The sequence below is a fragment of the Rhinatrema bivittatum genome, unplaced genomic scaffold, assembly GCF_901001135.1.
Source record: "Rhinatrema bivittatum unplaced genomic scaffold, aRhiBiv1.1, whole genome shotgun sequence".
Lineage (NCBI taxonomy): Eukaryota > Metazoa > Chordata > Amphibia > Gymnophiona > Rhinatrematidae > Rhinatrema > Rhinatrema bivittatum.
This window is the reverse complement of record NW_021820884.1, coordinates 60-144,238: the sequence shown is the minus strand read 5'-3', so window position 1 is coordinate 144,238 and position 144,179 is coordinate 60. Positions and strand designations below refer to the sequence as shown.

Genomic DNA, 144,179 nt, shown 5'->3' with positions numbered 1-144,179 from the left:
CTGAACACCACAAAAAAGTGAATCGAGGTGCAAAATTCGTTAGTCACCTTGAGATGCCTTAGGAGAACCGACGCACGTTCAAAAGATGAAGCTCCCTCGCATGGGGAGAATCGGGCAAACGCGAAAACCCCGGCAACTCCACAGACAGGCTAAGATGAAAAGCCAACACCACCTTGGCCTGCACAGAGACCCCATCAGAAATCCGCAAAAAGGGCTCCCTGCACAAGGAGGCTTGGACCTCAGGAATTCGTCTAGCCAAGCACATTGCCAATAGAAACACCGCCTTCAGCGAAAGATCCTTCAAAGGAGCCCGGCCACCCAAAACTCGCAGGACCAAATTGAGACTCCAGGATGCACAAAGTCTTCGAACTGGTGGGCGCAAATGCTTTGCTCCTTTCAAAAACACACTACATCCAGAAGCGAAGCTAAAGGTCTTCCCTGAAGCCTTCATCTAAAACAGCCTAAGGCTGCCACCTGGACTTTGATAGAATTATAGGCCAAACCTTTCAACAGCCCCTCCTGCAAAAAGGCCAAGACCTGGGCCACATTTGCCTGCAAGGGATCAGTGTCATGGGCTGCACACCAGGCCTCAAACACTCTCCAAACTCTGATATATGCCAAAGAAGAAGTGGAGGAGTCTCCTAGCCTGAAGCAGAATAGTTACACAATGTTAGGTTCCATATTAGGAGCTACCATCCAGGAAAAAGATTAGGCATCATAGTGGACTGCTATAGCCACAAGACACTGGATCTGGCCTCTTCCTGGAGTGGCAGCAGCATTTGAAACTTCTCGGACATCCAATTCCAATCAGATAGGAGAGCTTTCTGTAAGGGACGCATGTGCGCAAAAGCCCATGATCTAGCACAGGAGCCATGGACCCTAGAACCTGTAAATAATCCCAGACCTTGGGAACTAGGAGGTCCCCAGATGAACCACTTGCAACTGCAACTTAAGAATCTTCTTCGGGGTGAGGAACACCTTTCCCCCAGGGTGTTGAATCTCGCACTCAGGTAGTCCAAGGACTGAGACGGGACCAGCTGACTCTCTGACCGGTTTATCACACAGCCCAGGGTCTCGGCGTTCCGTCACTCGCCAAATGGAGGTGACACACTCCTCTTCAGTCTTTGCCCGAATGAGCCAATCATTGAGATAAGGATGAACCAGTATCACCTCTCTTGTGAAGGCTGCCGCCCCTACTACCATCTCCTTCGTGAACGCTCTCTGCGCCATTGCCAATCCGAAAGAGAGGGTTTGAAACAAAATGCTTTCCTAGTACAGTAAACCACAGAAATCTCTGAACGCCCTGATAGGAATATGAAGCTAAGACTCCGTCAGATTGAGAGAGGCCAGGAACTCCCCTTTCTGTACCACCACAATCACTGTTTGCAACATTTCCATTCAAAAATGTGGAACCTGCAATGTCGCATTGACCCTTTGCGATCTAGAATGGGCCGAAAAGAGCCCTCCTCCTTGGGAACCATGAAGTACACTTAATACCTTCCCTGACCGTGTTCCTTGAGCGGCATCGGGAGAATAGCTTCCGATCGCTGCAGGCGAAGCAGAGCGTCCCGCATCACTGCTCGCTTGGCGGGCAAAACGCAATGGGACACTACAAAGGCCTCCTTGAGGGGTCAAGATAATTCTAACGTGTAGCTGTCTCTTATTACTTCCAGCTGGTCCCAGGTAATTCTGGTCTACCCCTCGTAAAAACAGCACAACCTTCCACAAGGGAGGAGTGGACCAGCCCACTCTCATTGGGCGGGCTTGGCACTTCCAGACCCCTGTCCAGAACCCTCGTTGGCCGGTCTACTGGTCCCCCGAAAGGACTGCTGCCGACCTGAACCCTGCTTCTGTGCAGAACTGGACGAACTTCTGTTGACACGAAATCTTCTCATCTCATGGAACGAGAACAAGACTGAAAGGTCTTTTTAGTGCTCTTCTTATCCTTGGGCAACCTGTTTCCCTTAGAGTCTGCCAGATGCCTCATCAGGTCCTCACCGAACAACTGCTGCCCCTTACAAGGGAGATTAGCAAGTTGCGCCTTTGACCAAACATCCGCCAGCCAATTACGTAGCTAGAGAAGCCTTTGCACAGACATCACGTTCCTAGCTGAAGTTCAAAGTAAATCTTAAAGGGCATCTGCCACATAAGCTACACCCACCTCCAGGTGGGCATCCTGGTACCTCCAGCAGACTCCTGCACCCAGCACAAACAAGCCCTCTGCATAAGGCTGGTGCAGACTGTAGCTCTCAGGCTCAAAGCAGAGACCTCGAACAGCCTTCTCAAACAAGATCTCCAGCTTCCAATCCTGGACATCTTTCAAGGATGCCGACCATGCCACCAGAATGGTTGTCTTTTTTGTCACTGCTGATACTGCTGCATCCACATCTCTAAGATGTTCTCAGGCAGGGGGTACATCCTGCCATCGCCCTGGCCTTCTTCAATCTGGCTTCCAGGGAATCCACTCCCAGTCAATCAATTTCTTCACCTGCTTCAACAAGGGGGATGCCCCCGGTGGTCCACACAGACCCTCTAACACCAGGTACCTCCTTTGTGTCAGAGTCCTCCTGTGTCAATAATCCCCAGTTCGTCCAGGACCTGAGGATGAGTGGTCGCAATTCCTCCTTGCAAAATAAACCTAACTACACTAGGATCATCCTTCCTTAAAAGGGACCTCGTCCGCATCCGGGTCCCTCAGCGAACCAGCCCCAGATCTGTGCCAGACCCGTGCCCTGGTCCTCCTGTGGTTCATTGCCCGGATCCACGCCCTCCAAATCTTCAGAGGAAGTCTCATTAGGAAGCAACACTAGAGACCCCACAGGTGGCAAAATCCCCCCCTTCCATGGAGGCGCCTCTGTCCGAGGTTCTCTTAAGGCCACTTCGGACCGGCTGAGAGGCTCCTGCCTGGCGGATGGCCTCCATGCATCAGCAAAACGAAGTCCGCAGAAAAGCCACCACGGACAGTCCTTCCAAAGTTTGCTGGCACCTTTCCATCCCCATCCGATCCCCACCACAGGAGGAACGCGGGGAGGGGCATCCCTGCTCTCCGCATCCAAGGCAGGCCTCCTGCCACATGCAGGTAAAATGGCCGCCATCTCTGAGCCCCCCCCCCCCCCCCCCCAGCATCTGCCCCTAGGAAGCTCTGTTGAGGCTCTGTCACCTCCAGAGATAGAGCAGGGGAGTGTTGAGGTGAGGTGAGGTGAGGGAACGAGACCCTTACATTTACAGAGAGAAGGGAGGCCCCGGTGGGGAACGAGACCCTTACATTTACAGAGAGAAGGGAGGCCCCGGTGCCAGGGAACGAGAGCCTTACATTTACAGAGAGAAGGGAGGCCCCGGTGCGGGGAACGAGACCCTTACATTTACAGAGAGAAGGGAGGCCCCGGTGCCGGGGAACGAGAGCCTTACATTTACAGAGAGAAGGGAGGCCCCGGTGCCGGGGAACGAGAGCCTTACATTTACAGAGAAGGAGGCCCGGTGCCGGGGAACGAGACCCTTACATTTACAGAGAAGAAGGGAGGCCCCGGTGCCGGGGAACGAGACCCTTACATTTACAGAGAGAAGGGAGGCCCCGGTGCCGGGGAACGAGACCCTTACATTTACAGAGAGAAGGGGGCCCCGGTGCCGGGGAACGAGGCCCTTACATTTACAGAGAGAAGGGAAGCCCCGGTGCCGGGGAACGAGAGCCTTACATTTACAGAGAGAAGGGAGGCCCCGGTGCCGGGGAACGAGAGCCTTACATTTACAGAGAGAAGGGAGGCCCGGTGCCGGGGAACGAGAGCCTTACATTTACAGAGAGAAGGGAGGCCCCGGTGCCGGGGAACGAGGCCCTTACATTTACAGAGAGAAGGGAGGCCCCGGTGCCGGGGAACGAGGCCCTTACATTTACAGAGAGAAGGGAGGCCCCGGTGCCGGAGAACGAGAGCCTTACATTTACAGAGAGAAGGGAGGCCCCGGTGCCGGGGAACGAGAGCCTTACATTTACAGAGAGAAGGGAGGCCCCGGTGCCGGGGAACGAGAGCCTTACATTTACAGAGAGAAGGGAGGCCCCGGTGCCGGGGAACGAGGAGCCTTACATTTACAGAGAGAAGGGAGGCCCCGGTGCCCGGGAACGAGGCCCTTACATTTACAGAGAGAAGGGAGGCCCCGGTGCCGGGGAACGAGAGCCTTACATTTACAGAGAGAAGGGAGGCCCCGGTGCCGGGGAACGAGAGCCTTACATTTACAGAGAGAAGGGAGGCCCCGGTGCCGGGGAACGAGGCCCTTACATTTACAGAGAGAAGGGAGGCCCCGGTGCCGGGGAACGAGACCCTTACATTTACAGAGAGAAGGGAGGCCCCGGTGCTGGGAATGAGACCCTTACATTTACAGAGAGAAGCGAGGCCCCGGTGCTGGGGAACGAGACCCTTACATTTACAGAGAGAAAGGAGGCCCCGGTGCTTACATTTACAGAGAGAAGGGAGGCCCCGGTGCCGGGGAACGAGACCCTTACATTTACAGAGAGAAGGGAGGCCCCGGTGCTTACATTTACAGAGAGAAGAGAGGCCCCGGTGCTGGGGAACGAGGCCCTTACATTTACAGAGAGAAGGGAGGCCCCGGTGCTTACATTTATAGAGAGAAGGGAGGCCCCGGTGCCAAGGAACGAGACCCTTACATTTACAGAGAGAAGGGAGGCCCGGTGCCGGGGAACGAGACCCTTACATTTACAGAGAGAAGGGAGGCCCCGGTGCCGGGGAACGAGGCCCTTACATTTACAGAGAGAAGGGAGGCCCCGGTGCTTACATTTACAGAGAGAAGGGAGGCCCCGGTGCCAAGGAACGAGACCCTTACATTTACAGAGAGAAGGGAGGCCCCGGTGCCGGGGAACGAGAGCCTTACATTTACAGAGAGAAGGGAGGCCCCGGTGCCGGGGAACGAGAGCCTTACATTTACAGAGAGAAGGGAGGCCCCGGTGCCGGGGAACGAGACCCTTACATTTACAGAGAGAAGGGAGGCCCCGGTGCCGGGGAACGAGGCCCTTACATTTACAGAGAGACGGGAGGCCCCGGTGCCGGGGAACGAGAGACATTTACAGAGAGAAGGGAGGCCCCGGTGCCGGGGAACGAGAGCCTTACATTTACAGAGAGAAGGGAGGCCCCGGTGCCGGGGAACGAGAGCCTTACATTTACAGAGAGAAGGGAGGCCCCGGTGCCGGGGAACGAGGCCCTTACATTTACAGAGAGAAGGGAGGCCCCGGTGCGGGGGAACGAGACCCTTACATTTACAGAGAGAAGGGAGGCCCCGGTGCTGGGAACGAGACCCTTACATTTACAGAGAGAAGGGAGGCCCCGGTGCTGGGGAACGAGACCCTTACATTTACAGAGAGAAAGGAGGCCCCGGTGCTTACATTTACAGAGAGAAGGGAGGCCCCGGTGCCGGGGAACGAGACCCTTACATTTACAGAGAGAAGGGAGGCCCCGGTGCTTACATTTACAGAGAGAAGAGAGGCCCCGGTGCTGGGGAACGAGGCCCTTACATTTACAGAGAGAAGGGAGGCCCCGGTGCTTACATTTACAGAGAGAAGGGAGGCCCCGGTGCCAAGGAACGAGACCCTTACATTTACAGAGAGAAGGGAGGCCCCGGTGCCGGGGAACGAGACCCTTACATTTACAGAGAGAAGGGAGGCCCCGGTGCCGGGGAACGAGGCCCTTACATTTACAGAGAGAAGGGAGGCCCCGGTGCTTACATTTACAGAGAGAAGGGAGGCCCCGGTGCCAAGGAACGAGACCCTTACATTTACAGAGAGAAGGGAGGCCCCGGTGCCGGGGAACGAGACCCTTACATTTACAGAGAGAAGGGAGGCCCCGGTCGGGGAACGAGACCCTTACATTTATAGAAAGAAGGGAGGCCCGGTGCCGGGGAACGAGACCCTTACATTTACAGAGAGAAGGGAGGCCCCGGTGCCGGGGAACGAGGCCCTTACATTTACAGAGAGAAGGGAGGCCCGGTGCTTACATTTACAGAGAGAAGGGAGGCCCCGGTGCCGGGGAACGAGGCCCTTACATTTACAGAGAGAAGGGAGGCCCCGGTGCTTACATTTACAGAGAGAAGGGAGGCCCCGGTGCCGGGGAACGAGACCCTTACATTTACAGAGAGAAGGGAGGCCCCGGTGCCGGGGAACGAGGCCCTTACATTTACAGAGAGAAGGGAGGCCCCGGTGCCGGGGAACGAGGCCCTTACATTTACAGAGAGAAGGGAGGCCCCGGTGCTTACATTTACAGAGAGAAGGGAGGCCTCGGTGCCGGGGAACGAGACCCTTACATTTACAGAGAGAAGGGAAGCCCCGGTGCCGGGGAACGAGACCCTTACATTTACAGAGAGAAGGGAGGCCCCGGTGCTTACATTTACAGAGAGAAGGGAGGCCCCGGTGCTGGGGAACGAGACCCTTACATTTACAGAGAGAAGGGAAGCCCCGGTGCCGGGGAACGAGACCCTTACATTTACAGAGGAAGGGAGGCCCTGGTGCTGGGGAACGAGACCCTTACATTTACAGAGAGAAGGGAGGCCCCGGTGCCGGGGAACGAGACCCTTACATTTACAGAGAGAAGGGAGGCCCCGGTGCCGGGGAACGAGGCCCTTACATTTACAGAGAGAAGGGAGGCCCCGGTGCCGGGGAACGAGACCCTTACATTTACAGAGAGAAGGGAGGCCCCGGTGCCGGGGAACGAGACCCTTACATTTACAGAGAGAAGGGAGGCCCCGGTGCTTACATTTACAGAGAGAAGGGAGGCCCCGGTGCTTACATTTACAGAGAGAAGGGAGGCCCCGGTGCTGGGGAACGAGGCCCTTACATTTACAGAGAGAAGGGAGGCCCCGGTGCCGGGGAACGAGAGCCTTACATTACAGAGAGAAGGGAGGCCCCGGTGCCGGGGAACGAGAGCCTTACATTTACAGAGAGAAGGGAGGCCCCGCTGCCGGGGAACGAGGCCCTTACATTTACAGAGAGAAGGGAGGCCCCGGTGCCGGGGAACGAGACCCTTACATTTACAGAGAGAAGGGAGGCCCCGGTGCTTACATTTACAGAGAGAAGGGAGGGCCCGGTGCTGGGGAACGAGGCCCTTACATTTACAGAGAGAAGGGAGGACCCGGTGCCGGGGAACGAGACCCTTACATTTACAGAGAGAAGGGAAGCCCCGGTGCCGGGGAACGAGACCCTTACATTTACAGAGAGAAGGGAGGCCCTGGTGCTGGGGAACGAGACCCTTACATTTACAGAGAGAAGGGAGGCCCCGGTGCTGGGGAACGAGGCCCTTACATTTACAGAGAGAAGGGAGGCCCCGGTGCCGGGGAACGAGGCCCTTACATTTACAGAGAGAAGGGAGGCCCCGGTGCCGGGGAACGAGACCCTTACATTTACAGAGAGAAGGGAGGCCCCGGTGCTTACATTTACAGAGAGAGGGAGGCCCCGGTGCCGGGGAACGAGGCCCTTACATTTACAGAGAGAAGGGAGGCCCCGGTGCTGGGAATGAGACCCTTACATTTACAGAGAGAAGGGAGGCCCCGGTGCTGGGGAACGAGGCCCTTACATTTACAGAGAGAAGGGAGGCCCCGGTGCTTACATTTACAGAGAGAAGGGAGGACCCGGTGCCGGGGACGAGACCCTGCCCTTACATTTACAGAGAGAAGGGAGGCCCCGGTGCCGGGGAACGAGGCCCTTACATTTACAGAGAGAAGGGAGGCCCCGGTGCCGGGGAACGAGGCCCTTACATTTACAGAGAGAAGGGAGGCCCCGGTGCTTACATTTACAGAGAGAAGGGAGGCCTCGGTGCCGGGGCACGAGACCCTTACATTTACAGAGAGAAGGGAAGCCCCGGTGCCGGGGAACGAGACCCTTACATTTACAGAGAGAAGGGAGGCCCCGGTGCTTACATTTACAGAGAGAAGGGAGGCCCCGGTGCTGGGGAACGAGACCCTTACATTTACAGAGAGAAGGGAGGCCCCGGTGCCGGGGAACGAGACCCTTACATTTACAGAGAGAAGGGAGGCCCTGGTGCTGGGGAACGAGACCCTTACATTTACAGAGAGAAGGGAGGCCCCGGTGCCGGGGAACGAGACCCTTACATTTACAGAGAGAAGGGAGGCCCCGGTGCCGGGGAACGAGGCCCTTACATTTACAGAGAGAAGGGAGGCCCCGGTGCCGGGGAACGAGACCCTTACATTTACAGAGAGAAGGGAGGCCCCGGTGCCGGGGAACGAGACCCATACATTTACAGAGAGAAGGGAGGCCCCGGTGCTTACATTTACAGAGAGAAGGGAGGCCCCGGTGCTGGGGAACGAGGCCCTTACATTTACAGAGAGAAGGGAGGCCCCGGTGCCGGGGAACGAGACCCTTACATTTACAGAGAGAAGGGAGGCCCCGGTGCCGGGGAACGAGAGCCTTACATTTACAGAGAGAAGGGAGGCCCCGGTGCCGGGGAACGAGGCCCTTACATTTACAGAGAGAAGGGAGGCCCCGGTGCTGGGGAACGAGACCCTTACATTTACAGAGAGAAGGGAGGCCCCGGTGCTTACATTTACAGAGAGAAGGGAGGCCCCGGTGCTGGGGAACGAGGCCCTTACATTTACAGAGAGAAGGGAGGCCCCGGTGCCGGGGAACGAGACCCTTACATTTACAGAGAGAAGGGAAGCCCCGGTGCCGGGGAACGAGACCCTTACATTTACAGAGAGAAGGGAGGCCCTGGTGCTGGGGAACGAGACCCTTACATTTACAGAGAGAAGGGAGGCCCCGGTGCCGGGGAACGAGGCCCTTACATTTACAGAGAGAAGGGAGGCCCCGGTGCCGGGGAACGAGGCCCTTACATTTACAGAGAGAAGGGAGGCCCCGGTGCCGGGGAACGATCCCTTCTCTCTCCCATGTTCACAACTCCAGCTCCTTTTTTTTGTGTGACCCAGGCCCCTCCCCCAGCTCAGAATTTGCATGTGAGGTGAGGGCATCACAAAACCATCTACTTTGCCTCTTAAAAGATTTTATTTTGCAAATATCTTACAAAAGGACTGCCTTTCACCCCACTTACAACAAGTTTTATTACAATGTGCCCTGCTTTCAGCGGCAGTTTACACAGGCTGCACATATATACAACACCTAATAAACCACTAACGGCTGCCAGGGCCGGAGGCCGCTCCCTGACAGAAGGGCTGCGCCGAGATCCCTGTGGGAAGCACTAGCACGCTCCCTGCCCAGCGGCCACCAGGCCTGAATGTGTCTCTTACCTTCCTATCCCGGAGCAGAACTGAATAAAGAGAAACTAAAGGAGAAACAAAACCAAACCTGAAGACGTGTGTGCTTCTTTCCACAAGTGCATTGGGAAAAAGGTGTGCAAGCCATAAATTAAACATGGACCTCAATGTATTCAAACTTCACGGCCATTTCCTGGGCACAGAGAAGAGCGTGGGCGCGAGGGCTCTCCGTGCCACGGGCTGTGCAGGCGAGAGTCTGAAGCTGAGGAGAGTCACATTCATCCGAGGTCAGGTCCGGGACGTCGTCGGACTGCGTGTCCGAGCTCTCCAGGTCACTGCGGATGCTCTCGGGCTGTGCAAGGCTGACGTCACAGCTCCTGCTGGCCAGGAAGTCCCGGCCCTCGTGGCTTCTGCGCTTACTCGCCTGCTCCTCCTCCTCCTCCTCTTCCACCATTTGGGGGTGAAGATGAAGAGAGTCTTCTGTGCTGCTGCCGCTCACCAGCTGGTAATGGCTCGGTTTGGCCTCAATGTCCACCTGAACCTCCACATTATTGCACTCTCTGTGGGAAGAAATAGCATCTCTTTTTTTTTTTTTTAAAGAGAGAGAAAGAGACAAGGTAAAGGCCTGCTCGGGAACTCCACACCCACACGACTGCATACTGCCCAACCTCAATCCCCATCCGCCTCCAAACGTCCACAAACATCATTAGCACATTGTGTCCCTTTACAGATCTTTTACTGGCTGCCCCGTGATATTAAAGGCCAAAGCACGGAAGCAGATTACAAGGAGATGAGCTTAGCAACAACACGTGCAATTCTGGAAAACAGATCGAGATGCCATCCCTTCTATGCTAAAGTCACATCAGTGGGCTGTGCAACTCTCTCCTGCACGAGAGGTGACTTTAGAGGGAATCAGGAAACAAGGCCAGTGACCCCCCCTCACCTGTCCTGTGGGTTGTACGAGCTGATGATGGAACCTGCCATGGCTCGGGTACTGGCATTATCACTTGTAGAGTCTTTGTGGATTACATCCTTCTGAACATCTGCTTGAACTTCCAATCTGAGGGAGCAGGAACAAGCAAGGGGGTCAGACAGGGCGTGTGCAGCAGCTCAAGCTACAGAGGCCTGTGACTGGAGGAAGCTGCATTACCTGCTGTATTTTCCCTTCCCAGCCGACAGGACCCCTCCGGTCAGTGTGCCCGACAGGGCAGCAAAGCTGGCAGTCTCACTGTAGTTTCCCTGCATGACACTGAGTCCATCCGTGGGACTCCCACTGGTGCTGAGGACACTGGTGAGGCCTTCAATACTGCTCTCGCCAATGCTGGGGTTCTTCAAGGCTCTCCAGGCATCTGCCACTGCACAAGAGAAGAGAGAGAGTCAGGTCCACTTCTGCACAGCCAATGCAATGGATTCATCTCTCACCTTTTCATTAACGCAATAAGCCTAATAAATTCATTCCAGATTAATTAAAATCGGTGGCTCGGCTGTCATAAAACATCTAAGAGAGAGTCATTCATCGGACAGGCTTCTGTTGGCAAGAAATATCTTAATGAGCCTAACCTTAACAGAAAGGACAGAAATAAGATTTGGAACTTGATCTTCATATTATAAAGAGATTTGCTTTGATAAATAGACAAGGAAAGGGGTCTTAAAACAGCAGGGACAAACTACAGACATGGAAGTCACAAGGTCACAGTTGACATCTTGTTAAAATACAACAGCAATCTTTACTAACTGCAGTTGATACAAACCAATAAAGAACTGCAGTGATCAGTGTGGCAGTAGCAGTAGACAGCTTCTTATCAAAAGGAGCTAATCTTACATCACGGCACACATCAGATTTACAAGATAAAATAATCAATCTCAAATCCCTACTAATAAGAACTCACTATGAGTTAACCTAGGTCCACCTGACCAGGGCATGTAAACTGCTTTAATCTAACAATATCTGGTAATCTCCTGTCCTGGGAGATACAGCAGAACATTGTCACCATTTATAATTCCGATGTCCAACAAGAAGGGAGCCAAGATTGAGCTCTGAGGAACTCTGTGCCAGAGAGGATGCTGAGAAGAGAAAAGGTCACCACTATCTATAATAAAGCTGCCCCACTTATTCCCAGTTTTATACTTTGATGACTATAACAAAGGCCAAAGACAGATCAAGTCAGACTAAGAACATGCTAGGACTATGACCATAATTGGCCATTAAATCTGGTTTTATTGCTTTGCCAGACCAAAATCCAGATTACTGAATGAATAAAGCAATCAGCATCATTCACAAACTTTCCTATCTCTCCCTCCATTACTTTTCCTAGAAAGGAATATTTGAGACAGGCACACAACGGCAAAGGATCCACAAAGATTCTTATTTATTTCATTTATATTCTGTCTTCAAAGTGGACTACATTCAATTACTGTAGGTGCCATGAAGATCCATCAAGTGTGAGTAGCAGCCATCCATTCGTTATTTAAACACTTCCCTGGAAATTAAAGGAAAATTGGTTCTTGCCTGCTAATTTTCATTCCTGTAGTGCCACAGATCAGTCCAGACTCCTGGGTTCTGCCTCCCCACCAGCAGATGGAGACAGAGAAAGTTTTACTGACACTGCTACTTAACCACTTGTGCCACCTGCAGTCCCTCACTATTGATCTGTACCCCAAAATAGAACAAACACCTATACAATAACTAACACCCCCCCGAACGAGCAGTGGAAAACTGGAACAGAAAACCTGTGTAGGGCTAAAACACTGCGCCGTTCTTCTGAATAATCACAAGAGATCGAGCGGACTCTCCAAGCTTCCCTTTCTTCCAGTGAGCAGGACTCTTAACTGATCCCTGGTTCTACAGGAACAAAAATTAGCAGGGAAGAACCAAGTTTTCCTTCCCCTGTACGTAACCGGATCAGTCCAGACTCGTGGGATGTCCTAAAGCTTCCCTCAATGGGGTGGGACCTTGAGTCCCATCCAATGCACACTCTGGGGCCTGGACATCCAAATGGTAATGCCTGGCGAAAGTGTGCAAAGATTTCCAACTAGTCGCCCTGCAGATTTCTTGTGGCGAAACTTGCTGACACTCGGCCCAGGAGGCTGCCTGAGAACGGTCCCTCCAGAACAGGGCGACCCTGTCAGATGTATGCGGAACTAATAGCCTTTTTCAACCACCAAGCAACTGTGGCTTTTGATGCCTTATGACCCTTTTTTGTAACACTCCATAGCACAAAAAGGTAATTCGATAAACGAAGCTGTTAGTAACCTCGAGGTATTGCAACAACGCATGTCCAAATGCTGCAACTCTTTGGCCCGAGTCGTAGAAGGACGGGAACTCCACTGAGACCCACCACCTTCAGCAGAAAAGTAACCGTCCTCAAGGAGACCCTAGAATCCGAAACTCTCAAAGAAGGCTCTCTGCATTACAAAGCCTGACAAGCTGAACAAATCGCCACCGACGTGAGATCTTTCATGGTAGCTTGTCTTAAGGGTTCAAACGGTGCCGCACACATGCTTTTAAGGCTACATTAGGGCAAGGTTTCCTAACCGGAGGTCGTAAATGTTTTGCTCACCCTTTCCAGATGAGCAGCTAGAGACGCTCCTCAAACCTTCCCTGAAAGACAGTCCAAAACCACCACCTGAACCCTGAGGGAACTAAAGGATAAACCCTTGACCAGACCACGGTGCAGAAAGGCCAGAATATGCGCCATGGAGGCCTGCATAGGATCAACACCTTGCTCCATACAAGGCCTTGAAAGCTCTCCATATCCTCACATTGGCCAAGGAGGTGGAGGAAGTCTTCCTAGACTGCAAAAGAGTAGTGCTAAGTCCTTCAGAAAAACCCTTGCTCCTGGGAGGACTCCAAGATGGCAGCTGACTGAGAAATGCCGCTTGAGAGCTCTCGGTTCGTTTGCCTCTAAATTTTGCCTTTTGTCTCAAGATGCCCCATACAAAAAGGAAGGCAAAATTGAGAGGGAGTTTGTTGAGCTCCCCCTCTTTAGAGCCTTCCCAGCCACACATCGAGGGCTATTTTGCTACAACTCCAACAACGATGCTGGGTGTCTCGGTTGCTGTGGGAACGGTGGAGGAGCGAACACCGTCCCCTTTGACCTCCGATATCTCTCTGAGCCCCAGCACTCCAAGCAAGCCTGCATCACCATGCCATGATCTGATGGGCGATTCGGCTGCTGCGATGGTCTCCCTGGGGTTCCATTGGGGAGACGTGAAGGCAGAACAGTCTGGAGATACCCCCCCGAGATCGGTGGGGAGCGAAACACTGACGAGGTTCTATCCGGGAGGAATGAGTCCCTATGAGGGTTATGGCCTCGTCGGAGCAGTGGGCCCAATGATTGATCTGATGGGCGATTCGGCTGCTGCGATGGTCTCCCCTGGGGTTCCATTGGGGAGACGTGAAGGCAGAACAGTCTGGAGATCCCCCCCCGAGATCGGTGGGGAGCGAAACACTGACGAGGTTCTATCCGGGAGGAATGAGTCCCTATGAGGGTTATGGCCTCGTCGGAGCGGTGGGCCCAATGATTGATCTGATGGGCGATTCGGCTGCTGCGATGGTCTCCCCTGGGGTTCCATTGGGGAGACGTGAAAGCAGAACGGTCTGGAGGATACCCCCCCAGAGATCGGTGGGGAGCCAAACACCGACGAGGTTCTATCCGGGAGGAATGAGTCCTATGCGGGTTATGGCCTCGTCGGAGCGGTGGGCCCAATGATTGATCTGATGGGCGATTCGGCTGCTGCGATGGTCTCCCCTGGGGTTCCATTGGGGAGACGTGAAGGCAGAACAGTCTGGAGATACCCCCCCCCCCCCCGAGATCGGTGGGGAGCGAAACACCGACGAGGTTCTATCCGGGAGGAATGAGTCCTATGCGGGTTATGGCCTTGTCAGAGCGGTGGGCCCAATGATTGTTCCAGCATCAGATAAAGGTATGGAGACTGGTGCAAGCACAGCTACAGGATTGGGTGGTGTTTATTCAAAATCTCCAGCAACGTCTCTTGAAGGAATATGGTCTGAAATCATTAGAGACTTCAATTGCCTCTATCAACTTACTCTCAACACAAAAAAACAAGTATTAATAAATGCTAATATGATTTCCTCTTTCAATCTTAAAGTTGAAAATATGGAACAGCGTTTAAGTGCATCTGAAAAAATACAACAAAATCTGGTTCAAGCTGATTTAGTAAACAGTAAAATATTGGAAATGCTTTGAGATCTCAATTTAAGAATATTACATTTTCCTGTGATAAATGTGTTATCGCCATTGGAACTTTTCAAAGGTACCAGATGCAGCAATGCCAGTGATTAGAAATGTTTACTACGTATCTGCCGCAAGCTGCTGAAACTGCGAGGACGCATCAAGACAGTTTCCATCATTGGATATATCTGAGATTTTGGAAATGTCAGATTGTTAGAAGACCGCTCTTAGTTTCCTTGGCTTTTCTCATGGATCGGAATATTCTCTACCCTGACCTTACAAAATCTATTCAATCTTGAAGGAAGAATTTTCTCTCTATGCGCCCGGATTTTTCAAAAAGGGGCTCAATTTGTTCTCTGATACCTAATACAGCAGTTGCAAGGGTATCAAAATGTGAATGATACCTTTCTTGAGCCTTTGCAACTTAGAGCGTTTTTGGATACGTCACACACCTAATCCTCCTTAGCTGGTTTGGTACTGAGGTACGTTTGCTGTGAACCTCAGGGATGTTAGATTATAAACATCACCCCTATTTCTGAGTCCTCCCCTTTTTCTTTTATTTTTGCTCAGTGCATGTTTTGTATATTGGAGTAGTATTGTATTATTTCTTCTTATATGTAATAATTGATATGCACTGATATTTCTGTACAAGATTTTTCTTGTGTTTATTTGAAATACTGAAAATTAAAAATGAAAAAAAAAAACAAAACAAACAAACCCTTATTCCTTAATTGCTCCCTTTCAAAACCCAAGCCGCTACACAGAAGTGAGCCACCTGATCTGGAAATACGGTGCCTTGACGAAGAAATTTCGGCAGATGAGCTAGTTGCAATGGACTGTCCACTTCTAGGTTGATCAAGTCAGCAAATCAAAGGTGCCTCGGCCACTCCAGCGCACCTACAAGAATCATGTCGCCTGGATGGACCTCTATGCATCGCAAGAGTTTGCCCACTAGAAGTCACGCAGAAACACATACAGAAGGACATCCTTCGGCCAAGGCATCTACCCCTTCTGCTCCTCGTTCCCTTCGACTGAAGATCTGCTGGGCCTTGGCACTGCAGAAAGTTACCATCAGATCCATGTGCGGCCTGCCCCATCTGCAACTGATGAGGCACATCGCTTCCTCTGACAGCTCCCACTCTCCAGGGTCCAGTTGTTGTCGGCTCAGAAAATCTGCTTGCACATTGTCCGTGCCCGCTATGTGAGAGGCCGTTAACAGCATTAGATGCTGCTCTGCCTAGCAAATTAGTTCCTGGGCTTCCGGAGCCATCGCTTGACTTTTGGTGCCACCCTGGCGGTTGATGTAAGCCACCATCATCGTACTGTCTGACAAGACTCTCACCGGCTTCCCCCTCAACAGGAGCAGAAACGCCTGTAGTGCCAAATGCAGCACGAGGCCTCCTTCATCGACCATTGCCCCTGTACAGACTGGCATCGATAGTAGTGATCGTCCACACCGGGACTTCCAGATCCATACCTTGTTCTCAACTTGTCTGGAACTAGCCACCATGAAAGGATGGACCTGGAAAACTCCGTAAGAGGAAGCGGCAGTGAAACTGCTCCAACAAAGGGTCCCAGCAGGATAGTAAAGCAGACTGTAGAGGTCTTATATGAGCAAATGCCCACGGGACCAATTCCAAAGTGGAAGCCATAAACCCGAGAACCTGCAAGTAATCCCAAACCTTGGGTACCTGCTTCTCCAACAATCTGAGGACCTGAGCTTGTAATTTGAAAATCTGTTCCTTGAGAGAAAAACCTTGCCCACCTTGCTATTGAAGTGTGCCCCCAGAAATTCCAAAACCTGGGAAGAGGAAAGATGACTCTTGGACAGACTGACTATACATCCAATGATCTTAGGCAGTGGATGATTAAGTCCACTGCCTCTGCCCGAATCAGCCAGTCATCTAGATAGGGGTGTACCAGAACCCCGTCCCGCCGGAGAGCTGCAGCCACCACGACCATCACCTTAGTGAAGGTCCTGGGCACTGTCACCAGACTGAAGGGCAGGGCGCAAAATTGAAAATGTTCCCCCAGAACCATGAATCTCAGATATCTTTGATGATCAAGCCAAACTCATATTTGCAAGTACGCTTCAATCAAATCTAGAGAAGCCATGTACTCTCCCTTATGCACCTATGCAATTGCCAAACACAGGATTTCCTTTTGAAACCGAGGAACCTTTAGAGTCACAGTCACCCTATTGGGCGGAACGTGCCCTCTTTCTTGGGGACTATGAAGTAAATGGAATAGCGGCCTGTCCCCTGCTCCTATAGGGGAACCGGAACAGTGGCTTTCGGCTTGTGAAGACAACAAATGGTTTCCTGCACTGCTAATTTCTTTTCCTCGTAAGTACACAGGGAGACCATGAACAAGTCGGTGAGAGGGTGAGCAAATTCTAAAGCACAGCCTTGTTCTATCACACTTAAGACCCACTGGTCTGATGTGATCTTGGTTCTCTCCTCATAGAAAAGAGCCAACCGACCCCCTATCATTGGAACCGAGGAATGGACCATCTTCACCTCATTGAGTGGATTTGGCTCCAGTGCCACCTTGGGAGGAGCTTTCGCCCAGGAGGACTGCCTTTGGGCACCACCTGAAGCTCTGAGAGGCCAAAACCACCTATTCCCTCTGAAGCAAGAGCATGGAGGAAAAGACCCGTTTCCTTTCGGCATATCTTCAGGCAATTTGTGACTCTTATTCTCCCTGAGAAGCTTAATCATTTCCTCCAAGTCCTGACCAAGGTACAACGTCCCTTTGAAGGGCAACGCTCCCAATTGTAACATGGATGAAATATCCACTGACCAGTTCCTCAACCAGAGGAGTCTACAGACTGATACTGCTGACATCATGGTCCTAGATGAAGTCCTGATGAGGTCATATAATGCATTAGCTCCATAGGCCACCACAGCCTCGCCTGCTTCATCTCAGAGTCCAACAAGAATTTGTCTGCTTGCAGTTGCTGTACCCAGTGCAGACCCACTCTTAGCATAAAACTGCTGCACACTGCAGCTCGTATACAGAGAGCCAAAACCTCAAATATCTTCTTGAGGTGAACCTCCAACTTGCTATCTTGAAGATCTTTCAGCGCTGCAGACCCAGCCAACGGAAGGGTTGTCTTCTCCTGAGGCGTCCACTTTTGGGACCCTCAGGAGCTCAAGCATATCCTCAGGCAAAGGATATAATTTGTCCATGGCTCTGCTAACCTTCAAGCCGATCTCAGGAGCATCCCACTTCCTTAAATACCAACTTTTTGACTGAAGGAAGGAAAGAACTTTGCTGGACCTCAAAAGGCCGTCTATAACTGGATCTATCTCCTCCTGATCTGATTCATCCTGCAGAATTTTTATACCCAATTCCTCCAGAACATAGGGTATCAAGGGACTCAACTCTTCCCTATGGAAGGATTATCCCCTTCCAAGGCCAGGGCTTTGTCACAGTTGTCATCCAGATCTACATCCTTCAGATTCTGTGTTGGCAGATGGTCACTCAAAACTCAGAGGAGCTATCCACAGTGGCCAGCAGAACCAGGACCCTGGAACCCGAACTCTCGTGGCCACCGAAGCCCGAGCAGACCTACCCCTTTTTTGAAGGGGCAGGGTGCCCCGGGCACCTCCTGCGCAGCCCTCGCCGCCTGCAGTCTTCCTGGCTGAGTAACCCCCATGTAAGAGCAAAACAAAGTTGGCAGAAAAATCAGAAGAACCATCCAACTCCCCCGGCTGGTCTTCCTCACCGTTATGATCTCCACAGGAGGCCCTAGCACAGAGGACAAAGGAGGAGGAAAATCCCCCTCCCTCTTGCGGCCCATGAAGTAGCTGCAAAGGAGTACAAAATGGCCACCGTTCTCACGCTTAGTGGGAATGGGTCGTCCATCGGCTGCCACGCACGAGAGCACCTTCCAGGTTCGCGGCGGCCGCCCGAAGTCACTCTGGAAAGACACTGTGTGTCTCTACAGTCACAGCCATTCGACCCGTGCGGCATCGCAGCAGTGCAAAGGAACAGGAGAAGATGGAGCTGCCTGCACTGCAGAGAGAAAAGGGCGCGATACCGAGGAACAGGTGCAACTATGCATCGACTACAGCGGCTCACTGCCTGACCAACTTAAAGGACTTGTTTTAAATCAGGTTCAGCAGCACAATAAAGAAAAAAATTACCACTTCCCTTAACAGAAAAATGGCCTCAGTCTCAGCCGGTCCCCTCCAGGGCTAGGGAACTGGACCACCAGCTGTCTGCCCTCACTGGTGAAGAAGAGCTGAGCAAAAAAGGGTTCCCAAGCCCCTGCTTGTTTGCCTCAAAACCAGGGGGGGGGGGGGGGGGACCCACCAGGACCTGGCAACCTCCAAGAATCCTATTTTTTAAATTTTTCCTCAGTCTCAGACCTCAAACTGCAGGCTTTGCACCTCCATCTGCTGGAGACAGAGAAATACTGAGGGACTGCAGGTGGCACTTCATCTTAAGTCTCAGTAAAACGTTCTCTGTCTCCACCTGCTGGAGGGAGATAAAACCCAGGAGACTGGACTGCTCTGGGCATGTACAGGGAAAGTGCTGTTATGAACAAGCAGTTCTGCGCTTTCTGGGAAATCCTATGGCTAAGGAAAGGTTCCTTCTAACAGGGGGCGACGCTGGATAAGAACCTGGGGAGAGCTGCCTACTTCTGCCCCTGTAAACATTCAGCAGACAAAGAATTATAGAAAAAATCAAAGTGGGAAAGGGGAGGAGAGCCTGCACTGTGGGACAGCGTCAGCAAGGCTCAGGCCTTCACCAGCACATCTCACCTGTAATGGGTCCATCATCCTCATCAAATTCAATTTTCACCCCCTTGCCGTTGGCTGTGCTGACTCCGCAACCACCACCCCCCGCATAAAGATATGGGCACCACACCATACACATAAGCCAGCATGATGGGCACACCGATCCCTGGAGAAACAGAAAAAGCAAAGTCAGGCAATAGGAAAAGCAAACACACCAGGACGCCCTTTGCTAAAATCATTCAGCACGTCACCCAGGTATCTTCAGCAGAGATAACTATGTAATCGCATCCGGAGAACTCCAAGCGCAGAGACGCAGCACCCAGGAATCCCCAGAATACAGCTATGACTTCCAGCACTGCACCCGGAGGCCCCAGCAAACAGAACTAACAAAGGGGTCAGCACACCCAGGGTCCTCCAGCAGAGACGCCCTAAACAGCAGTATAATTGCAACAGGACTCCAAGAAAGCATTGGGGTAACCCACACGGAGCAGAAGCTACAAAAGCAATGACACAACATGAAGTTTCTGGTGACCTGCATAGAGGGACCATGGTTAAACCAAACTTCAATGAGCAGGAAGCAGCTAGAATTACTTTACACAACTAACGTTGGTGGCTGTGGGGATTATTACAAAAAACTTAGTAACAAGAACAAGAAGGGGACTGGGTATTGGCTCAAGTTGTAAGCGGAAAAGCTGCAAATGGTTGGTGTGAAATGGCCCTGCCAGCAGGGCCAGTGCTGGAGGCCATGATGCAATGGATATAGGAAAATTGGTTCTTACCTGCTAATTTTCATTCCTGGAATACCACAGATCAGTCCAGACAAGAGGGCTTATGCATCCCTACCAGCAGATGGAGGCAGAAAACAAATCCTTGAGGCACTGCTACATAACTGAGAGAGCTACCTGCAGTCCCTCAGTAATGACCTGTACCCAAGCCAAGATACTCAGACTACAAACCCCATAATGAGCAGGAGGAAAACATATCCTTGCAATGAAAAAACCTTTCCAATCTTAATAACTGGAAGAAACAATGAAACCTGAATAATTCTTCAACATATTTACAATAATAGTACGAGCGGCCTCTCCCCCACAACCAGGACAGGACTCCAGACTGGATCGGTGGTATTCCAGGAACAAACATTAGCAGGTAAGAACCAGTTTTCCTTTCCTGTTCATACCCAGATCAGTCCCGACTCCTGGGATGTACCAAAGCTTCCCTAAATAGGGTTGGACTGCAAGAGTCGCACTGGAAAAACACTCTCACCAAAGCCCATGGCCTCCGGAGCCTGGACATCCAAGCAATGATGCCTGGCGAAAGTGTGCAATGACTTCCAAGTGGCCACCCAACAAATGCCCCTCGGCCCAAGAAGGCGCCTGCAACCAAGTAGAGCGAACCCTTAACCCTTCTGGAACAGGGCACTGCCCCTTTTTTTACACCACTCCCTAGCACAAAGGATCCGATACCCTGCAACAACACCTGCTTTACGTCCAAAAATCACAAATCCCTAGGTGCGGCTCTTACGCATCCAGAAGCTCCACAGATTGACTCAAGTGCTATGTCGACACCACCTTCAGAAGAAAGGAGGGTGCCCTACGTAACGAAATCCAGGAGTCTAAGATCTTCAAAAGCGATCGCTACATGACAAAGCCTGGAGCTCCAAAATCCTTCGGGCAAAACAGACACAGCCTTTAGGGGGAGATCCTCCACAGTTGGTCCTTTTGAGCCCTTAAGGAGCGCGAGTTTAGGCTCCTGGAAGGACATAACTTGTGCAGTAGAGGATGCAGATGCTTCCCCCCCCCCCCCCCCGGAGAAAATGCCCCACATCAGGATGTGCGGCTAGGGAAACTCCATGCACCTTACCTCAAAGGCAGCCTAAAGCTGCCACCTGCACTTTGATGGAGTTAGAGGCCAAGCCTTTCACCAACCCTCTCTGCAAGAAGGTTAAAATGTGTGCTTCGCTCTCTGATCTAAACACCAAGACTCAGACTCCCTAGATCCTCTCATAAGCCAAGGATGTGAAAGGCTTTCTAGCCTGCAGCAGAGTGGAGATGATATCCCTTGAATTTCCTCTCTCAAGCACTTCCTCTCAGAAGCCCAGCTGCCGCTGGATACAAAAATATGGGACTGAGAATTATAACGGCCCGTCCTCCACCAGATTGGCTAGATCTGTGAACAATGGCCACCGTGACCACTCTGGCACCATCAGAATCACCTCATCCGGATTATTTTCTGTCTGTCATAACACTTTGCCCGCCAGCGGCCGGGGGGACGGACGGATAACACACACAAAGAAAAACTCAGAGACCACAGAAGACATCGATCCCTTCGGCTTCATGATTCTACCTGTGACTGAAGAAGCAATAAAGTCCCTGTGGGGAACACCCCCCCATCTGCAGCAGATAAGACGCTGCCTCCTCCGACAGCTCCCACTCTCCAGGATCCAGCCATTGCCGGCTGAGAAAATCCGCCAGGTGTTGTCTACCCCAGCAACGTGGGATGCAGCTTGCAATGCCAAATGCTGCTCTGCCCAGTGATTTAGCCACTGCCCGATTCTCAGTGGCACCCTGTCGGTTGATATAGGCCACTGTTGTCGCACTGTCCGACAGGATCTGCATAACAGAGGCAGAAAGACAAGCAATGCGAACTGCACTGCCCTCGCCTGTAACCGATTAATAGACCACTGGCCTCAAGCCAAATGATCCTGGCACACTGCTCCCCATCTGGAGAGACTGGCATCGGTGGTAACTACCACCCTATTGGGAACCTCAAAGTACACCCCACGATGAACTGGTCCCGACCAAGCCACCATGAAAGACTGGATTTGGCATCCCCCATGAGAGGTAGAGGAAGATGAAACAACTCAGACAACGGATTCCATTGGGAAAGAGCAGCCCTCTGCAGAGGCCGCATATGTGCAAACGCCTCCAAAGTGGACGCCAGTTCTATGGCGGGGGATAGGCTGCCTGTGGCTAACCAGGCTAACATGCAATGACTGGTGAGAAACACCTTCCTAATCCTAGTATTGAATCATGCTTTCGGGAATTCCAACATTTGTGAAAGGATGAAGTGACTGATAAATTCACCATCCAACCTGCACAGAACCTGAGATACTGCCTTCACCTGAATGAGCCACTTGTCCAGATATGGATGAACTAGCACACCCTCCTTCCCGAGAGCCACCACCACTACAACTTGATGAAAGTATGCGGCGCTTTCGCCAATCCAATGGAAGGACACAAAATTCAAAATGCTTCGAGGTTCATGAACCTCAGAAACCTGGACGGATCACTATGTGCAAGTGTCAAATCTAAGGAAGCCAGAAACTTCCCTTTTCACAACTGATCATAGCATCTCCATTCGAAAACGAGGAGCATCGAGAGCCCCATTTACCTTTTTTAAATCTAAAATCGATAGAAGGATCCTTCCTTTTTCAATACCATGAAATAAATGGAATACCTTCCTATTCTTTGCTCCCTTATGGGAACAGTGGTCCCCAGCCTCTGCAAATGGTTGACAGTCTCCTGGATCACCCGCCTTTTGGTCAAAGGAGCACAAGGGGAGACCATGAACAAGTCTTTCAGTGGACGAGTAAATTCTAAAGTGTAAGAGTCTCTTATCACAAGATTCACTGGTCCATCATGATCCTGGGCCACGACAGCCACCATAAGAAGCTCCGAGTAATGGAAAGGGCCAATGAAGCTCCTCTGACAACGGATCCCTACAGGACAGAAGCACTCTCTGGAGCAGACAGAGTCGAAGCAATCGAACAGAGGACCTGGAGATAATCCTGCGCCTTGGGTACCTGAATACACAACAGATGGGTTACCTGAGACTGCAACATCAGAATCCTTTTCGAGGTGAGAAACGCTTTGCCTAAGCAGCTGTCGAATCTTGCCCCCAAATACTCCAAAGACTGACTCGGGACGAGATGAATCTTTGCCAAGTTCACAATCCAACCCAGAGACCGCAACATCTCCAGTACCCGATCAGCCACACTCCACGTCAGACTTCACCCAAATAAATCAGTTGTCCAGGTAAGGGTGAACCAGAACCCCTTCCCTTCGCAACGTGGCTGCTACCGCAACCACCTCCTTTATGGAGGTCCGTGGAGGGGTAGTTAGCCCGAAAGGGGAGGGCTCGAAACTGAAAATTCTGGCCCAGCACCAAGAACTGAAGAAATTTATGATGCTCCATGTGAATGGGGATGTGAAGATAGGCCTCCGTTAAATCGAGAGGCCAGAAATTTTCCTTGGCGCACAGCTGCTATCACAGTCCTCACTGTTTCCATACGAAAACACAGGATCCGCAGTGCTACATTGACTTTCTGCGGGTCCAGAACAGGGCGAAATGTTCCTTCCTTCTTGGGAATGAAGTAAACTGAACATCTTCCTCACCCTTGCTCCGCTTTTGGGATCGGCACAATTGCTCCTAAGCTCTGCAGACGACAGGGTCTCACGAACCACCTCTCGACTGCCTAAGGACGAGCAGTGAGACTCCATGAAGGCTTCCCTGACGGGGCGAGAAAATTCTAGAGTCCACTCTCCGTAAAACTGAGTCAGCCGTCCTATGACCCACTCCGAGAGAGTGGACCTCTCTGGCTTCGCTGTGAGGTCTTACTACTGTCTGGACTGATCTGGGTATGTACAGGGAAGGTGGTTTTCTTGATGACTGCTGACACTGAGGCATCTACCTTGGGCAAAGTCAAGAGTTGTAAGACATCCTCATTTAAGGGATATAATCTAGACATTGCCCTTGCCACCTTTAGCCCAGCTTCTGGAGCATTCCATTCCCGGTCTACTAATTTCGTCACTTTCTTAGGCAAAGGGAAAGCCGTAGAAGGACTGCAAAGAACATCCAGAACCGGATCCACTCCTCATATAGCACCTTCACTCCCAGCTCCTTCAGGATATGAGGAATAAGTGGCTTCAACTCTTCCTTAAGGAAAAAAAAAAAAAAGAAGGACCACTCTCGTATCATCTCCCTCTGCGATAGGGAACTCCTCAGACTTGTCCCAGTTCCTTCCTGTTGGCAGATCATCCCTCCTGCCCCGCGGCAGAGTCCGAACACCACGTAAACTATTGCTGTTGCAGGCCCTGCAGCTTTTGGCGTGCTCCGAGGGAGGGGAAAACACACAGCACAGTCTGGCTCCCGCCACAGCACCACAATCAAAACACGGTGGTCCGAGTGGCTGGGAAAAATTACCCAAATGGCAGCCTTGCACAGAAAAACCTCCTATCCTCCGACCCAGCAGCCTGAGACTAAACACCCGGACGTGGCTGCACTGGAGCACCTGCTAACCTTCTAGACTGCCTTTTTTTTTTTTTCTTTTTTTAAACATTGCAGGCAGTCTAGCAACCCAGCCAAGAAACATATAAGAAAAAATACTTTTCTGCTGGTGGCTGAATCCTCGGGGAAAGAGACTGGTTTTCCTAACCCTGGATGATGTGGCCTGAGGGATGGCCCATGAAGGGACCTAGCACCTCAGGGAGCTCTTTCCTTCTTTCCCTAAACTAAGCTAATCTACTGTTCCTTTCCTTTAACGAGACATGCAGGCTTGCACCTCCACCACCTGCTGGAGACAGAGAAATACTGAGGGACTGCAGGTCTGCACCTCCACCACCTGCTGGAGACAGAGAAATACTGAGGGGCTGCAGGTCTGCACCTCCACCACCTGCTGGAGACAGAGAAATACTGAGGGGCTGCAGGTCTGCACCTCCACCACCTGCTGGAGACAGAGAAATACTGAGGGACTGCAGGTCTGCACCTCCACCACCTGCTGGAGACAGAGAAATACTGAGGGGCTGCAGGGTCCTGCACCTCCACCATCCCTGCTAGGAGACAGAGAAATACTGAGGGGCTGCAGGTCTGCACCTCCACCACCTGCTGGAGACAGAGAAATACTGAGGGGCTGCAGGTCTGCACCTCCACCGTCTGCTGGAGACAGAGAAATACTGAGGGGCTGCAGGTCTGCACCTCCACCGTCTGCTGGAGACAGAGAAATACTGAGGGACTGCAGGTCTGCACCTCCACCGTCTGCTGGAGACAGAGAAATACTGAGGAGCTGCAGGTCTGCACCTCCACCACCTGCTGGAGACAGAGAAATACTGAGGGGCTGCAGGTCTGCACCTCCACCATCTGCTGCAGACAGAGAAATACTGAGGGGCTGCAGGTCTGCACCTCCACCACCTGCTGGAGACAGAGAAATACTGAGGGACTGCCAATGGCACTCTCTGTTATGTAGCAGTGCCTCAAGGTTTTATTTCTCTGCCTCCATCTGCTGGAAGGGATGCATAGCCCACTCGAGTGGACTGATCTGGGGTATAAACAGGAACAGCAATTGAAGCAGTGCAGAATTTCCACTATAAGCTCCAGGAAGTAAGACTTAACCTAAATCTCTATCCCAGAAAAGGAGGGGTGTTATAAACACTCAAATACCAGAAAGATATACATGCAACAGCAGATTCAAGCCCTTACTATCGAGAAGAAAATACAGATATGAAGCAGGACAAGAGCAGACTTAGGTATAATGGAAAGGGTCTGCCTTCCAGTGAAATTCCAAAAGATAGAGGAGAGACGCTTCATGTGCAAGTGAGGGTAGGGCTTGCACTCTTACCTATACGCTCACGGCGGCAATGACTGGAGAAGCAATGACAGACAGCTGACAGCACCGGTAATGGCCAGGTTCCTCTTGTGCTTGGAAGTTTGCTTTCCATCATATCTACTGTGGATCTAAGGACAGAAAAGAAGGCGCTGCATGGAATAGCAAGAACGCAGCCACACCCTCAAAGGCCCACATGTCCATGGGTACCTACCTTTCTGCCAACATAAACAGGGATGCCAATCACCATGGCAGGAACTAGGCAATGCCAGCAATGAGGGAAATGCCCACAGGAGCACCAATTAATGTGCCCAGTTGCCAGAGAATCTTTTTTCTTCCGACTCCATGGTTTCTTCCCCCCAGAAGGTGCAACCTGAGGGACTGTGGAAAGAGTAAAGCATGGGAGTTTGTTTTTAAGAAAGGAGCCGGAGAGGCAGCAGCACCCAGGGCTCTCCTGCCCGCTCACCTGAGTAATGCCAGGTCTGAAATCTCTTTCATGCACAGCCAGCAGAACTCACAGCCACAAACCGCACAAGTCATGTGATTTGCAGCTCCCGTCATTCATCTTGATGATGTAAGCACTGCAGCGGGGGCAGGGCTTGATGTCATCTGCTGGAAAGGGGGAGGAGACCATGCTTGTGAAACTCTGCTGCTAGGGAAGGATTAAAGAGGGCCAGCAACAGCCAGAGATACTTGCAGAGAGGAACAGGATCACAGATAGCCATGACATATCCCTAGGGAAAGAGCAGTTTGCATTTCCATTTCTTTTTCTTCTTTAAAGGGAGGTGACCTGCTTTGATTTTTTGTTAACATTGCAAACCACATAATCAGGCAACTATAGTGCTAACCGAGGACAGTGCTGCCTGAACAGCACGATGTGCACTGGCCTGCCCTGATTTCCTATAAGAACAAAACAGGGATTCTACCTGTACGGGGCATATCAGAAGTGTGAGCCGGGACTCACTGGGGCTCCGTTATGCATTTATTATGGAACACTTTTAGCCCTCTGGTGCCAGCAGATAAATTGAAATAAAGATACAACTGTAAAAGAAATGCAACCCAAATTCCCCTGATTATTGGGGACCAAAACACACACAAAACCAAAACAATTATATATGTAATGAGCATTCAATAATCTAAAGCCTGCTGGGCGAAGATTTAACCTCCTCCCTAAAGGAAAGATAGTGAATGAGTTACGATGATCTACAAGACCTGTTTCCCTGCAGGAAATCAGGGGAAAAAAGAGGATTCACCTACAACTTGTCAACTTTTGCTTTTATTTCTACCACTAAAACTGAAATAGGTTTGGGGTTTCTACAAGTAAAAATAATACAATAAAAACTAACACAAGTTAAGTCAGTGTCATTTTAACCGCTATCACATTTTTTTTTAAGTTTTCCAGCCTCTCTGATTCTGACAGATAGGAACTGAAACCATCTCCAATGCCGGAGCAGGTTAGGTCATCGCAGAGCATTCTGAAAGCTGCCCCTGGCATTGTGAGTAATCCTAGCCAGGAAAAGGGCCTCGTTTACTACATCTGTGGACTCCAAGAGGCCTAGGCTGTAAACAATTCATCCATCCCCTCTCACTTGAGAGACAAGGCCTCCCTGTGCCATTCCTTCCGGTGCTGGGAGCATTTAGTAAGTCTCACAGTCTTACTGAGGTCCAGTTTAAAAAATCTCTGCGAGGGCAGAGTTAACCAGATAAATCTACTTGGGTAAGTTATTCAGCTATTTGCAGTATTTATCTGAATATGGTTCAATTAGGTTCTTACCTAACTGGCTTTCCTTGAGCCCTGCCAGACCAGTCTGCAGAAATGGGATTATGCCCTCCAGCCAGCAGATGGAGACAGAGAAAAAACCTCTCCATACAAGGGTCCAGTGTTGCCTCAGCTCTTCAGTATCTTATGCCAAAGCTAAAAACTCAAGGCACTCCGTTTTGGTTTCCAGATCATCATCATTGCAATCCTAAGCCTGATACCATCACCCAGCATTCACTCCCTGGTTGCAAGAATTCCTACTCCACACTCATGATTTGGATTGCTGCCTTCTGCATGGACAACATACTCACCGTCTGCTTTCTGAGGATAAGGATCACCTGAAACTCTAAGCATATTAAAGACTAAAAAAACTTTCACTAATTTCTGTGTAGGTCAGCATATATACATTTACTTATTAAAATTTCTATACCGGTATTTGGTGGGGACAGTCATATCAGTTTACATAATTACATTTATACCAAAAATCAAGATTACAAATAATATAACGACAATGCTAAAAGTTAAAAGCTTCATTACAATTTTTTCATAAAAATGAGACTTGTAGACAACATTCAACATTGTGACTAACTCAGCTTTCATTTCACCTCAGCCTTTAGTTCTTTTTTTTTTGTGTCTTTGCTTCACAATTACTGACACTATCATTGAAAAGCTGCTGGAAAATGCTAATCTATTTGGTTCTGCATACATACTCACCGGTTTGTTTAACCATTGCTCTCTTTCCTGGGGAGGGGCTATAGCCTGGCTTTCCTCCAGTCCTGACAGAACAATTTAGCAGGTAAGAACCTAATTGAACCTTCCTCATCACCCTGCCAGTGCAGGAAGTACCTAAGCCCCATCTGTCCTGAGCGGGAGGAGAAGCTGCAAACCTTCTGTAAGTGCCCAGGCCTGCGTCACATGCACTTTGAGGGCCCCTGCGTCTGAAACCCTGAACGCTTTGCCACTTCTCGATATCGCCTGTGCACATTGCTGTTCTTAGCTCCCGTTTCTGTCCCTCGGTCTTTCCATTTTCCTATTCTTGAAATTTCCTAAGGCCACCATGGAGCGATTTGCACAGCAGCCTCCCAGATGAGGAGCGATAGCAAATCCCTTCCTATCAGCTTTGCCTCAGCAGAAGAAAGCAATCTTGAGGAAAAGTGAAGTAACTTGTTCCTAAGTTCCTGCTCTTTGTGATACTTGTATCTTATGCCTCCCTCCCAATCTTGTTTGCTGGAAGAATACCATCGAGAGACCCCTCGTGGCTTTGGTATGTGGAGCACCATTACCGGTTATTCACTACAGTCTGCTTCTCTTTCCCAAGACTTAATGCATCTTCTAGGGAAGAATTATCTGACTAAGGTGAGAAAGGCAGCCTTGCATGCACCTCCTGAACTAAGTCCAGCAATATACAGGCTCCTGGCTGCTCCGTCCTCCCAAGGCTGGATGACAGTATGATCTTCCCAGGACATTCGAACCCCCCGGTTCCTAACAACCTGCTCATCTAAGAACTTAGAGACTGAACCAAAATCCCCTACGGACGCACATTACCTGACCCTTCGGGTCTCCAGGATGTTGGCCATTGAGTTGCTGGTCGGTTGTGCAGGGGACCTCCATCATGGTCCGAATCTGACTGAATTAGCAAGATATATGTGAGAGCTACTCATTCTCAGTTTGCTCCCAGCCACTAAGGGTTACTTCCAAGGCTTCCTGCTTTCAGCTGATACCTGGCCGCCTTGGTTCTCCACTAGGATTTCCAGCCAAGCTTCTGCTACTTCTCACCATATTTTCCTTTCAACCTATATGATTTATGCCAAGGGTGCAACTGAGGATTTCTCTGTACAGTTAACATTGGAGAGCACAGAGCTTCACCTCGGCACTCATCTAATGTCTGCTTAAAGGAGGAACCAGCTTTTCCTCCAGGTAAAGGGCAGCTTTACCCCTCAGGTATCTGCAATCCCAGTTAACCCTGGTTGCTGTCCTTAAGGGCTCTGGGAGAAGTTCTAGGACAGGGAATTCCCCCCAGAGGAGGCTCCCTGAGTTTCTGTATCTGGGACCCTATGACAAAAGGTGACTAATACCTGCCAAATCCTATGACACCTCTTACTTCCACGGAAGAGAAAAAACAAGATCGATGTGATAGGAGCAGCTTCCAATAACCTTCTTTACATTGGAAGATACCGTGCAAAGGTCCACGGGAGAGCAAACATTCCGCACAGGGTCACGAGGAGCGGCAGTCTGAGGCTTTACATTGGAAGATACCGTGCAAAGGTCCACGGGAGAGCAAACATTCCGCACAGGGTCACGAGGAGCGGCAGTCTGAGGCTTTACATTGGAAGATACCGTGCAAAGGTCCACGGGAGAGCAAACATTCTGCACAAGGTCACGAGGAGCGGCAGTCTGAGGCTTTACATTGGAAGATACCGTGCAAAGGTCCACGGGAGAGCAAACATTCCGCACAGGGTCACGAGGAGCGGCGGTCTGAGGCTTTACATTGGAAGATACCGTGCAAAGGTCCACGGGAGAGCAAACATTCCGCACAGGGTCACGAGGAGCGGCAGTCTGAGGCTTTACATTGGAAGATACCGTGCAAAGGTCCACGGAGAGCAAACATTCCGCACAGGGTCACGAGGAGCGGCGGTCTGAGGCTTTACATTGGAAGATACCGTGCAAAGGTCCACGGGAGAGCAAACATTCCGCACAGGGTCACGAGGAGCGGCGGTCTGAGGCTTTACATTGGAAGATACCGTGCAAGGTCCACGGGAGAGCAAACATTCTCGCACAGGGTCACGAGGAGCGGCGGTCTGAAGGCTTTACATTGGAAAATACCGTGCAAAGGTCCACGGGAGAGCAAACATTCCGCACAAGGTCACGAGGAGCGGCAGTCTGAGGCTTTACATTGGAAGATACCGTGCAAGGTCCACAGGAGAGCAAACATTCTGCACAGGGTCACGAGGAGCGGCTGGTCTGAGGCTTTACATTGGAAGATACCGTGCAAAGGTCCACGGGAGAGCAAAACATTCTGCACAGGGTCACGAGGAGCGGCGGTCTGAGGCTTTACATTGGAAGATACCGTGCAAAGGTCCACGGGAGAGCAAACATTCTGCACAGGGTCACGAGGAGCGGCAGTCTGAGGCTTTACAATTGGAAGATACCGTGCAAAGGTCCACGGGAGAGCAACATTCTGCACAGGGTCACGATGGAGCGGCAGTCTGAGGCTTTACATTGGAAGATACCGTGCAAAGGTCCACGGGAGAGCAAACATTCTGCACAGGGTCACGAGGAGCGGCAGTCTGAGGCTTTACATTGGAAGATACCGTGCAAAGGTCCACGGGAGAGCAAACATTCCGCACAGGGTCACGAGGAGCGGCGGTCTGAGGCTTTACATTGGAAGATACCGTGCAAAGGTCCACGGGAGAGCAAACATTCTGGACAGGGTCACGAGGAGCGGTAGTCTGAGGCTTTACATTGGAAGATACCGTGCAAAGGTCCACGGGAGAGCAAGCATTCTGCACAGGGTTCACGAGGAGCGGCGGTCTGAGGCTTTACATTGGAAGATACCGTGCAAAGGTCCACGGGAGAGCAAACATTCTGCACAGGGTCACGAGGAGCGGCAGTCTGAGGCTTTACATTGGAAGATACCGTGCAAAGGTCCACGGGAGAGCAAACATTCTGGACAGGGTCACGAGGAGCGGTAGTCTGAGGCTTTACATTGGAAGATACCGTGCAAAGGTCCACGGGAGAGCAAGCATTCTGCACAGGGTCACGAGGAGCGGCGGTCTGAGGCTTTACATTGGAAGATACCGTGCAAAGGTCCACGGGAGAGCAAACATTCTGCACAGGGTCACGAGGAGCGGCAGTCTGAGGCTTTACATTGGAAGATACCGTGCAAAGGTCCACGGGAGAGCAAAACATTCCGCACAGGGTCACGAGGAGCGGCAGTCTGAGGCTTTACATTGGAAGATACCGTGCAAAGGTCCACGGGAGAGCAAACATTCCGCACAGGGTCACGAGAGCGGCGGTCTGGAGGCTTTACATTGGAAGATACCGTGCAAAGGTCCACGGGAGAGCAAACATTCCGCACAGGGTCACGAGGGAGCAGCAGTCTGAGGCTTTGCTGGTTCACTACTCCCCCTGTGATGGAGCCTTGAATCTGTACCGACCAGGATAGACAGAGGGAAACCCTCCTGCACTTATTCCCCTTGGAAAGTGGTCTGAGACCTTCCCTTTCTGTCGGTCACTACCTGTGGGAAAGGTCACCCTAGCCTTCTCCGAGGGATGTTAGGCCCAACACAGGAGGCATTAAGACAAAGCCCACCCTACCTGGGCGTCTGGGGAGGGGGAAAAAAAGAAAGAAAGTGGAGATTCCCTGTCGACCTGGGAATCCTTGACCCTTTGCTTTCCTGGTCAGTTTTTGGTCTTCGTAGCTGAAGGTAACTCCCACTTAACAGACTAAAGTTTCCCACCCCAGGGAACCGACTGCTGGCTGGTTAAAGAGCTGAAGCAAGGGGCATCATACGATTTTCTTACAGCAGCAGCAGAGGGACAGACAGCCGGCTCCTCAGCTGGGAGAGGAGCTGGGATTTCACCTGCTGCGGCGCCAGAGCTGTGCAGACCTCTCCGTGCCTCTAGGCCAGTGCGTAGCCCTCTCTTGGGCTTCTCCAATAGATTACGGGAGGAAAAGAAATAATGAGGTAGAGAATGTGGCTTGAATGCCTTAATATATGTCACCACTTATTTATTAATTACCCGCCCTTCCTATGTTCAGGGCAGGGCACAATCACACACACGACAATAAAGTGTGTGTGATTGATATGCCACAACTAACTCTTCGAAACCTGCATTAAGATATTTGATCTTTGTTTTTACAATACATACTTTATTGCTTTATGTCAAACACCCCAATTACTCCATATTGTACCCCACTATAATCATAATTACCTTTCATTCCATATTGTATCTTCCCTATTACCACCACTGCATATTTGTATCATTACTGTTTATTCCCTTTTATCATCATCTTCTGTTTACCTCTTCCAAGTTACCACACACCATGTTCCATGTATTGCGTTAAGTTCCTTATAAACCGATATGATGTTCCTACGAATACCGGTATATAAAAGCTTTTAATAAATAAATAGTTTGTCTTTTTTTTTCCCCCCCAGACCACAGACTTTGCACCTCCAACTGCTAGAGACAGAGAAATACTGGCGGACTGCAGGTGGGCACCTCCTGGTATAGGGCAGGGTCAGTCAAAACTTCTGTCGCCATCTGCTGGAAGGGAAGCAAAACCCAGGCGTCTGGACTGATCCGAGTAGGTACAGGGAACTGCACCTTATGTGGCCTGTTTGCCCTGGAAGCCCAGTCTGCAGCTCCCACTGCTGAACACCACAAGGGAAAGAAAGCCACTGGGAATGCTCCATCAATGCTCGCCCCTTGGCGTTAGAACTCAGAGCCAATTGGAGTAGGTTCCCAGAGGAGGGGACATTCAAGTCAATTCCTCAGTACAACTCTCCTTCAGGAATGGCTACTTCTGAGCGCCTTGGAAGCAGAGAAACCAAAACTCCTGGTTTCCCTGGGAAGAGAAGATCAGCTGTTCCATGAGGGGCCACACCAGGGAATGTGACCTTAAGGAAAGCCCTAGAGCCACTCTGTCTAGGCCTGTTCCATTTAGTTTCAGCACCAGACCTTGCGTCTGCACATCTGCTGAGGAAGAGACAATGTAGAGCTGAGCCAGTACCGGACCTGTTATATGGAGAGTAAGCTCTGCACGGAGCTTTTATTTTTTTATTTCGGCCGGAAGGCATAATCCCATTTACGCAGACTGGTCTGGCAGAACAATGAGGAAACTGATAAAGTTATCCAGGAAACTTTTACCCACTCACTTGGGAGGGGGATCTGTATTGTAGATAAAGAAATGTAGTGAGGAGGAGGAGTGAATTGCAACATGCATGTAGAATACAACCTCCTTCCCATCCAAAGACCCCAACTCACACCCCCATCCACCTAACAAAATGCAAAACAATCCTCACCCCCAACAGTGTCCATGAGGAGAGGATCTTATCTCCTCTCCTCTAGCTCCACCGAATACCAGTACAGCTCACAGGTACTGGCACTTACAGTTCTGAACAGGAATTGGCTGCTTCCCTGTTAGCGAGTTCGAATCACCCTGGACTACAGTGAATAAATGCTATTTGCCAGTACTTGCGAGCTGTACCAGTACTTAGCATATAGCAGAGCAGGAGGTAGTAAGCGCATTCCTCCTCCCAATCTGCTTTTTACACACTTTTGAGGGGTGAATGTCTGGCCCACATTTTTTAGCTGGGGTCAAGCTTCGCTAGTACTCATTTTTTGTGGGCAGGAAGGAGTAGGAATCCCTCACACCCACTACAGTTATCTCAGGAGATGAGAAAAAAGTTCCAGCACTGCTTCTACTACATTTTTGTTTTTTTGGGACAGGAAGAGGAGACTGCTACATTTTTTTTTAAATCTTGGTTTGGGGTGATTGACAGATTAAGGCCTGTCTTGGGGGCCGATGCAATATCCCGAGCGCACTTTTTTTTTTTTTAAACATGTTTATTGAACATATATCGAGCAGTTGGACGTGGGTTAAATAGGCGCTAATCAATCCCCTAATGCAATAAGGGGCTTAGTGCCTATTTAATGCAAGTCTAATGCGGAGTGAATGAGATGCATGTGAATGAGCCTATTACTCATTCACGCTGCATGCAAAAAGATAAATGTGCGTCTCAGACGCACATTTATTGCTCAGATATTAACACCTGCCTGCAGCAGGTATTAATAGCTGAGCACATGGAAAAGGACTGAAAAGAATAAAAAAATATTTTTTTCTTTAAAAAGAAGTACAGAAAAGCAAGTCGGCACACCGCCGAGTTATGAAGACCGACGCCAGTAAACTCGGCATCGGTTTTCATAACCTGCCTGTCTGCCAGTGATGAAAATGGCCGCCGATAAACTGGGAGGCCGTTTTCATTACTGGCAGGCAGCCACGGCAGGTTGCACTAGGAAGGAGGTGCTATGGTCATGCAAGCGACCCCCTAATTTAAATATTGCATGGCACCATGTTGCACGTTAAGAGCAGGGCGCTGACTGGTCAGCAACCCGCTTTCTACATGCCCTTATTGCCTAAAGTCATCAGAATATTGGGCTTGCCTACTTTATCTGACTAGCTACATGGTTGGCACTGAATATCAGTCCTGACCAGATAAAGATTAATCAGACCACCAGCACTACCTCTTTTATCATCTGGCTACCTTTGGTACCTGGACAAAATTCAGCTAGGAAGGGGAAGAAATATTCACATCCAAAAGTTAGTAGTACAAACCCTTTGAAGATGGACTTAAGTGTTTTTACTTGAAGCTTTGATTGAGCATTGTTACCCTGTCATGCACAGGAGCACATACCTGAGCCAGAGTCCTGTCCATAACTGAGGGCCAGAAGTGTGTTTGGTCCGTACCCGTAGTGTCCTGTGCTCTTTGCTGCCGTGCCATGTCGCAGGTTGGTTGGGTGCCATAGCTGTTTGCAGTGGTAGCAGAACTCCGTTTGACAGCCTTCCCTCTCGCAGGTGAGCTTTGGGCAGCTTGCACAGCCGTAGGCAATCACTGCATATCTGTAGGAGAGAATCTGCAGTCAGCACTGGGCACCAAGTGATTCAGGCTTACCCCGTGACATCCAAGAGAGGTTAGGGGAAACGAACTACAGAGACTTAGTGTGTGGGACTTGTCAGCAAGGTGTCAAGTCTCCCAGACAGAGTGAGCAAAGGTATGCAGCTGTCAGGACCCAAATTCTCACCGATCACTTGCAGGAGCTGCCCTCACCCCAGCCCATTCTCCACCCGCACTCACCCGCAGTCCGGGGCCGGGCACCAGCGGCAGTCCGGGTCCGAGGCCAGGTACCTCCGCAGCATGAACTCCTCGTACTTGAGCATGAGCGGCGGGTCCTGCAGGATGAGGCGGATGTGCTGCGGGCTCAGCCGCTCGGCGCACTCGGGGCAGCTGATGTTCACGCGGCTCTCGGTGATCTCGATGCGCAGATACTGGCGGAGGCAGTCCAGGCAGGAGCGGTGCTGGCAGCTCAGGATCTCGGGCACCTTGTCCGGGGGCAGGCGCACCAGGCACAGCGGGCACTCCAGCAGCGAGGCCACAGCGGGGGAGGCGGGCGCCGGGCCCACCACGGCCGCTACCGGTACCGGCTCTGGAGGCGGGGCGCTGTCAGGCCTCTCGGCCTCCGCCCTGCGCCGGGCTCGGCCCCGGCCCGAGAAGACGCTGTGGAAGGAAATGCGTCTCCGCCGCCGACCACCCCCCAGAGCCCGCCGTCGCCGCCGGGCACCCAGCGTCCTTCTCGGAGCCCATGACCGTGGCGCGAGTGCAGGGGGCCTCGGCCTCCTCCCTCTGGACTCGCGGCACTTCCGGTTCCGTCCTCACCCCCGATATGAAGCACTGAGTCAGGTCTCAGAACCGGAAGTGGGGGCGGCTGGCAGCTCCCGGATTACGCGTGCGCGCCGCGCTCTCCGTCACAAACCCTTCCAGCCCATGGAGCATGCGCAGTGAGGCCCGAGGCTCCCTCACACGTCTACGTACCTTTGATCCGGGTGACGTAGCAGGTCTGTTTCCCAGAAGTGGGGGCGTTTCGGGGAGCTCTGACGTCACGGCAGGGCCCGCGGAACGAGGGCTTTCTGTAAGGTTACAAATCTGCTGAGTGCGCCATAGCTCTCCCTTGTCTCGGCACTAGAATGCGTTATTTCAGGAATGGCCAACTCCGCTCCCCCACAGCTACAGCCAGGTTCAGGGTTCAGCAATCCAGACCGAAGCCGCACAAAATCCAGATGCATGCAAATAAATGTAATGGCTATTCATTATGCAGACCCTGAAAACCAGAACCGTTGGTGGTTCTCACTGACCGGAGGTGAGCACCTGTATTAGTTAGGCTGTGCTAATACTTCACTTTCACTGTATTCCCCCCCCCAGCCGCTGAAGCGCACTGCTTCCATGGCACGGGGGAATGAAGAAAAGTGGATTTATATAGAGACAAAAACCCACAAGGGCTGAATTACACAGTCTGGGTAAACAAATAAACATGGGTGTTGCTTGCTTTTTAGGGCAGTTACTACCCCACATCAATTAAGCCTGATACTTCACTTGAAATACAGATGCTGCGCAGTTCACTGCTTCAGCTGGAGGGGGGGATGAAGGAAAGTGGTTTTATATTCAGACAACCAACAAGGACTCAATTGCACAGGCTAGGTAAACAAGCATGGGAGTAGCTTACTTATTGCAGCTATTACTACCCCTAACTAATTCAGCTAGATATTTCACTTAGATGCAGTTCCAACACTGCTCTCTACATTAATGATGGGGGGTATGGAAGGCAAATAGAACCAAAAGGTTACGAAGGCCCAAGAATAACAAACATGAGAAAAAAACAAGTGCGAAAGCTTGCTGGGCAGACTGGATGGGGCATTTGGTCTTCTTCTGCCATCATTTCTATGTTTCTGTGTTTTTAGGAAGAACTGGAAAAAGGAGGAAAGAGTAAGCTTCACGCAGAAGGGACAGGCTCTTCTGTGTCTAGAACTGTGTATAGCATATAGCTCTATACAGTAACAGAGTATAGATGGCACAGTTCCATCCAGCGTGCACGGGTAGCTGCTTAGGGTAGTAAATGCCACAGTACAGGTTACAGCCCATGCTTTCCCTTACGGACAGTAACGGACGCTCCGTGCAGGTTACGCCCCTGTTTCTGTTAAGAGCAGGTAAGTGAAAGCACAAGACAGAGTCACAAAATCTCAAAAAGCTTTCACATGATTTTTTGAAACAAAAAATTCAAATAACCAACAGGGGTAGAATAATATTTGACAAAAGGAGGAAAAAGACCTCAGCTCCTAATCTGCAAGTTCTCAGCATATAAAGGAGTAGATCAAGCACAGGTCTTCTAATTCAAGCTCATCAAGGAAATATTTTGTCCCATTTTTTTATGTATTTATATGTAAAAATGTATTTTTTGTCTTCCCTTAAAACTTAATAGAACTGTTTTTTGTAGCTAGCTGGCCCGATATGATGTAGCTTAAGATGAATTATCAGATAAAGATATACAGTAGCAAACAAGGCCTTATCTTGTTGTCACTGTGTAGCAACTCAGACTTGCAAACGCTTGCCTGTGTTCCAAAAGGTTGAAAAACCCTGGAACTATAATTGCCCGGCTGAATATCGCTAGTGCCGGATACCTCAGCTGCTGATGCTGACAGGCTGGTTCAAGACAAATTCTGCTTTGAGGTTTTCAATATTCAGTGTTTCGCCATATAAGCAAGTTCTATACATTTTATTGGGAAGACAAAAAATTAAAAATTCTCCACTTGTTGATTTGGACTATTGCAACAGTCTCTCTGTCACTCTCGCAGCAAGATCTACACTTGTAGGTTATACAAATTATGGCATCTAGAGGGGCCGATGCAATACAGTGGGCTGAGCTGAGGGCACTGTTAACCTGAAGTCAGACGTGGGTAGAATAAGTGCTAATCTATGCCATAATGCAATATTTATTTATTTATAATTTTTATATACCAAGTACAGGGGGGATAGGGGACCTTATTGCAATAAGGGGATTAGCGCATATTCAACGCGTGTCCAACACAGAGTGAATCCAATAGGGATCAGCTCATGCAAATGCATGTGAATGAGGCTATTAGGCATTCATTCCAGATGCAAAAAAAAAAGTGCATCTCGGACGCACATTTAACTGTCATCTATTACCGCGAAATGGAGCAGGCATTAATAGATCTGCACTTTAAAAAAAAGAAAGTGCAGAAAAAATGCTTTTCTGTACTGCCTCCTACTTAATATCCATGTGATATTTAGGATGAAAAATTAAAAAAAAAAAGGCTGACCCATCACGAAAACCGATGCCAGGTTTATCGGCGTCTGTTTTTGTGGCTGGCCGCCGGTCATGAAAACGGATTGAGTTTGCGTTAGCAAGGATGCGACCCTAGCGCCTCCTTGCTAACGCGATCCCCTAATTTTAATATTGCATGGCGCCCCCCCCCGGGGCGCATTAAGAGAGCAGGTGCTGACTGTTCAGTGCCCACTTTCTACGCATCTTTATTGCATCGGCCCCACAGTTACTGTGGATTGTTCAAGGAGGATTGAAGCTTCTTGTACGGACCTGTTTTTCAGGGTGTTGCAATTTTTAAGAATGCTTTGATACTCTGTAAGTACAATAAATCCTAGTTTAATCCAGGCTACTTCTCTTTCAGCTGCACCTTAATGGTTCCACACATCTTTCAGGAGCCTGGTAACAATTCCTTTAATACCCCCTGAAATCTCTGACCTTAGCCGCTAGGGCGAAGAGCACCTGTGAGCTAAGAATCCAGTTTATTTCAGACACAGACTGGACTGGTATCAATCTGCTCAGGGTGATCAGAGCTAGGGCTTTCTTAGTGCAGTGCAGCTTCACTGCAGAGTAGCTCAGCCTTTAGAAAAAGTCTAAACAGAGCCTTTTCCTCAGCTTTAATCTGAGCTTGGGGGGGGGGGGGAGGCAGTTTTCTTGGGGTCTTCATTTCATTTAGTGTGGGGGGGCAGTTGTAGTGGGTGGCTGAAGTTTAGGTGGATGGGTGGTTTTGACTTGGATATTTTCATATTGTACTCTTTGTAATGTGACCTGCATTGGGTAATTTTGTAAAGCAGAGTGTGGTACAAAAACGAAAATTGATTCTTACTTGCTAATTTTCAGATCAGTCCAAACTCCTGGGTTCTGCCTCCCTGCCAGCAGATGGAGACAGAGAGTTTTACTGATAATTAACCACATGTGCCACCTGCAGTCCCCTCAGTACTGACCTGTACCCAAAGATGACAGTAACAACCTTAAATTTCTAAGCAAGCTTCTAAGCAAACTCGCTCCCCTCCAACAGGCTGGAAGGAGGTGAACTTGCCCAAAAAGACCACAGAAAACTTGTTTCCCAAATTTAGCATAAGCATTCAACACTGAAAACCTCCAAGAACTCCACACTATATATAAAGCAATATTTATTTATTTATTTTTGGCTTTTATATACCGATCTTCTTACATTAGATGCAAATCAAATAGTGCAAGTGGCAGACTCTCCACCCCCAGTAAATGGGGGAGGGCCCCCAGACTGATGCACTATGCATAAAGATACCCCTGAATCAGAGATCTGTAGGAGGGGATCTCGACATGCTAGCGCCTGGAGCTCCGAAATTCTCCTCGCTGAACAAATAGCCACCAGAAAAAACACCTTTAAAGAGTCAAGTTCTTCACCGTAGCTCTCTTTAGTGGCTCCAACTGAGCCTCACACAATCTCTAAGGACTAGATTCAGATTCCAAGACTGACAAATGTTCTGCACCCGAGGATGCAAGTTCTTAGCTCCCTGATGTGCAGACAGAGGATACCCTTGCACCTTACCAGCGACAATGCAATGTCGCTACCTGGACACTCAGAGTTAAAGGTCAGTCCCTTGACCAGAACCTTTCTGTAGAAAAGCCAAAACATGCAAAACCATAGCCTGAACAGACTGAGGCTGCACTCCATCAACAGCAGACCAGGAATCAAAGATCCTCCAAATTTGCACATATGTCAAGGATGTAGAAGGTGGAAATAACCACCTCAGAATATCCCCTCCATCGCAGTTGTCTCCTTTCAGAACGAAGCTGCGAGGCAGAAGTGAATCGCCTGACCCAAAAATATTGGGCCCTGGTGAAAAACAGTCGACAGATGTCCAAACCTCAGGGTCCTGTCTATGGCCATGTTGATCAGATCTGGGAAGCATGGTCCATGTGGCCAATCTGGAGCTACCAGGATCACGTTGCCTGGATGTTTTATTTATTTATTTATGTATAAGTTTTATAGACCATCATTCGGAATATACCATCATCAGGGTTTACATAAATAAATAATTATTTAAAAAGTTAAATGAAATAAAACAAAATACAATCTTAATCAATACAACATCACAAAATAAATCAAAATCATAGTAAAAGACAAACAGTAAAACAATAAAATCACATACATTTAAAACTTGATTTTGCCTTATCTGTCCTGCATCGATATTCTTTATACACTGGCTTACAATTGTACATCCCCTAACTAAATTATTGGAATACGCAACATCTCTACTAAAAAACTATATGATAACCATTCTAGAAAAATTATCACAACTAAAAGTTGTATTAAATACCTAAAAAATGGAAATCATCCGACTAAACAGAAACCCACAAATACTAATACCACCTGCTTTAGAAATATAAAACTACTGAATTAATCCATTAAAACAAGTAAGAAACCTAGGAGTACACATGGATAAAAACTTAAGTATGAAAAATCATAATTAATTTGATTAAATCTGGCTACAACAAACTGAGGATACTGAACCGATTGAAACCATTACTAATGACAGACTTCCGCACTGTATTACAAACCTTAATATTTTCTAACCTTGATTACTGCAATTCATTACTGCTAGGGCTTCCATAAAACCACTATACTACTTCAAAATGTTGCTGTAAGACTTTTAACGGGAATTAAGAAACATGATCATATCTTACCAATATTAATGGCACTACACTGGCTACCTATCCAATCACGAATACACCAAAAAGTATTAATAGTATTCAACAGCTTAAATACAGACAGTAACGGATTAGTAGAAGTGACACTCCAACAACACAACCCCATTTGCCCGCTGAGATCTCACAAAGGACTCAAACATCCCTAAAATAAGAGATACTCATTTGACTCCAGGGCTAGCACGAAACTCTGGAACTCCATGCCAGAAGAACTAAGAACATCGGATAGCATGACCTGAAAACTTGGCTCTTTAAAAATGCCTAAAACTTAACATAGCCTTAGCATTCAGATTACCTAATTGATAAATAAGAGGCTCTGAAAAATATCCCTCTCGAATTGTTTATGTTATTAATAATCCTTTATATGTGACTTTACCTTGTATATTTTTATCTATGAATGTTTTTATGTAAACAGTTATGATCTTGTGAACTTCATGTGGAATGACGGCATATAAAACATTTAAATAAATACAATATTTCTCTATCTGCCATAATCCCTTTGAGTCCACGGCAGCACCACAGCTCTGATTCCTTTGTACTGTGTTCTGTTCAGTGGCTGTAAAACCACAACGCTTGGGAAATCCCCATCTTCTGTGAATGAGACACATCGCTGCCTCTGACGGCTCCCATTCCCCAGGATCTAACTTTCTCTGACTGATTCTTGGTTCCGCCTTGATGGTTGATGTAGGCCACCATCATCGCATTGTCCGATAGGATCCGTACTGGATGGCCGCGCAACCTTGGCAGACAGGCAAGCAATGAAAAATGCACAGCTCTCATTTCTAACCGATTGATAGACCATGAGGCCTCCTGTTTCAACCACTGGCCCTGCTACGCCGCCCTCCATCCATGAGGCTTGGCATCGGTGGTGAATATTAACCAATTCGGAATCTCCAGTTCCACACCAACTCGAGATTGGTGCAAGTAAACCATCACGAAAGAAGAGGAAGCCAGGGTCAGTCTAACAGAAGAGGAAGATGAAAGTCTTCCAATATCGGATTCCAGCAGGAGAGAAGAGCCCGCTGCAGAGGCCCCATATGTGCAAACGCCCAATGCATTAATTCCAGTGTCGATGCCATAGAACCCAGGACCTGTAAATAGTCCCAGACCATGGGCACCGAAAGTGCTAGCAGAAGCCTAATCTGACTCTCCAATTTCAGTAATCTCTCTCTGTGAGAAACACTCTCTCTGCCAGTGTGTCAAATTGAGATCCCAGATTCTCCAAAGTTTGTAAGAGGACTAAATGGCTCGTTGCTAGGTTCACCACCCATCCTAGAGAATCGAAGCGCATCAGTAACTTTTGCATAGATTGTCGACAGAGGTCCTCTGATTTCGCATGAATGAGCCAGTCATCCAGATATGGTCACACCAACACACCCTCCTTTTGCAGTGCGGCCGCCCTCACCACCATCACCAAGGGGAAGGTCCGTGGAGCTATCGCCAGCCGAAGGGAAGGGCTCAAAATTTAAAATGTTCCCTTAGGACCATGAAGCTCAGGAATCTCTGGTGCTCCGGCCTGATGGCTATGTGCAGATACTCCTCTGTCAGGGCCAGAGATGCCAAGAACCTTGAGAGCCGCATTTACCTTCTTTTAAATCCAATATCTCTTGAATTGGATACAGGGGGGAAAGAAACACAATGCTTAACTTAAAACTGACCACTGGCCATGCCAAGCATGTTCAGGGTCTGAGCCAACAAACTCAGCAAGACATCTCTGTGAAAAAAGAAAAAAATCTGAGCAGAATCCAAAGAGGCTCTCAATCCCATGCAATTTCTCCCTCTTCTAGAAGTAAGAAAGGCAATTCCCCATCAGAATCCTCCGCTGTCTCATGATTCACATCCCCGTGATTTCTCCCAGGGACAGCCTCCCTGTGGCATTTGCCTGCCATGACTGACAAATGGGAGGCCTGAGCACGTGATCCCTACAGAGTAGGTTGCTTTGCATTCGCTGGGCATCCCTGCAGAAGGGTCTGCGGGCCCCGGAAACATTTCACCCAGGAGGAGGATGGAGCTATATCATAGTCCATAGGCCCAACCTCTCTCAGGGAAGCTTCTGCCCTCAGGAACAAGGGAAGAGAACCGACCATTGCCTCACCTCCCACTCCACTCCCTCTCCAGAGACAGCATAGGCCAAGGGGATGTTCCAACAGGGGAAAAGCTGTAGTAGTGAAATCGCTTTGAGCATCTAAAGAGAGAGAGTGAGGACTGAATTGCTATCAGACAGATAGTAAGGCACTTGAACCTGTTTGTCCCCGGTGCCCATCTCTCCTGAACATCGTCTCTAGGAGGCCTTTTGGGTGTACACCATGCCACCTGGGCATACACGCACACCCCTCCAGGACGCGTGCATATACACGCACAAGCACCTGTGCAAATACGTGCTCAAGTCCGTGTCGCAGACATACACGCTCAAATCTAGGCCCCGGCCTTACGCACCAAGTCCTAGCACATGCAACTGCCATGTGGTGAGAATGTGCGCACAGGCCTACCCACTCGAGAACCACTGCAGCGGCCTCCCACGGGTAAAGCCTGCCTGCACTTTCAGCGCATTTAGGCCTGGATCCGTTTAACATCTGGCACCAAAATCATCAGCCCGAAGAGCTTCTCAACAGCTCAGGACTCTTGACCGGCCGAGAATCCATGGAGACTGGGGCCGAGCGCCAGCATCCTGCTAAACATGCTTTGCACATAAGCAAATTAAAACCAGCAGGAGACCTCTACCAGAACCAGAGACCCCTCCTCAGTGCAAGTGCCTCTCTGCACCTTTACAGGACAGGGAATCTTCGGCCATAGTTGAGGAGGGGATTCCCCTGCCTCTCCTGCTGATGTTGCTAGATAATCGAAAATGACCGCTGTTTCCATGCTGACTGGGAAAGCCTCAGTGCTAGACCCGTCACCCATGAGGCTCACTCCACCAGTGTGGTCATGCTGCTTTTGCTGCACACACACGCTGTTCCTTCCCGCACCACCACCAGCACCTCAGCAACAAGCAGGGGAACAGCTCCTCAGCGCCAACACCTGGTCCCCTCCGCAGGCAGAGAAGCTGCTGAAAAATCCCAATGGGTGAGCTCCCCCACCCTGGAACCTCGCTGCTGCACAGATTCCTCTAACTAGTTCCTTGTTCTTTTTATTTAATCTCTGAGACTAAAGATATATAGAAACAAATACTGACCTTTGATTCCAGGAGCGCAGGCCACATGGCAGATCAGAAAAGAGCCAGACCGCTGGCTACATCAGTCTCCTTTCACCAAACTTTAGCAACCCAGCGCAGGACAAGCTGTATAAAGGGGACACTTCCCTGCTCCCGTGATTGCAGTGCGGAACTGCCAGCAGGTTCCACCGCTGTCTCGTGGGGGATGAGTGATATGGACCACCAGATGTCCACCCCACAGACCTCCGGACCGAGCGATTACAAGGGTTACCAACCCCCTGCTCGTTCGCCTCAAACCAGGTGAGATGGCCCCACCCGGACCTCGCAAACCCCTGGAAAAATTCAGAAATTGTCTTAATTTTTTTTTCTCTCCAGACTGCAGGTTTTGTACCATCTCTCCTGGAGACAGAGAAATACTGAGGGACTGCAGGTGGCACATGGGTTACATACGGTGTCAGTGAGACTCACTGTCTCCATCTGCTGGCAGGGAGGCAAAACCCAGGAGTCTGGACTGATCTGGGTATGTACTGGGAACTATAAAATTATTTCCTACAAAACGGCATCCTATTCTATATTTTTATTTAAAAAAATGAAAGAAAAAATAAAAACAAAACTGGTTGAATGGCAATGGGGTAAAGGTAGAATACATTCGGAATCTCATTGACCTTAGCACAGCTGAAGCCAGCTCTCTCATAGTGAGAGATGTCCGGAGCTTAGCATAGAGCTTAAAGAGTGGTCCTCAGATTAAAGGAGGATTTCCACTGTACTTCTCTTTAATTCTCAGCAATTATAAAGACTTGGCAGAAAAGCATGAGGAGGAGCACAGGCAGAGAGAAAAATCACCTCTGATTAAGAAAGCAGTTATTCCCAGAAATGGTGAGAGGGATGTAGGAGGGAGAGACAAAGTATTTTGGATGCAGGGCCTGATTTACCAAGGCTTTTCTCCCACTGGGGAAAGGTTACTAGGACTCAGCTGCCCCATTGCACCAGGCTCCTCCTCAATACCTCCTGATAGGCTCAGAGTTCAACTCAAGTTTGTTTTCTTCCTTTCACTGGAATATGCTGGGTAATTATTGCTGGGCTAAGGAGTGGTGCCCTCACTTCAATCTATGCCTCCCAGGGTCACAGAGAGCAAAACACATGAGAAGGACAAAGATGGATACAAAACTGGCAGACAGTTTATTGTTTCAGAGACAAAAAGGCAGCAGGGGATCTCTTAAGGCACAGGAGGAGATAAGGTGCCTAACGAATAGGGGGTGTAGCAAGTCCTGGGCCATGCCAAGATCCTGTTTCCCTTCCAAATAATTGCACTTTTCTAGAGAAAAAGCAAGTGAGACTCCAGCATACACAGCAGAGAGCAGCAGAATGCTCCTCTGTAGTCAACAGTCATCTCCAGCTTGAAATAGTTTTCCTCCCCGAGTTAGAAATTAATTTCAATGGAAAGTCCAAATTACTGTTCAGTTTATTTCCAATGTAGTTGCCTGATTATGCCAAGTCTAGGCTCAGGCCTGGATGTAAGGAGCAGGCAGGCCCTTCTGAAAGTGGAGCGAGAGGCCCCTCTCGCAGCATTCGTGCCATCCCAGGTGTTTTCTGAGTCACCGTATATTATGGTCGTACATTGATCCTTAATCACAGAACATAACTTGATTCCTACTCTCTTTTGCTGACAAGGTTCTAATCATTTGCCATGATGGCACAAATTTTCAGACGCAAGCAGTTTTAACGAACAATTACTGCCTAGAAGAGCAGCAGCAGCTGCTGGCATCGCTCTCACATGGACAAAGCTGGCACCTGTGCCCTGCTCTCCCTCACCCCAGGGAGGCAGACATCACTCCTGCCTCCTGCTCTGCTGTTGTCTTGACAGGTTTGCGAAGTCATATGGCTGAAATAAAAATGAAACAAAGAAAAACAAACAAATGAGTGATGAATCATGGCAAAAGAAAGAGGTGGGCCAGAAAGCATGAGCTGTAAAGTGATGGATGTCAGACTGCTGGGAACGCCCTGTGACCAATAATCTGAAAACCACAAGGCTCTAAGAATTTGACACTTTCCCTAGAAATGTTCGCCTGCACCATACCTACTTCACTGCCTTTCCCCAACTCTCTACAATGAACTCATTTTTGCCTTTTATATGAAAAATCCCATCAATCTAGGATATACAATACTGTGCAATCTAGAAGAGGAGATAGGCCTTCACGCACATCCTCTGGTTACACCTTGTCATGTGCTGCGCTTTGAAAATCATTGCTAAAAGCCTTTGTGCTTAGACATATATTGTTACACACACTTTACTGCATGTTACAAGACTGATACACGCTTCAGCTATGCAGCCAGCTTCTGGCATCTTTCAGTTACATTTTACTAATGCTTGGTAGCTGGTGATCCAAAGAGTAAATGCTGTCACTTTCAATCTATTTCAGCTTAAATAAAGCACTGCTGTTTGATATCATCTCACCCATTTTGGCAGGTATGCACATCTCACCCACTTTCTAGTGAAGAGAGTAAGCTTGCAGCTTTAATAATGAGATGCATGCATACAGGAAAACTGCTTCTTACCTGCTAATTTTCATTTCTGAAGTACCACAGATTAGTGCAGACGAGTGGGCTTTGCATCCCTACCAGCAGATGGAGACAGAGAACAAAACTTTGAGGCACTGCTACATAACCAAGAGCACCACCTGCAGTCTCCTCAGTATTGACCTGTACCCAACCCAAAGTATTAGAAGCTACAAAACCCCATCTAGGGCGAACAGGTAAAGCAGGGCTGGAACCTCCTGCCCTGGAGCCTCCGCCATCTCCAGAAACACAAAAATTAAGTACAAAAACTCCTCCAACTATATTACATGACTATCAGGAAAGAGTCTTTCAGCAGCAACGGGGAGGGTCTCTGGACTGATCTGAACCAGTTTTTCTTTCCTGAATGTACCCAGATCATTCCAGACAAGTGGGATGTACCAAGCACTCCTAAACTGGGCGGGAACCTGAAAGACCCACGTGCAACACACACTCACCAAAAGACGTATCCTGCTGTGCGCACATCCAAACGGTAACGTCTGGTGAAATGTGAAGCTCTGCAAATCTCCTGGGGAGAAAGCAATTGACACTCTGCCCAAGAAGCTGCTTGCGCCCTTGTGCTTTCAGTCCCTCTGGAACCGTACAAATCTACTCCGTGCAATCGTGGCCTTATGACCTTTCTGCGCTCCTCCAAACACAAAAAGGATTTGAGCGCCAAAAAGAATTAGTGACCTCCAGTTTACACAAGATAATCCGGCAGTTCCCTCTCCTTCCGATTAACATGAAGAGGACACCACCTTCGCTAAAAAGGAGGGAACTGTTTGCAACCTAACCCCTTCATTAGAAATTTGTAAAGGGTCTGTAGCTCCGAAATCCCCCTGGCCAAACAAACTGCCACTAGCAAAACCGTCTGCAAGGTCAGGTCCTTCAACATCGCCCCAGAGAGAACCTGAAGAACCAAACTGAGGCTCCAACCTGGACAAATTTCCGAACCGGTGCTTCACTCCTTTCAGAAACTGAACCACATCAGGATGGGAGGCTAAGCACCTCGCCCCTAAGGGAACCCAAAGCGGATACTGTACCCAGAGCGAGTTGTAGGCCAAACCTGGGGCACATCCGGAGAACTCAAAGACCCTCCAGACCCTGGTATATGCTACAGAGGCTGAGGGTCTCCACGCCTGGAGAAGGGTAGAAATCACCTGCTCTGAACAGCCCTTCAGATGCAAGCGCCGCCTCTCAAAAGTGATCCTGCCGATCCGAAAATATGGGTCCCCGTCGCAGCAAGTGGGGCAGATGGGCCAACCTGAGGTACACGAGATCCGCGAAGCAAGGGCAACGCAGCCACTCTGGCACCACCCACCCCAGATGCGACTTTATGAGCCTTGCAGCTGGAACAGGGGGATTTACGGCTCAGTTGAGCAGAGCAAACCCCTCAGGCCGCCATTCCACAAAAGGCAGCACAGGCCCCATATGTGGCTCAAACGTCGCGATGCGCACACAACAGGCCTAGTAGGCCGCACACGCAGAAGCAACAGCACACGTTGGCCGCTAACAAAAACCAGCTTGTGCGGAAAGCTTGGAACCCGAACACGAAGGCAGAGTCGCACAGCAGCACCGGCCCGAAACCATGACTAGCAAACAAATAAAACCGCACTCATGGTCCGTTAGCCGAGCCGCCACTTCCCTCACTGCTCCCAGAGCGAGTGAGAAGGGAGGAAAAAACCCTCCAACCCTCACCTCCTGAAGTGCCGACAGCTCCCACTATCAGAGGCACTCACCGCCCGACTGTTCCTTTAAGCCGCTGTAAATAAATCAAAGACTTTTTTTTTTTTTTTAATTTTAACTCAAAGACAACGGGGCACTTCCCAGATAGGCTGGTGAGGACTGAGGAGGAGGCATCAGTGACCCTGATTATCAGGAGCTCCGGCCAGCCAAGGATTTCCAACCTCCCCCCCCCAGCTCCACCTAAGGGATGGTGCACAAAAGGAGCCAAATACCTCAGGGATTCTTCGGAAACCATTTTTCTCTCAATTTAAATTTGATCAGCCTGCAGGCTTGCACCTCCACCACCTGCTGGAGACAGAGAAATACCGAGGTCCTGCAGGTGGCTCTCTCGGTTATGTAGCAGTGCCTGAAGGTTTTGTTCTCTGCCTCCGTCTGCTGGAAGGGATGCATAGCCCACTTGTCTGGGCTAATCTGGGTATGTATAGGAAGGTCAGGTTTCCCGCGTGTACAAGAAAGTCGGCGAGGTACGCTTATATCCACCAGAACAGATGTAACAAATGCACAGCCCTATTAACAATGACGACTGTATTACATCTATAGCAACACATAGCTGGTTGACCAATCAAATCCTAGAGTAGGGGTGGCCAACTCCGGTCCTCAAGAGCATAGATTTGCATATACTGCCTCCATTGTATGCACATTTCATGCATATTCATCACAGAAATCCTGAAAATCAGTGGCTCTTGAGGACCAGAGCTGGCCATCTCTGTCCTAGAGTTAAATGCCATTATTTGGAATAAAAACTCTAACCAACAACCTAAATTTCATGTGTGGTGTTTATTTGGAAGGTTACTGTATTCTTTGGGACCTTAGTTTTCAGTTATTTTATTTTTCCTGGGAATTTCAATGTTATAACAAACAAAAAGAAAAATGATTTTTCTCCTGTGTATTATAAGAGTAATTTTCTACTGATTTCTTTGTTGTTGTTGTTAAATTGTAATTCTTTGCTTCAAGAGAATTACCTATCCTGCTTGAAGAGCAGGATAGGTTGAAATTTAGGGAAAAGTTAAAGACCTGGCTATTGTTTTCCACTTTTAATCTTTAATTGGCTTTTCTGATGCCTCATTAAATGCTGTTTTTAATTATTTTATAATCCTTTTAGAATTTATGATTTTGTTTGTGTAAATCACCTTGAGAGATATGTATCAGGAACACAATTAAATATTTTTTAAATAAATTCACAGGAAAAATAAAATAAAAACTAAAAAGAGAGGTCCCCATGTATGCTGCAGCTGACTGGATCCTGGTTCACCCCTGTTCTACTACCGTAGTCTCAGAAAGAACCAAAACTTCTGGTGATTGCACAATAAATACTGATGCTTCTCTAGGGTAGTGTTCCCTAACTTTTCTGTAATCACTATCACCAAAAGCTGGCACAGAAAAACATTTGACACACCCCAGAATTCATTCTGCTATTGCTATAGGTGATGGGGATTTCTGCTTCACAACGAGCGACCATGCGTCTCGATTTCTCTTGCACACAAGCGCATGCCAGAGAGCCATTTTAATTACTAGGGATGTGTATTTCTTTCTTCTGTTTTGGCAGTATGCATGTGCCTTGCTGACTTTATAGTTCATACAAAAAAATGTTATGTGCATAACTTACTAATGAAAATACACACGTGTTTATTCAAAGTTAGCGAGATGTGTACCGCCGAAACAAATGCACATCCCTATTAACAACTGCTCCCTCCTCTAGTGTTTACCCCAAATAGCTGAGGAAGAGGACACCCCACACTCCTGGGAAGTTTAGCTTTATTCATTCATCTCTCATAGAATGGGAAGTCCACATTCACATTCTGTGCCTAAGCTTAACCTCCTAAAGAATAAATGCACTTTCTACACAAGTCACAAAAAAAAGCCAGGAGTTGACACCTTGGATTCTAGGTTCACACTTGATTTTCTGAAGCTAACATTTTGCTCCAAAGTTCTTACTTTGGAATAATTTTCACCATATGTATTAAGCATGTTTCCTATAGATAAAAAACGGGGGAACACACGTTGGTGCAGCTGGCCCAGTATAAGTAGAGTTGTTTTGTATCATTAGGGATATTCTTTTTGCAGCATGCTCTATATAAAATAGACACAATCTTCTGGATATAAGCACAGAAATGCATGACTGTATACAATGTAAAGGGTCAGCATTGCAGTTTCTCATTCTTGCTCTATAGAAGAAAGGAAAATTGGTTCCTTCCTGCTAATTTTTGTTCCTGTAATACCTGGATCAGTCCAGACTCCTGGGCTTTTCCTCCCTTCTAGCAGATGGAGACAGAGAGACTTTTGCAGACAATGCCACATAACCCAGTGTGCCACCTGCAGTCCTTCATTAATGATAAGTACCCAAGCCAAGACAGCAAGCATAACAATAACCAAATCACATTCCCTGAACTAAGTGGGAAGTGGAAGCTTAAAACAATCCTGCTCACAGTAAAAATGTGTAGGACTAACAAAACCTATGCCAATCTTCAGAATAATTATAAGATACCAAATGGATTCTCCAAAATTCCCTTTCTAAACTAGGGCAGGACTCTGGACTGATCCGTGGTACTACAGGAATGAAAATTAGCAGGTAAGAACCAAATTTTCCTTTCCCTGTACGTACCCGGATCAGTCCAGACAGCTGGGATGTACCAGAGCTTCCCTAACCGGGGTGGGACTGTGAGAGTCCCGCTCGAAGCTCTCTCTCACCAAAGCCCATGGCCTCAGGGCCCTGGATATCCAAACAATATTTATTTATTTATTTTTTCTATACCGGCATTCGCGATAAATATCGCATCATGTCGGTTTACAATTAACAAGTGGATAGGGAACAAAAGGTAAAAAATAGCATTGATCTAAGTAATAAAAATAATAATAATAGTAGTAAAAACATTAAACAAGAGAAGGCTAAGGAATGCAGTTACAATAAAACAAGGGAGTAATATAACTTGGATCAGAGAAAAGAAGCAGGGGTTTAAATAGAGAGAACATATATGCCAGTCAATGTGCTTATAGCGTTGATGAATTGCCCTTATGAGGTAGGGATATTAATTACCATGATTAAGGCAGAGTCTGAGCGAATAGGTTCAGTCTGGACAAAGTGTGCAAAGACTTCCAAGCAGTCGTCCTACAAATCTCTTGTGGTGACACTTGCTGACATTTGGCCCAGGACACCGCCTGGGACGAGTAGAATGAGCCTTTTCTTAGCACCACTGCACAGCACAAAAAAGGGGATCCGAAAACCTGAAGCTGTTAGTAACTAAGTTACTGCAACAAAACACTCAACATCCAAAAGCCGAACTCTCTCGCACGAGGCACCATAGCCTCCAGGTTTGGGCAAGCTGGGAGCTGCCCTGATTGATTTAAATGAAAGGACGAAACCACCTTCAGCAGAAAGGCTGGAACTGTCTGCAAGGAAACCCCCAAATCCGAAATTCAAGAGGCTCCTTATATGACAAGGCTCGAAGCTCCGAGATCTGCCTGATGGAACAAATTGTAACCAAGAAAACCTCCTTCAAACTGAGATCTTTTGTAATAGTCCTAATGGGCTCAGATGGTGCCAAACACATACCTTTGGGAACCAAGTTAAGACTCCAGGAAGGACACAGGTTCTGAACCGGAGGGCAGAAATGCTTCACCCCTCTGGAGTGGCCGCCCCATATCTGGATGTGCATCCAGAGCCGCTCCGTGCACCTTGCTTTGAAGGCAACCTAACGCCGTCAACTGAGAAAATTAAAGAACTTCCCTGAGGTTTTGCCAGAGCTCCTGGAGGCCAGGGAACTGGACCCACTGCCTCCTGGCGAGAAATGACTGAGCACCAAGAGTCCCCAACTCCCTGCTCATCCACCTCAAACCAGGAGGGATGGCCCCCCCAGGACCTACCCAACCCTTCTGGAAGGAAATTCCTCTAAACTGTGCTATTTTTTCCTTTCTTTTTTAATTTATATGGGTACAGAACTTCAGTTTTGCACCTCCTCCATCTGCTGGAGACAGAAATACTGAAGGACTGCAGGTGCTACACCAGGTTATGTGGCAGTGTATGCAAAGTTTTCTCTGTCTCCATCTGCTGGAAAGGAGGCAAAACCCAGGAGTCTGGACTGATCTGAGTATGTACAGGGAATAAAGTGCCATGTGTAATATACTCACTTAATTCCTATATTAGCCAATTAATTCTTTGCTCCTCCACCATTCTACCACACATTGTAGAAAGGCAAGCAACAGATCACGTATTAAACAAACATAACAAGGTCTTTACATGATGCTTTTGAGAAGGCAGCCAGGATGGATGCAAACACCACATCTGGGGACTGGGAGGCATCCACAGCTGTGTGAATCCCATGCCTATGGTAGTAGGCCACCAATGGTGCTGTCATGGTATGGTACGTCTTCAGGCGAGATGTCAGTGTTTCTTCGTTATCATCTGAACGCCGAATTAACAGCTCTCCAGTTACCTGCAAAAAGTACACAGGCAGTAAACAGCATAAGCATAAAGCTACAAATCAGAACACAAAAGCGAAAGAAGCATTGTGGGTCCCTCCAAGGGGTCTAAAGAGCTAGACAAAAATCCTGCACCTACGTCATCCTTCATATGCACCCGTGGGGGGTGAAACTCCTCATGATATGAACGGCCACTTGCAGGATGGATCAACCTGAAACCAAGTGAAAAGCTTTCCTTATAAATAAAGCCGCACGTTTCAAACCCATGTCAAGGACTGTGCAAAGCATTTTGGCATTATATTTGTTGATTTGCTCATTTTTTTCACATTAGAGGGGGATATGGGGCAGGGAGGGAAGGCAGCAGGCACAATCTCACTGCTCTTCAGACAAGTAAGGGAATGGGGAATCCTCACCTGCCACAAATTCTCTTAATGAGCAGTCCGTCCTCAACATTGAACTCAATCACTGAGTCCAGTTTCTCTTTGCGCTTCTCCAAGAGCTCATCCAGCTAGGGATCAAAAAGAGAAAGAGCACAGCCTTTATCCACAAGCCTGTGCCAACCATCCTACTGCTCACCTCCTTCCAGGTAATAACCTACCATCTCAGCCTGCTTCACAGTGCGAGGAAAGCCATCCAAAAGAAAGCCATTCCTGCATGGAGGGGTGTCCAAGTTCTTCTCAATCAGTTCTACCACCATTTCATCACTCACCTGAGAGAGAAAAAAAAGCAGACAAAAAAAATACGCAACGTTTTCAGATTTTTTTGCTCAGCATCTATCTCCAAACCTAACTTACACTTATGACTAGAGGCAGGGAATGGATTTACACAGCCCTGGTCTTCAGGGGCCCATTCCCATCTAATCCACCCACTACAGCAGCATTTCTCCTGTTGAGAAGCAAGAATCATGATTATTTCTGGAACCTGGGACAGATGACCCACTACATCAGTGGGTATCATTGATCAGTGACAGCTGGGACTCTCCCTCCTATGACCCCTTTTTAAACACTTCTAAAATTCAGAAAAGAGCAGACCTCCATTACCCGTCTCTCACCTAGAGCAAAAAAGTAATGGCACATTCTGTTTGTGAGACCTGTTTGAGGTAATTACCCACAGTATGGAAACTGTTGCCCTAAGGGCTGTGAATGCTGTCTCAGAAGCCGTGCCCAGAATATGAATTAGTTCCTCTGCACGGGCCAGTCTGCAACGGGGAAACCATGGATTCAAGCAGAAAGGCTATAAAATAATTTAAAAAAAAATAAGCAGCTTCTGCATGGCTTAAAACAATGTGCAGATCAGTCACAAGACCAGCAAGCTCAAAGTCCTCATATAGCACATATCGCCATGCTTGTTCTTGACACAAGCAGTACAAGAGACTGGAGATCAGCACATTCAGTTTAAAGATTACAAAATTTTCCTGCTACCCCAAAAAGTATCTGTGCCCCTGCCCCATCCCCTTACAAACAAAAGGAGACTGGTGTAATAATTGGTGTCATCAAAGCAGAGAGCACAAGAACCAGAATACAGTATTATAGATTGCAACAATTATTTATGAGCCTGTGAAAGACTGGGCTGGAATATGGTAAACAAAAAAAGAAAAAGACAAAAGGACAGTTATGATCGTTGAAGACTAACTGCCTTTAAAGCATCTTTAAAAGTATTTCAGAAAAGAAATGTTTGAAATGAACAAGGAAAGAAAAAATGTCTCAGCAAAGATCAATTGCTCCTAGCAGTGAAAATGACATCGAATCACGTTTACCATCTTGGCAGGCCCCGCAAAATTCACTAAATCACAGGGGGGGGGAAAAATCTGATGTTCATGACAACTATGACAAAGCTAAGCCTGTGCATGGTTAAATCCGGTCACCAAAGAGGGCAACATCTCTCGTCGCCGAGGCCTGGGGCGATTCACTCCCAGCTGCAGTCGTACCAGCTTGCCAGCATCCATCGTAGCTTTCAGCCTCTTTCCCAACTCGGAGCCAGTAGCCACCATGGCCCTCAGCATGTCCCCTGTTGCAAGATGACAGACACAGAACCTTTCTGCCAGCTTAGGAGCCTGCGAGGAAGAGAGGAAGAGGTGAGCAAAGGTCAGGCAAGGGCCACCCTCAGGCAGCCCCGGGTCAGGGTGCAGCAGTGGCCGGGGGGCCTCGGCTTTCTTACGGGACATTTTCTTGTTGCCTCAGCGGGAGCTGCAAAAAAAGGTTTAATAAAGGGAAGGAAAGGCGAGAGAAATGAGGGAGGGGAAACTGCAGCCCCGGAGGCGCTGAGCCGCGGCAAAGCCGCCCGCGTCTCCCCGTACCTGCGTTCCTTTGCCGGCCCCGGGGGGACCCAGCAGCACAGCCCGGATCCCCTGCTGCAGCCGACCGCGCTCCGCGGGCTTCGCGCTCGGCGCCATGCTACCGCCTGTCCGCTTACAGCTGCCGTAACCTGCGCGCGACTCTCCGCGAGGAGCACGTAGAGGACGTACGCCCGCTTCCGCTCAGCGCAACACCCTCCCTGCTCACCATTCTACACGCTCGATGCGCCCTGCAGATGTCAATCAAATTTCCCCAGGAAATTGATTGGTGGTAAAGAGCAGCCGAAACTTCCTTTTTAGTCAGCAGAGTTAGTATTGGCCAATACGCCGATGTGGGCGGGACTTCCCCAAAAGTTTTATTCTAGCCGGAAAGAGGTGCCCTCCAGCGCGTTCCTTCCGCCTGGCTGTAGAAAGCAAGTTTGCTTACCGTAAACGGTGTTTCCGTAGATAGCAGGATGAATTAGCCATGCTGTCATGGGATCTGTCCATCAGGCCCAGAGGGCGGAGCTTGATAAAGCAGAGGTTAGACTTTTAGTCCCTCTGCGGCTGCGCGTGGGTTCCCGCGCAGGAAGTACAGATTCTCCTCAGTCTGTGATTAAGCTAAGGTAGTTGAAGACATATGGACTGCCAGGGAGGAGGGTGGGTCAGCATGGCTAATTCATCCTGCTATCTACGGAAACACCGTTTACGGTAAGCAAACTTGCTTTTCCCGTCGATAGCAGGGCTGAATTAGCCATGCTGTCATGGGAGTCCAAAGCTCCCGATCACGGTTGATATAAGTGGTAACTGTTCGTGATCAGATCATAGTGGCAGTCCTTGAGGAACAGATGATAAGGAATGGAGTACAGCCTGCCCCAGCTTTGCGTCCTGAGTGGTTTGCTGATGGAGGCAGTAATGAGCAGTGAATGTGTGGAGAGTAGTCCACGTTGCTGCTTTGCAGATATCCGTTGGGTGTACATTGTTAAGATGAGCCCATGAGGTTGACCAAGCTCTGACTTGATGAGCGTTAGGAGTGGAGGACAGTGGAATGTTGCTAGATCTATAGCAAAACTGAATGCACTGTACAATCCAACTAGAAATGGTCCGCTTAGAGACCGGTAGACCCGGTGCTTTAGGGTCAAAGGAAAGGAACAACTGTGACGGTCTCGATACTGCTTGTGTTCTGGAAAGATAACACTGTAGTACTCGTTTGCAGTCCAGGGTATGAAGCAGCTTTTCCCTATCATTGGTATGAGGTGGTGGAAAAAAGGTTGGAAGCTCAATGGTTTGGTTGAGGTGAAAAGCCGAGACCACTTTTGGTAAAAAGGAGGGGTGTGTCCTGAGTACTACCTTGTGTGGGTGAGACTGAAAGTAAGGAAAATAGTGTACCAATGCTTGTAACTCACTCACCCTTCTTGCCGATGTTACGGCTACCAGAAAGACCACTTTCCAGGTTAAGTATTTGGGATGTGCTAATTCCAATGGTTCAAATGGGGGAAGCATTAGACGTTCCAAAACCGTGTTAATGTCCCATGGTATGAGTGGTTTGGATGCAGGTGGACGTATGCGATAAAGTCCCCTGATGAAACGTGAAAGGAGTGGATGAGTGGAGATACTTGCGTTGTTGCACAACGTATGGTAAGCTGCTATGGCACTGAGATGTACCCGAATTGAAGAGGCAGCAAGCCCAGTGTCAAAAAGTGTACATAAGTAGTCCAGCAGTTTGTCCGGAGGGCAATCTTTTGGATGTAACCCGTTGTTTGTACACCAAACAGCGTAACGTTTCCATTTATAATTATAATTACGTCTGGTCGAGAGCCTTCTGGATTCTAAAAGAATGAGTTGTGCCCGGTCAGAGACGTTGTAATCGGTGAAATAGCTCCGTTCAATAGCCATGCTGTCAAATGCAGAGAGGCATGCATGGGGTGTAGCAGTGTTCCCTGATCTTGAGCTAGAAGATCGGAACGTTGTGGGAGATGAATGGGAGGCTGCTGCGACAAGCGGAGTAGAAAACTGTACCACGGTTGGCGAGGCCACGCAGGAGCTATTAGTATCAGAAAGGCCTTGTCCTCTATACATTTCTGGATGGTCTTGGAAATGAGAGGAATGGGTGGAAATGCGTATAGGAGATCGTGCGACCATGAGAGCAGGAACGCATCCTGCGCTTCCCTGTATTGGCTCGGCCGAAGGGAGCAAAAACGTGGAACCCGTGTATTGGCTTCCGTAGCGAAGAGGTCTATTTTGGGGGTTCCCCACTGTGTGAATACATGTTGGGCGACTTCCATGTGTAGAGTCCACTCGTGAGGGTGGAATACTCGGCTCAATCTGTCGGCCCTCGTGTTGTCCACTCCTGGTAAATATGTTGCTTGTAGATGAATGCAATGGAGATGAGCATGCTGAAATATCAACAACGTTTCTCTGCAAAGGGTCCAGGATCCCGTCCCTCCCTGTTTGTTGATATAAAACATGGCCACCTGATTGTCCGTGTAAATCATTACTCTGTGGCCTTGTAAGTAGCTCTGAAATGCTAAAAGCGCTTTCCTGATGGCTCTGAGTTCCAACAAATTGATTTGAAGGTCGCGTTCGGACGGAGTCCAGAGCCCTTGTGTCTCGTATATGTCCAGGTGCGCTCCCCAACCTTTTCTTGAGGCGTCTGTAGTTAGAACTAAGTCGTGAGTGGGAGTGCGAAATAACGCTCCTTTGTTTAGAACAGTGGGTTTCATCCACCATAAAATGTCTTGTCGCATGGCTGCAGTAATTGTGATCATGTGTGTAAGTGGTTGGGCGTGCTGTTTCCATTGACGCTTCAACCCCCACTGAAGATTGCGCATGTGAAGCCTGGTGTTGGGCACCATGAAGTTGGCCGCCGCCATATGACCCAAGACTACTAACAATTGTCTCGCTGTCGATGAACGAATCTCGGAGAGATGGAGGAGGAGAGGTTTGAAGAGAATTTGCCTTTCCTGTGGAAGATAAGCTCTGCAACGAGTGGTGTCGAGTTGAGCTCCTATGAAAGTTAATTTCTGTGTCGGTTGGAGTTGGGACTTTGAAAAATTCACTACTAGTCCGAGCTCCTGTAGAAAGGGTATTATCACTTGAAGTTGATTGAGTAATGCGTCCTTGGAAGAGGCTACTACGAGCCAGTCGTCTAGATATGGAAAAATCGTTATTCCACGTTTTCGAAGATGAGCCACCACTACCACCATGCACTTGGTGAATACTCTGGGGGCCGCTGAAAGGCCGAAGGGGAGTACTTTGTATTGATAATGTATGCTCCGATGTTTGAAACATAGGTATTTCCATGACTCTGGATGGATTGGAATGTGAGTGTAAGCATCTTTGAGGTCGATGGAACACATCCAATCGTTGGGTTGCAGTAAGGGGAGAATGGTCTTTAAGGATACCATTTTGAATTTCTCTTTCACAAGAAATTTGTTGAGTTCTCGTAGATCTAGAATGGGGCGATGTCCTCCCGTCTTCTTTGGCACAAGGAAATATGGGGAATAAAATCCCTGGTTGATTTGTGCTTGTGAGAGTTTGTTGATGGCTCGCATTTGAAGGAGAGAGGAGATTTCTAACTGCAGCTGAGTTTCCGAACTCGTAGCCCGGGGTAGGGGAAGAACCGGGAGGTTCGGTCTGTGTTGAAATTGTAACTGATAACCGGTTTGTACTATCTGCAGTACCCATTGGTCGGACGTAATGGATTGCCATTTGGGAAAACAAGTTTGAATTCTGCCCGGAGGAGCATGGAGGGAGAGTGGTGGCTGCGAAATCAAAAAGCCTGTGCAGGTTTTGCTGTTGTAGTGGAAGATTGTGGTTGAGAACGTTGGTTACGAGGGCGTCCTCGTCGTGGTTGTTGAGTTTGCTGAGACTGTTGCTGTGGCCTCTGGTAGGTGGGATAAGTAGGAGGTCTATAGGGTTGGTAAGACCTATAAGGTCTGCGGTTATAGTTTGAACGGCGACTAGATGTAAAGTTGCGCCTGGGGTATTGAGTTGAAGCAGAAGATTGTAGAGACTGCACCGCGAGTGCCTCATCTTTTAACTTCCCCACCGTTTCCTGGAGTTTGGTGCCAAATAGATTATCTCCGACACACGGAAGATTCGCCAATTTATGATGGACATCTTCTCTTATGGAACTGGAACGAAGCCATGCGGTACGTCTAGCCGCTATGGAAATTGCGGACGCCCTGGAGGAAGTCTCCATGCCTTCGTATATGGAGCGTAATAAATGCCTGGTGCACTCCTCCATGTCATGGAGGGTCTGAGGGGTAGTAGTGGCTGAAGTGGTCAAGAGACCCTTAGTTGCCTGGATACACTCATAAAGATATTGAACCATGTAAAACTGGTGGTTCAATATCCTAGTACTCAACATGGAATTTTGAAAAAGTTTTCTTCCAACTTCATCTAGATAGCGGTTATCTTTATTTGGCGGGTAGGAAGCGTGAGTTCTCATTTTCCGAAACCGCTGCATAGCTGACTCTACCACGATGGAGTCATGTGGAAGCTGTGGAAGTGCATAAGGTGGTTCTTTCTTTATACGAAATTTGAGGTCCGATTTTCTCGAAACAGATGTAATGGATTGAGGAGTTTCCCATGATTTTAATAGAACTTGGTGAAGCAATTCGTGTGGCGGTATAGCCAGAGGTTCACCGGGAGTTTCAAAAATACGAAGGAGGCCAAGGGTTTCAGCCCGAGGGTCCACTTCCTTCTGTAATGGTAAATTTAGAATCTTTCCTATCTTCTCCAAAAACCTTGGATATGTAAGATCCTCTGGTGGAGAATACGGTTCAGCAGGTACATCTAATGGGTCGGAAGGGAACCCTGTTGAGGAGGACGGAGACAGAGATGGGGACATCGAAGGAGAACCACGATGTGTATGGTGTCTAGACGAAGGTGATAGACTGTGACTTGAAACTGGAGACTGCAATCGTCGCTGTTGAGAAGCAGTTTTCAGTGGAGATGCTGATATAGCTGGTGGTGGTTCATTCTGAGTAGGCATCAGAAAAGCGGATTCTATGGTTTCATAGAAGCCAGTCAAAGATTGTGATAGCTGGAAAAACGCTTCTTTAGCGTGAGATGGCATTGTTGGCCTTTGATTTGCACGGATTTCCGGTTGGCTCGGAGGCAATTGAGAAACCGGGGTAAGAGATCTGCTTCTAGAGAGAGAACGTTGAGAAACAGAAACAGAAGTTGTTGACTTGGTAATAGATTTAGAGCGAGATGACGAAGTCGAGGAAGAAAGCTTTCTTTTACTGGCTCCAGAGACTCTCATATCTGAAGGGGAATGATGAGTATGAGTTGCCGCACGATGTTGATGAGTCCGAAGAACTGGACTACGACTTCTTTTCCGTGTGTGAGACGAGTCTTTGGAAGGATGATGAGAGCCAGAAGAGTTAGCGGAATGAGATGAATGACGCTTCCGTTTGCGATGAACTTTGAGAGATTTTACTCCATGTGTAGTGTCCTCAGATATGGACTTCTTGGAGAGAGAGTACCAATCCTTCCTATGAGACTTCTCTATTACGCTTAGTTTGCGGGTGGAATCTTTTGCAGGAATATTTATCCCCCGTATTATTTTGTCAGATTCAGTTAAATTAGAATGGTGCTGCTGCGCCGTTAAGCCACCAGGAGGTAACGCTGACGGCGCAGTAGATGGACAAGGCGCCGTCTGCGCCGAATCGAAATGCAGCGCCGAAGCGTAATGGGAAGAGGACCGCGCCGGAGAAGGAGTCTGCGGCGCCGTCTGCGCAGATGGTAACGTAGTCTGCGCAGGAGGTTGCTGCGCAGTGTGCGCCGACTGTGTTGAATGCTGCGCTGTCTTTGTTAGGTCCACAACCGGTACCGTCTGCGCAGTGAGGGATCTTGGCGCTGTCCGCGCCGTAGAATGCCTATGCGCCTTTAATTTTTTCTTGTCCTGCGCCGTGGTCGATGGCGCCGTTGTGTCCTGCGCCTTAGTATGGCGCACATTGCCATGTGCCGACTTACTTGGTCGGGTGGCGCGGTCCGCGCCATGTTTGGCATGTCTGGAAGTGGACGGCTGCGGATTTCGGGTAGGTGAGCGGCCTCTTTGTTGTTTTGGGCTCCGACCGTTACCCGATACGTTATCACATGAAGTGGGTCTTTTCTTCTTTTGTTGGTTGGTCTTCACCGGTCCCGGTGAGGACTGAACCTCTGAAGGATCAGAGGTAGTAATTAATTCTTGAATGCGGTAAGCTCTTTGTCGTAGCGCCCGAGGCGACATTTTTGAACAAAATTCGCATTCTTTTGGTTTATGATGAATGCCGAGGCAGCGATAGCAGCGGTCATGACCGTCCGTTTTTGCCATCACTCTGCCGCATCGGCAACGTTTAAAACCCGATTTTGATGACATTTTGTAGATATTACAAGCTCCGCGTGCGTTCTGGCGCGCGGAAAGAACAGACTGAGGAGAATCTGTACTTCCTGCGCGGGAACCCACGCGCAGCCGCAGAGGGACTAAAAGTCTAACCTCTGCTTTATCAAGCTCCGCCCTCTGGGCCTGATGGACAGATCCCATGACAGCATGGCTAATTCAGCCCTGCTATCGACGGGAAAAGATTTAGCTCTGCGCTGACCTAAAGCAGAAGCTCCGCCTTCTTGCCCCTATCTCTCCCTTCACGCGCCATGCGGGCACCTCTCCTGGGCATGGACTCTATTTAAAAGAGGCGTCGCGCTAGTCACTTGTCCGTCCCTAGTGCCTCCTTATTAGCGGAAGAGGCAGCTGTCAGGGGGCCCGAACAAGCGACGCTCAATTTTATTGGCGTCGGTTTTCAAACTCGCTGATGGCCACGGGTTAGGAAAATGGACACCGGTAAAATTGAGCTTCCGTTTTTCTGAGCGGCTGGCAGATTTATTTATTTTTTTTATTTTTAGTTCCTCTAACTTAATAATGCTAGGATATTAAGTCAGAGGGTGTACAGAAAAGTAGTATTTTCTGCTTTTCTGTACAGTTTTCCGCGTTGCTTAGATTTTAACGCCTTCCCTTTCAGTATTCCGGTCGACTAACTAATAATGCTCATCAACATGCATTTGCATGTGATGAGCATTATTAGTTTTCAGGGGGGTTTGTCGCGCTTCTTATTACCCCAAGGAGACGTCAAAAACGTGCGGCCAATCGAGTGCTAAATGGTGCGCTCGGCTATTAATCAAGTTTAGTTTGGGATTAGCCACTGCTATTAAATGCATCAGTAGCATGGGATCTTCTTAGTGTTTGGGTAATTGCCAGGTTCTTGTGGCCTGGTTTGGCCTCTGTTGGAAACAGGATGCTGGGCTTGATGGACCCTTGGTCTGACCCAGCATGGCAATTTCTTATGTTCTTACACACGGGCCAATACAGTAAGGACGCATAAGAAAGAGTGCGGCAGTGCCGGGCGCACTCTCGTTTGCCATGCGCACATCTTGGTTAACATACCACTCGATTCAGTATTCAAATTAGACGCAAAGCCATGCGGCGTTCAAAGTGCGTCAATGAAGCGGTAGGCGCTCGCAATCCATTTTACTGTATAGAGTGGTATGCAGCGCCTATACAGTATCCAGGGTGCGCTGGTACCTGTCCTTTGAAATGCCATTCCACCAGGTAAGTGGATGGTTCTTTTCTACAGACCCTGCTGCCTTGAGTGCCCAGCCGGACATCCAAGCCGGACTCTTTAGACTGTCAATCTGGCCTACTACATCTTCCAGGTTCTCAGTGATTTGGTTCAGTTCATCTGACTCATCACCCTTGAAAACCATCTCTGGAACTTGTATCTCCCCAATATCCTCATTAGTAAACACAGAAGCAAAAATTTAATTTAGTCTTTCTGCAATGGCCTTATCTTCCCCTTTAACCCCTCGGTCATCTATCGCAGTGGTCCCCAACCCTGTCCTGGGGGCCCACCAGCCAGTCGGGTTTTCAGGATATCCACAATGAATATGCATGAGAGAAAATTTGCATGTTATGGAAGCAGTGCATGCAAATTTTCTCTCATGCATATTCATTGTGGATATCCTGAAAACCCGACTGGCTGGTGGGCCCCCAGGACAGAGTTGGGGACCACTGATCTATCGGATCAACCAACCTCCCTCACAGGTTTCTTGCTTCGGATATATTTTAAAAAGTTTTTATTATGAGTTTCTGCCTCTACGGCCAACTTCATTTCAAATTCTTTCTTAGCCTGTCTTATCAATGTTTTACACTTGACAATGCTTATGCTTTTTCCTGTTTTCTTCAGATGGATCCTTCCAAATTTTTAAGAATTATTTTTGGCTAAAATAGCCTCTTTCACCTCACCTTTTAACCATGCTAGTAACCGTTGTGATCTCCTTTTGGAACGATGGTATATAAAATGCCTAAAAAAATAAATAAAGATAGATTCTACTGAGCATTTAGTCTCTTGTATGATCTTTATCCTGTTGGACTCTATATCCTCCTGGACATAAAGTGCCACACCCCTATCATTGCGATATAATTTGTACCCTGATATAGCACTGTCCCATTGGTTATCCTCCTTCCACCAAGTCTCTGTGATGCCAATCTCATCATTTGCAGCTATACACTCTAACTCTCCCATCTTACTTCTTAGACTTCTGGCATTGGCATACAGACATTTCAAAGTGTGGTTTTTGTTTGTTTGTATTAACAACTTTCTTTTTATTTGATATAGATAATTTGGAATTCTTTAGCTCAGGTGATTCTTTACTTATAGGCACATGGACTACTTTTGCTTTTATTAGAACCTCTCTGTTGGGAGCCCTAACTCTCCTGTTTCATTAGTATCCTTCAGAGATACCTTCCTCCAAACCATGCACTGCTGAGCGACTGCCGGCTTTCCCCTTAGAGCAGCTTTTAAACTAGAACAATCTCCTTTTTAAAGGTTAGCGCCAGCAGCCTGGTTCCACTCTGGTTAAGCTGGACTTGTCCTTTCGAAAAAGTCTCCCCCTTCCCCAAAAGGTTCCCCAGTTCCTTACAAAACTGAATTCCTCTGCCTTGCACCATCGTCTCATCCACTCATTGAGACTCCGGAGCTCTGCCTGCCTCTGGGGATCTGTGTATGGAACAGGGAGCATTTCAGAGAATGCTACCCTGGCGGTGCTGGATTTCAGCTTTCTACCTAAAATCCTAAATTTGGCTTCCAGAACCTCCCTCCCACATTTTCCTATGTCATTGGTGCCCACATGTACCACGACAGCTGGCTCCTCCCCAGCACTGTCTAAAATCCTATCTAGGTGACGCGTGAGGTCCGCCACCTTCGCACCAGGTAGGCAAGTTACCAGGCGATCCTCACGCCCACCCGCCACCCAGCTATCTACATTCCTAATAATCGAATCACCAACTATGACGGCCGACCTAACCCTTCCCTCCTGGGCAATAGCCCTGGGAGACTTGTCCTCAGTGTGAGAGGACAATACATCACCTGGAGATCAGGTCCTTGCTACAGGATCACTTCCTGCTACACCAGGGTGATGCTCTCCAATCGAGAGACCTTTCAGATCCAAGGCAGCACCGAGGCTGCCAGCCTGGATTTGGGACTTGGCTACTACCGTGTTTCCCCGAATATAAGACAGCGTCTTACTTTCTTTTTACCCCCAAAAGTCCCACTATGTCTTACTTTCAGGGTATGTCTTATATTGGAAAAACAGTCGAATTTTTTAAATACCTGTCGGAGGGCCGCGTGGGTCCAGGCGGCTGGCGGCGGGAGCCGGGTGGTCACGTGTTACCGTAAATCTAGGCCGCGGGAGGGTGGGCGCTTGTTCCAGGCGGCGGCGGCGGGGGGGGCGGGTGGACGCGCGTTAAATCTAGGCCGCGGGCGGGTGGGCGCTTGTTCCAGGCGGCGGGTGGACGCGCGTTAGTTCGAGACGGCCGGCGGGTGGTCGCGTGTTAAATCTAGGCAGCGGGCGGGTGGGCGCTTGTTCCAGGCGGCGGGGGGGGCGGGTGGACGCGCGTTAGTTCGAGACGGCCGGCGGGTGGTCGCGTGTTAAATCTAGGCCGGGTCGCACAGGCGCGCATTCATTCACTGCCGGTGGGGCAGCCCCCACCGGCAGTGAATGAATGCGACCCCTGCGATTCGATGCTCAAGGCAGTCACATGCCGTGACGTCACGGCATGTGACTGCCTTGAGCATCGAATCGCAGGGGTCGCACAGGCGCGCATTCATTCACTGCCGGTGGGGGCTGCCCCACCGGCAGTGAATGAATGCGCGCCTGTGCGACCCGGCCTAGATTTAACACGCGACCACCCGCCGGCCGTCTCGAACTAACGCGCGTCCACCCGCCCCCCCGCCGCCGCCGCCTGGAACAAGCGCCCACCCGCCGGCGGCCTAGATTTAACACGCGACCACCCGCCGGCCGTCTCGAACTAACGCGCGTCCACCCGCCGCCTGGAACAAGCGCCCACCCGCCCGCGGCCTAGATTTAACGCGCGTCCACCCGCCCCCCCCCCGCCGCCGCCGCCTGGAACAAGCGCCCACCCGCCCGCGGCCTAGATTTAACACGCGACCGCCCGCCGGCCGTCTCGAACTAACGCGCGTCCACCCGCCGCCTGGAACAAGCGCCCACCCGCCCGCGGCCTAGATTTAACGCGCGTCCACCCGCCGCCGCCGCCTGGAACAAGCGCCCACCCGCCCGCGGCCTAGATTTACGGTAACACGCGACCACCCGGCTCCCGCCGCCAGCCGCCTGGACCCACGCGGCCCTCCGACAGGTATTTAAAAATAATTTTTTTACTACGTCTTACTTTCGGGGGATGTCTTACATTAGCCGACCCCCCTAAAATTCCCACTACGTCTTACTATCAGGGGTGTCTTACTATCGGGGAAACACGGTATGTCCCTGAAGGTCTCATCAATGTACCTCTCTGTCTGCCTCAGATCCTCCAGGTCTGCCACTCTATCCTCCAGAGATCGGATTTGTTCTCTGAGAGCCAGGACTCTGCACCGGGTGCACACATACAATCTCTCACCAGTGGGTAAAAAATTATACATATGACACTCGATGTAAAAGACTGGAGAGCCCCCCTCTTGCTGCTGGACTGCTGCCTTCATCTTAATTTTGTTGAGTTCCTAGTTAAGCTTAGGTTGCTAAGGGAGTTGGAATTAGCATACTTTAAATTTATAGGTGTATTCATTAATTAATCTGCTGGTGACCTACAAGGGGATGATTAAACTCTCAACAAGGGCTGGTGCAATAGTATGATTTAGATAACAGCCTGATAGATTTTTATTGAGAAAGTGTTTTCCTAAAAAAACAAGGGTTGAGCTAGGGTTGGGTGGGAGAGAGACAGGCACTAGAATTAACTCCCTCTGGCTTCCTTATTTTCTCAGACACATACAAACTGTAAAGAATATATCCCACTATTAAACCTCTCTCCAAACTTTTTTAAGTCCTAAGAACTTCCAAAGCTATACTTAACTATATTCTGATTCTGATGACATATCTGTAAAAGCAAAACAAACTCCTTTTACTACCAGGCACAATATCCCTCCTTATGAAAAGACAGTCATTTACCACTAATGCATGTCCTATTGAGAAAATACAACAAATAAGATTGATACAAATGCCTACATGCTAGCAAAATACCTCACCTCGGTCACACACACAGAACTGACCACAAATTATAAATACAGAGACAAACTGGAATAGAAATCCAAAACAGGCACTCTGTATACACTGTAAACCTGGAGAAATTGAAAGAGAATTAGCACCTAACATAGTCACAGGATCTGCAATAGTGCACACAAACTAATCTGCACAAAGTTACACCTGTGTTTTGGAACACACTCAAACAGTAACAACCCTATCTATGAAAAGGCAATACTACAAATATTAAACTAGGCCCTAAACACTAATACACCTCCTATTAGGAAAACAGAATAAGCCAAGCTGTTATAGATCCCCACATAAAAATACTTGTAAAGCTATACTAATAAATATTACAAAACAGCTGATGAAGAGAATAACATCCAACAAATAAAAATTATTAAAAATTGTCCAAATATCAATAAAATATTTCAAAACAGATACATTGCATAATACCTAATAATTAAAATGACAGTCAATCAAGAAAAATAAACTTAAAAAGCCACCTTTACTTACCCTCTCCAGCAACTCTCCTACTCCTTTCCCTTGGAGGTGAAAAGCACACACCAGAAGCAGCAGTGGCTGCTGAAGCTCTGTCCTCACGGTTCTTTTCCTTAGGGTCCACAACCAGTCACTCACACACACAGCAAATAAACCCCACAACCAATCTCTGTCTCACACACACACCAGTCACCTCCCTGACCAATCTGTCTCTCACGCACACACCAGTCACCTCCCTGACCAGTCTCTGTCTCTCATATACACGTCACCTCCCTGATCAATCTGTCTCAAACCAGTCACCTCCCTGACCAGTCTGTCTCTCACACACACGCGTCACCTCCCTGACCAGTTTCTGTGTCTCATACACACACGTCAACTCCCTGATCAATCTGTCTCAAACCAGTCACCTCCCTGACCAGTCTGTCTCTCATACACACACCAGTCACCTCCCTGACCAATCTCTCTCATACACACACCAGTCACCTCCCTGACCAATCTGTCTCTCTCACACATAACTCCCTGACCAGACTGTCTCTCACACACACACCAGTCACCTCCCTGACCAGTCTGTCTCTCGTACACACACGTCATCTCCCTGATCAATCTGTCTCAAACCAGTCACCTCCCTGACCAATCTGTCTCTCTCACACATACCTCCCTGACCAGACTGTCTCTCACACACACACCAGTCACCTCCCTGACCAGTCTCTATCCCCTTTTATGATATTTTAATTGGTTTTATATAATAGAATTATCCTCTGTTCAATATAGAACTTGTATTCCCTCTCAGCACCGTTATTGTATTTTATGCTCTATGGTTTTAGTGTTGGTTCGTAATTGTTTTTTAGTTACTTCAATTTCATTTTTGTATGTTAAACACTAATGGATGGTCCACGGTCTGTACAGCCTGTTTTCCGTCAATCCTGTTATTTGTAATTAATTCTATTTAATACTTATTAATAATGTCAATTGTAAAGCCTGTTGCTAAGTTATTGTTAAATGTAAACCGCGGTGATGTATATCCTTACGTACTGCGGTATATAAAAATCTCTAAATAAATAAATACAAGCTCTCAATCACAAACAAATGCTCTCGTTCCCATTCTACCACAAACACAAGTTCTCACTTGCACCCAGACACCCATTCTATCACACACACAAGCTCTCACGCACCCATTCTACCACACACACAAGCTCTCACGCACCCATTCTACCACACACACAAGCTCTCACTCACGCACCCAGGCATCCATTCTACCAAACACACAAGCTCTCACTCATGCACTCACGCACCCATTCTACCACACACACAAGCTCTCACGCATCCAGGCACCTATTCTACCACACACAGAAGCTCTCACGTACCCAACCTACCACATACACACGCTCTCACTCACACACACATTCTACCAAACACACACACACATACAAATTCTCATTCACACGCCCAGACACCCATTCTATCACACACACAAGCTCTCACTCACACACCCATTCTACCACACACACAAGCTCTCACGCACCCAGGCACCCATTCTACCATTCACACAAGCTCTCACTCACGCACCCAGGCTCCTATTCGCATGCACACAAATACCCACACTCAGGCTCCCATTCTCACATATAAATAGATTCTCAGGCTCCCATTCTCAGGCACAAATACCTATACTCAGGCTTCCATTCTCACATGCATGCACTGGGTCTCACCGCCAAACCTCTTCTTCCTTTGCTACAGGCATGGGCTCCAGTTCTGCTGCGGCTTTACTCCAGCAGTCCTTTTTCGCCACCACGGGGTTGGGCTCCTGTGGCGGCCTTGCTTCAGCGGAGTCAGGCTTCCTCTTTGCTGCCACGGGGATGAGCTCCTGTGGCAGCCTTGCTTCAGCAAGGTCAGGCTTCATCTTTGCCCCCCATGACACTGCCACTTCTCCCAGCCCCCCTCAAACCACTCGGCCATTTCTTCCTGCCCCACTGGCAGGAAGAAGGGAAGAGGCTTCCCATTGGCCAGCAGGGGCAGGAAGGGAGGATTCCCAACTGCTGCTGGAGCAGGAAAAAGGGAGAAGGGAAGCACAAGGCAGTGGGACACTGGGAGCCGTGACACACCGATTGAGAATCGCTGGTGTTGACTACAGAAGAGTTTTACTTTTTTATTTAAATAGAACCAAGGAATTTAGGAAATTTTACAATGGTTTGTATCTTATGCTGTAGCTGAGAAGGGGTCTTCAGTTTCCACTCTGTCCTCATGGATAAAAGCTTGCATTGCTTTCTGCTATGGTCAGGCAATCACAATCACAGCCCAAAGGCTAAGATATGCAGTTACATCTGTGGCATATCTTGAGTATCTCACTTCAAGAAATATGTAGGCCAGCCACTTGGATGTCCATGCATACTTTTGTGAGCATTATTGTTTAAGTGCTGAACTTGCCAATTCTTCCTTATGTTCAGCAATATTACATTCTTTACAGCCACTTGGGCCGATACAGTAAAAGTCGCAGGTGATTCTGTATTCAAATAAGGGCCCGCAGCAAAAAGAGGCGCTAGGAACACTAGCGCATCTCTAGCGCTTCTTTTTGGACAGGAGCAGCGGCTGTCAGCGGGTTTGACAGCCGACGCTCAATTTTGCCGGCGTCGGTTCTCAAACCCGCTGACAGCCACGGGTTTGGAAACCAGACACCAGCAAAATTGAGCGTCCGGTTTTCAACCCACGAGCCGATTTCAAAAATTTTTTTTTTAACTTTTTTTAACTTTCGGGACCTCCGACTTTGGGTAGGCCCTAATTTCTGAAAGTAAAATGTGCGGCTTGGCTGCACATTTTGCTTTCTGAATTGCTCGGGAATACCTAATAGGGCCATCAACATGCATTTGCATGTTGCGGGCGCTATTAGGTTTGGGGAGGGGGGTTGGACGCACGTTTTCGACACGCTATTACCCCTTACTGAATAAGGGGTAAAGCTAGCGCGTCTAAAACGCGCATCCAATTGCGGGTTAACAGTGCGCTCCACTGGAGCACACTGTACTGTATCGGCCTGTTTGTGATCTCCAATCTTTCGGAGAAAGCGAAAAGTATTTACTGCTACTTTCTTATCTTTGCATTCTTTGCAGAGCTACACGGGCTCAGAATGTGGGGCTGTTTTGTTGCTCGTCCAAGGAGAAATCCAAAGTTGCACACCTGTGACAGGAGTTCTCAGTGGACGTAAAACAAAACAGCCGTACATTCCCTTCCCCTTCCCAGAGGCTGAACATTCTGCAGTTCCTGTATGAGCAGCTAAGGAGTCGGGGCGCTCATGCACGGATCCACACAAAATTCTAGAAGAATCGGAGCGAGGAAGCTAACGATTGGTTCGTCGCGGCGCCTTTGGTGACGTCACTCAGAAACCTTTGCTAACCAAGCTCCTGCCGTCGAGAAGGGGCGTCCCCGCAAGCTCAGCTCAGTGACGTTTGGCCTCCTCCCGAGTCTGGCGCTAACACTAGAGCTTCGGACTGGCACCGTCACAGCGCTATCTTAGCCAATCAGAACTGTGGGAGGGTTTACGCGTGAGCCCTGTTCCTGTGGACGGGAGGGGGCGCCCTAGGGTTCTGCTGTCTGGAATTCTATGGCCTTTGGGCGCTGCAGCTTGTCTCTATGGTCTTCCTTCCGGTCGCTGCTTTGGGGCCGGAAGTGTGAAGGTGGGGAGAGGACGTGCGCGCAGCTGCAGGTGATGGACGCGCTGTTTATGGTTTTGGGTGGGCAGGGGTGGCCTGCGTCCTCCTCCTTGAGTAGTGCCCTGCCCTGGGAACCGGCCTCCGAGTCTCAGGGTAGAGAGGGGTGAACCAGGCCGGTGGCGCTCTGTTCACCTTTCCCAGGGTCACTTAGGCACGCGTAGCCAAAATATGCATAATAGGAGTAACATAATTTCCACTGTGTCCATTACAAGGTTATGTTAGTTTTCTGACTGTACATTTCCTGATATAAATAGAAACAGAAAAGAAGAATCACAGAATATTAATAGTTGAGTTAATATAAGAGCAGGAGCTACGTCTGAGGTACAGGCGTAGGAAGGCAGGTTCGGGGAGGTGCCCTCATCCTTCCCCGGCTCAGTACCTCCAGGTCTGCAGTTTCCCTTTGTTGAGGGATCTGTGCACCTCCTTCCAATTCTCTCATTCAGAGCTGTGCCTTTTCTCCTTTTTTTTTTTTTACATCTTTATTAAACCTTTTTTTCCAGTCAATATCTGAAATTACGATAGTGCACAGTTGCAGAGATGAGAATGGAGGTACTAGGGGGTTCCATTGGTTATTTGGCATAGTCGAAGGAACGGTAGTCCCAGTCTGTTAGACGTCTTCGTGCCTTTAGTCGTGTGTGCAGAATAGGTTCTTTCATTTTTGTATTTGGCAAAACTCGTTTGCAAATAAGGTTTGGAAACTGATTTTCTACTGGTCTTAAAACTATTTTCCTTTACAAGCTCTAAAATAATTATTTTTCAGAATGTTTTGTCTATTAAAATAAAGATTTTATATAATTCCTTAGGTTTATTAGAATGTTTTTACATGTGGTCATACATATTTTTTAAAAGGTAAGCAGTCTGAAAAAGGAAGTTCCATCCTGCAGCAGTTGGAACTTCCTTAAGAGGGTTCTGGAGCTGTTTCTATTGATTTGTCCTTATTTGCTGCTGTTTTTTATTGTTATTTCTCTCTCTGCTTAGCTATGCCATTCATTGATCTCCAGGGTAAATTGGGAATCAACGCTGACAAATGGATGCTGCTTCAAAGTGCTAAGCAGCCCTACAAACAGGCAGCCCGTTGTCATGCCTTTGAAAAGGAATGGGTGGAATGTTCTAGTGGCATTGGAAAGATCAGAGCACGCAAAGAATGCAAAATAGAGTTCGAGGATTTCTATGAATGTATACACAGCTATAAAATGGTGAGCAAACTTAAGTTGCATTCAGTTGTGTACACATTTTTGTGTGCGCAACTTTACTCGTCATTTAACAAGGACATTAGTGCACAAAAATTGTACACAAACATCTCAAATTAGCACTCCTCTGTTAATCTAGGCGTTAGTTGTTACTCATCAATGCAGAGATGTGTGTGGACTTAACTCATGTGGTCTTAATGCTAGAAACTTAACTCCAAGTCAGAGGTCAATTATTTTGGGGCCTACTGTTAATCTCTAGGACTGAAACTGGAGTGCTTGGCAAAGGATCCTGAACTCAGGTTTCATGTGCCTGAAACATTTGTGTAGAGAACATGCTTTGTGCAAAAAAATTTTAAACTCCTGATGCATTAGCATAGCATTGGCTTACTGCGTAGACAGGCCAATACAGTATGGTGCGCTCGGCCAAGCGCACCATTTAGCATGAGATTGCCTGTGCATTTTCGACGTGCATCTATTACCCCTTATACAGTAAGGGGTTTAGCACGTCAAACATGCGGCCAACCCCCTCCCCGAAAACTAATAGCGCTCATTACATGCAAATGCCCGTCGATGAGTCTATTAGGCCCCAGGATACTGAAAGTAAAATATCCTAGCAATATTAAGTCGGAGGAACAAAAAATTAAAAAAAAAAAAAAAAATCTGCCTGCCAGTCAGCAATTAAAAAAAACAGATGCTCAATTTTACCGGCATCCATTTTCCTAACCCATGGCTGTCAGCAGGTTCAGAAACTGATGCTGGTAAAATAGATCAACAGTTTTCGGGACCCGCTGACAGCCACCTCTATGCTAAAAAGGAAGTGCTAGGGACATGCTATTGTCTCTAGCGCCTCCTTATTAGTGTGTCCCCTCATTTAAATAAAGAATCGCGCACCCAGGAGAGGTGGCTGGGCGCATGTTGGGAGAGCAGGCGCTCAACATGGAGTGCCTGCTCTCCCGCGATTTTTACTATATCGACCTGAAAGAATAAAGAAAATGTACTGCATGCTTTTTACTTATCTTATTGCATTGGGTTCTGAAGGAAGCAGTTGATGCTGGCAAGTTTTGGGAGAAGGTGGAAAGAGTATAAGAGGCAGCACATGCTAGAGAGGTAAAGAAGGGATGGAAGACTTGGAGAGAGGAGAAATGTGAAATCAGACTGCAGGAGGATGGAGAGAGAGCGAGAGAGGGAAGTCTGAGCAGTAAACATCTTTTTTAATGTGGTTTCTTTGTGCAGCTTGAACGCTTGGCTAAAATTCGTGAGCAGAAAGAGAAGCTGGTGAAAGAAGGGAAGTACACGCCTCGTGATTACAGCAAAGACGAGAACTCTCCCTGAGCAGCCTCCGTGACGTACCAGGCTTCGGTCAGCATACAGAGAGCATCCCCCCACACCTCTCATACCTTAGCAAGTTAGAGAATATACCCCACCCAGTTCTGTGCTCTCTTTTCTAATCTTAATTTGCTCAGTGTAGAGAGTATTTGTTTTCTGTTTCATGGACCTATTATTTCTTCAGAGGAAACTCCCTCACAGCTGTAACGGATATTTTGGGAATAAAAGATGATTTCTTAAAAGTGCTGCCTATCTGAGTGTATTTGCAGAGGGAACTGGATTGATGTGGTTCATCTAGTGTATTGGGGATGGAGTTGATGTGGAGTGCCCACTGAATGGCAATAGCAAACAATTTTTGACAGAATCCATGTGATGAATCTCTGTACACAGAAGACCAATTCTGCATGATTACTTGCAGCAAGTTTGTGGAAGACATATAATGTAGAATTGTTACATGTTATGTTTTTCTTCATGTTGCAATAAAAGTAGATAGGGTGACATAGCTGTTGGTGTGTCTTATCACTTAAAAGGTTTAATATGGGTGAAATTACACATGACTCTCAGACACTACGCAAATCACAAATGAAATAAATGAGTCTATATTTATTTTCCGGAATATAACATCAATAATAAACAAATGCCTAACCTTAATTTCCCTGTACGTACCGGATCAGTCCAGTCCTGGGTTTTGCCTTCGCACCAGTCCATTTCCAGTATTCTAGCCTTTCTTCAGGATGGTTTGGCCAAGGGATTGTCCTGTAGCTCCTTGCGGGTGCAGGTGCCAGCCCTCTATTGTTTACGCGGTTCTGTGGCAGGAGGACTCTGGCAGTGCACCCCGATGTTGCCCGGTTTCTGAGGGGGGCAAAACATTTACGCCCTCCGCTGAATTCTCCGTGTCCATCCTGGAATTTAAATGTGGTTCTTAAGGCTTTGTGTGCGCCCCCTTTTGAGCCACTGAAGAGGGCGACGCTAAAGGATCTAACATTGAAGGTAGTGTGCCTGGTGGCAATTTCCTCGGCACGCCAGGTTTCTGATTCTCAGGCATTGTCCTGCAGGGAGCCTTTCTTGAGGATCTCTGAGTCCGGAATTAGTTTAAGGATGATCCCTTCTTTTCTGCCAAAAGTAGTTTCCTCCTTTCATTTGAACCAGTCGGTGGAGCTACCATCATTTACCGACCTGGATAGGTTGGATTCCCTTTCAAAAGATTTAAGAAAGCTGGATGTCCATAGGGCGCTACTGCGTTATCTGGAAGCTACTAATGGTTTTCGATTGTCGGATCATCTCTTCGTCCTTTGGAATGGACCAAAGAAGGGTAATATGGCGTCCAAAACCACCATCGCCCGTTGGTTGAAAGAGGCCATAAATTCCTCATATTTGCTCTGTGGTCAACCCCTACCGGTGGGGCTGAAGGCGCATTCCACTCGCTCCCAGGCGGAGTGTCACCAGATTTCTCCACAGGAGATTTGCAGAGCAGCAACTTGGAAATCTTTGCATACTTTTGCATGACATTATCGGCTCGATGTCCAGGACCCAAGGGAGGGCAATTTCGGAGCAGGCCTCGCCGGATCCCAGCCCAAGTAGTTTCAAGCTCTGGTACATCCCAGGAGTCTGGACTGATCCAGTACGTACAGGGAAAAGAAAATTAGGTCTTACCTTTGATAATTTTCGTTCCTGTAGTACCAAGGATCAGTCCAGAGTCTCGCCCACTGTGTGCATATAAGTCTCAGAGAGTCCGCTGCTTCTGATTCTGCTCTTGTTTTACCCGATCTGTGAAGTTCTTCCGTTTGTTAACCTCTTTTACGGGTCCGGTGTGTTGTTGGGGTCAGTGATCCAACGGTTTCCCAGTTGAGATTTCTGTATATAGGTGGTTTTAAGTTAGGGGTCATTCTGCTTTGACATTGCATAATACTGGCAGACTGTGGGTGGCACCCTGGTATTTATGACAGAGCCAGTCAAATCTTGCTCTGTCTCCATCTGCTGGTGCGGATGGAAAACCCAGAAGTCTGGACTGATCTTGGTACTACAGGAACGAAAATTATCGAAGGTTCTTCTAATTTTCTTGAACTCCACACATCACATTCATTCTCATTCATACATTAAAAACATCCCATCACCACAACAAATAAAACATGTCTTATACATCATAGCATCAAGAACAGAAATCAGATAAATACAAAAAACACAAGCAATGCAAAAATACCACATTTACATTATTACATAACAAAGATTGTGCCATTTACAATGTTGCTGTTTGTACATCAATGGTAAAAACTAACCACATTATTTCATGTTTATTATCATGTAGACCATATCCTTGCATGCATATTGTAAAGTAAAACAAAAAAAGATGGTACTTTAAGAACATGACATATCAACAATCCTATACAATATATGTATGGTCCATATGAATGAGTGTGTACCTTATTTATTGTTAGGGACTGTTATTCTGTTATTGATCTGATGCCTGATGGGAGGAGCAATCAGATAGTTGAGGGTGGATCCTTGGACCAGTGGCAGATGACCCCGCCCCTGGGGGGATGATCCCGAGAGGGACCATCGGTCAGGCTCAGAGTTAGGAGACAGACACACACTAGTTCTTTTATTAGACAGTATACTGAACCACCAGAGGTGGCAGTAGTGAGCTGGCAAGCCCGGCTGGATGGTAGTCCCTCAGGTACTGGAACAGCGATCCCTGGAGGCTGAGCTGAAGAGAGACAGATATAGTGAGTAGACAGGTTATGCAGATGTAACACTCACACAATGTTTCATAGAAGCCCAGGAGCTGGCATGTATAGGCCCTCGAGGAGCGAATACCTGGTTCCAGGGAAAGCTTAGAGAGAACGATGGTAACTCATTGATGTAGCTGAGATAGTTGGTAGTGATGACTTCCAGGCAGGAAGAGTATACGAAGTAAGTCTGGGATGAGGCCCCTCGAGGAGCGAGTACCGGTTCCAGACTGTCACCTGAAAAAGCAAGGAGAGAGTGGGTACCTCTGGTAAGTCCGAGGAGGCAGAGTAGGTTTGACAGACAAGGCGAGTCCGTTGTCAATCCGTGTCCTTGCTAACTCGATGTGTTAGCAAATTCCAAGACCTTAATATCCATCGCGGGTGACGTCATCTTCGGGGGATGCTCCCGAGGTTCACGCCAATGCTGGTATTTCAATCGGGGCCGTGCCGCGTGTGCGCGCACCCCTAGGCCTCCAGGAAACATGGTTGCAGCGTTGAGCGGTCCGGGAATGCCCGAGGACAAGTGGCAGGAGAATGCTGCGGTAGCCAGTCTTCCCACGGACGGAGAGGGAGGCGCCAGAGAGGTAAGGAGGGCGGAGAGAGGGTGTCAGGCACTGACGGACACAACAGGGACATGACATAAAGTTACCTAACTCTTCACAGAGTGTCATCTATCTTGGGTAATGTATAAATACACTCCATTTTGTCTAGAATATAAAACTGTTTCTCAATGGTGAAAATATCACCATAATCTCTAAACGAGAACAAAACAACATATCCCCAATCACCGATGTTCCAATACACCTTCAACGTGCTGGATACGAGCTACCATGTTCCATTCACGATTCCCACTAATGAATAAATGACTTCCAGAGATGATTAGATTGCTTTCTTATATCAATTCCATGAATGAATACCCTACAAGGGGCCCTCGTTTCGCCATCACAGATTCATCCGGGAATAAAAATTCTGACGACCACCTCATAACCAATTCTTTCAATGGCCCAGGTGAACGCTCACCAATAAATGACTACTCCATCCCAGAATGGAAACGAGGGCCCCTTGTAGGGTATTCATTCATGACGAGAGTGGCAGGAGGGCATTGGAATGTCACCCCCCCCCCCCAAATACAAATACAAAGGAAAGGGGTGAAGGGGATAACAAAAGTCAGCTGAATAAGGCAAAAAACAAATCCAAGATAAGCAGTGAACGGGACGAGAGAAACTGGAGAGTTATGAGCACAAATGCTCGTACTCTGGGTAATTAAAATCCCAGACCTGCAGGCCCTAATGGTGGAGGCAGACTTGGATGAAGTTGCTGTTACAGGGACATGATTCACGGAATCTCATGATTGAGATACAACCATACCGGGCTATAACTTGTTAAGGAAGTGCAGAGAGGATAGAAAAGAGGGAGGAGGAGGAGCTCTTTATGTCAAAAACAATATCCAGGCAACTGAACTGCAAGGAATAGGGAGTAGAGAAGAAGTGGAGTGCCTCAGGGATCTGTACTGGGACCGGTGCTTTTCAATATATTTATAAATGATCTGGAAAGAAATACGACGAGTGAGGTTATCAAATTTGCAGATGATACAAAATTATTCAGAGTAGTTAAATCACAGGCAGACTGTGATACATTACAGGAGGACCTTGCGAGACTGGAAGATTGGGCATCCAAATGGCAGATGAAATTTAATGTGGACAAGTGCAAGGTGTTGCATATAGGGAAAAATATCCCTTGCTGTAGTTACACAATGTTAGGTTCCATATTAGGAGCTACCACCCAGGAAAAAGCTCTAGGCATCATAGTGGATAACACATTTAAATCATCGGCTCAGTGTGCTGCGGCAGTCAAAAAAGCAAACAGAATGTTAGGAATTATTAGGAAGGGAATGGTTAATAAAACAGAAAATGTCATAATGCCTCTATATCGCTCCGTGGTGAGACCACACCTGGAATACTGTGTACAATTCTGTTTGCTGCATCTCAAAAAAAGATATAGTTGTGATGGAGAAGGTACAGAGAAGGGCAACCAAAATGATAAAAGGGATGGAACAGCTTCCCTATGAGGAAAGGCTGAAGAGGTTAGGGCTGTTCATCTTGGAGAAGAGACGGCTGAGGGGGGATATGATAGAGGTCTTTAAGATCCTGAGAGGTCTTGAACGAGTAGATGTGAATCGGTTATTTATACTTTCGAATAATAGAAGGACCAGGGGGCATTCCATGAAGTTAGCAAGAAGCACATTTAAGACTACTCGGAGAAAATTCTTTTTCATTCAATGCACAATTAAGCTCTAGAATTTGTTGCCAGAGGATGTGGTTAGTGCAGTTAGTGTAGTTGGGTTCAAAAAAGGTTTGGATAAGTTCTTGGAGGGGAAGTCCATTAACTGCTATTAATCAAGCTGACTTAGGAAATAGTCACTGCTATTAATTGCATCAGTAGCATGAGATCTACTTATTGTTTGGGTAGTTGCCAGGTACTTGTGACCTGGCTTGGCCACTGTTGGAAACAGGATGCTGGGCTTGGTGGACCCTTGGACTGACCCAGTATGGCAATTTCTTATGTTCTTAAGCCTTATGGGCCATCCTAAAAAAAAGAGAGTTGTGCATCCATTTTTACTGACTCAATGGAATCAAATGGAAGAACTAGACAGAGAGCTGATAGAAGACATACAAAAGGTGGGAAGGAAGGGAGATGTGTTGATTGTTGGAGATTTTAATCTGCCGGACATAGACTGGAGGAGGATCCCTTCTGCGGAATCTAACAGAAGTAGAGAGATAGTGAATGCCCTGCAAGGGGTTCTGCTCAAACAAATGGTAATGGAACCCACGAGGAAGGGAGCTAAACTCGATTTAGTGCTCACTAATGGGAATAGCGTCTCAAATGTCCAGGTGGGAGCCCACCTTAGCACCAGTGATCATCAAATGGTATGGTTTGATATTGCAAATAGGATACGGAGAAGTCACACGAAGACCCGAGTTTTGAACTTCAAAAATACAGACTTTGCTGAAATGGGAAAATTCCTGGAGATGGAACTTGAAGACTGGGAGAAAATGGAAGAGGTGTAACAACTATGGGCAAAAATAAAAGGAGCAATTACAAAGGCAACTAATCTTTACGTTAGAAAAGTAAACAAAAGCAATAGAAATAGGAACACTATCTGGTTCTCAAAGGAGGTGACTGATAATATAAAAATAAAAAGTAGAGCATTCGAGAAATATAAAGGATCCCAAAAAGAGGAACACAGGGAAAAATATCTGGTTAAATTGAGAGAGACGAAAAAAGTCATCAGGAAAGCAAAATGTCTGGCGGAAAAAGGATTGCCAAAGACATTAAGAGAGATGACAAAACTTTTTTTCAGATACATCAGAGAAAGGTCCAAAGTGACTTAGAGAAACTGAAAGGTGAAAAGGATCAATATGTGGAAAGAGACCAAGAAAAGGCAGAAATAGTTAAACAAATACTTCACTAAGGAAGACCCTGGGGAAGGACCGTCAATAAGGCTGTGAATGGTGATGGATTTGATGAAACCCTGTTTACAGAAGAAACCCTGTTTATGGGAAGAGCTAGGAAAACTGAAAGTGAACAAAGCCATGGGGCCTGATGAGGTTCATCCCAGGATACTGAGGGAGCTCAGAGATGTGCTGGGGGGGGGGGGGGGGTCTGCTGAGTGACCTGTTCTACAGATCCCTGGAAACGGGAGTGGTGCCAAGTGACTGGAGAAGAGCGGTGGTGGTCCCACTTCACAAGAGTGGGAGCAGAGAGGAGGCTGGAAATTACAAGCTGGTTAGCCTCACCTCAGTGGCGGGAAAATGAATGGAGACTCTGCTGAAAGAAAGGATGGTGAACTAGCTACAATATGGTAGTTTGCTCGATCCGCGTCAGCACAGATTCACCAGGGGAAGATCCTGTCAGACAAATCTGATTGATTTCTTTGATTGGGTGACTAGAGAATTGGATCAGGGAAGAAAGCTCGATGTGATTTACTTGGATTTTACTAAAGCTTTTGATACGGTCCCACATAGAAGACTCATCAACAAAATGAGAAGCCTGGAAGTGAGCGCCTGGTGGCGTGGATTACAAACTGGTTGATGGATAGAAGGCAGCGTGTGATGGTAAATGGAACCTATTCTGAAGAGAGAGCGGTGTTAAGTGGAGTGCCGCAGGGATCGGTCTTGGGACCGGTTCTGTTGAACATCTTTGTGAGTAACATTGTGGAAGGGATAGAATGTAAAGTTTGACTATTTGCAAATGATACTAAGATATGCAATAGAGTGGACATGCTGGAAGGAGTGGAGAGAATGAGACATGATTTAAGGAAGCTTGAACTGTGGTCGAAGATATGGCAACTGGGATTTAATGCCAAGAAGTGCAGAGTCATGCGTCTGGGACGTGGTAATCAAAAAGAACTGTATGCAGTAAGGGGTGAATCATTGCTGTGCATGGAGCAGGAGAGAGAACTTGGAGTGATAGTGTCTAGTGATCTAAAGATGGCGAAGCAATGTGACAAGGAGATAGCCAAAGCCAGAAGAATGCTGGGCTGCATAGAGAGAGGAATATCGAGTAAGAAAAAGGAAGTGATAATCCCCTTGTACAGGTCCTTGGTGAAGCCTCACCTGGAGTACTGTGTTCAGTTCTGGAGACCGTATCTCAAAAGGGACAGAGACAGGATGGAGGCGGTACAGAGAAGGGTGACCAAAATGGTGTGAGGTCTCCAATAAATAACTTAAGAGAAGAGGTTGAAGGACCTAAATATGTATACCCTGGAGGAGAGGAGAAGCAGATGAGATATGATACAGACCTTCAGATACTTTAAAGCTTTTAGTGATGCATGATCAACAACAGACTTTTTCCCCTGGAAATAATCCATAGAGGCAAAAACTCATAATAAAATCTTTTTTAAATATATCCAAAGCAAGAAACCTGTGAGGGAGTCGGTTGGACCACTAGATGACCGAGGGGTTAAAGGGGCTCTTAGGGAAGATAAGGCCATTGTAGAAAAACTAAATGAATTATTTGCTTCCTTGTTTACTAATGAGGATGTTGGGGAGATACCAGTTCCAGAGATGGTTTTCAGGGGTGATGAGTCAGACAAACTGAACAAAATCACTGTGAACATGGAAGATGTAGTAGGCCAGATTAAGAACATAAGAAAATGCCATACTGGGTCAGACCAAGGGTCCATCAAGCCCAGCATCCTGTTTCCAACAGTGGCCAATCCAGGCCATAAGAACCTGGCAAGTACCCAAACTAAAGAGTAGCAAATCACCTGGACTGGATGGTATGCATCCTAGGGTACTGAAAGAACTAAAAAATGAAATTTCTGATCTATTACTTAAAATTTGTAACCTATCATTAAAATCATCCATTGTACCTGAAGACTGGAGGGTGGCCAATGTATCCCCAATATTTAAAAAAGGCTCCAGGGGCGATCTGGGTAACTATAGACCAGTGAGCCTGACTTCAGTGCCAGGAAAAATAGTGGAAACTATTCTCAAGATCAAAATTGTACAGCATATAGAAAGACATGATTTAATGGGACACAGTCAGCACGGATTTACCTAAGGGAAGTCTTGCCTAACAAATCTGCTTCATTTTTTTGAAGGGGTTAATAAACATGTGGATAAAGGTGAACTGGTAGATGTAGTGTATTTGGATTTTCAGAAGGCATTTGACAAAGTCCCTCATGAGAGGCTTCTACGAAAACTAAAAAGTCATGGGATAGGAGGTGATGTCCTTTCGTGGATTACAAATTGGTTAAAAGACAGGAAACAGAGAGTAGGATTAAATGGTCAGTTTTCTCAGTGGAAAAGGGTAACAGTGGAGTGCCTCAGGGATCTGTACTTGGACCGGTGCTTTTCAATATATATATATAAATGATCTGGAAAGGAATACGACGAGTGAGGTTATCAAATTTGCAGATGATACAAAATTATTCAGAGTAGTTAAATCACAAGCAGATTGTGATACATTACAGGAGGACCTTGCAAGACTTGAAGATTGGGCATCCAAATGGCAGATGAAATTTAATGTGGACAAGTGCAAGGTGTTGCATATAGGGAAAAGTAACCATTGCTGTAGTTACACGATGTTGGGTTCCATATTAAGAGCTACCACCCAGGAAAAAGATCTAGGCATCATAGTGGATAATACTTTAAAGTCGTCGGCTCAGTGTGCTGCAGCAGTGAAAAAAGCAAACAGAATGTTAGGAATTATTAGGAAGGGAATGGTTAATAAAACGGAAAATGACATAATGCCTCTGTATCGCTCCATGGTGAGACCACACCTTGAATACTGTGTACAATTCTGGTCGCTGCATCTCAAAAAAGATAATTGCGATGGAGAAGGTACAGAAAAGGGCAACCAAAATGATAAAGGGGATGGAACAGCTCCCCTATGAGGAAAGGCTGAAGAGGTTAGGGCTGTTCAGCTTGGAGAAGAGACGGCTGAGGGGGGGATATGATAGAGGTCTTTAAGATCATGAGAGGTTTTGAACGAGTAGATGTGACTCGGTTATGTTCACTTTCGAATAATAGAAGGACTAGGGGGCAGTCCATGAAGTTAGCAAGTAGCACATTTAAGACTAATCGGAGAAAATTCTTTTTCACTCAACGCACAATAAATCTCTGGAATTTGTTGCCAGAGGATGTGGTTAGTGCAGTTAGTGTAGCTGGGTTCAAAAAAGGTTTGGATAAGTTCTTGGAGGAGAAGTCCATTACCTGCTATTAATCAAGTTTACTTAGGGAATAGCCACTGCTATTAATTGCATCAGTAGCATGGGATCTTCTTAGTGTTTGGGTACTTGCCAGGTTCTTGTGGCCTGGTTTGGCCTCTGTTGGAAACAGGATGCTGGGCTTGATGGACCCTTGGTCTGACCCAGCATGGCAATTTCTTATGTTCTTATGTTCTTATTTTTCCAATTTCAGTTATAGCAGAAGGCACAGGTTAGGCCTGAGCTGGCCCTAGCTGTAACATCATCCTGCTCCCAGTGGGGTCACCTAGCAAGGTGTTTAACAATTGCCGCCCCAATGTCAGGTACAAGGCCAAGAAGACCCCAGCCAGAGCTTGCGATTCAGACCCTGCTCTTTCATCCCAGCCGCTAAAAGCCTGAGGAAGGCCTGTCCACAGCTCCAGACTCTTCTTGGCTTTATTTGCAGCCAAGAAATGCTTTTGTACTTTCAATCTAAAATTAGAATATACCTACTAAAAGATACCTACTTTAATATAAGAGGCAAGCTTGCTAACCATTTCCCGGGCATGCAGAGTGGCAGGAGGGACTGAGGGGAGGACACGGGTAGCAGAATATGGCTGTATGAAAAGGAAGTCTCGCATAGGATTTCTCTCTCTCTATCTCTTCGCCTGGAACCGTGATCTGAAATTCAGGTAACTTTATTGGTATAACAGTTTTACAGTATTGCCAAAAATAATCTTTTATCTTTATTGGCATTTAAAGGCTACCTACTGCTGAAACTCTAGGAAGCAAACAATCAAATATAAAACATAATAATACAAATCAAAATACTAAATATTCAGAACTAAACTAATCCTATGGAAATAATACCAATAAAATACAGAATAAAATACAAAGTTCTTACCATTATTCACGGCTTACTACATAACTCATCTTCCACATGGCTGTGCTCATTACTCCGCATTTACAAACCCACCCGTCATTTAAGATCACTAACTCAAAACTTATTAGACATCCCCTCTCCACGACAGGCTAGACTTGATATCACCAGAAGAAGAGCATTTTCTGTAGCAGGACCCACCATCTAGAATTCTATACCCAATTTACTTCGTTCATTATCCAATACCCAACAATTTAAGAAATCATTAAAAACATATTTATTTCAAATAGCATTTAACATCCACCCACAACACACTACTTCAAATAATCAACACTCAGTAACCTAACAACCCCTTCCCTACTCCCATAGCTTAACATCATTCATGTTTCCACCTCATGCTTCCCCTCCTTCCTTCTCATTTTTTCCCACCTTTCCCTTCCATAAAATGTATTACGGCCCAGCTCCAGCTCTGTTTGTTTAATTAGATTTTTTTGTTACCATGAGGTATATACCAGTTTTTGTATTTTAATTTTATTTTTTTATCTTTAATTTTTAATTCTATTTAATTTTATTTATTTTTACTATGTAAACCGTTTTGACAAAAAAACCTTGTTTTGAAAAACGGTATATAAATACTTTTAAATAAATAAATAATAATGATAGAAGGAGAAGCACATGAACATAAAACCAGCAAATCAAAAGAAAGCCTGATGAATAAAAAGGTTTTTAGCAATGACTTGAGAGTTAGAACTGCTGTCAGCTGCACTGATTAAATGTAGATTAATATGAAAGGGGATCAGAGGCTGTGATGGGCGCTGGGTCCCCCTCCCTGTATCTCACCCTGCGATGGGAGCTGGGTCTCCCCTCCCCCTCCCTGTATCTCATCCTGTGATGGGCGCTGGGTCCCCCTCCCTGTATCTTAGGTTGTGATGGGAGCTGGGTCCCCCTCCCCCTCCCTGTATCTCATCCTGCGATGGGCGCTGGGTCCCCCTCCCCTCCCTGTATCTCATCCTGTGATGGGAGCTGGGTCCCCCTCCCCCTCCCTGTATCTCACCCTGCGATGGGAGCTGGGTCTCCCCTCCCCCTCCCTGTATCTCGGGCTGTGATGCGAGCTGGGTCCCTCCTCCCCTCTCTTCCATCTCAGGCTGTGATGGGAGCTGGGTATCTGCAGGTGGAGCTTGCATTTAGCATGGAGGATAGCTGCAGGCTTCGGGTGCGTGTGTCAGGGTTCCCAGCCCAGTGCAGTCGGGATTGCCATTCTCTCTCTGTCTCTTAGCCCTGGCTGGATTTTTCTCTTGAGACTGTACATTTCTGGATGTGAGTGCTGGGATTGCTGCCTGTCATCCTTCGCTTGGATGCTTTTCTTCTCGGAAAGGGTTTGCTGACAGTCATTGCTTGGTTAAGCCTTCCCTCGCCTTCCCAGTGCTGGACTCTGGAGCACCACTGGCAAACAGCTCTTCCCCAGTTCAGCCCAGTAGGAAGTTTTGCATCCCTGGATGGGGTAAGTGACAACCTGAGTGTGTCCCTGGTTTGTGTTTTCTCTTTCTACCCCTGCTTGGTTTCAGAGGGCAGATTGGAAGCTGCCAAAGATACACTGAAGGCACAAACTATTTGTCTCTTTGTTCAGATTTTTAGTTTGTACATTTCTGCCTTCTCTTTTATAATTGATTTGACTCTTGCACTACCTCCCTGACTCCTCAGAATGTGCACTGGGAGTCATTACAGCTAAGCTTCCTGCTCTGTCCCTGTCAATCCAATACCACCAACCTGCTCCCATCCGCTTTTTTCACAGGATCTTCATCCCTTACAGCCGATTGCATTATAGGGGTCTCAGCTGGCACTGATAGCACAGCTGTGAGGAAGCTCACACTGCTAGGGGTCTCAGCTGGCACTGATAGCACTGCTGTGAGGAAGCTCACACTGCTAGGGGTCTCTGATGGCACTGCTGTGAGGAAGCTCACACTGCTGGGGGTCTCAGTTGGCACTGATGGCACTGCTGTGAGGAAGCTCACACTGCTAGGGGTCTCAGCTGGCACTGATGGCACTGCTGTGAGGAAGCTCACACTGCTGGGGGTCTCAGTTGGCACTGATGGCACTGCTGTGAGGAAGCTCACACTGCTGGGGGTCTCAGCTGGCACTCATGACACTGCTGTGAGGAAGCTCACACTGCTGGGGGTCTCAGCTGGCACTCATGACACTGCTGTGAGGAAGCTCACACTGCTGGGGGTCTCAGCTGGCACTCATGACACTGCTGTGAGGAAGCTCACACTGCTGGGGGTCTCAGTTGGCACTGACGGCACTGCTGTGAGGAAGCTCACACTGCTGGGGGTCTCAGCTGGCACTCATGACACTGCTGTGAGGAAGCTCACACTGCTGGGGGTCTCAGTTGGCACTGACGGCACTGCTGTGAGGAAGCTCACACTGCTGGGGGTCTCAGCTGGCACTCATGACACTGCTGTGAGGAAGCTCACACTGCTAGGGGTCTCAGCTGGCACTGATGGCACTGCTGTGAGGAAGCTCACACTGCTGGGGGTCTCAGTTGGCACTGATGGCACTGCTGTGAGGAAGCTCACACTGCTGGGGGTCTCAGCTGGCACTCATGACACTGCTGTGAGGAAGCTCACACTGCTGGGGGTCTCAGCTGGCACTCATGACACTGCTGTGAGGAAGCTCACACTGCTGGGGGTCTCAGCTGGCACTCATGACACTGCTGTGAGGAAGCTCACACTGCTGGGGGTCTCAGTTGGCACTGACGGCACTGCTGTGAGGAAGCTCGCACTGTTGAGGGTCTCTGGATGTTGTTTCAAGGGGGTCCTGTTAATAATTCTGAGGTCAATCAAATGCTCTTCAGGGCCCATATGTCTCACGTTTTGGAAAGAGTACCAAATAAAATGGAGCTAAGTTTTGAATCTGAAGAGAAGCTCGGTGTGATTCTTGCAGACATTACACATGAATCAAACCTTTTTCAATGGGAAGAAAATTGTAGAACAAGGGGTCACAATATGAAGCTCCAAGGGGGCTCGAGACAGGACCAACATCAGGAAAGATTTCTTCACAGGAAGGGCCTGGTTGCATGGGATAAGTTCCCAGAAGAGGTAGTGAGGACAGGACACTGAAGGGGCATGGGATAAGCACGGAGGATTCAGGGATGGAGACAGGGGAAAGGTAACCCATGTTGACTAGGGCAACTTGCGTAGAGCAATAATTTCGCTAAAAATAAAAAAAAAAATAAAAAAGCTTGCGGGGCAGACTGGATGGACCACTTGGGTCTTTTTCTGACGTCATTTACTGTGTTTCTTACTGCTAAAGAGCCATTGAGAAATCTGGGTTGAGTAGAAACACCTTGAGCCATAGGGAAGGATGTTAGCAAGTTTCACTTCCCTTTTCCTCTGTCTAGGAGATGTCTTCCTCTGATGAAGAGACCCTCAGTGAGAAGTCCTGCAGGAGTGAGAGGTCCTACCGGAGTGAGAGGTCCTACCGGAGCGAGAGGTCCTGTCGGAGCGAGAGGTCCTACCGGAGCGAGAGGTCTTACCGGAGCGAGAGGTCCTGCCGGAGCGAGAGGTCTGGTAGCCTTTCTCCTTGCCCACGAGGAGACACTCTACCCTGGAATCTACCACTCCATGAGCAGAAGAAACGAAAGAGCCAGGACTCAGTGCTGGACCCTGCAGAGAGAGCCGTCGTCAGAGTAGCTGGTAAGAAAGTGTCTGTGTGCTGTAAGTTATACCAGGTCCTCCCTCTCCTTTTTGCCCCTCTCAGATCTCCTTCAGGTGAGAGACCCTTTGCTCTTTTCACCCTTGCTCAGATGGCCTTACATTTCACCTTCTCAACTCAAAATATTTTCACTACTGACAAAGCAGACTCTTGTCATATGAGAAGACATTTGAGACAGCTGGGCCCACTGATATTAGCTTTAATAGTGACGAGGTAGAGCATCCTGACATGCAGTACGGAGCATTACAAATGTATTGAGCGTAGCCTTTCCCAAGGTCCAAGATGAAAAATGCCAGCAGATGACACAAAAATAAAAGATGCACCCAGAAGTGGAAGACTAAACATCACCACGTGGTTCAAAGCACGATGCTCGGGCCTCAGGCAGCAGAGGCGGAGAATGTGCCGGATCCTCCGCCAGTGAGTGAGGGGGACTTGGGGGGTGGGCAGGAAGAATAAACCAATTGGAGATTGCAGGGGGGGGGGACGACAATGAGTGAGTGAACTGGGGTAAGTGGGTTTGTGGGGTGGGTTGTGGGAGTGAAGCAGGCTGAATGGGGGTAGTCAGTGAATAAGGCTGAGGGGCTTTGGAAGGGGGGATAAGGAAAAATGAGGATGAGGTGTGATTCTGCTACCACACACTTCCTGCATTTCGCAGTATTTTCTCTGCCCTTTTACTACTAATACATCAAAGACAAAGCAAAATAAAATAAAACACTAAATACAGCCAAAAATGTTTAAACCCAGGCTATCACGGAAAAATAGCAAATGCAGCCGGGATAGCTAAAGGAAATCAATGTAAAATTCATATTTTCTAGACACGCTAAAGGGAAAAGCTTGTAACGTCCTTTGTAGACAGCATCTTCCCACAGCCTGGGCAGGGGATACAGCAGGATTCCCCATCACACAAATTACAGACAGAACATTGCAACAAATCCTTCATTTTTTACTTTTGGGATTATCATTTTAATGAATTTGTCCTCAACATTCTAGACTAAAATCTCATCTTCTTAGAGTTTTCCTGTATCTTGTGAAAAAAGGCACGTACACCCTACAGATTATAGAAGAAGCAAAAGGGACTGTGAGCTGGTCTTGACCAGGATTAGCTCTGCACGCCTCCAATCAGACTTGTATTTAGTCTGCATTTGAAAATGAAACAAATCCCTGTGAAGCTATATCTTGTTATATGGACTTTTCTGTGTGTCTTTTCCCTATCTTATCATTTTAACACTTTTTCTGGATATTGATAGCCTGTTACTTATCTAGTTTTCTTTATGTGCTGTGCTTTAGAAAATGTTTTGTAAATGTTTGTGTGGTATTCTGTGTTCATACACTGCACAGGGATTAAAGCTTTGAGATACTGAATTCTGACTGAATATCTATGTCAAAACAAAACTAAAACTGAAAAATTCAGAGTAATCCTATCTGTGGATCATTGTCAGCAAGAGGAGGTGTAGGAGGCTGGCTGCTGGCCCAGATGGAGCTTCACTGTTGTACCAGGCCCAAAGAGAGCTGGAACCACTGTAGAGGGACAGAGCCCAGGGAGAGCGTCCGAGACAGAGCAGACAGAGAAGGTGAGGTCGGGGTGGAAGGGAAGGAGAACAAGGAAAGGGAGTGGGGTTAGAGAGTACTCTCCGCCTCAAATTAGATAAAAACAAAAGAGCAAAAAAAAAAACCATTTACAAGGAAAAAATAATTTTGACCGTGCTTCTAAATGTTTTGGTTAGCACTCAAGTTTTCTAACTCTTTTTCCAGGCCTGGTCAGTAAGAGCAGACGCTGTTAGGCTGCTACACTGTGTAACTGCACTGACTGTGACTGTGTGGGGGCAATTTTACTAACATGTTACTGTAACAGTGATTGGCATGATGGGGGCTCTAACATGTTACTGATACAGTGACTGGTGTGATTGGAGTGCTGTTACTAACATGTTACTGTAACAGTGATTGGCATGCTGGGGGCTCTAACATGTTACTGATACAGTGACTGGTGTGATGGGGGGCTCTAACTTGTTACTGATACAGTGACTGGTGTGATGGTGGCTCTAACATGTTACTGATACAGTGACTGGCATGATGGGGGCTCTAACATGTTACTGATACAGTGACTGGTGTGATGGGAGTGCTGTTACTAACATGTTACTGTAACAGTGATTGGCATGATGGGGGGCTCTAACATGTTACTGATACAGTGACGGGTGTGATGGGAGTGCTGTTACTAACATGTTACTGATACAGTGACTGGCGTGATGGGGGCTCTAACATGTTACTGATACAGTGACTGGTGTAATGGGAGTGCTGTTACTAACATGTTACTGATACAGTGACGGGTGTGATGGGAGTGCTGTTACTAACATGTTACTGATACAGTGACTGGCGTGATGGGGGCTCTAACATGTTACTGATACAGTGACGGGTGTGATGGGAGTGCTGTTACTAACATGTTACTGATACAGTGACTGGTGATGGGAGTGCTGTTACTAACATGTTACTGATTACAGTGACTGGCGTGATGGTGGCTCTAACATGTTACTGATACAGTGACTGGCGTGATGGTGGCTCTAACTTGTTACTGATACAGTGACTGGTGTGATGGGGGCTCTAACATGTTACTGATACAGTGACTGGTGATGGGAGTGCTGTTACTAACATGTTACTGATACAGTGACTGGTGATGGGAGTGCTGTTACTAACATGTTACTGAAACAGTGACTGGCATGATGGGGGGCTCTAACATGTTACTGATACAGTGACGGGTGTGATGGGAGTGCTGTTACTAACATGTTACTGATACAGTGACTGGTGTAATGGGAGTGCTGTTACTAACATGTTACTGATACAGTGACTGGCGTGATGGTGGCTCTAACATGTTACTGTAACAGTGATTGGCATGATGGGGGCTCTAACATGTTACTGATACAGTGACTGGTGTGATGGGAGTGCTGTTACTAACATGTTACTGATACAGTGACTGGCGTGATGGTGGCTCTAACATGTTACTGTAACAGTGATTGGCATGATGGGGGCTCTAACATGTTACTGATACAGTGACTGGTGTGATGGGAGTGCTGTTACTAACATGTTACTGAAACAGTGACTGGCGTGATGGGGGCTCTAACATGTTACTGATACAGTGACGGGTGTGATGGGAGTGCTGTTACTAACATGTTACTGATACAGTGACTGGTGTAATGGGAGTGCTGTTACTAACATGTTACTGATACAGTGACTGGCGTGATGGTGGCTCTAACATGTTACTGTAACAGTGATTGGCATGATGGGGGCTCTAACATGTTACTGATACAGTGACTGGTGTGATGGGAGTGCTGTTACTAACATGTTACTGATACAGTGACTGGTGTAATGGGAGTGCTGTTACTAACATGTTACTGATACAGTGACTGGCGTGATGGGGGCTCTAACATGTTACTGATACAGTGACTGGTGTAATGGGAGTGCTGTTACTAACATGTTACTGATACAGTGACTGGCGTGATGGGGGCTCTAACATGTTACTGATACAGTGACGGGTGTGATGGGAGTGCTGTTACTAACATGTTACTGATACAGTGACTGGCGTGATGGGGGGCTCTAACATGTTACTGATACAGTGACGGGTGTGATGGGAGTGCTGTTACTAACATGTTACTGATACAGTGACTGGTGATGGGAGTGCTGTTACTAACATGTTACTGATTACAGTGACTGGCGTGATGGTGGCTCTAACATGTTACTGATACAGTGACTGGCGTGATGGTGGCTCTAACTTGTTACTGATACAGTGACTGGTGTGATGGGGGCTCTAACATGTTACTGATACAGTGACTGGCAGGATGGGGGCTCTAACATGTTACTGTAACAGTGACTGGCATGATGGGGGGCTCTAACATGTTACTGATACAGTGACTGGTGTAATGGGAGTGCTGTTACTAACATGTTACTGATACAGTGACTGGCGTGATGGGGGCTCTAACATGTTACTGATACAGTGACGGGTGTGATGGGAGTGCTGTTACTAACATGTTACTGATACAGTGACTGGTGATGGGAGTGCTGTTACTAACATGTTACTGATACAGTGACTGGACTGGCGTGATGGTGGCTCTAACTTGTTACTGATACAGTGACTGGTGTGATGGGGGCTCTAACATGTTACTGTAACAGTGACTGGTGTGATGGTGGCTCTAACATGTTACTGATACAGTGACTGGGTGATGGGGGCTCTAACATGTTACTGATACAGTGACTGGCGTGATGGGGGGGCTCTAACATGTTATTGATACAGTGACTGGTGTGATGGGGGCTCTAACATGTTACTGATACAGTGACTGGCATGATAGTGGCTCTAACATGTTACTGATACGGTGACTGGCGTGATGGGGGCTCTAACATGTTACTGATACGGTGACTGGTGTGATGGGAGTGCTGTTACTATCATGTTACTGATACAGTGACTGCTGTGATGGTGGCTCTAACATGTTACTGTAACAGTGACTGGTGTGATGGGGGCTCTAACATGTTACTGATACAGTGACTGGTGTGATGGTGGCTCTAACATGTTACTGATACAGTGACTGGCATGATGGGGGCTCTAACATGTTACTGTAACAGTGACTGGCATGATGGGGGCTCTAACATGTTACTGATACAGTGACTGGTGTGATGGGAGTGCTTTTATTAACATGTTATTGTAACAGTGACTGGTGTGATGGGAGTGCTGTTACTATCATGTTACTGTAACAGTGACTAGTGTGATGGTGGCTCTAACATGTTACTGATACAGTGACTGGTGTGATGTTGGCTCTAACATGTTACTGTAACAGTGACTGGCATGATGGGGGGCTCTAACATGTTACTGATGCAGTGACTGGTGATGGGAGTGCTGTTACTAACACGTTACTGATACAGTGACTGGCATGATGGGGGCTCTAACATGTTACTGTAACAGTGACTGGTGTGATGGTGGCTCTAACATGTTACTGATACAGTGACTGGTGTGATGGGGGCTCTAACATGTTACTTATACAGTGACTGGTGTGATGGGAGTGCTGTTACTATCATGTTATTGTAACAGTGACTGCTGTGATGGTGGCTCTAACATGTTACTGTAACATTGACTGGTGTGATGGTGGCTCTAACATGTTACTGATACAGTGACTGGTGTGATGGTGGCTCTAACATGTTACTGATACAGTGACTAGTGTGATGGTGGTTCTAACATGTTACTGTAACAGTGACTGGCATGATGGGGGGCTCTAACATGTTACTGATACAGTGACTGGTGTGATGGGGGCTCTAACATGTTACTGATACAGTGACTGGCATGATGGTGGCTGTAACATGTTACTGATACAGTGACTGGTGTGATGGTGGCTCTAACAAGTTACTGATACAGTGACTGGCATGATGGTGGCTCTAACATGTTACTGATACGGTGACTGGCATGATGTGGGCTCCAACATGTTACTGATACAGTGACTGGTGTGATGGGAGTGCTGTTACTATCATGTTACTGTAATAGTGACTGGTGTGATGGTGGCTCTAACATGTTATTGATACAGTGACTGGTGTGATGGTGGCTCTAACATGTTACTGTAACAGTGACTGGTATGATGTGGGCTCTAACATGTTACTGATACAGTGACTGGTGATGGGAGTGCTGTTACTAACATGTTACTGATACAGTGACTGGCATGATGGGGGCTCTAACATGTTACTGATACAGTGACTTGTGTGATGGTGGCTCTAACATGTTACTGTAACAGTGACTGGCATGATGGAGGGCTCTAACATGTTACTGATACAGTGACTGGTGATGGGAGTGCTGTTACTAACATGTTACTGATACAGTGACTGGTGTGATGGGAGTGCTGTTACTATCATGTTATTGTAACAGTGACTGGTGTGATGGGGGCTCTAACATGTTACTGATACAGTGACTGGCAAGATGGGGGGCTCTAACATATTACTGATACAGTGACTGGTGTGATGGGGGGCTCTAACATGTTACTGATACAGTGACTGGTGTGATGGGGGGCTCTAACATGTTACTGATACAGTGACTGGCATGATGGGGGCTCTAACATGTTACTGATACAGTGACTGGTGTGATGGGAGTGCTTTTATTAACATGTTATTGTAACAGTGACTGGCATGATGGGGGCTCTAACATGTTACTGATACAGTGACTGGTGTGATGGTGGCTCTAAAATGTTACTGATACAGTGACTGGTGTGATGGGGGCTCTAACATGTTACTGATACAGTGACTGGTGTGATGGGAGTGCTTTTATTAACATGTTATTGTAACAGTGACTGGTGTGATGGGGGCTCTTACATGTTACTTATACAGTGACTGGTGTGATGGGAGTGCTTTTATTAACATGTTATTGTAACAGTGACTGGCTTGATGGGCTCTAATATGTTACTGATACAGAAACTGGTGTGATGGGAATGCTATTACTAACATTTCACTGTTACAGTGTCTGGTGTGATGGGGTGCCATTATTAACATGCTACTGTTACTGTGATTGGCATGATGTGGGCTCATACTAACATGTTACTGTTACAGTGACTGGCATGATGGGAGGCTCTTACTAAAATGTTACTGTAACAGTGATTGGCATGATGGGGGGTTCTAACATGCTACTGTTACATTGACTGGCAAGATGGGTTTTTTTTTTTTTTACCAACATGTTACTGTTACAGTGACTGACATGAAGGGGGTCTCTTACTAAAATGTTACTGTAACAGTGACTGGCACGATGTGGGTATTCACTAACATGTTACTGTTACTGTGTTGCGGAAGTGGACCCTTAGGCGGAGGCGAAGTTGGTGCATCCTGCAGGGAGGAGCCCTGTAGGTCCCCATGGTCGGCAAGCTTTCCTGAAAGCTTCTGCACAGCTCCTGCCAGCTCCACTTACTAATGTGCCAGTTCACTAACATGTTACTGATATATGCTTGATTCACCCATTTAGAAGGCAGAAAGGAGGATGGGTGACTTCATTTCTGGGTGAATCAAGTGGTATTCTTTGTTAAATTAATTTTAATTTGGAGATGAAAAGTGGTCAGTGTTTAATGAGGGCTTGGATTCTAAGGAATGTATTCCCTTTTCTTTCTTTTGAGACATGCAGTTGCTCTTCTGATTGTAGGAAAAATACAGAGCATGCTAAGGAGTGATGAGGCCATGAAATATAGGCAAGAAGTTGACCATGCTTTCCCCAGATTAGTCTCAAATCCTGTCAAGTACCTACACAGGCTGGTTCCTTTGGAAACACTGGTGGAAAAATCAGCATCAAGAGACAACTAGAAAAGGCTTCATTAACAAAGGCAAAGGGTTGGAAGGCTGGCATATATCTGATGCCACAAAATGAAATGGTTCCTATCTTTCTTAACTGATGAACAATGCTTGTGATGTGAGTGCGAGTTAGGGACCAGCTGTTGTGATGGGGCAGGAGAGTGCAGGAAGATGATGGGGAGGGTGTTCAGGAGGGTCATGAAGGAGGGGGTGCAGTGATGAAGGTGATGTGAGGGGTGGGGAGAGGTTTGCATAAGATGGATTCAGTGCAGCTCCTGCACATTCAGAGCTGAAGGAGAGAGAAGAGGAAGGCGCTCTGCCTGTTACCATGGTCACGCAGCCACCAATCTTGCAGTTGCCATAGTAACAGAGCTGCCGCGCTCAGACCGGAGCTGCGCCTGCACCGTGCAGTCCCACCTGTGGCCGCTGGGGGTCTCCCGGGCGCTGCAGTTCTCTGCTGCTCCGCCGGGGGTCTCCCGGGCGCTCTAGCCGCGGCTCTCCGGCGCGGGGCGGGGCCGTGGGGCGGGCTCGGCCGCTCCTGCGCCGGCGGAAGGGAAGAGGCTGAGGCGGAAACGGGAGAGACGGATTCTGGGCGTCGCCATGGCCGGATACATCCCGGGGCAGCTCCCGGCCACCCGCAGCCAGGAGAAGGAGTTTGTTCAGGCTTACGAGGATGTGCTGGAGCGGTACAAAGGTACCTGGGGGGGTCTCGCGGGCATTGCGGAGCTGCAGCAACAAATGTAAAATTGTCAATAAAGTTATCTGAATTAAGTCCCAAACAGCACCTGCGGATGTGGTGTCCTCCCCCCCCCCCCCTCCCCCAGCGCCTGGGGATGTGGTGTCCTCCCCCTCCCCCAGCGCCTGGGGATGTGGTGTCCTCCCCCTCCCCCAGCGCCTGGGGCTGTGGTGACCCTCACTAAGCACCAGCGCCTGGGGATGTGGTGACCCTCACTAAGCACCAGCGCCTGGGGCTGTGGTGACCCTCACTAAGCACCAGCGCCTGGGGCTGTGGTGACCCTCACTAAGCACCAGCGCCTGGGGATGTGGTGTCCTCCCCCTCCCCCAGTGCCTGGGGATGTGGTGACCCTCACTAAGCACCAGCGCCTGGGGATGTGGTGTCCTCCCCCTCCCCCAGTGCCTGGGGCTGTGGTGACCCTCACTAAGCACCAGCGCCTGGGGATGTGGTGACCCTCACTAAGCACCAGCGCCTGGGGATGTGGTGACCCTCACTAAGCACCAGCGCCTGGGGATGTGGTGACCCTCACTAAGCACCAGCGCCTGGGGATGTGGTGTCCTCCCCCTCCCCCAGTGCCTGGGGATGTGGTGACCCTCACTAAGCACCAGCGCCTGGGGATGTGGTGACCCTCACTAAGCACCAGCGCCTGGGGATGTGGTGACCCTCACTAAGCACCAGCGCCTGGGGATGTGGTGACCCTCACTAAGCACCAGCGCCTGGGGATGTGGTGACCCTCACTAAGCACCAGCTCCTGGGGATGTGGTGTCCTCCCCCCTCCCCCAGCGCCTGGGGATGTGGTGACCCTCACTAAGCACCAGCGCCTGGGGATGTGGTGACCCTCACTAAGCACCAGCGCCTGGGGATGTGGTGTCCTCCCCCCCCCCCTCCTCAGCAGCGCCTGGGGCTGTGGTGACCCTCACTAAGCACCAGCGCCTGGGGCTGTGGTGACCCTCACTAAGCACCAGCGCCTGGGGATGTGGTGACCCTCACTAAGCACCAGCGCCTGGGGATGTGGTGACCCTCACTAAGCACCAGCGCCTGGGGCTGTGGTGACCCTCACTAAGCACCAGCGCCTGGGGATGTGGTGACCCTCACTAAGCACCAGCGCCTGGGGCTGTGGTGACCCTCACTAAGCACCAGCACCTGGGGATGTGGTGACCCTCACTAAGCACCAGCGCCTGGGGCTGTGGTGACCCTCACTAAGCACCAGCGCCTGGGGATGTGGTGACCCTCACTAAGCACCAGTGCCTGGGGATGTGGTGACCCTCACTAAGCACCAGCGCCTGGGGATGTGGTGTCCTCCCCCTCTCCTCAGCAGCAGTGCCTGGGGATGTGGTGACCCTCACTAAGCACCAGCGCCTGGGGATGTGGTGTCCTCCCCCTCTCCTCAGCAGCAGTGCCTGGGGATGTGGTGACCCTCACTAAGCACCAGCACCTGGGGATGTGGTGTCCTCCCGCCCCCCCCTCTCCACAGCAGCAGCGCCTGGGGATGTGGTGACCCTCACTAAGCACCAGCGCCTGGGGATGTGGTGACCCTCACTAAGCACCAGCGCCTGGGGATGTGGTGTCCTTCCCCCTCTCCTCAGCAGCAGCACCTGGGGATGTGGACATCTAATTTTCTCTGTTAGCTGTTTTTATAGGCAGGGTAGTTGTGGTATAAAATATCTTAAGGTACAGCTTAGTGTTGGGATCTGCAGCAGTTCTCCTCCCTCCCGATCCAGACAACGAAGGGATTGGTGCTGTCCCCTTTGGCTCTTAGACTGACACTGAGGAAATAATTGAATGCAGTAGAAGCTTTAAGAGCAGAGGCAGGTTGTGAAGTGCCTCCTGTGCCCTTTTCCCTCTTCTCTATAAATAATTAAGTTTTTCTGTGCAGTGTAAACTTTCCGTTAACTATTTGTGGACAGTTGGAGGTCAGGCTGGGTGCAGGCACTGTTGTCTCCCAGCACGAGGCTGGGGCAGTGGTGGGATGAGTCCAAACCCTGATACCATCAGCACCAATTCCCACAAGCAGGGCTGCATCTTGAGTCCTTGCAGACAGAGGCATTGGAGCAGGAACTTTTTAAAACAATGAGGAGCGGAGTTCTTACTCTGTAATAACGTTTCTATTCTAAATTGAAATTGATGGGGGAGTAGGGCCGGATTTAGGCACCTATAGGCAGAATTGGAGAGTGGGTGGAGCAGGGTCCATAGATAATGGGTGAAGTCTCACATTGCCATGGCAGTGCCTTGTTGAGGTGCATGACTGCAACAGACTCCTGCTTGGTACAGTTCTCTTCCTCGTTGGCTTGGGTATTTGGTGCCTTCAAATTTGGCACCCTGGGCAATTGCCTTTGTTGCCTATGCCTAAATTCAGATCTCCGGGTGAGGAGGTATGATTTGAATTCTAATCCTCGCTTTGCAGCTTTATCTGCCTGAACTGGAGAGAATGCAAGTTGTTAATATTACAAGAATGTAAAGAGAGAGTGGCGGGAAGAGTTGTTGTGTCTCTCAGATGTAGAGTTCGGGAGTAAGAGACAGAGACAAAGTGATTATAAATGAGACACCAGCTCTGCCCCTGAGTGATGATTCAGTGCTGGGGTCAGGATTAATCATCCACAGACAGAGGCATGCAGGCATTGGGAGCACCCAAAGACCTCTCCTTACTTGCTTAGCTGACATTTCCAGGAATAGAGAAGTGAGGGCAGTGCCTCTGAATCCTGTTGTCTATGATGGGACGGAGCTTGGTCTCAGTCTCTGTTTGACCATCCCTCCTTCTCTGTTTGTGGTGGATCTGTCTATCCCCTCCCCTGCCACGCTCCAGTGTCAGTAGCAGTGCACCAAGTTGCATCTTCTCTCCTGTTTGGTTTGATTGTGGGCTTGTTGGATGGCTGAGATCCACCCAGCCTAGTTCCTGCTGCTTGCATAGGAACACGAGGAGAGGCCAGGGTGGGACTTCATGCCTCTGACCTCATTCTTTCTTTATTCTTTTGTTTCTACTTGTCTTGCTTTGCCCTCCCTTGCACTCCTGCATTTCCTGAAAGCTTATGCACTGCCCTACTCTGGCACAAGGTTTGGGATTCAGGCATCTTCCTTCTCTGAGCAGACATTGCACTGCTGGTATTTTAAACAGGTAGAGAGACTGGGAAGCAGCAGCTTCCCTCAGAGTGCAGATGCCTTGTAAAGTGTTTCATGCTTCTGTATTCCCAGATTTATTACCCAAGATAGTGTGTCCTGAATTAACTTGAGAAAATCTTCTTTTCTCTCTCTTCCTCTGTCCTGCTTGCTGGGTTTCGGTCTCTGTGCTGTTAGGGTAGACCTTCTAAGCCAGAGCTTTCCAAACTTTTCATGTTGGTGACACACTTTTTAGACCAACATAATTTCGGGACACAGTAATTCAGTCTACTAGTAAACCAGAGGTTAAAGGTTAAACGAACGAAACATATTTCGACAATTTATGTATGTTTCCTTAAATATATACATAAATAAAATGTTTCACGACGCAACCTATCTCATGAAAACCTTAAATTTATATTAAAAATATATATTCCAAGATTCATGTTATTGTTATAATTTATGAGAAACAATAATAAAACAAATTGTCTGTCCCCCACACACTCATCTCTCTCCTCCCCCCAGCACATGTCTGGCCCCCACACACTCATATCTCTCCCCCTCAAGCACATGTCTGACCCCCACACACTCATTTCTCTCCCCCCAGCACATGTCTGTACCCTACACACTCATATCTCTCCCCCTCAAGCACATGTCTGTCCCCCCAGCACGTTTGCCCCCCACTCACTCATCTCTCTCCCCCCAGCACATGTCTGGCCCACCACACTCATGTACCTCGTCTTTTTGATTGTTGCCAGTTAAGTGCTTCACTCCCTTCCATGATCACCAGACACTGCTGCCCCCCCCCCCCAAAAACGCGATTGACAGCAAAATTCACCCAATAATAAGCAACCCATAAACTGAAAAAAAAAAGTGAATCTCTAGAAAAAAAAAAGCCCAAACTCGCATCAGAGTTGAGCAGGCTTGCGCGACACACCTGCACACTGCAGGCGACACACTAACGTGTCCCGACACACAGTTTGGAAAGCTCTGTTCTAAGCCTATGAATAGGAACAGGTCATTCTGGTCATGGGTTGCTGTGTGGGGGTCTTCACTGCAGGGTTCCTGGCGTGTGTGTGGCTGACACTATGCTGTTGGAGTGATTTAAAGCTTTATGCACGAGGGCAGGGTAGGAACATCAGGAGAGCTGCCAGGCAGGGAGGAGAGGGCTGTATAGATGGGGTGTTGGTGCGTATAGGGAAAAATGGCATGCTGAGGGGAGGGCAAGGGTGTGTATAGGGAGAGGGAGTGCAGGGTGGCAAAGCACCCATTGTAGTATTAAAAGGTGAAAGCTTCTGCTCTGAGGACTTTGGATGCAGGATCTTCTCAGGACCTTCCCTAGTGCCATGCTGTGTCAATCCCAGCATCCTTTCTCTTCACAGTGGCTGGGCTGCATCACTTGGAAAGACTTGCCAGGTCCACATGGGGATCTCCTTCCCTGTTGCTCACTCTGTCTGTCCAGCTGTGCTATTAGCTGTCACCACAGGCTTGAACTGAATACACTGTACAAAGAAGTCACTTGGAGTTGGTGCAGTCATTCACATTAGCATTTTTTATGGGCATAAGAACCTGCCATGCTGGGTCAGACCAAGGGTCCATCAAGCCCAGCATCCTGTTTCCAACAGAGGCCAATCCAGGCCACAAGAACCTGGCAATTACCCAAACACTAAGAAGATCCCATGCTACTGATGCAATTAATAGCAGTGGCTATTCCCTAAGTAAACTTCATTAATAGCAGGTAATGGACTTCTCCTCCAAGAACTTATCCAAACCTTTTTTAAACCCAGCTACACTAACTGCACTAACCACATCCTCTGGCAACAAATTCCAGAGCTTGTGTTATTTTATTGCTGATGTGAAATATTTAAAAATGGTTAAAAATTTTCTTGCCCAGCCAATGTAACAATCAGAAATCTGGAAACTGAATTTTTCTGAGGCATCCAGAGTATGGAAACAACATATGGGCCGACACAGTAAAGTCTCCTGTGCGCGTGATTTACTATGCAAATTAGGCCTGGCGGTAAAAACAGGCAAAAGGAGGCGCTAGGGACACTAGCGCGTCCCTAGCGCCTCCTTTTGGACCGGAGCGATGGCTGTCAGTGGGTTTGACAGCCGACACTCAATTTTGCCGGCGTCTGTTCTCGAGCCTGCTGACAGCTATGGGTTCGGAAACCGGACGCTGGCAAAATTGAGCGTCCGGTTTTCGAGCCGCGGTCCGACTTCAAATTTTTTTGTTTGTTTTACTTTTGATAACTTTCGGGACCTCCTAATATCGCAATGATATTAGGTTCGGGGGGTTGGACGAGCATTTTCGGCCCCTTACTGAATAAGGGGTAACGCTAGCACGTCAAACGCACGTCCAATAGAGGGTTAACAGTGCGCTCTGTCGGAGCACAGACCTCAGGGGCTTGTTTGCAGCCCTCCAGTGTCTGTCTGGATTTTCTGGGAAGTACGTAAGCTGCTACTGGCTCTTTAGGTGCTTTTGCAGGATCTCTGGTTTTATTTTAAAGTTTGATAAATGCTGGAGGAGCTGCTACTTCCCAGCAGCCCATGGAGCAGTGATCGTGGGAGCTGTACATCTTGCATCCCTGTGTGTGCAGACAGCTCTGTATACAAAGGCAGTTCTCCTCTTCCCACCTCCATCGTGTCTGACTGACTGGTTCTTTCCGTGGAACTGGTAATCGTAGGGAGGCTCCTGTGATTGTGTCTGCTTGTTGTTTGCAAGCTTATAACTGACGGGAACCGCAGCTTGCTCATTACACTTTCTTATACTCTTCCTTGCTTGTGTTCTTAAGCGATGCATATTCAGGCTGTCCTTACCTCTTGTTCTTGTCCCCGACACACATAGACACTGGTTCCTATAAAAGTTTCCAACTACGCAACCAAAAAACAGCAAAAAATACTCATCAAACAATTAGAAGCATATAAAAAGGATGAGATTGATTATATAAAAGCACCAAGACCCTGATTAGAGGCATCTTAATAGTGCAAAATTGCCTTGAACTGATTATCAGTTTTGACTATACCAAGGCACAATCTTCTCATTATAAAGCACAAAAAATCAAATGTGATGTGATTTTTTTTTCAATTTTACTTTGCAAATATATAATCACTGCACTGAAAATATATAACCAACCCAAAAAGAAGTTGGACTTATCTTATGTTGTTCTTTTATCGTACCTGCAATTGGGAATATTTTTTCCTATGAATTTTGCACGTTTCTACATTAAATTTAATTTGGGATTCAGATGCTCAGTCTCCTAGTCTCACAAGGTCCCTTTGCAGTTCTTTGCAGACTGTTGCTGTTTTAAAAACTTTGACTAATTTTATGTAATCTGCAAATTTGGTCACTTATTCTTCCCTTTTGCAGATCATTAATCAATATGTTAAGCAGCACAGGTCCCAGTACAGAACCCTGGGATACTTCACTACTAATCTTTCTTCATTTGCGATACTGCTTTTGTTCCTACTCTCAGTTTCTTTTGTGTTTTATTTATTTAACCAGTTGCTAATCCACAATAGGACACTGCTACCCGTTCCATGACTATTTAATTTCCTGAGGAGCTTCTCATCGTAGACTTTATCGAATGCCTTCTGAAAATCCAAATATACTATATCAACCAATTCACCTTTATCCACATGTTTTATGCCTTCAAAATATTCTAATAGATTTGTAAGGCAAGACTTCCCTTTATTAAAACCATATTGACTGTGCCTCCATTAAGCCATGTCTGTCTGTGGTCAAATTTTGTTTTTAAGAATAAATTCTTATTTTTCCCAGCATCGATGTTGGGCTCACCAGATCTGTTTTTAAAAAATTGGTGTTTCATTGGTCTATAGAAAGTGTGGTTGTTTAAAATGATAGGTTACAGATTACTAGTATCAGGTCTGTAGATTCATGTTTGCATATTTAGAAAGCCACCCACTCCTGGTGATTAGTTACTCTTGAGTTTGGCAGTCTGATCTATTACATCTTCCATTATCACAGAGATTTGCTATAGTTGCTCAGAATCATCACCACCAAAGAACGATTCAGGTTTGGGTAAACATAGAAATGACTGCAGAAGACGACCAAACGGCCCATCCAGTCTGCCCAGCAAGCTTTCGCACTTTTTTTTTTTCCTCATACTTCTGTTACTCTCGGCCTTTAGTAACCTTTTGGTTCTGTTTCCCTTCCACCCCCACCATTAATGTAGAGAGCAGTGTTGGAGCTGCATCTAAGTGAAATATCTAGCTTAATTACGGTCCGATACAGTAAAAATTGCGGGAGAGCGCCCAGGCCACTCTACTGTGCGCGCGATTCAGTAAGTTAATTTATTTAAATTAGGGCCCGCGGTAAAAAGAGGCGCTAGGGACACTAGCGCGTCCCTAGCGCCTCTTTTTGGACAGGAGCGACGGCTGTCAGCGGGTTTGACAGCCGATGCTCAATTTTGCCGGAGTCTGTTCTCAAACCCGCTGACAGCCATGGGTTCAGAAACCGGACGCCGGCAAAATTGAGCGTCCGGTTTTCAACCTGTGAGCCGTGGGCCCATTAAAATTTTTTTTTTTTTATTTGTAACTTTTTTTTTTAACTTTTGGGACCTCCGACTTAATATCGCCATAATATTAAGTCGAAGGGTGCACAGAAAAGCAGTTTTTACTGCTTTTCTGTGCACTTCCCTGGCGCCGGCAGAAATTAACGCCTACCTTTGGGTAGGCACTAATTTCTTAAAGTAAAATGTGCGGCTTGGCTGCACATTTTACTTACTGTATCGCGCGGGAATGACTAAAAGGGCAATCAACATGAATTTGCATGTTGCGGGTGCTATTAGTCTCGGGGGGGTTGGACGCGTGTTTTCGATGCGCTATTACCCCTTACTGAATAAGGGGTAAAGCTAGTGCATTGAAAATGCGCGTCCAAATGCCGGTTAACAGTGCGCTCTACCGGAGCGCACTGTACTGTATCGGCCTGTTAGTTAGGGATAGTAACCGCCGCAATAAGCAAGCTACGCCCATGCTTGTTTACCCCGACTATGTAATTCAGCCCTTGTTGGTTGTTGTCTGTATATTGATCCACTTTTCTTCATTCCCCCTGCTGTTGAAGCAGAGAGCTATGCTGGACATGCATTGAAAGTGAAATATCAGGCTTATTTGGTTTGGAGTAGTATCCACTGTAACAAGCAAGCTATTCCCTGCTTTTTTGTGAATGGAAATCCTTTTTTTTTTCCACATTTCCTCTTGCCGTTGAAGCTTAGAGTAATGTTGGAGTCGCATTACCTGTGAATGTTTATTGAATAAGGGTATTATCTCCAGTAGTAGCCGTCATTCCCGCGAGCCACCCACTCTTCATTCACATCCTCTAGACTTTATGGATCCACAGTGTTTATCCCACGCCCCTTTGAAGTCCTTCACAGTTCTGGTCTTCACCACTTCCTCCGGAAGGGCATTCCAGGCATCCATCCGTGAAGAAATACTTCCTGACATTGGTTCTGAGTCTTCCTCCCTGGAGCTTTAAATCATGACCCCTTGTTCTGCTGATTATTTTCCGACTGAAAAGGTTTGTCGTTATCTTTGGATCATTAAAACCTTTCAAGTATCTCAAAGACTGTATCATATCACCTCTGCTCCTCCTTTCCTCCAGGGTGTACATATTTAGATTCTTCAATCACTCTTCATAAGTCATTCGATGAAGACCCTCCACCTTTTTGGGGTATGTCCGCAGCATCCTCCTCATTAAAGACAGAGGCACATGATTCAGGTTTTCTATTTGCTTATCGTCCCTGAGCACCCCTTTTGCCACTCTGTCATCTTGCTTTGAATATACTGGAAAATGCTTTTATTATTTATTTGAAATTGCTTATATACTGCGTACTCAATAGATTGCAGCGGTTTACAATTAAAACATTCACAATAAAACATAGTTAAAACAAACATCATAAGACAAAACATTGAACACCTCCTGAGAATAAATCATATAGAGGTCACATTGTGCTATTGCCAATACTTTTGGTTTCAGGTTTAGTTTTTACATCTATGATAAGTTTCTTCTCAAATTCCCTCTTAGCCTGTCTTACTTCTATTTTTAATCTAACTTGCCAATACTTAGGCTTTTGCCTATTTTTCTTCATTTGGATCTAGTTTCTATTTTTTGAAAGATGCCCTTTTGGCTTTAACTGCTGCTTTCACCTAGCAGTCATTTGGTCTTCCTTCGGCCTTTTTAATGCATGGAATACATTTTATCTGGGCTTCCAAGGTGTTATTTTTAAATGATGCCCACACCTCATGCAAATGTTTAAACTTTGCAACTGCTTTCTTAGTTTCTTTCTAACTAATTTCCTCATTTTATCATAGTCTCTCTTTTTAAAGTTATATGCTGTTACAATAGTTTTACTTAATGTCCTCCTTCCAGCGATTATGTCAAATTTAATTGCATTATGATTGCTATTCTTAGTGGCCCTACCGCAGGTTGTGTGCATCACTGATGACCAGATCTAAAGTAGCTACCCTTCTCATTAGTTCTAGGACCAGCTGCTCCACAAAGCAGTCATTTATGGCATCTAAAATTTCAGTCTCTCTAGTTTGGCCCAGTGAGACATTGATCCAGTCGATACCAGGGTAATTGAAACTATCCATTATTCTTTTGTTGCCATATTTATTTGCCTTTCTAATTTCAATTTGCAGTTCAGTCTTTCTTTATTTTGGATAGGAGGAGGGTAGTATACACCCACTGCTATACTTTTACCTGTCGCACACACAATTTCTATCCATAAGGATTCCACAGTACATTTTTGTTTCTTGCAGGACTCTTATCCTGCTTGACTCTCTGCCATCCTTTACAAACAGCACCATCCCTTGATCTGCCCTTTCACATTGATATAATTTATATCCTGGTATCAGTGTCCCATTGGTTATCCTCCTTCGATGTCTCCAAGAGGCCTATTTTGTCCATATACTCGTATAATGGCTTACGTCTAAACTATCCAGTCTTATTTTTCAGACTTCTGGTATTCACACACTGACATTTAAGTGTGTGTTTTATTTGTATTTCTTTGTGTTCACAACCTGTTTATTAGTGGATGACACAGGTAGTTTGGAGTCATTCATATCTATGTGCTCTTTTATTTAAATTCTTTTGGGCTGTTTCAGCTTTCACCACAACCTCTCCACTGGGATAGTCTAACTTCCCTGTTTTGCAAAGATTCTTGGAAGATAGTTCCCTCTGAAGCAGGCACTTCTGAGCAACAATCAGCTTTCCTCCATGGTTTAGTTTAAAAACTTCTGTATTTCCTGTTTAAATGTTAGCACCAGCAACCAGCAGCTGAGTTCCCCCCCCTGGTTTAGGTGGAGCTCAAACTAAAACTCTCGTCTTGCACCATTGTCTCATCCATGCATTGAGACCTGAGCCGAGCTTGCCTCCGGGGTCCTGTATGTCGAGAGAGTTTATAAAATGTGAAAATGGGGCAGAGTATATCCTCTAAAACCTTTCCTCCAGCACCTTCCTTCCCTCCCAGCCTGTGTAGCAGATCTCACAGCAGAGACCTAGGTTTGGTTGTTCTCAGGGACATGGGCAGCCGCAGCCTTGCCTCCCAGCGACCTCATGCTCTGGAGGGAGGCACAGCACACATCGGGTTTGTAAGTGAGATTTTACTGCCGAGTTGTGCCATGCTGCTTTCCTCTGCGTGTCACACCCAAGTCTTCATATGCAAGTCTGTGCATGTTCTTACTAAGCCTGGTTTCCTTTGCTATTCCAGACAGTCTTCCGGCTGCTTTCTCCTCTTCTGCAGCCCCTCCTTCCCTGCAGGAAAATGATGCTAAGCTTTGCAACTGAGTGGACAGTCCTGAGAGAGCAGCCAGAATGACTGGTTTAAGAAAGCTCAAGCAACTGCTTAGCTGCTTTCGTTTGATGCAAAAATTGCAACATTGTGCATTAGGTGTGCAGAAATCCAGGGAAGCAATATATAATGGTGAGCATGACATTGTGCACCAAATAGGAGAGAGATTTGGGGGTAACCATATGATCTGAAAAGTATAAAATAGTGTGAAAAAGCAGTGGCCAGAAATGCTGAGGTGAATGGGGAAGACTTAACTAACAGAAAGGAGGAGGTGACGCCCTCTCTGTGTATGGTGAGACCTCATCAGGAATATTGTGTCCAGTTTTGGAGGTTGTACCTCTGGAAAGATGTTCTTGAATGGGCGACCTTAGAAGGCAGAGGCTGAGAAGCTGCAAAGGAGCCATGGGAGATAAAGAGACAGGGAAAGGCCAGGGGACGTGACCCTCTCTTTGCCCTCAGAAAGTCCCATTGGTTCAGCCCAAGGTGTGCTCCGATTGGGGAGAGCACAGAAGTCTCCTGGGATATGTCCTCTGCAACCTGTGCTCGTCTGGCCTTGTTCCTTTTGTGCTATTCCTGCTCCATGCAGCTGCAAGGCCTCCCAAGCTAGGCCTGGCTTCATCAGCCATGCAGTCTCTTCAGGTTTGCTGCCTCTTCTTGAACAGACGTACTCACACAGGGCTTACAGAACGGCTTCCAGTGGCATGGAGAGTGAAGTTCAATGCTTATTCAGATGGGGGGAGCACCTCTGAGCCAGAATAAGCAGAAGAGCAGGTGGCAAAACTAAAAGGAGATAACGTAAGGGCAGCAAGCGACGCCGCCACCAAGCACATGGGAAGGGGCTCTTTCTACTGCACTCCCACGTCTCTGTAACTCATTGCCTTTAGGATTAGAAGCAATATCGAAACCTGGCTATTTCGGACGGCTTTCATATCAGAGGAACCAAAAGGATAAAAACCGCCAGCGTTCGTTAGGGAAACAGATGCTCAGTTAATGAGCGTCCGTTTTCCTAACCCGCTGACAGCACCTCTCCTAGGCGCCTGCTGCCAAGGAGGCGGGTAGGGTGCACATTTGTCCCTAGCGACACACACCCCACCCCCATTTAAGTATTGAATTGTGCACCCAGGAGAAGTGGTTGGTGGGCGCGCAACACGCTGGTTTATTGCATGGACCCCTTTGTAATGATATCGCTAGCATCCCTGTGTCTGACCTCGCAGTGACCATGGTGAAAGTTCCTCTCTGAGACTGTCCTGTATCTCATCTGTTTCTGCAGGGACGTAATAGCTTTAAATATCCCATGGAAAGGGCGTCTGCTCCTTCTGGTGTGTATGTGTGTGGGGGGACAGGTGGAAAGAGCTGCAGGTTATGAGGTGATAGATATTCTCTGATACGTGATGTTCTTGTGCAGCTCTTGGGGGCTGGGGGAATGTTCCCTGGGTGCCTCCTGGCCCTCTGTCTTGTTTGTGTTGTGTTTGCTATGCTGTCCTGTGCCACTTGCAGAAACCATGAGGTTTCCTGGAAGTGCACACAGTGTCCAGCAGTGATAAGGCAGAGCTCTGGGGAAGTCTGGGGTGGGGTGAAAGGCAGCACAGTTTTAACTCTTTCTGCTTGTTCAGGACTGGGGACAGAAAGCAGAGGATGAGTTTAATAGGTCAGGAGAGATGGACAGGTGGTGTCAGCCTGCTCGTGTACTTTCAGGCACACATTAAAACTCAGCTTTCAAGTGGAAGGGAGACACATCAGTGGATTATGTGTACATAAAATTAGCTGTTTTAATATGAGGCACAAATCGACATGAAGAAACATTTAAAAACTGTTAAACACAAGTAGTAAGCATGCCCCTGGAGTGTCCCTATAAAATGCAGTGGTGCATGGTTGGGGGATAATGTTCCTTCCCCTGGGGTGAGCAGAGCTGCGGGGCTCAGTGCATCTTGCACGCTATGTGAAGGAGCAGGTTTGAGAAGTGCCGGGCTGCAATCTCCTGGATAAATGTTACGGTTACACGGTGATAGCACAGGCAGCATTGCTTACATAACTGTATTTTATGAACCTTTCTGATGAAGGCTGTGCGCAGGGGTGAGGGTGACTTGCAGCACAGTCAGCCCAGGCTTTTGGCTGCTTGAAAGGAGTCTGGCCTAGTGGTTGCTTCTTTCTCGCTCTCCTAGTAATCCAAGAAAAGGTGAAAACCCAATGTATAGCAATGAAATGACCCCAGAGCTGCCGGATTAACACATCCCCTAGCATTTAATGATCTTATCATAATCTTTGTAACTGCTGCAGTAAAAAGGTCTGGTGGGATCCCTGGTTTGTCTCTTGATATATTTATATACAGGCCGATACAGCTCCGGTGGAGCGCACTGTTAAACCCGGGTTTGGACGCGCGTTTTGGATGTGCTAGCTTTACCCCTTATTCAGTAAGGGGTAATAGCGCGTCCAAAACGTGCGTCCAACCCCCTCGAGACTAATAGCGCCCGCAACATGCAAATGCATGTTGCGGGCGCTATTAGTTATTCCCATACGATTCAGTAAGTAAAATGTGAGGCCAAGCCGCACATTTTACTTTCAGAAATTAGCGCCGACCCAAAGGCAGGCGTTAATTTCTGCCGGCACTGGGAAAGTGCACAGAAAAGCAGTAAAAACTGCTTTTCTGTACAACCTCCTACTTAATATCATGGCGATATTAAGTCGGAGGCCCCAAAAGTTAAAAATAATTAAAAAAAAAAAATTTTAAATTGGCCTGCGGCTCGCGGGTTGAAAACCGGACGCTCAATTTTTCCGGCGTCCGGTTTCCGAGCCTGTGGCTGTCAGCAGGCTCGAGAACCGACGCCGGCAAAATTGAGCGTCGGCTGTCAAACTCGCTGACAGCCGCCGCTTCCGTCAAAAAAGAGGCGCTAGGGACGCGCTAGTGTCCCTAGTGCCTCTTTTTACCGCGGGCCCTAATTTGAATATTGTTTTTTATACTGAATTGTGCGCACAGGAGAGCGGGCACTTGCCCGCTCGCTCTCCCGTGACTTTTACTGTATTGGCCTGATACAGGGATTTAAAAATATCTCCAGGATTTACTTGCCAGAGACTTTCCGTGTACTCCTATATTCTCTCCCCCCCCCTTTCCCCCCAATTTTTTTTTTGTGATAGAGGGTTTGAGGGAGATTGTGACGAGCACTCCTTCCATGCAAACCCCTCTCTCCCACATTTCCACCTCTCATGTTTGTGCCTGTGACAAAAAGCCTCCATCAGGGAGAAGAGACCACCACTATCTTCTCCCAGTCTGTCTTGCCAGCTGAGAAAATGTACTTGCCCCAGATACTTGGGCTAATGGATTTTGAAACCCCGTTTCTGTAGTGTAGTTCAGTTATGTGATTTTCCTTTTAAATGTCTCTCTCCTGCTGTAATCTCCCTGGATCCTCCACCCACCCCACAGTTTGCATGGTCTTGTCCATGTGAGGCCGGTGGCCTTTCTTTGTACTACTGCTAACTTCTGGATCGCCCCAAACTCCAAATGTGGTCCAAGGTCCAGAAAACACAAGCGCACCCTGCATGGGGTCAAGGGGTAGCAGTGCATGGACTCTGAGAAATACAGTAAAGCACAGGAGCACAAAGTTTGTTTAAAGCAAACATTTTTATATACTGAGGCTGCTGATCCTCAGACTGAAGAGACTTCTGCTCTATTTCTCTTTGTAATAAAGGGTATGAGGTGGTGTTTAAATTATTTCATGGTCTATACCACACCCCAGTATCTTATACCCCTGGTAGGGGTGGCACTACAACCATACAAGCCTTGGAGATCACTAAGATTACTACAGAACTACGGGGCCGTATGTTCTCCATAGCGGGCCCTCCACTTTGGAACTCTCTCTCACCGAGCCCCTATGTCTGACTCCTGAAACAGATTCAGACGTGACCTAACCTTCCAAAGTCATTCCTTGCTAGTACATGGACCTTTCTAAAGAGCTCATTACCTCTTTCCTTCCAACCCACCCCAAATAAATGCATCAGGAACTCCTTCTCTGAACGCCCTTCTTCACATCCTTCCAGCACCTTTTGTTATAATTGCTACTCCATCTCTTTGTGTCTCTCCGTCACCTGGCCGCCTCAGTCAGTGTACGTCTTTCACCTAAATCTGTGTCTTATGCCTAAATTATATGAACAAGGGAATGTAATTGGTTCCTATAATACTTATTTATGGTGTAAACCGCTATGATCTTTTCTTGGCACGACAGTATATAAAATGGCTAAATAAAGTAAATACAGAACACCAGTCCGCTGTGTGGGAGAGAGGGGTTGTATCAAAGTACAACAATTTTGGCTTAACGTTACCGATTGCATTTCTGAAATCTGCAAGCAGCAATTGATGCCTCTTTACATTTGCTGGGAATATGGGGTAACTGATGGGCAATGAGAGGACATCGGAAATTGGTCATTTGTTGCAAGCAGCTCGTCTAGTGATTGCACATCAATGGAAAATTATTCCTTCTCGAAGCTGTTGGGAGGCCAAACTGAGAGAGCAGTACTAGAGAGGTTAAGCTATGTGCTCCAGAACAGAGTGGATACTTATAAGCAGATTTGGGATTCATTTTGGAAGAGGCTTTGAATGTGTGATTGTTATAGATTGCAATGATGGAATTCAACACACAAAGTTTGTGCTCTTATCCAAATTTTGTGCTTATCGTACAGTACATTGTTCTTGTTTCTGTTTACATAATTTTCAATAAAAAAAAAAGGCTTCTGTTTTCTTTAGTTGTCCCTTTTAGCTTTTGTGGGAACAGAGAAGTTTGAGCTTTGCCGGATGCTGACCCATGGTGGAATTTGGAGAGTTCAGTAAGGCAGGACATTTAGCCTTTGTAAGGAGAGAGAGAGAGTGCTGGACAGACAGTCTCTGTTGGGAGGGGGGACAAGATCACTGAGCTCTTGCAGGGGAAGGAAGGGCGTGGAAGAAGTACTGGAGATATCAGGTTTATTTACCCAGTCTGAGATTTGTAATGCCCATGGTACCGATGAGTTGCTTGGGATGCCTTGTGCTGTTTCTTGATGTCCGTGAGCTGAGCTTGCAGAGGTCGTATGGGGAAACCCGATGAATCATGTGCGGAACCAAGATGGGAAAAGGCACGTTCTGGAAACCTTTTTCTTTTTTTTTTTGCCATTCTATTTTGGTGACTTCTGGTATGTAGCAACCCCTGCCGTGCCTGGGCACGTGCAGCTGGCATTATCTGACAGCTGTAACTCAGAAGGATTTTATTCCTGATAAACCTTTGGCAAGGACAGCATCTCAGGGAGGTGAATGTGCAGAGGAGAGGGACTCTCCTGGAGGCTGCGCGCTCTGACATAACTGTACATTAAAGGAAAAGAATATCTGGAAAGCTGTAACTGATAGTCATCGCAGCCTGCTTAATAACTATTTACGAACTTCCGGGAATTTCACCAAACCCTTTTTAAACCAAGTGATGCTATTTGCCTTGACCACATCCTCCGGCAATGAATTCCACATCTCAGGTTTTGCCCTATCTTGCCTCTTTCTGCCCTCAGTATACCTACGGTAAGAACATACTATTTGCTTTTGTGGGACAGACCAAAAGGACCATCAAGCCTAGTAATCTGTTTCCAACATCAGCTAATCCAGGTCACAAATATCTAGCAGGATCCCAAAAGTTTGATGGATTCCATGCTTCTTATCCCAGGGCTAAGTAGTGGATTGCCCCAAGTCCACCTTAATAATGGTTTATGGACTTTTCTTCCAGGAACTTATTTAAACCTTTTTTAAACCCAGCCACACTAACATCTTTACCACATCCTCTGACAACAAATTCCAGAGTTTAATTATGCATTGAGTAAAAAAAATATGTTCTCCTATTTGTCTTCAATGCATGTTCATAAGAAAATTGCCATACTGGGTCAGACCAAGGGTCCATCAAGCCCAGCATCCTGTTTCCAACAGAGGCCAAACCAGGCCACAAGAACCTGGCAAGTACCCAAACACTAAGAAGATCCCATGCTACTGATGCAATTAATAGCAGTGGCTATTCCCTAAGTAAACTTGATTAACAGCAGTTATTGCCTTCTCCGCCTAGCCAATATTATTTATTTATTTAAAAGTTTTTATATACCGTCATTAAGTTATTTACCATCATAAAGTTTTACAATAGGGCACATATATCAAAGAAAATACAGATCATACATTACATAGAGGGTGCCATTATTATTCGGTAACAAAAACACATTAAGTATAATATGGCTTATAACGTGGAATTTACATTAATGAAATTCTCATGGGAGATTATGTTTTATTGCTATTCAACCTGTCTGTTTGAGTACAATTATCAGAGGGATAAAATAATTTCCAGGTAGTATCTGGAGATTGTGAGCTGGGTGCTCTATGTCCGCTTATCCTTATTTATTTGCTTGTGTTGTTCTCTTTATTGAAGGCTTGTTTGAAGAGCCAGGTTTTGAATGAGTAAACAACTGATTATTGTTTACTCGTTCCACTCCACTCATTATTTTATAGACCTCTATCAGATCTCCCCTCAGCCGTCTCTTCTCCATAAGAACATAAGAAAATGCCATACTGGGTCAGACCAAGGGTCCATCAAGCCCAGCATCCTGTTTCCAACAGTGGCCAATCCAGGCCATAAGAACCTGGCAAGTACCCAAAAACTAAGTCTATTCCATGTAACCATTGCTAATGGCAGTGGCTATTCTCTAAGTGAACTTAATAGCAGGTAATGGACTTCTCCTCCAAGAACTTATCCAATCCTTTTTTAAACACAGCTATACTAACTACAAACCACATTCTCTGGAAACAAATTCCAGAGTTTAATTGTGCGTTGAGTAAAAAAGAACTTTCTCCGATTAGTTTTAAATGTGCCCCATGCTAACTTCATGGAGTGTCCCCTAGTCTTTCTACTATCCGAAAGAGTAAATAACCGATTCACATCTACCCGTTCTAGACCTCTCATGATTTTAAACACCTCTATCATATCCCCCCTCAGTCGTCTCTTCTCCAAGCTGAAAAGTCCTAACCTCTTTAGTCTTTCCTCATAGGGGAGTTGTTCCATTCCCCTTATCATTTTGGTAGCCCTTCTCTGTACCTTCTCCATCGCAATTATATCTTTTTTGAGATGCGGTGACCAGAATTGTACACAGTATTCAAGGTGCGGTCTCACCATGGAGCGATATAGAGGCATTATGACATTTTCCGTTTTATTCACCATTCCTTTTCTAATAATTCCCAACATTCTGTTTGCTTTTTTGACTGCCGCAGCACACTGAACCGACGATTTCAATGTGTTATCCACTATGACACCTAGATCTCTTTCTTGGGTTGTAGCACCTAATATGGAACCCAGGCTGAAGAGTCCTAACCTCTTTACTCTTTCCTCAAGGGGGAATCGTTCATCTCCTTTATCATCTTGGTCACTCTTCTCTGAACCTTTTCTAATTCTGCTATATCTTTCTTGAGGTGTGGTGACCAGAACTGCACATAATACTCAAGATGAGGTTGCACCATGGAGTGATACAGAGGCATTATGATATTCTCGGTTTTATTCTCCATTCCTTTCCTAATAATTTCTAGCATTCTGTTTGCTTTTTTGGCTGTTGCCTCACACTGAGTAGAGGATTTCAATGATTTATCAACAATGACGCCTAGAACCTTTTCCTGAATGGTGACTCCTAATGTGGAACCTTGCATTTTGTAGCTGTAATTTGCGATACTCTTCCCTAAGTGCTTCACTTTGCACTTGTCCACATTAAATGCCATCTGTGTGCCCTGTCCCTCAGTCTTGCAATGTCCACTTGCAATTTGTCACTCTCCTCTTGTGCTTTAACAGCTATGAACAAATTAGCAGTTGACACAAAGTTAATTACTTAACTCATTCCCATTTACAGATCATTTGTAAGCATGTTAAAAACCAGTGGTCCCAGAAGAGATTCCTGGTATACTTTACTATTCACCTTTCTTCATTGAGAAAAGTGCCTCCCATATTAATCCAGCGGTTGTACTATCTACAATCACAGAAAGGGGAACTATAAGAGAGCCTTGACATATTAACTAAAGAGGAAGCTCCCTCGCTCTTCAGCTCCTTAGATCCCAATACAGTGGGAGTGGCAGTTGCCAAATGAACTTTTGGGCCGATGCAGTAAGTCATGGGTTAAAACAGGCATGAATATGCGGCATCTGTATTTCTTATCACGCACAGCCAGATCCTCTTGATGCCCAATGCAATATGTAAATGAGGTGCCGCATAAAAAAGGAGACTCTAGAGAAGAAATGCCTGTCCCTAGTGCTCAAATGCCTCGGATGCCCACAGTTGCAACCGGCACTCAGTACGAGCGCCCGTTTTTATCCTGCTCTGGGTGACTGCTCATAGCTAAGCTCAGTACGAGCGCCCGTTTTTATCCTGCTTCTGGGTGACTGCTCATAGCTAAGCTCAGTACGAGCGCCCGTTTTTATCCCGCTCTGGGTGACTGCTCATAGCTAAGCTCAGTACGAGCCCCGTTTTTATCCCGCTCTGGGTGACTGCTCATAGCTAAGCTCAGTACGAGCGCCCGTTTTTATCCCGCTCTGGGTGACTGCTCATAGCTAAGCTCAGTACGAGCGCCCGTTTTTATCCCGCTCTGGGTGACTGCTCATAGCTAAGCTCAGTACGAGCGCCCGTTTTTATCCCGCTCTGGGTGTCTGCTCGTAGCTAAGCTCAGTACGAGCGCCCGTTTTTATCCTGCTTCTGGGTGACTGCTCATAGCTAAGCTCAGTATGAGCGCCCGTTTTTATCCCGCTCTGGGTGTCTGCTCATAGCTAAGCTCAGTACGAGCGCCTGTTTTATCCTGCTTCTGGGTGACTGCTCATAGCTAAGCTCAGTACGAGCGCCCGTTTTTATCCTGCTTCTGGGTGACTGCTCATAGCTAAGCTCAGTACGAGCGCCCGTTTTTTTTTTTTTTTTTTTTAATTTAAAGATTTTTATTGAAACAACAACATAAAGCAACCTACAGACCGGACCATATAATCAGGAGAACAACATGCTTAAGAAACAGCCCGGATATGAAAACAAAACCGTTATCTGCTGTAGGTTATACATCAAAGGTTTGCAACGAAGTTGTTCACATTGAATTTATATAATCCACCCCACCCCCCACCCCCCATGCTTCACAGTTACAATGTCAAAATTTGCACAAACATAGTATAAATGGTGTCACACCAGAGAGAATAGAGATGCCTATAGGGTTACCCCCAAGAGGATTAAAGGAGCCAAAGGATTTCCGCTACACATTCACTATTTAAGTCGGAATACCCAGGGATACACTAGAAAGCCAAGTGTGATAGGGATGCCAAATTGATGTAAAGCGAGAGACTTTCTTATGTTTAAATGCTGTCGAGCGCCCGTTTTTATCCTGCTTCTGGGTGTCTGCTCGTAGCTAAGCTCAGTACGAGCGCCCGTTTTTATCCTGCTTCTGGGTGACTGCTCATAGCTAAGCTCAGTACGAGTGCCCGTTTTTATCCTGCTCTGGGTGACTGCTCATAGCTAAGCTCAGTACGAGCGCCCGTTTTTATCCCGCTTCTGGGTGACTGCTCATAGCTAAGCTCAGTACGAGCGCCCGTTTTTATCCTGCTCTGGGTGTCTGCTCATAGCTAAGCTCAGTAGGAGCGCCCGTTTTTATCCTGCTTCTGGGTGACTGCTCATAGCTAAGCTCAGTAGGAGCGCCCGTTTTTATCCTGCTTCTGGGTGACTGCTCATAGCTAAGCTCAGTACGAGCCCCGTTTTTATCCCGCTTCTGGGTGACTGCTCATAGCTAAGCTCAGTACGAGCGCCCGTTTTTATCCTGCTTCTGGGTGTCTGCTCATAGCTAAGCTCAGTACGAGCGCCCGTTTTTATCCTGCTTCTGGGTGACTGCTCATAGCTAAGCTCAGTACGAGCGCCCGTTTTTATCCTGCTTCTGGGTGACTGCTCATAGCTAAGCTCAGTACGAGCGCCCGTTTTTATCTCGCTCTGGGTGACTGCTCGTAGCTAAGCTCAGTACGAGCGCCCGTTTTTATCCTGCTCTGGGTGTTTGCTCGTAGCTAAGCTCAGTACGAGCGCCCGTTTTTATCCTGCTCTGGGTGTCTGCTCGTAGCTAAGCTCAGTACGAGCGCCCGTTTTTATCCCGCTTCTGGGTGACTGCTCATAGCTAAGCTCAGTACGAGCGCCCGTTTTTATCTCGCTCTGGGTGTCTGCTCATAGCTAAGCTCAGTACGAGCGCCCGTTTTTATCCTGCTTCTGGGTGACTGCTCATAGCTAAGCTCAGTACGAGCGCCCGTTTTTATCCTGCTTCTGGGTGACTGCTCATATCTAAGCTCTGTACGAGCGCCTGTTTTTATCCTGCTCTGGGTGACTGCTCATAGCTAAGCTCAGTACGAGCGCCCGTTTTTATCCTGCTCTGGGTGACTGCTCATAGCTAAGCTCAGTACGAGCGCCTGTTTTTATCCTGCTTCTGGGTGACTGCTCATAGCTAAGCTCAGTACGAGCGCCCGTTTTTATCCTGCTTCTGGGTGTCTGCTCATAGCTAAGCTCAGTACGAGCGCCCGTTTTTATCCTGCTTCTGGGTGACTGCTCATAGCTAAGCTCAGTACGAGCGCCTGTTCTTTGTCCTGCTCTGGGTGACTGCTCATAGCTAAGCTCAGTACGAGCGCCCGTTTTTATCCTGCTCTGGGTGACTGCTCATAGCTAAGCTCAGTACGAGCGCCCGTTTTTATCCTGCTTCTGGGTGACTGCTCATAGCTAAGCTCAGTACGAGCGCCCGTTTTTATCCTGCTCTGGGTGACTGCTCATAGCTAAGCTCAGTACGAGCGCCCGTTTTTATCCTGCTCTGGGTGACTGCTCATAGCTAAGCTCAGTACGAGCGCCCGTTTTTATCCTGCTTCTGGGTGACTGCTCATAGCTAAGCTCAGTACGAGCCCCGTTTTTATCCTGCTTCTGGGTGTCTGCTCATAGCTAAGCTCAGTACGAGCGCCCGTTTTTATCCTGCTTCTGGGTGACTGCTCATAGCTAAGCTCAGTACGAGCGCCCGTTTTTATCCCGCTTCTGGGTGACTGCTCATAGCTAAGCGCCCTTTGCTGTTGTGCATTCAGAATTTTTTTTTTAAAATCGAGCCCATACTTTTATTTTTAAAACACCGCAAGCAATAAATTTGTGTCACGATGATACTAAGAAGAACCACAGAGGTCTTTTTTTTTTTTAAAATTTGAAATGAGCCCTTGACTCATGGATTGACTTAATGCCACCTCCAGGGCTGGAGTTACATTTGCTGTGTTAAAAAGTGTGTTTTGAGCATCCGGTGATTTTTTTGCATGGGTGGGGGGCGTAATGGCTACATGGAATTTACATGTGATGAGTGCTAACGGGTGTGCGTTTTGGGTACCCTAATCTCCTTATTGCAGCGGGTGCTAGAGTAGCACAACCAAAACGCAGGTAAACCTGTGCCTACGCTGGATGCACTTTATTGCATCAGCCCCTCTGTGCAGTTGGCTAGTGGACTGTATAACACTCGTATGTGCTTCCTGGCTTATAAATTGCAGATTCTGTCCTGGTTCCTAACGTGAGGGCTACTTCTCTTGCAAACCTTTGCAAAGCTGCTACTTGGTTGTCTGACGTTTCCATGTCCCACTACTGCCTTGATATCATATACTGAGGTGACAGCAGCTCTACACAGCCTGTTCTCCCAGTGGACCTCTCTGCACTTGGTGGGGTTGGGTTGATTTTTAAGTAAGTGCAGCCCTTAGCTTGGGACGCTTCATGTAGTGGCTGATTCATGCTTACTTGTTGCTAGAGGTGGCGTGTGCATGCATGGGAACTCTGAGAGCTGGGCCGTATGTGCCCCATTCATCCTGCTGACTATGGAGAGCGCTGTTTCAGAAAAGCAAACTTGCGGGTCTACAATTCAGTTGCCTAGGTTTAGGTGCTCTTGCTAACACGGATTCTCAGCCTTAGGAAATGTGGCTGAATGCGTTCTCCAAGCACGCAGTTTTCAAAAGGACCAGTTCAGGTGCCCATCTGCAAAGGTTCAGCACCTAAAGTCCATGAGGAGTCAGGCCCTTTACTTTCTGACATCTTCTTGTGGGCTGAGGGTCACAGACGCTCTGCTCATCCTGAGCCACTTCACATGTTTACTAAACACATCTGATTAGTGTATGGTAGAAACAAATTCCATAATTAAATGTAAGCCAAATGCCGGCTCGCCGCACTTCCTTTATACACAAACTTCCGTACCTGTAAATTTGGAAATATTGTCCTATCATGAGCAAGGGAGGTTTTTGAAAGTCTGCCTTGGTTGCTGTAAGGGCCCTATTTCATGAGGAAAAGTCGTTAGTACGGGGTTTTGTACTGCTTTTCAGAGGTGGGGATTTGAAGTGAGCCTTGAAGCAAGGGCCTGTAGCTGTTAGCTGGAGTTACAAGTTATTACTGGCCGTCTCCAGTATGAACTTGTAAAGTGCGCGCTCTGGTTCTTGGAAGAGTTGTGATTTTATAGCGCCACCTACAGATCACAGGTGTTAATACACTGCTGGCAAGGGTGGCTGTGTTTTTCCCTTGTTTTGCAGATTTTCTGAGGAACTGGTTCTGTGTAAGCTGCTGATTAAATTTGAAACATAGGAGAATGGTGTGTGTGTGTGTGTGTGTGATAAGCACATGACTGGGACAGGAAATGCTTCAATATTACTGTGAAAAGATGAGCAGTGGCTCAGCCCTACTGCATTCCCAAAATTACTAACCAATAATGTGCATGCCTACAGTCTAGTTTGATCGCCTTTCTTTGTTTAAAATCAAAGCTATGTAAACTAAAAATATACATATAAGTCATAAAAAGTAAAACACAACTTCATTTATATAAAGGTAAAAATTAATGTACATATATAACAATATCAAATTACAAACAAACTTATTCAAATAAAAATAAGAAAAAAAAATGTTGAGGTATAAATTAGCTCCATTATGGCAGTTCAGCTAATAGCTCCCTGGAATTAATCGGGGGCTATCCCAGAAGCACAAAGTGCATTGAGCCCTATCCTGCTCTAAGCCCTCCACATTTTAAAGCAGCTTCCTTTGTAGTAAAGTATCCTGCTGCTTGGGGGAAGGAGAGCTTTTGCTGCTGGAAATGCGGATGGGCTTGGCAGCTTTGCTTGTCTCTCCAGCTGCATCTTCAGGTCCCCCCATAGAGCTCACATCAGTGTTTTTGGAGGAGTTTCTTCTGGTCGTCCTTTCACTTTGTCATAGAAAAAGCAGGCAAGAGAACAAAAAATTCAGAAAAGGGCTTAACCCTGAAGAAAACTATTCAGGCATCTAGGAAGCTATCTTCTCTCAGAGATAATGCTTATAAAATAAATAAATACAGTTAATTCTGGGATTTATAGTCCAGCTTTATGCACAATGCAACAGATCTGCAAACCCCAGGATGAGCAGTGTCGTCTTGCATCTCATCTCGTCTGTAGACATTACCTGTAAACTTATGTCACAGGTTACACTTAGAAATATTCCTGCTGTGTCAGAGAGATTTAAAATCTGATAATGGAAGGTGATTGTCCCAGTTGTTCCCTGTCCACTGTGGTCCAGGAAAGTTTGCCGTCTGCTCTGTCCCACTTCCTCCAGCGGTAATCCTGCCTCTCCGGGGCTCTGTCCCTGGCGTTGCCTGTGCCCTTGCAGAGATTGCAAGCTGCTCTGATAAGGAACACAGAGCATGAGGCACTAGTTCCTGCCTCTTATCACATAACTTTTTTAGGAGCTGAAGCAGCTGAAAATAACTTAGAATAATATGTTTCCAAAAATGGGAAGACAACAGAGACGAAGAGCTTGGAGAAAAGCAAGATCTCAGGAAGTGGAGTGGGTGTGAAAAAGAGGGTAGGGGAGGGAGTGTTAGTTGAAAGTGGGGAACGGGCAGATAATAGTTGAACTGATGTGCAGGAAGAGAGAGGGGGAGCTAATAGCCAGGAATCAGCTGCAGAAGAGGGGTACTGGCAGTGCTGGAGGGGGTGCCTCAATGTGGGCAGCTATTTTCATATGTGGTGGGCTTGCCCATTGTGGGATGCTATTGAATCCTGGATTCAATGGATGTGTGGTGTCTCTGTGGGATTGCTCCCCCAGCATGCATTATTGGGCACATCCATGAACCCGGGAAAAGAGAATTATAATAGATTAGTAAACTATATCTGAACAGCCACTAGGATCGAAATTGCAAACAAATGGAAGTCTGCTCAGTTACCGACCCTGGCCCAAGTACAAGTTAAACTGGGACACATGTATGTTATGGCCAAGATTACTGCTAGGCTCAAGAAACATTGGAAGGAGGAGTTCTGTCCAGCCGCAGCCGAATGAGGTGGACTTTTTCTGAATAACACTACCCTAGTGCAATATGACTCTCTATTATTCACCCACCGTTCGGGGGATATAATGTATAACATAAACAGAGGCTAAGGCACGTGGTTTCGTGTGCCCATGGGCCTCAGCCCGGATCCTGACCTTCAGGGCTGAGCCAAGGGTTGACTGTGGCTCTGCATGGCTGACGGTCTGACCCTCTGCCAGGCTGGCAAGCTCCCAAGGCCAACATCCGAGGATGTTGGAAGTTGAATGGTCCTCCGACCATTCCGAGCCCTTTCGGACCTGCCGCTGATTGGCATTGGAGCAGCAGGCCTGGCCTGAGGTTGAGGGCAGACGGCCTTGACACGAAGACAAGACTATGAAGATTGATGCGACGGCATCACATGGCACGAAGACTTGGGTTGATGCAACGGCATCACATGGCACAAAGACGTGACACCAGGAACGATGCAACGGCATCGCAGACGAAGACTTGACACCAAGGCTGATGCGAAGACATCACGGACCAGTGGTCGATGCGACGGCATCCCGGACCAGGGTCGATGCAACAACATCAGAGACATGACGCTGAAGTGCAGACATAACGAGGAACTTGGAATCCAGACAAGACGAGAAGTAGGGAAGGCGGACATTGGCACTGTCTCTCAGGGCGCCCTACTCAGGCCACCCGCGGGACTGAGTCGTGGACCACCCTGTCCCACTGTGCGCCCTACACAGCCCTTGCAGGCTGGTCATGCACCACGAGGAGAACGGGACAGTGCAGGAAAGATCCAGGACATGACGGCTCGAGAGCACAAGGACCCCAGTCCACCTGCAGGCCACTCCAACCCGGGAAAGACGTCGTCCGAGGGAGTCCGGCTCACAGGACCAGAAGGCTCAGGAGCGTAGAAGACGAGACCCAGGAACAAACATCCAGGAAGGCAAGAACACCAGGACGTAGAAGATCATCAAGACACCAGGACATCTGGACGAGGACCTCAGGCTATGAAGACATAATGTAGCATGAGGAGCTCCACAAAGACAATAGAAGACCTGACGGAGCTCTGGCAGGCAGGAGCCTCCAGAGTGAAGTAACTCCGATGCAAGGCGAAGAACAGACTGATGGAGCAGCCCTTTATAGGGCTGGTACAGGAAATTAGTCCCAAGGTGGGGCCAGCACACTTCCTGTGTCTGGCCCTTTTAAATTCAGTAGAGAGGCGTGCGCCGGCGCCTAAGGAGAGAGCAGGAGCTGTGCAGGACCGCGGACAGCGGCCTGCACCGACGCAGAAAACAGAAGAGGCAGGGCTGAGCCTGGACGTAGGCTCTGACGTCGGCAGCGGCTCCAGCCGCTGCAGGAGGCCCCAGGGGCAGCTTCAGCTGCTACTCCAGCCCGGGGCTGCGGCCTTAGCGCCGCGACGATGAAAGGCAGCGTCGGGGGCGGTCCCAGTCCCAAAGAAGGCTGCGGCTCTGACCGTGGAGACCAGGAGAAACACGGGCGGCCTCCGGGCCGCATGAGGAACTTCAAGCCGCGGCTCCGGCCGCGTGGGAAGGCCGATGGCGGCGTCCTGCCGTGCCGGCTGAAAAGGAACAGCATGGTGAGTGAGCCTGCTCACGGGGAAACCCGCGGGCAGTGCAGTCATAACACGTGGAATGTGGTTCATGCCTTTTATTCTCATGGGATGCCCTGTATACATTGCCACAAGGTTATACGTGTTGTTTCAGGTTTGGACATGGATACATGTTTCAAGGGTATTGTCCCCGTTTATTGCCATGTATTTGTTCAGGGTTTTGGCCCTTGTTTCCATATGTCTATTGTCGTTAATAAAAAAAAAATATTTCAAAAGAAGAGGGGTACTGGCAGGGAAGAGATGGGGGGAGCTGACAAGGGAAGTGGAGCTGTTCTGGAAAGGTTATGCTTTTTGCTGGTCCTCGTCCAGGGCGACCTCTTTCTGCCCCTCCTGTCATGTGCTCTCCCTTTATTCTTCATTTCGTTCTCTTCCTCCCACTCGTCTGTGGCCTTAGCCATCCTCTGCTATGCTACCTGGTCTGGCTCAGCTTTTGCTTGAGCTCACTTGATATTGTGGTCAACTGTGTGACTGCTTTTGGTCTTCCTCTGGCCCTCAGTTTGCATTTCAGTATCTTTCTACCAACATAACTTTTCATTTCTTCTTTCCTTGCGTGAAACACAGCCGTCGTCTTTCCCTTATCTTCTCCGTGACCTCATTTGTCACCCCTAGCATCCGCTGCAGCATTCTCATCTGTGACGCACGCACGTGGAAAGCAGGTGCTCTCCTAACGTGTGCCGATCCAGCTCTCCAGGGTGCCCGATGTACAATGCAAATCGGCTGCCGCACTAAAAAGGAGGCGTTAGGGGATATTGTGCACCCCTAGCGCCCAGGAGAGGTGGCTGTCAGCGGGTTAGGGAAACGGGCGCTCAATTTTACGAGTCTCTGTTGTCCTAATCTGATCGCCAGCACACATTGTTTTTTTTAAATTTTTTTAATCTAACTCCTTTTTTCAGTTCCTCCGATTTAATATTGCTACCATATTAAGTTGGAGGATCTACAGAAAAGCAATATTTTCTGCTTTTCTGTCAGCTTTTGAGGCTCCTCGAGAATTTAATGCCTGCTCCGAGGCAGGCGTTAATCTCTGAATAAAAATGTGCACCTGGCACGTGTTTTTTTTTTTTTTTGGGCATCAGGAGGTAATAGCTAATAGCTTCATCAACATGAATTTACACGTGATGAGCACTATTGGCTTTGTGGTGGGTTTCATGCACTAATCCCTTTATTGCATAAGGGGGTGTGCACTGTATTGTCTACACCTTTCCTTAAGAACATAAGAAATTGCCATACTGGGTCAGACCATGGGTCCATCAAGCCCAGCATCCTGTTTCCAACAGTGGCCAAGCCAGGTCACAAGTACCTGGCAATAACCCAACAGTAAATAGATCCCATGCTGCTAATGCTTGGTAAATAACCAAGCCAACTTTGGATAATATATTTTAGATGTATCCAAACATTTTTTTTTTTTAAAACCCAGCTACACTAACTGTCTTAACCACATCCTCTGGCAAGATAATGTTTGCCTATTGGAAGTTTGAAGTTGGGAGGAACACATGTATACCAACTTGACAAAGAAAATCATCTCATTGAATGTTTGTCCCAAAAGTGGAGGAAATATGAGTACATTTCTGCTGTTGCGGTTAGGATTAAACAGCACCGTTGTATGTGCAGTGGGATTGAATGTTTGTGTGCATGTGAGTTGGATGTTTGGGTAATTTGTGCTTTGAACATCAGCCATTCATGTATGTGAGTTTTAATCTAAATCTGAATATGTTTGAGTGATGGTGTTAAGTGGCATGCTATATTTTGTGTTATGTCAATTTTATGTCTTTATATAAGAATTCCTTAAATACTTGTTTGGACGTCCATTGTCCTGCCAATATTCTTTCCCAGGCCCCGTTCGCACCAAGTTTGGAGCAGACAGAAGCCCTTCGAGTTCCCCTGGTGTTTTGTTTCTTTGGAGCACAACAAGTTGGGAATCGCTTTTGCCAAGCAGATGCCTTCTGTTATACCCAGGCGGGACTGCATCTTGGGTACCACGTCCAGGCGCACTGTCCCCAGCAGTCCCCAGGGAGGAGATCTGTAAAGCTGCGACATGGACTTCCATCCACTCCTTCACATTACATTACTGTTTGGATAGGGATGAGCAATGCAACAGCAGGTTTGGCCAGTCTGTCCTCTGGAACTTGTTTGAGGTTTAGAACCAACTCTGCTCCTGTCTAGGGCCTGTTGTTTCTGTTCAGGCTGCCACACTCCTCGCACCAATAAAATGTTGTGCCCATTGGCACCTGTAGCTAGGGATTCACTCATGAGTGAGCATAGTTGCTTACCTGTAATGGGTGTTCTCTGAGGACAGCAGGAGTTGAATTTCCACTTCATGGGTTTGTTCTGTGTTCTGAGACTGAGGGGAGCTCGCGTGGTATACTGCACGCCGCAGATTGCTCGGAGAGGCTCCGTCAATGTTCTAGAAACTTTGATACACGTTTTCTGTGCCGGGTTCATCGGATAAAGTCAGCCATGTGTGAGGACTGACATCCTGCTGTCCTTGGAGAACACCATGGGGCCGAGCGCACTGTATAACCCGCAGTCGGACGCAGGTTAAATAGGCACTAATCCACCCCCTAATGCAGCACCTATTTAACCGGGTCCGATGTGGAGTGAATGAGAGAGCGCTCATCACATGCAAATGCATGTAAATGAGGCTATTACTCGTTCACTCCAATGCAAAAAAATAAATGTGCGTCTCAGACGCATGTTTATCGCTCAGCTATTAACACCTGCCTGGCGCAGGCGTTAATAGCTGAGCGCATTGAAAAGTACAGAAAAGCATTTTTTTCTGCTTCTTTAAAAGTGGAAAAAAAAGAAAAAACCCCTCAGCCGGCCGCATTGAAGACCGACGCTGATGTGCTCGGTGTCTGTTTTCATAACCAGCGGACTGCAGTTATGAAAACTGACGCCGGGTTTATTGGCGGGCTAGCAAGCGACCCTAGCGCCTCCTTGCTAGCGTGACCCCCTAATTTGTTTATAGCATGGCGCCCCCTAAGAAAGCGGGAGTTGAAAAGTCGGCCCCCGTGTTAGCATCCAGGTCTGGACTTCCTGCTCCTCTCTCTAGCAAAGGATCTGATTGTTTGCTGCTGCTTCCAGTTACCGAGCTCCTCAACCCTCTGCAGTTTGTCTCTGCTGCATACATTTGCTCATTGTGTAGTTCATATTTCTCAGGCGAGAAGGTTAGATCAGGATTCCTGTTCCCTTTTGGATTCGGGAAACTTCCTTGGCTTGCTGAATAGTTGAGCACGGTACAGAAGAGACTTCGCCGTGTTGTCTGTGCTCAGATTAGGGCTCTGGCCTCATGGCACTCGCAGCATAGTCTTTCCTGCAGGATTGGATGGAGAGTTTGTAAGCATTTATTTTCCCTCTCAGCTTTGGGGAAATGTGCATCTGTTTCTCCAGACTCGGGGAGTCCAGTTAAAGTGCTGTCTGTCTGTCTGTCTCTCCCTGGCTAGCAGTAACCGCGCTGGGTTTTGGGAATGAGGTGAGATGCTAATTCTGGGAGCCGTGCTTGGTGTCGGTGGAATCTGCTTCTTCAGATGCAGAAAAGTTAGGACTGGTTTCTTCCTGACCATGTGGGATTTGCATCCCTGCTCTCGGGCATTGAGGGTCGCCTGGGCTGGAGCAGCTATTGCTGCTCTTCAGGTGACCAAGTGGAGGCTATTGGGGGCTCCTGTCTCCCAGGGGGCGTCGGTGCTTGCCAGCTCCTTACCCTTCTTTCTTCCTCCCCCCCCCAGTCATTCTCCTCCTTGCTACCGTATGCAGGGGGTGGGGGAAATAACCGTATTTTCCAGCTAAAGATTTCTCCCCATATAGGAGCGCGGGACGGCGCTGGCTCAGCCGTGCTCAGCATTGGGGGCTCTGACAGGGGAGCATGTGGAAGAGCTTAGACTGACCTTGTGCTGATATTGGTAGACGCAGTAAGAGGGGATTATCCTGACGGCAGGTACATTTAGCTTCTGATAAATGTAGGAAGAGAAAAGCGAGAGCTACAGGCTGTTGTGTCTTATGAGAATCAGCACTGAGGGCCCGTGTGACTGGCTGGGAGCAGGACAGGGCTGGGGCGTGGTCCCCTGAGGGGGACTCTGTTTTGGAAGAACTGGCATGTGAAGCACCTCAGGGCTGTGCTTCCTGCATGTCTGAGATCTGGACAAGTTGCAGCTGAGCAGGGTGGAAATCTTTGCCTTGCACTATCCTACCACAGGAATCTGCAGGGGGAGAGCACAGGAAGGTTACTCAAAAGCTGCACCTTATGTTCTTATGCCTGCTCCTGAAGCTGGATAACTCGTGTACTGAAGGGCGATGAGCTGCTGCATGTCCTTTGCTATATTAGGGGAAGCTGTGCGTATGTTTGATTGTGACAGAAGGAATATTGTCTGTAAGTGTGTGTGATGCCTGCTCCTGAAGCTGGGTAATTCGTGTACAGAAGGGCGATGAGCTGCTGCATGTCCTTTGCTATATTAGGGGAAGCTGTGCGTATGTTTGATTGTGACAGAAGGAATATTGTCTGTAAGTGTGTGTGATGCCTGCTCCTGAAGCTGGGTAATTCGTATACAGAAGGGCGATGAGCTGCTGCATGTCCTTTGCTATATTAGGGGAAGCTGTGCGAATGTCTGGTTGTGACAGAAGGAATATTGTGTGTGTGATGCCTGCTCCTGAAGCTGGGTAATTCGTATACAGAAGGGCGATGAGCTGCTGCATGTCCTTTGCTATATTAGGGGAAGCTGTGCGAATGTCTGTTTGTGACAGAAGGAATATTGTGTGTAAATGTGTGTGATGCCTGCTCCTGAAGCTGGGTAATTCGTGTACAGAAGGGCGATGAGCTGCTGCATGTCCTTTGCTATATTAGGGGAAGCTGTGCGAATGTCTGGTTGTGACAGAAGGAATATTGTGTGTGTGATGCCTGCTCCTGAAGCTGGGTAATTCGTATACAGAAGGGCGATGAGCTGCTGCATGTCCTTTGCTATATTAGGGGAAGCTGTGCGAATGTCTGGTTGTGACAGAAGGAATATTGTGTGTAAGTGTGTGTGATGCCTGCTCCTGAAGCTGGGTAATTCGTATACAGAAGGGCGATGAGCTGCTGCATGTCCTTTGCTATATTAGGGGAAGCTGTGCGTATGTCTGGTTGTGACAGAAGGAATATTGTGTGTGTGATGCCTGCTCCTGAAGCTGGGTAACTCGTATACAGAAGGGCGATGAGCTGCTGCATGTCCTTTGCTATATTAGGGGAAGCTGTGCGTATGTCTGGTTGTGACAGAAGGAATATTGTGTGTGTGATGCCTGCTCCTGAAGCTGGGTAACTCGTATACAGAAGGGCGATGAGCTGCTGCATGTCCTTTGCTATATTAGGGGAAGCTGTGCGAATGTCTGGTTGTGACAGAAGGAATATTGTGTGTGTGATGCCTGCTCCTGAAGCTGGGTAATTCGTATACAGAAGGGCGATGAGCTGCTGCATGTCCTTTGCTATATTAGGGGAAGCTGTGCGAATGTCTGGTTGTGACAGAAGGAATATTGTGTGTAAGTGTGTGTGATGCCTGCTCCTGAAGCTGGGTAATTCGTATACAGAAGGGCGATGAGCTGCTGCATGTCCTTTGCTATATTAGGGGAAGCTGTGCGTATGTCTGGTTGTGACAGAAGGAATATTGTGTGTGTGATGCCTGCTCCTGAAGCTGGGTAACTCGTATACAGAAGGGCGATGAGCTGCTGCATGTCCTTTGCTATATTAGGGGAAGCTGTGCATATGTCTGGTTGTGACAGAAGGAATATTGTGTGTAAGTGTGTGTGATGCCTGCTCCTGAAGCTGGGTAACTCGTATACAGAAGGGCGATGAGCTGCTGCATGTCCTTTGCTATATTAGGGGAAGCTGTGCGTATGTCTGGTTGTGACAGAAGGAATATTGTGTGTAAGTGTGTGTGATGCCTGCTCCTGAAGCTGGGTAACTCGTATACAGAAGGGCGATGAGCTGCTGCATGTCCTTTGCTATATTAGGGGAAGCTGTGCATATGTCTGGTTGTGACAGAAGGAATATTGTGTGTGTGATGCCTGCTCCTGAAGCTGGGTAACTCGTATACAGAAGGGCGATGAGCTGCTGCATGTCCTTTGCTATATTAGGGGAAGCTGTGCGTATGTTTGATTGTCTTTCCTGGGCCAACATCGGACAGTAGTGAGGGGGCACATTTTTCTGCTTCTGCTTGTCATACCCGAAAGATAGCACAGGCAGCTGACACATTTAGGTCTCAGAAGGCTCTGGGTGCTGTCCCAAAGAGCAACTTCCTGCTAGGATGTGGGTGGAGCTCTTTTGAGAACAGACACACATCTTGGCTAGTGAGACCCACACGGACTGTGCTGCTATGTGAAAATATCACTTACCTGTGGCATGCGGGGGTCATGGAGCATGTACGTGTGCCAGCAAGAAGGAAACTGGAAGACGGATACACGTGGCATACATACCGAGGACAGCCCTATCCCAGAGCCAACCTGGCATGTCAGATGTGCTGCATGGGTTAGTATTCAGATCAAAGCACTTCTCTGAGGCCTGGGGTGCCAGAGGTGTGATGCCAGTATTCGTCCCTCTCCATCTGTCTGTCTCCCTCCTCCTTCCTTGTCTGAGTATGTGTCTGTCTTGCTGTTTCTCATTCTGCCCCCTCTCTTCAGTAACATACAAGAGAGAACAGGGCCAGTTGGATGAGTGAAAGACTAAGTGACGTTTCAAGGTTTGTTCAGAAGCGTTCTGTATATCAAATACTTGAATAAGTTGGAACGTTCAAACATTTATGTGGCGAGTCCTCAACGCTTTCAGACTTCTTATTCTACAAAGTATGGCTGCTATTGCAGGAAACCACAGTATTAGCATATACTCATGGCTACTGTCTAGCATGTTTAGTAGTAATCTTTTAGTTGAGGCTCTACACTGTAGAATTCAGTGACTTGAAAACCCCCTAACAAGTCTGACACTTGCACGGATTGTTCCAGATACTGGTTTGCAATAAACATTATACTCTTAAAGTAAATTTTCAAAGTTACAATTCATTATTTCTCTGCATTTTTTGTAAAATAAAATTAAAAACTGAAAAATGCTGCTTGCATAAGTATTCAACCCCTTCAGACTGGTATTTGGTAGAACTACCTTTTGCTGCCATAACAGCTTTGTCTGTTGGGGTAAGTTTCTACCAACTTTGCACACTGTTTGGGAGGGACTTTTGCCCATTCTTCCTGGCAGATTTGCTTCGAGTTGTTCAGATTGCTTGGATGACGCTTATGGACTGCAATTTTCAAATAGTGCCACAGATTCTCGATTGGAATGAGATCTGGACTTTGACTTGGCCTTAGGAGAAGATTCCCCTTTTTGTTGTTCAGTCACTCTTGTGTTGCTTTGGCCTTGTGCTTGGGATCATCCTGCTGAAAGGTGAACTTTCTCCCAAGTTTTAGTTTTTAGCAGACTGAAGGCAGGTTCTCTTGCAGTGTTTCCCTGTACATTGCACCATCCATCCGTCCTTCACTTTTAACAGGATGCCCTGTCCCCACAGCGTGCTGCTGCTGCCACCCCCATACTTTACTGTTGGGATGGTGTTTGCTGAGGAGTGGGCAGTATTAGCTTTGTGCCACACATAGCATTTTGAATTTTGGACAAAAAGCTCCATTTTTGTCTCATCTGACAACAAAACCTTATCCCACATTTTAGCTGATTCACTCTGATGCTTTCTGGCAAACTCTAGACATGCTTTGATGTGGTTTTTCTTCAGTAATGGCTTCTTTCTAGCCACCCTCCCATTGACTGGTGCACCTCTACTCCACTCTTGGCCACTGAACTCTGTAGCTCCTTCAAAGTGATTGTTGGCCTCTCTGTGCCTTCCCTCACAAGTCTCTTTGCTCCGATGTTGTTTTGAGAGACGGCCGTGTCTAGGCAATGTCTGCGTGGTAGGATGCAGCTTCCATTTCCTCACAGTTGATCCAACAGTAGTCACTGGGATATCCAAGCACTTGCATCTTATTTTGTAGCCTTTTCCTATCTTGTGCATGTCTATAGCTTTATCTTTAATTTCCTTAGAATGCTCTTTGGTCTTCATTTTCTCAGTTTTCTTTCATATTCACAGTCTGACCAATGATATTGGAATTAGCTGGGTTTTTTTATCCAGAAAAGCTGACCTTTTTTAATAATTCACAATTATCAGAGGTCAATTGTTAGGGTAATATCTTTCATTTGTGTAAACCTGAAGCTTCCTCGGCACAAGGGTTGAATACTTACACAAGCAGTATTTTTCAATTAATTTTATTTTACAAAAAATGCAGAGAAATAATGAATGTGACTTTAAAACACATATTTTATTTATTTATTTATTTACGGGTTTTTTATATACCGAGGCACGTTTGCAAAACATCACATCGGTTCACAATGTAACATAACTGAGCAACAAGCTTTACAATAGCTATAGCTATTTTGGACTTTTATATTTTGGACTTTTATATACCGACATTCATGTGACAATTACTTATCATATCTGTTTACAGCAAGGAGCATTACATTAAGAGCGTATTGGTTTGCAATAATCATACTGCCTAGAACAATCTGTGTAATCTGACTTGTTAGGGGGTCGAGGAGGACGGGAAAAGATGGCCTGAAGTCTAGGGCCTTTCTTTAGGAGACAGGTGGGGAGAGTGTGGAAGGTTATGCGTATTGGACATTGTCTATCTGCTCTTTAGAGACAGTCTGTGGATCCTATATATAAAGGTGCTTTTCTGGGGGGGGAGGGGCCTGCTAGTTTCTACTTTTTAGGGATGTGCATTTTCCACATCTGATTTGGCGGGTACGTGCGTAGCTCGCCAGCTTTTTAGTATACCCAGGAAATGGTGGGCAAGCATGTAGTTTTAATAATAAGATACATGTATATACCATCTGTTTTTCTGCTTGTACTAGAAAGTTGGGGAGGTATATACGTACCGCTGAAACGGTTGTAATAAATAAATGCACATCCCTACTACTTTTTCCTTTTTCTTCGAACAAAACTGGAACCAGTGTTGGGATCTAGAGCCATGCATCTTCATTCACAGCTAATTGGAGATCCTTCCACTATCTTAACAATACCGCCCTCTTAAAGTTCTTAATCTGGTCCTCAGGCCAGGAACCATGCACCAGACTCCTTCTGGAACCTCTAAATCTGGCCATCAATAATCCATGTCTATTGTGATTGAATATTGCATTGTTAATGCAGCTAAAAGTCTGCATTAACCCTTACACCTAGTGGAAAGTGTACGCAAGTACCTTTTATATCTAGTACATCAGTGGCAGAAAATGTGTGTGCAGCTTTATACCTTGTACATTGATCTTTTTTTTTAAAAAACTTGTATAATCGTAAACTTCTAATAAATGTTGAGTTCAGTGCAGTTTACATAAAACCATCCATAAAACATAACAAATAACATCATATACCATAGAACTTATAACATAATTACAATTTGTGACTGTACATCATCCAAATGCCTTTTTAAACAGCAGTGCCTATACACTTTTCCTGAAACTTTTGATGTCAGAGGGTGTGCATATGCAGCCTTACAGCTAGCACATTGATGGCGGGGAGGTTGCGCGTGCAGCCGCACACTTGGCCTGTCGATGGCGGGGAGGGTGCGCGTGCAGCCGCACACTTGGCCTGTCGATGGCGGGGAGGATACGTGTGCAGCCGCACACTTGGCCTGTCGATGGCGGGGAGGGTGCGCGTGCAGCCGCACACTTGGCCTGTCGATGGCGGGGAGGGTGCGCGTGCAGCCGCAGACACTTGGCCTATCGATGGCGGGGAGGGTGCGCGGGCAGCCGCAGACACTTGGCCTATCGATGGCGGGGAGGGTGCTCGTGTTAGCAGCAGGCCTTTTATGCATATAATGAATATGAAATGCATGCACTTAGTTTTCAGACTTGTCCCTGAGATGCCCACCCCCTGAGAATGCCTTTCTTCTTTGTGGCACAAAAGATATACGCGTGCTGAAACCAAAGTATTCTTGTACATGCAGGTGGCTAAATAACCACTAACCCAGATTTGGCTGAGTTAGGAAGGTTAATGCTATTTTTGCCTGCATAAAAGGCTCTTAAGCCGTTGCAGATTTACTCAGTAATGCTTTCTGGTGATTAATGACAAAGGGGGTGGAATTGACTTCACAATGTTTTGAATCTCTTGTGGTAAATTGTCTCATTTGTAACCGATATTTTTGAGTTCTTATTGTTTTTAGTTTGATCCTATTATCTTCTGTCTTCTTAATTAACATGCAAATTATGACTTAATATCCTATGGTACCTACCCTCGTTGCCATGCACGCTGATGGGGGGGTCTCAGATGGCCCCATTTATTTTTGATCTTATTGGCATGATGGCACAGGGTTTCTGCTACAGGTTAGTAATTTGTCTCTTTTGCTTTTTCTAACAGATGAACGGGACAGAGTCCAAAAGAAGACCTTCACCAAATGGATTAATAAACATCTCATCAAGGTGAGGGTTCACTTCCGGTGCTAGGCTCTTCCAACATGGCTACAAATATTTTGTAGGTTTGGTTCCTGTCATACCCCAGATCATTCCAGACAAGTGGGTTTTGCATCCCAACCAGCAGATGGAGGCAGAGAATAAAAACTTTTCAGGCACTGCTACATAACCGAGAGAGCCACCTGCAGTCCCTCAGCATTTCTCTGTCTCCAGCAGACGGTAGAGGTGCAGTCCTGCAGTCTGTAGTTCCAAGAGTAAATTAAAAGAGAAGAAAGAAGATTCCTAGCAGGAAGGCTCCCTGAGGAGTTAGGATCCTTCGTGGGCCATCCCTTGGGTAGAGCGGGGGGGTTGGTGATCCCTGATCTAGCTTGACCTTTGTCTATCGGGGTGGAAAGCTGGGGGTCCTGGTTCCCTCACCCCTTCTGAGTCCTCACCATCCTCAGCGGTCAGCTGCCCTCATCCAGAAGCAGGGAAGTATTCAAGTTTTTCTTCCTTGCTTGCTGTTTTCTGTGTGTGCTCCTTTAAATTAAAAAAAAAAAAAAAAAAAAAAGGTTAAAGCAGGAGAGAGACAGCAGTTTGTAGGCTGATCAACTTGACTGCCGGGAGGCAGTGTCTGGTGAGTGAGGTCAGGAGCCTGAACAGCATCGGAGCGTTGGGATCGCGCTGATGGCAGTTTCCTGCAGCAGGGGCTCTTTTTAGGCCTGATCGCGGCTGAATGGCGCCTCCCGCTCAGCACGGAAACATTCATTGCAGCTGTGGCTTGAAACGTGTGCACCTCAACACTGCGGCATTTTGTGCCAAGTGTGTCTCAGAAGGGGTTGGGACCTCCATGGAACCCTCGCAGGGCGGCCGGAGCATGAGGTTGGCTGGGCCAGTGCAGGAGACCTCGAGGGGGTCTGAGGAGAAGGTGGCCATTTTAGCTCTGCATGTTAGGAACCAGGCTGCTGCAAAAGAGACTCTGGACTCCTCTCCCCCACTCTTTCCCGTTGATCAGTGGCCTGTTGGTGGCAGGGAAGGGGAAGAGGTCCAGGGGGACATTTATCAGGATCAGTATTCCACTGATTCTGAAGAATTCTCCATAGATTTTGTCCTGCTCCATAAGGTCTATTTCGCCAAGAAGCAGGCAGGATCTAATGGGTCTCTACCCCAGAAGACCCAGGTGGCTAAGAAGCCTAAGGCAGATAAGCAATCTGGATCGGGAGGAGGAGGATTCTGAGGCTCCTCAGCCTTGTGGGGTCCGCTGGTGACTCTGGGGACATGGATGATGCAGATGACCCTGATCAGCTACAAGGATGGTCCAGTGGGGGATCTGGCCAAGGACCCTGTGAGCGCTTTGGACCCAATGCAGAATGCAAAGGATGTCCCAATCACTGAGGGGAATGACCCTAGGGTGGTGAGATTGTTCCGTAAGAAGGAACTACGTCTGCTAATTCCTCAGGTTTGGATGAGTTGGGGATTAAGGTCACACAGGAGGATTCTGACAATGAGGGAATGAACCCAGTCCTGGATGGACTGCGGGGACCACTTAAGACCTTTCCTTTACCGAAGAAGGTGAAGGAAGTTGGTGGATCAGGAGTGGGAGTCTCCAGAGGCAGGCCTGAAAATAGCAAGAGCTATGGCTAAGCTATATCCCTTGTTGGAACAAACCTTGGAGTCGTGGAAGATTCCCAGTGTGGATGCGGTAGTGTCAGCAGGGTCCAAGAGGATGACCATCCTTATGGCAGATTCAGCTGCAATGAAGGATGCTCAGAATAGGAAACTGGAAATTCTGTTAAAAAGGCTATTTGAGGTTTCGGCTTTAAGCCTTCGTGCGGCAGTCTGCGGAAGCTTGATGCAGAGAGTCTGCTTGTGCTGGGTCCAGAAGGCCTAGGAGAAGATGTTGTGGGTGATGAATGAGGTTGCTTAGGCTGCCCAGTTAGAGGCAGGAGTGGCCTATGTGGCTGATGCCCTGTATGACATGGTGCGGACATCCGCCAGGAATGCTGAGGGAGGATATGATAGAGGTCTTTAAGATCATGAGAGGTCTTGAACGAGTAGATGTGACTCGGTTATTTACTCTTTCAGATAATAGAAGGACTAGGGGGCATTCCATGAAGTTAGCAAGTAACACATTTAAGACTGTATCATGAGAAGGACCGTCGCTAGTTAACAAGAAACCGGAGGGAAGTGGAGTAGATGTAACTCCATTTACAGTAGAGAATGTATGGGAAGAGCTGGGGAAACTGAAAGTGGAAAAAGCTATGGGGCCTGATGAGGTTCATCCCAGGATCCTGAAAGAGCTCAGAGATGTGCTGGCGGCTCCACTGAGTGATCTGTTCAATAGATCCCTGGAAACGGGAGTGGTACCGAGGTATTGGAGAAGAGCGGTGGTCCCGCTTCACAAGAGTGGGAGCAGAGAGGAGGCTGGTAACTACAGTCCAGTTAGCCTCACTTTGGTGGTGGGAAAAGTAATGGAGTCACTGTTGAAAGAGAGAATAGTGAACTATCTACAGTCGGGAGAATTGCTGGACCAGAGGCAGCATGGATTCACCAGGAGAAGATCCTGTCAGACAAATCTGATTGACTTTTTTGATTGGGTGACCAAGGAATTGGATCAAGGAAGAGCACTCTGTCATCTACTTGGTTTTCAGCAAAGCTTTTGATCCGGTCCCGCACAGGAGACTGGTGAATAAAATGAGAAGCTTAGGAGTGAGTGCCGAGGTGGTGGCCTGGATTGCAAACTGGTTGATGGACAGAAGAAAATGTGTGATGGTAAATGGAACTTACTCTGAAGAGAGAGTGGTGTTAAGCGGAGTGCCGCAAGGATCGGTGTTGGGACCGATCCTGTTCAATATCTATGTGAGTGACATAGCGGACGAGATAGAAGGTAAGGTTTGTCTTTTTGCGGATGACACTTAAATCTGCAACAGAGTGGACACGCCGGAAGGAGTGGAGAGAATGAGACTGGATTTAAGGAAGCTGGAAGAGTGGTCGAAGATATGGCAGCTGAGATTCAATGCCAGGAAGTGCAGAGTTATGCATATGGGGTGTAGAAATACGAAAGAAATGTATTCGATGGGGGGTGAAGGGCTGATGTGCACGGAGCAGGAGAGAGACCTTGGGGTGATGGTGTCTAACAATCTGAAGTCGGGGAAACAATGTGACAAGGCGATAGCTAAAGCCAGAAGAATGCTGGGATGCATAGAGAGAGGAATATTGAGTAAGAAAAGGGAAGTGATTATCCCCTTGTACAGGTCCTCTGTTCAGTTCTGGAGACCGAATCTCGGAAGGGACAGAGACAGGATGGAGGCGGTCCAGAGAAGGACAACCAAAAAGGTGGATGGTCTTTATCGAATGATTTATGAGGAGAGATTGAAGAATCTAAATATGTACACCCTGGAGGAAAGGAGGAGCAGAGGTGATATGATACAGACTTTCAGATACTTGAAAGGTTTTAATGATCCAAAGACAACACCAAACCTTTTCCGTTGCAAAAAAATCAGCAGAACCAGGGGTCACGATTTGAAGCTCCAAGGAGGAAGACTCAGAACCAATGTCAGGAAGTATTTCTTCACGGAGAGGGTGGTGGATGCCTGGAACGCCCTTCCGGAGGAAGTGGCGAAGACCAAAACTGTGAAGGACTTCAAAGGGGCGTGGGATAAACACTGTGGATCCATAAAGTCTAGAGGATGTGAATGAAGATTGGGTGGCTCGCGGGAAAGACAGCTAATTCCTGGAGATAATACCCTTATTCAATAGACATACACACAGTTAATGTGACTACAACAGTGCTCTATGCTTTAACGGCAAGAGGAAATGTGGATAAAAGGATTTGCATTCACAAAAAAGCGGGAAGTAGCTTGCTTGTTACAGCGGTTACTACCCCAAACCAAACAAGCTTGATACTTCACTTTCTTTTTTTTTAATTCTTTATTTATGATTTTAATTCACAAAATAAAATCAGAAATACATTTCAATAATGTTCATACCATGAAAATTATTTTTGAGGAAGAAAAGGTTACCATAATTACAACTTCAATATCTAACAATCATATCATCACCTTCTTCCAGTTACCAAACAAATCTAGGGAGCCACTATAAGCAAGAAACTTTATAGGAAATAAATTTAGAACAAAATTAACAGAAGTAAGTCGACTAAGCATTAAGACCCAACAGTATCCTGACTAGAATTCCTGTCTCTTTCTGCCTGAGCCCTCTGACCTTCTAAGAACTTTTCTAGGTCCTGTGGTTCATAATATATATACTTTTTATCATTCACCCACATTATGCACTTACATGGAAACCTTATGATGGTACGAATCCCAAAAGTTTGGGCAAGGTTTGCTAATGCAATAAACTTTTTTCTCCTAGTTTGAGTTTCTCTCGCTATGTCTGGATAAATCCATATCTTCTGGCCCAGGTAGAGAGAGGTTCTATTTAACATAAACTGTTTTAAAATTTTATCTCTGTCTTCTGACTGAGAAAATTTTACTAACAAGGTACCCCTACTCTCTACCTGGGCACTGAGAGATGTCTCTAGTAATTTGGTGACATTTAACGTTGTTTCCTGATATTCTTGATTTGCATTTACATTGCTACTTTGGTTACTCTGTCCTATAAAATACGCATTGGATATTAAAGGTAGGTTATCAGATGTTATTGAAAGAACATTCATAAAGTAATCTTTCAGTTGTTCTTTAGATGACATTAATCTACACTTAGGGAAGTTGACTATTCTAAGGTTTTGGTAACGGACTACATTTTCCAAGTTTTCTACTTTCTTGGCCATTACATTTTCTCCTTTAATAATATTAAACTGTACATTCTTAATCGAGTTTAATTCTTCCTCCACCTTTGCCAACGTCGCACTATTATTAGTTACCAAAGGATTAATATTTAATATAACATTCTGCATCTCTTTTATGTTATTTAAATTTGCAATGTTTACTTGTAGACCAGTTATCGCTTGCCATAGCATTTCTAAAGAAACTTTCTTAGGGTTTACAGATTTAGCAATTGGGGTTGATGATAACAAAAGGTTCCCTTCCAGTTCTTGTCTGTCAGTGTTCCCAAGGTTTGGAGAAGGAGTATTCTCTCCAGGAACGTTTGGACTCCCATCTGTTCCATTAGATTTTCCACCGACTTTATACTCTCCCATTTGAGATGTAACAGCTGCTTCACCAAGCTCGCTTTCTTGTACTGACCTTATCCCTGGAGCCTCCTCATTTGAGCCCCCTACTACCAACGACTTCCGTATGGTATGTGAGCCTGACTCCAAGGTATAGGCAGTAGACTGAGGGGGAGCCGGCACTGATGGGGCCCCTGGACTTAGACTAACTTCGCCTGATAGAGGAGACACTTGCTCCTTGTCTACCTCTATAATAGGCCTCTCAGGGGTTAAAAATGCCGACGGTGAGTAAAATCCCGTTATCACTAATTGAGTAGGGATAGGTCTCGCTGGTATTGAGGACTCCTGCTTGACCTTTCCCTTTCTTTTAGTATGAGGCATTGTGTTTAGGAAACGTTAAAGTCAATGAATATGGGGTTACTCACTCTTCTGTAGCAAGGCAATATAGGGCTGGAGAGGTACCAGAGGTTCCGATGTCCTGGAATAGAGTCCTGGGCGCCTTCTTCGCCTTCGCCGGTCTAAGCCGGTCCAAGCCGCGCGCCCCTTACGGAGCGCGCGGCTTAGGTAGCGCGCCGACGGCGACGACGTGCCGTCTGTAGATCTTTTTAAAGGCAGACGCAGGCTGCTGACGTCACTGGGCGTCTCCTTCCGGGTCCAGAACCCGCCGCTGTTCCGAAGGGTGTCAGGTGGCGTTAACAAGCCGTCAAGGCGCCAGCAGCAGAACTCCTCTCTCTCTCTCCTCTCCGCTCAGCAGCTCCCGGGGTTTCCAGCGTCTGCAGATCTTTTTAAAGGCAGACGCAGGCTGCTGACGTCACTGGGCGTCTCCTTCCGGGTCCAGAACCCGCCGCTGTTCCGAAGGGTGTCAGGTGGCGTTAACAAGCCGTCAAGGTGCCAGCAGCAGAACTCCTCTCTCTCTCTGCACTCCGCTCAGCAGCTCCCGATACTTCACTTTCAATGCATATCCAGAGTAGCTCTCTGCTTCAATGGCAGGGGGGGATTAAAGAAAGGTGGATTTATATTCAGATAACCACCAACAAGGACTGAATTACACAGTCTGGGTAAACTAAGCATGGGTTACTACCCTGAATCAATTAAGCCTGATACTTCACTTTCAATACATAGCCAGAGTAACTCTCTGCTTTAACAGCAGGGGTGAATGAAGAAAAGATGATTTTATATTCAGACAACAACCAACAAGGACTGAATTACACAGTCTGGTTAAACAAATAAGCGTGGGTGTAGCTTGCTTATTGCGGCGGTTACTACCCCTAATCAATTAAGCTTGATACTTCACTTAGAAGCAGTTCCTGTACTGCTCTCTACATTAATGGCGGGGGTGGAAGGGAAACAGAAGCAAAAGGTTACTAAATGCCAAGACTAACAGATAAGTATGAAAAAAATAGGTGTGAAAGCTTGCTGGGCAGACTGGATGGGCCGTTTGGTCGTCTTCTGCCGTCATTTCTATGTTTCTATATTAGTAGGAAAGGCCATCAAATTATGGGGTAGAATGATCTCCCTTATATTCGGTGTCCCACCTAAGCCACCTCAACATAATAGCCCCCTTTCTCTTCAGTCTCCTCTCATGAAAACAATGTGAATCTGCCTCCACTGTGCGCCTTTCTCCCAGGGCAATCCAAAGCGTGGAGAGGGTCCTTGTTCCAGTGAGCATTACATTAAGGATGACGCTGCGCTGGAGGAACTTAGGTCATGCTATTTTCACATAGTGACATGATTGCTGGGCATGTGCACAAAAACTACTGTTACAAACTGAACTGCCTTTCATAGGCAGAGAGTGCAACTTATTTCAAAATGGGTGAAGGCTGGTTGTGAAGTAGGTGCTTAACCTTCCATGAGTGGGCTCTCTGGTGACTGAAGCATGTGAACCTGTTGGGGTTTTAAGTCCCTTCCTGCTGCTCCTCCCCTTCGATTACCATTCACCTGGTTTCTCTCACTGCAGCGCTCGGTGCTCTGCTCTGCCTGGGAATGGAGTCTGAGCAGGACTTTCGTACAGGGAGCACGGTCTGACCTGACTCAGTCCCCAGTGGAGCTAAAGCTGCAGCCCTCAACTCTGTGGAGAGGCTCCCTAGTCCAGAACTGGGTTTTTTGGAAAGAGGGGCAGCCTGTCTGTAGGGTGGAAGGAGTGCAGGAAGTTTGCTTCCCCAGAAATTGTTTTGCTCTGGGCACAGGCCTAGGGAATTTCAGGCCTACCTTGATATGAGTAATTTATTGCAAGGTTAAATGTGACCAATTAATTCTCCTTCACTAGGACTGGGAATGGGCCTTACAATGGCATCGGCAGGGCTGGATTTAGGCGTAGACAGCATAGGCACATGCTAGGACTTCCCCTGCTGCTCCCAACTCCAGTCCTCTCTCCTGGTCCATGAAATTGCAAGATGTTTGTCTGCTGCTATAGTGTGAAATGCCCTGGCGAAGCCTCTGACCATGCTCTTTCTCAGGCGTCAGAAGTGTGAAATGGCAAGGATTGCTGCTGAAGTATTACCTCCATTACGTGGCAGAAGTGCTGCCATCAAATTCTTCCTGCTGCTTTCACCCCTTTATGTATTTTTCCTTCTATCTGCCTTCTCCTGTGGCTTCACCCTGGCCAGACTTGCAGTCTCACCTGTACTATATACCATTGTTCTCTTATAAGAAAATACTGCTTTTCATGCAACAATTTGCTGTTCTGGATGAATACAGGATCCCCATGAGTCTGTATTGCACGTTTTCGATTCCTGCTGCATGGAATAAAGATTAGATCCCAGTCTGGCTTCAGTTCCCTCTGTTATTGTCATGTCTCTGTTGGCAGAAAGAGTTCATGCTTAGCTTGGTGAGGGCTCATTGGTGAAAAGTCTTTTTTTTGTCCTCAGGTGCGAAAACACATCAATGACTTGTATGAGGATTTACGAGATGGACATAACCTGATCTCCTTGCTGGAAGTTTTGTCTGGTGTCAGACTGGTGAGTTTACGATTGCTGCATGAGCTCTGCAGGAAACACAGGGGTTATCTGAAATCCTCAAGAATTCCTGCCTCGCCCAGTTCTTCCTCACTTCTACCTTGCAGCCCCTTCCACTCTCTCCCACCTCCAGCCCAACTTGTTTCTTGCCCAGGCTTCTCGTAACGCTTTCTGTGTACCTTCTCTGCTACTGCTTTCTCTTACCCTTCTCCTCCCTTCATCGCTCTGTGAGTGCACCATTGCCGTGACTCATAGAAACCTAGAATTTGCAGAGTCTATGCCAAAAACCCTGTGAAAGTAGACTAAAGGACCTAAATCAATATTTCTTAGAGGAGAGGAGGGGGGATATGATAGAGACATTCAGATACCTCAAAGGTATAAATAATGCACAAGAAGAAAATCTTCTGCAGAGAAAGGAATGCTCTAGAACAAGAGGTCAAGATAGGAGACTCCAGGGGGGATATGATAGAGACATTCAGATACCTCAAAGGTATAAATAATGCACAAGAAGAAAATCTTCTGCAGAGAAAGGAATGCTCTAGAACAAGAGGTCAAGATAGGAGACTCCAGGGGGGATATGATGGAGACATTCAGATACCTCAAAGGTATAAATAATGCACAAGAAGAAAATCTTCTGCAGAGAAAGGAATGCTGTAGAACAAGAGGTCAAGATAGGAGACTCCAGGGGGGATATGATAGAGACATTCAGATACCTCAAAGGTATAAATAATGCACAAGAAGAAAATCTTCTGCAGAGAAAGGAATGCTCTAGAACAAGAGGTCAGGATAGGAGACTCCAGGGGGGATATGATAGAGACATTCAGATACCTCAAAGGTATAAATAATGCACAAGAAGAAATCTTCTGCAGAGAAAGGAATGCTCTAGAACAGAGGTCAGGATAGGAGACTCCAGGGGGGATATGATAGAGACATTCAGATACCTCAAAGGTATAAATAATGCACAAGAAGAAAATCTTCTGCAGAGAAGGAATGCTCTAGAACAAGAGGTCAGGATAGGAGACTCCAGGGGGGATATGATAGAGACATTCAGATACCTCAAAGGTATAAATAATGCACAAGAAGAAAATCTTCTGCAGAGAAAGGAATGCTCTAGAACAAGAGGTCAGGATAGGAGACTCCAGGGGGGATATGATTAGAGACATTCAGATACCTCAAAGGTATAAATAATGCACAAGAAGAAAATCTTCTGCAGGGAAAGGAATGCTCTAGAACAAGAGGTCAGGATAGGAGACTCCAGGGGGGATATGATAGAGACATTCAGATACCTCAAAGGTATAAATAATGCACAAGAAGAAAATCTTCTGCAGAGAAAGGAATGCTCTAGAACAAGTGGTCAGGATATGGAGACCTCCAGGGGGGATAGTCACAGCAGGGCTGGGAGATTGCATACTACAGCCTCCTAGTGGAGGTGGTGAGGCCAAAACAATAGCCTGGAGCTCTTATCAGAACACGGGCAATAAATTCCAGAAAAATATGGACTTGCAAAGAGATGAAATAAAACCAGGGATGAGCTGGGCCTCTGGGCAGAGATTAGATGGGTCTTATGTGTGCTTCTCTGCCCATCATTTCTTTGTTTATTTCATCATGGACAAATATCAGCAGTCTCCCCATCGTCAACTCTTACAGTATTGGGCAGCTTACAGATGGTCCGTTTTTTCACTGTCCCACAAGTAAGGATCCTCTGGGTTTTTCCCAGGCTTTTCATTCCTAGCTCAGCACTAAGGATCCTCTGTGCCTATCCCTCTACCCCAGCACTAAGGATCCTCTGTGCCTATCCCTCTACCCCCAGCACTAAGGATCCTCTGGTGCTTATCCCTCTACCCCAGCACTAAGGATCCTCTGTGCTTATCCCTCTACCCAGCACTAAGGATCCTCTGTGCCTATCCCTCTACCCCAGCACTAAGGATCCTCTGTGCCTATCCCTCTACCCCAGCACTAGGATCCTCTGTGCCTATCCCTCTACCCCAGCACTAAGGATCCTCTGTGCTTATCCCTCTACCCCAGCACTAAGGATCCTCTGTGCTTATCCCTCTACCCCAGCACTAAGGATCCTCTGTGCCTATCCCTCTACCCCAGCACTAAGGATCCTCTGTGCTTATCCCTCTACCCCAGCACTAAGGATCCTCTGTGCTTATCCCAGGATTTCTTGAATTCCGATTCTGTTTTCGCAGCTATCATCTTAATTAGGAGACATCTATGCATCCAGCACTCACAGCAACAGTAACATTTTCCCTTCTGTCATCTCTTCTAATTTTTTGTGTTAAAATTTTTTTTAGCATATTTTGTGGATTTCCTGTGGTGTCCCTGAGTGAAGCAAATATTTATAGATGCTGGGTTTGGGGCAAACGAAGATCCTTGGAGGATACTAAGTACAGGTTTCCTTTGCTTAGATACTTGGCACTTTCACATCATCACATTGTGCTTCAGTGGTGCTCTTAAATGATGTCCCCTTCCTGTCTGTCTTTGTGCTATGGACAGTTTGAGAACATGTATGTTTCATGTTGGAAAAGGCAGGTTTGGCTCCCTAGGAATGGTGCTTAGCTTCACCAGTGAACCTGAGTGATTTTGGGAAGCTTATACAGCACACCTGAGAAGGCTCTGAGATGCACAAGTCTGGGGTATAAAGGTTGTCTCTGGTGAAGACCGAAAGGCAGCTCCAGTTTTTGTTACATTGGTAGCAGTGAAAGAGAGAGGGATTTTTGTTTACTCTTACAGGGATCTCTGGCAAAGGATTAATGTGTGCTAGAGCCTGTAGTTTAACCCAGAATCATGAGCATGTTTGTGCAGCCAGTAGTTGTGCCCAGTTTAGCAGCTCTCCATGCAAATGCCATGCTTTTCATGGCAGAGAGCTGTGCTTGGCTTACTGAGGTTTTTATTTTAAGTACTGGACACTAAGTCTTAGTCTGAGGTTGCGTAAAGTTTCCAAGGCTAACGTTAGTCTATGGAGGAAGCTGGAGTTCTAGTGCTAGCACCTGTAGTTCAGGTTTTATGCACAGAAAACATGTTTTATGTGCTGAAACATCTTTGTGAGCATAAATTATACTTCATGTACAGAAAACATGCTGTGAGTACAACAAGTACTATAGATTGGGAGGCTCTTTCCGTGCCTCCCCCAGAGTTAATGTTTGCACACTTAACTCCTGATGCATTAGTGTACAAAGCTGCCCAGTGTTACTGTGCTCCTTCCTGCATCCGACCATAGTCCAATAGGTGCTGGGTCTTATGGTTGGGAAGCCTAATCTGAA

General features: G+C 47.5%; 3 protein-coding genes and 1 pseudogene across 4 annotated transcripts; 2 read left to right on the top strand and 2 right to left on the bottom strand.

Moving 5' to 3' along the window:
• Nucleotides 1–8,985: 8,985 nt before the first annotated feature.
• Nucleotides 8,986–40,285, bottom strand: LOC115082253 (annotated as a pseudogene).
• A 5,127-nt stretch (nucleotides 40,286–45,412) lies between these two features.
• On the bottom strand, nucleotides 45,413–55,432 carry LOC115082254 (adenylate kinase 2, mitochondrial). Of its 2 annotated transcripts, XM_029586503.1 has the most exons (7): nucleotides 55,266–55,431; nucleotides 54,897–55,022; nucleotides 53,568–53,678; nucleotides 53,383–53,477; nucleotides 53,109–53,181; nucleotides 52,788–52,983; nucleotides 45,413–46,136 (listed from the first exon to the last, which is right to left on the bottom strand). In XM_029586503.1, the coding sequence occupies exons 1-7, from the start codon at nucleotides 55,359–55,361 to the stop codon at nucleotides 46,129–46,131; spliced, it is 705 nt and encodes a 234-aa protein (XP_029442363.1). In that variant the 5' UTR covers nucleotides 55,362–55,431; the 3' UTR covers nucleotides 45,413–46,128. The 2 variants fall into 2 exon arrangements, with proteins under 2 accessions (XP_029442363.1, XP_029442362.1); XM_029586502.1 differs by lacking the exon at nucleotides 45,413–46,136 and having other exon boundaries at nucleotides 52,747–52,983; nucleotides 55,266–55,432.
• A 15,414-nt stretch (nucleotides 55,433–70,846) lies between these two features.
• Nucleotides 70,847–73,772, top strand: LOC115082255 (NADH dehydrogenase [ubiquinone] iron-sulfur protein 5-like). The gene is made up of 3 exons (XM_029586504.1): nucleotides 70,847–71,004; nucleotides 71,990–72,207; nucleotides 73,435–73,772. Exons 2-3 carry the CDS (start codon nucleotides 71,992–71,994, stop codon nucleotides 73,531–73,533), a joined length of 315 nt encoding a protein of 104 aa, XP_029442364.1. The 5' UTR covers nucleotides 70,847–71,004; nucleotides 71,990–71,991; the 3' UTR covers nucleotides 73,534–73,772.
• Nucleotides 73,773–95,338: 21,566 nt separating this feature from the next.
• On the top strand, nucleotides 95,339–140,916 carry LOC115082252 (plectin-like; the record flags this gene model as incomplete). Its single annotated transcript, XM_029586500.1, has 3 exons — nucleotides 95,339–95,519; nucleotides 132,800–132,861; nucleotides 140,827–140,916. Coding segments are annotated over exons 1-3 (246 nt in total), but the record flags the coding sequence as incomplete, so codon positions are not given.
• Nucleotides 140,917–144,179: the final 3,263 nt, after the last annotated feature.

What these genes read in the sequence shown, in the direction of transcription:
- LOC115082254 (XM_029586502.1), bottom strand. Translation starts at nt 55,361, where the DNA reads ATGGCGCCGAGCGCGAAGCCCGCGGAGCGCGGTCGGCTGCAGCAGGGG. An exon ending in ATTAAGAGAATTTGTGGCAG is followed by an intron (nt 53,182 to 53,382) that starts GTGAGGATTCCC and finishes ACTTGGTTTCAG; the next exon opens with GTTGATCCATCCTGCAAGTG. An exon ending in GGGTGCATATGAAGGATGAC is followed by an intron (nt 52,984 to 53,108) that starts GTAGGTGCAGGA and finishes TACTTTTTGCAG; the next exon opens with GTAACTGGAGAGCTGTTAAT.
- LOC115082255 (XM_029586504.1), top strand. Translation starts at nt 71,992, where the DNA reads ATGCCATTCATTGATCTCCAGGGTAAATTGGGAATCAACGCTGACAAA. An exon ending in GTATACACAGCTATAAAATG is followed by an intron (nt 72,208 to 73,434) that starts GTGAGCAAACTT and finishes TTCTTTGTGCAG; the next exon opens with CTTGAACGCTTGGCTAAAAT.